General features: G+C 47.4%; 1 protein-coding gene and 1 pseudogene across 1 annotated transcript; both read left to right on the top strand.

Moving 5' to 3' along the window:
• The first annotated feature begins 51,165 nt into the window (after positions 1-51,165).
• Positions 51,166-107,869, top strand: LMCD1 (LIM and cysteine rich domains 1). Its single transcript, XM_004018302.4, has 6 exons — positions 51,166-51,322; positions 80,308-80,396; positions 86,529-86,784; positions 91,433-91,762; positions 104,912-105,127; positions 107,223-107,869. The coding sequence occupies exons 1-6, from the start codon at positions 51,281-51,283 to the stop codon at positions 107,379-107,381; spliced, it is 1,092 nt and encodes a 363-aa protein (XP_004018351.2). The 5' UTR covers positions 51,166-51,280; the 3' UTR covers positions 107,382-107,869.
• A 31,921-nt stretch (positions 107,870-139,790) lies between these two features.
• On the top strand, positions 139,791-140,784 carry LOC114109384 (histone-lysine N-methyltransferase SETMAR-like; annotated as a pseudogene).
• The last annotated feature ends 3,395 nt before the right edge of the window (positions 140,785-144,179 follow it).

Genomic DNA, 144,179 nt, shown 5'->3' with positions numbered 1-144,179 from the left:
AATCTTTTTTTCATTTTAGTAATTTTAAAGCATACAAATCAGTGAGTATTTAATACATTCCCAATGTTGTGGACCAATCACCACTATTTAGTTCCAGAACTTTATCACCAAAAAAGGAAACTTAACACCCTTGGTTCAATCACTTCCAACTCCTGGCTTCTCTGAATCCCTGGCAACCAGTAATCTCCTTTCTCTATATATAGATTTACATATTCTGGACATTTCATAGAAATGGAATCATATAAGGAACTTCCCTGATGATTCAGTGAGTAAAACTCCATGCTCCCAACACAAGGGGCTAGAGTTTGATCCCTGGGATCAGGGAACTAGAACCCACATGTCACAACTGAAAAAATCCTACATGCTACAACTAAGACCCAGCACAGCCAAATAAATAAATAAACATTATTAAATACATAAGTAAGTGGAATCATATAAGATTTGGCCTTTTGAGTCTGGTTTCCTTCATTGAGCAACATGTTTTTGAGGTCCATCCATGTGGCCACATCATCAGTCTCTCATTTGTTTTTATGGCTGAATAATATTCCACTGTGTGGCTAGACTACACTGTTGATCAAATTCGTCAGCTGGCAGATATTTAGGTTGCCTCTACCTTTTAACTAGTGACTAGTGCTTGGATACACGCACACATACAAGCTTTTGTTTACACCTCTGTTGTCAGTTCTTTGGGGTATATATGTAGGAGTGGGTCATATGATAATTCTGTCTTACTGAGGAGCTGCCTTATTGTCTTCCATAGGATGTGCTGTTTTCCATTCCAATCAGCAATGTGGAAGAGTTGCAGTTTCTCTACCTGCTCACCAGCACTTGTCTTGGGTTTTGTTGTTGTTGTCATTATTGCTGTGGCCAACCCAGTGGGTGTGAGCTGTATCTCATTCTGGGTTTGATTTGGTGTTTCCCTATTGGCTAATGACATGAGTATCATTTGTGCTCATGTACTTTCTGACCATTTATATATCTTCTTTGGAGAAATAGTCAAGTCCTTTACCCATATTTTAACTGACTTGTCTTTTTGTTGAGCCCTGGTGGTTCAGAGGGTAAAGAATCTGCCTGCAATGCAGGAGACCAGGGTTTGATCCCTGGATCGGGGAGATCTCCTGGAGGAGGAAATGGAAACCCCCTCCAGTATTCTTGCCTGGAAAATTCCATGGACAGAGGAGCCTGGCAGGCTACAGTCCATGGGGTTGCAGAGTCAGACATGACTGAGCGACTTTCACTTCACTTTAAGAGATATTAATGTAGTCTTGATAGAAGATCAGTATCAAATACAAGATGAAACATTTTGTCCTACTTTTTGGGTTGTCTCTCTACTCTCTCCATAGGCCACACCACTTTGAAGCTTCATTCAATTCCAAGGCGATGACAGGACTACACAAGCTGATAACAGACATGAATGCAGCCAGTCGAAAGTTCTCAGAGAAACTGAGGCCCAGAGGATTACAGCAGCCGTTCTCAGGTCGTGTGTGAACTCACCAGTATTGGAAGGGACTGAGGGAACACTGAGTTCACTCCCCCAAACCCAACACGCACGTGCAAATATACACAAAGAGATGATGCCATTTCATATCTGGAATATTAAGGACACTGAAATACACCCATACAAGGCTACCTCTTTTCAAAGATAAAACACATCTACAGAATTTAATGCATTCAAAGTTAGATTTTCAGCACTGGACAAATTTTTCCATTAAAATTCCAGGGTCAGAGCTTGCAAAAAGAACATAAAATAGGCGTTCATTCAACAGGAATCTGGAATGACTTCAATATTGGGCATTTCTTATAATTTAGGACCTGATTCTGTTTTTACACATTTGTTAACAACTGGTAAAATGGGTTCATAATCATAGAGCAGGCATCTCAAATGTAAGCGACCCTGAGAGCCAAACAGGTATCATCAAATGCTGAACCCAAATGAGGGCAAGGTGACAGAGTGGAGCTGCCTACTGTTCAACCGATTGAAACTCCTGCCTCGTTATGTCGGCTCTTAAAACATTAAGCAGACCAAACAAAATGTCCCTTCCTACATCCTTCCCCTCACTTTGAAATAAAATAAGCATCCTGGTACATGATCCTTTCCAATCCAAAGAACCAAAGATGAACAAAACAATGAAAAATCAAACAACCAACCAAGTACTGAATGTGTCTGGGGCTGCTCCATTCACTGAAGTCAAAAACGGAGAAATAGCAAGAGGGCAACATCAGAGTATACAACACGGAGATACTTAGCACAGTCTCATCCGTCTCCCCGGAGCAACAGTTGGCTGTAAACTATTTTTTATTCATATCCTACTTCTTAAAAGTTTTAGGAAAGCCTACAGCAAAGCAGAGAAGGCAATGGCACCCCACTCCAGTACTCTTGCCTGGAAAATCCCATGGACCGAGGAGCCTGGTGGGCTGCAGTCCATGGGGTCGCTAAGAGTCGGACACCACTGAGCGACTTCACTTTCACTTTTCAGTTTCATGCATTGGCGAAGGAAATGGCAACCCACTCCAGTGTTCTTGCCTGGAGAATCCCAGGGATGGGGGAGCCTGGTGGGCTGCCGTCTATGGGGTCACACAGAGTCGGACACGACTGAAGCGACTTAGCAGCAGCAGCAGCACAGCAAAGAGTATAACAAGTCTAACGAAATAAATACAGACAAAGGAAATGGGGAGAAAGGAAATGAAACACGGTGGCATAGATAACACAGAATCTATGAGCAGCATCAAATTTCACTGTGAGCTTTCTGGCAGGCAGAAGAAAAGGGGAAACACTACACTAATTCTTAGGATCTGGACAAGTGATTCTTCACAAAAACATAAAGAAAACGTTTTTCCCTAGTGGCAAGTTCCCAAAGAACATTTCCAAATGATCAAAATCTCTCAATGATTTAAACACAAGAATTTGATAAGTTCTTCTAAAAATTGCCAGTCTATCATTAATGCTATTCCCTAATATTTTGCAGTAGTCCAGCCTCATGCAAAGACAGAAAGGTACATGCCAGCATTTAAGAGAAGATGGCAAACTGGGAGCCTTCAGTCACAGACCCAATCCCCAAAGAGCTACACTCAAACGTCAAGAACAATCTATACTATACACCTCTGTGAGTGGAAATATTCCAGCACCTTAGGAAACTTTCCAGTAATACAGAAAGAATAGTCTCCAAATCAAAAACAAAAAGCAAAGAACAGCTCCTCTTTTTGCAGGGAAAGAACTATATGTGAGATCTGGAAAAGATAAATCCTGGAAAAAAATCCAGATCTATGTCTCCTAGGAAGATGATGTCTCCTGAAGCAATAGATTGTTCTGTAGCCAACGAATGGTGAAGTAACAATAAAGAGGCTTTCTTCAGGGTGATTGTTGGCTCTTTTATTTAACAAACCTGGAATGACAGGAAAATTGTCAACAGTGTGTGTGAGGGTAGGAAAGAGGGAGAAAGTGGAGATTTAGAAAAAAGGTGATGTGAACTCAGTCTAGCTGAGTTTTCCACTCCATTCTGGGTCTTCAGATACTTTCGAGTTCTTGGTTTAAGTTACCACGCCATAAAATTTAATAGATTAATCATTCAGAGTCTTTCATCAGAGGCAACAGAAGTTGATTCAGGTTAACTTAAGCAGAGAAGAAATATACTGAAGCATGTGGGATAACTCATAGAATAGGAGAAAAACTGGGAGGAAAAAAAAAAAAAAGAGTCCTCAAAAAGCCAAAAGTCAGGGCATCTTGAGCATCTAGGGAGCAAGAAAGGGGCCTGGAACAGTCTCTTCATGACACCGCATTCTTGATTAATCAATGCCAAACATGTATGCTTTGCTTCACTCAGCAAGACTGAAACTCCTGAAAGGGATGGATCCAATGTCCATCCCTCAGCCAGGGAAAGCAAGTCATCTTGACCAACGGTTCTCAACGTGGGACAGTTTTCTCCCCTTCCTCCCAGAGACATCTGGCACTATCTGGACACATCCCAGGGATCCATGGGCTCTCACAACTAGGGAACTGATTAATGTCCTATAAGGAGGACAGCCCCTACAGCAAAGACCCTTCCTTCCCAAATATCGGTAGTGCCAAGCTGAGACACTACTACTCCAGTCTTGATTCACTGGTGCAACAGGAATGCAGAAGGAACATTTCCCTAATGGAGAGTTGAGGGTGTAGAGGACATGTCCATTGTCTGCTCTGCCTAGATTTCTTGAGTCCCTTTGGCCATTTCTCTTTCCCCCTCACCCAGCTTACTATTTCTACCTCCCACTTTCTTCAAAGGATGGTCCTCGAGCTGTGGGAGCCACTTACAGGCTCAGAGAGTGACAGGGCCTGAGAATGTCCGCCCCCCAGGACAGCCCTGAGCTGGGGTGGGAAATCCAGCTCTCTTGCCTCACATGAGAAAGAGACTTGAAATTCACAGTTTGGAGCGCCCACAGGATCTGGCTGAGGATGAGACCTAGCTTCCTTGGCACTTTCTAGTTCCCCACTTTCTCTCAGGGTCTCCGGGGAACGGTTTCTGAACAACTCGTGTGTACATGCTCAGTTGCTTCAGTCATGTCTGATGCTTTGCAGCCCTATGGACTACGTAGCCTCCAGGCTCCTCTCTCCACGGGATTCTCCAGGCAAGAATACTGGAGTGGGTTGCCCTGCCCTCTTCTAGGGGATCTTCCCAATCCAGGGATCAAACCTGTCTTCTGCATTGAAGGCAGATTCTTTACTGCTGAACCACCAGGGGAGCCCTCTCAATTTGTACCCAAATCCCCTCTCAGGGTTTGCTTTCAGAAAGCTTGGCCTAAAGACAAGATATGTTACCAAAAGAAAGGCTGAGAAAGACTGCTGGACAGTCAAAAACAACACCAATCCACCAAACACACCTCCTCCACCACGGAAGCCCTCCTGCCCAGGTTACCTTCACTACGTGTCACTACGTGTCACTACATGACAGGTAACTGGGTGGCCAGGGGTCAAGTGCGTGAGCTCAGCAGTCAAACCTGGGTTCAAACTCTGATTCTCCCACTGTGTGGCTTGAGACGAGTCATTTCCTCAACCTCTCCCTTTCCATCTGTAAAATGGGCACAATGTTAGTACCTATTCACAGGGTGGACTTGAGGATTAAAAGGAAAAAAATAAGAAGTGTTCGTTCTGATGTGGAATCTTTTATGAGTACTCATTAAAGGCAGCAGCTATGGTTACAAATAACCAGGTCAAGAATCTTGAATTTACAAAGCAATGAAAGCTATTCCTTTAAATTAATTACAACTAAAGAACTTCACCTTTCAGTGGGAATCTAGAAAGTTGAGACTTGTAGGAAGGTAAGTGAGACCCTCACAACTGATCAAGTAATGAGGGCCTTCATCTTACTGGTCTTTATTTATAAGGTACATGATAAGCTTTCCACAGTCAATAATAGTTTAAAGAAAGGAGGGGGCAGGGGAAAGGAGGGTGGAAAGAAGAAAGGGTAAGAAGGAAGAGAGAAAGGGAAAATAAAGGAAGGCAAGAAGAAAAGTTCTCAGAATCTAAATCAGCTAAGAAGCAGTGCCCAGAAACCGACCCAGCCCCAGTGGGATTCTGATGGGTGGGCTGCAGGCCATCTGTTACCTAGAACCACATCCTCATCTTCACAAGCAGAACCAGGGCCTTAAGGCTCCAAGACGCTTTCTAATAATGAACAGCAGGTCACTGCCGCTTTCTGATCATTACTGGAACACACAGCAAAGTCATCGCAGCCGCGAGGCACCACACAGCATCCCTGTGGACGCTGGGAGAGGCAGCTAAGCGCATCCAGGCCTGAAGAGAAGGCCGCACAGAGGGCGAATGACGGTGCTTAATCACAGAGGTGAGACGGAGGGCGGCCCGGGAGAAACCCAAGGGTGGACCCCTGGGGAGCTGAATTTAGAGTTCCTGGTGTAAATCAGGGCACCTGAGGGGCAAGGTGATGCCTTGCAAATGGAATGTAAGAGATTGCCAGTCTGCAGGTAAGCAAATTACGTATTTGTAATAAACAGCAGAGATGAGGGAAGGAGAGTAAGCAATCTTCACAGTCTTTGCAAACAAAGTCGTTTGAGTAGACTGAAATCAAAGGATACCAAGAAAGACTGAGAAGAGGGGCAGAACACTGGTCTCGGTGTGGGAGGGGACAAGGGGTCACAGAACTTTCCTGTCTCTGCGTTCTCTGCAGCCTGTCCAGCGATGACATGACGGGCTCTCGGGGAGATTAACAGGATGCCTTCTGCTAAGGCTACCGCACTGTCTGAATACAGCAGCCACTTGCCACGTGAATATATTAAATTTGTATCATTTGAAATTAAAATTTTAAATGCAGGTCTCCGGTTCCACTGGCTTCTAATCCCAGCTCAGGGGTTTGGTTTAGGCAAGTCCCATCCCCTCACTGGAGAGTCCTCATCAGAAAATAAAGGAGGGGAGGGCCTGACCAGAGGCTGCAGGGCCTCTTCCAGCGGCAGCATTCTCTGCTCTGCAGTCTTTCTTGGAGGAACTCAAGAGAAGCCCTGTGTGGAGTGATCAACAGACCACAGCAACCTGTAAATACAGCCAGCACGTGGCCCCACAGACCCAGAGCTGTGCTCCCCAGATCCACCTCCAGAGAAGGGTGCTGTCTCTAGCTCCTGGCTCATGGGGAGCAGTCTGCCTCAGTTGCAGAGGGCTGTTCCCAGGAGCTCCAGCCTCCAGGAGCAGCCCACGACTGAGTTAAGATGCGTATAAAGGCCTGGCCCTTTCTGCATCACAGGGAACACCTCCTGAACCCCTGGGGGGATGAGGGGCTGAAGGGCCTGGAGAGCCATTCAGCTTTCCCTCTGCTCCCTGCCCATCCTCTCACTGGTGCTGGCCCCAAAGGAAGGTCACATACACCTGTAAGCACCTCCACATCTGCTACCAGAAAACCCCATCCTGTGTGCGATGGAATAGCGGGGCTGGCGAGGCAAAGTCAGACAAGAAGAATGAACAGATTCTGTGAGATCCGGTGAGATAATGATACCAATAAATAACAACTGTAGGAGCTAGCAGTTACAGGGCACTAACCAGGCGCCAGGCACCGCTCATGTGCTCCACACATGCTCACACACTTAGCGCTCATCACGGTCCAGTGAATTAGGGGCATAGTCACGGATGAGGAAATGGAGGTATGGAGAAAGCCCACGGCCAGGACGCAAGCCCAGGCAGGCTGGCTCCAGAGTCAGTGCTCTCATTACTAGTCTTAAGTATTCACCTCCCTGGGCTTCAGTTTCTTCTTTTGTGACCCGAGGCTTGGCCACAACAACCGCCAAGTGCTACTTCTCCTCCTTGTGTCCACCGTCACACAGGGCCAGACTCGGAGTCCCAAATGCCACTCGCCCTGACACCCTGACACTCTTGGCACCTCCTTGGTCTGGCTCCAGAGCAAGGGAGGCAGCAGAGGAACAAGAAAGGGCTCTGACACTGCTCCACTCCCAACATCTCTCATTAGGTATCTACCTGTGCTTATGCCCATTTTACAGATGGGAAAACTGAGACTTGGAGATGTCAGCCTGTGCAAGGAGGTGGCAGAGTTTGGACCATGCAGTCCATGTGTCTCTCACCACTGAAGTGCCCCTGCCAGGCCAGGCTGCCTCCACACGGTACTCCAGAGGGAGTGGCTAGGTCCTTTCGGCTGTTACGGAGGCTCATTCCAGAAGTCTCACTCCATCTCACGATCTGACCCTTTGTCCTCTGACTTAGAACTAACTTCCCTCGGAGAAGGCCCTCTAGAACTATTTTCCATGGAATGCCCTCTTCGAGCTGTTGGAAGGATCTGCGTGAGACTGGTTGTCACCCAACACTCTGTTGACATTTCCTTTTTAAAGAACATAACATACATTCTTGGGCTGAACTCAAACATTCTTACACTGTGTTTTGTGTTTTTTTTTAAACATTTATGGACAAACGCAATCATTGGAAATGCTAGGTGGAAGTCCTTAGTTCTGTCTTCCTCTGTTATGAAGGGCAGAGATTGTCAGTGGTCAATAATCGTAGGAGAAACACTCCCTTTCCAGCCCGAGTTCAAAGGAGGGCTACCAAGCTTCATAATAATGACTGAGAATGTAAATTGAGCATCTAGTGTATTTTAGATGCTGTGGAAAGCATTTCATAGGCATTTTTTCCATTTAATTTTCATAAGACAGAGTATTGCCATCAGCCCCATTTTACAGATGTGAAACTATAGTTCTTGAGCATTAAGAACATCTCCCAAGATCACAAGTAAATGACAGAGGAGAGCTCTTAAAACACAGGTTTGAATCCAAAGCAGGACTCCCAGAGTGACTGAAATCAACCAGCTAAGGGAATTTAAGTAACTACAGAAGGACTAATCCATCAAAAAACAGTCATGAGAGGCCACTGCCAGTACCCACCAAGTAAGAAGGGGATGGGACTGGCTCTGCAAATATCCTCACAATTATTCACTCATTCACTGTTTATTCAACAGACATGTACTGACCACCTGGAGTGCCAAGCAAAGCCAAAGGAAATGGGGATACAATGGGAACCAAGACTAACACGGTCCCTGCCTTCTCAGGAGCTCACACTTGAGCAGCAGACAGCAAATCAATAGACAATTACAACTGAACAGGAGAAAGGAAACATTTAGGTTAACACAAAGGAACTATAGCAATCTGGGAAGAGACTGATATGGACTAGAAGGAGGGAGAATATAGTCAAGGAAGGCTTCTTGGAGGAGGTGACAGCAGGACTAGAAGGAGGGAGAATATAGTCAAGGAAGGCTTTTTGGAGGAGGTGACAGCAAGCTGCTATCTGAAGGACAAACAGAAGCCTGCCAGGTGAGTGAAGCTGGCTATGCAAACTGTCCTATACAGAAACAGTGGCATGTCTGGAGGAAACAGAGGGGGAAGCAAGAATGGGGAGCTGCAAGACCAGGTTGGACAGACGGTGGCAACAGAGGCCTCAGTCTTGGCGGTTGGGTGACAAGGATCATCACAGTCATGCAATGGAGAACTAAGCCTCCTGGTTGTGGCTCCACCCCCAAGCTCAGTCAGCTCCTCTCCAGTTATCACTGGCTTCTAATGAAGATTTGTCTATAGGGAGAGAATGTTCAGACGGGAGTTAAGTTTCAAATGTACATTAATAAACTGACTCTCCAATTCTTTTTAATACCTAATGGATCTTAAGTGAATCTGGTCATCATCAGGAAGTCAGTCCCCTGGGTCTCCCAGGTGTCCAAGCTCACATAATGAAAAAACAGACACGGAACATGGTGCCCTCCAGAAGATCTAAACAGACATTTCTCCAAAGACACAGGTGGCCAACAGGCACATAAAAAGATAATCAACCTCACTGATAACTAGAGAAATGAAGTCAAAACTACAATGAGGTGTCACTTCACAGCAGTCAGAATGTGCTCAGTCACTCGGTCATGGCCGACTCTGCAATTCCATGGACTGTAGCCCAGCAGGCTCCTCTGCCCATGGAATTCCAGGCAAGAATACTGGAGAGGGTGGCAATTTCCTTCTCCATCACTACACAGCAGTCAGAATAGCCATCATCAGAAAGTCTACAAATAATAAATGCTGAAGACACCTAAATAGTTGGTAGGGATGTAAATTGGTACAGCCACTGTGGAGAACAGTAGGGAAGCTCCTTAAAAAACTAAAAACAAGAGTACCATATGATCTAGCAATCCTACTCCAGATCAAACATCTGGAGAAAACTATAAATCAAAAAGGCAGATGCACCCCTATGTTCATAGCAGCACTATATGCAACAGCCAAGACTTAGAAGCAACCTAAGTGTCTGTCGACAGATGAACAAATAAAGAAGATGTGGGGTGTCTGCATGTACACACACACACACACACACACACTGAAATATTACTCAGCCATTAAAAAGAATGAAATAATGCCATTTGCAGCAATGTGGATGGACCTAGAGATTATCATTCTATGTGAAGTAAGCTAGATAAAGACAAATATCATGATATCACTTATATGTGGAGTCAACAAAAAGAATGATACAAGTGAAATTATTTACAAAACAGGAATATACTCACAGACATAGAGAACAAACTTATGTTTACCAAAGGAGAAAGTGGGGCAGGGATAAATTGGGAGTTTGGGATTAAAATATACACACAACTATGTATCTAGAATAGATAACCAATAAGGACCTAATGTATAAAACTGGGAACTATACTCAATGCCCTGCAATAACCCATGATAGAAAGGAATTGAAAAAAGAATAGATACACATATATATGTGTGTGTGTGTGTGTATAAAACTGAATCAGTTTGCTGTGCACCTGAAACTAACAACATTGTAAATCAATTATATTTCAACAAAGAAAAATTTTAAAAAGAAAGAACACAGTGCCCTCACTCTCCATGGGACCATCTGCTTGGATCAGATTACCTCTCTAGGAGGAACACTGCTGTCAATTCATGCATCGCTGTGTATGAGCATCTGTATCTATTAGAAATCCTTTTGATTGTGAGCAACAGAAGACACAAGCCAACATCTTCAACAATAAGGCCACTCATTATTCCCCCATCAGGAAGTGCAGAGGACCCAGAGTCAGTCCAGTAGCTCAGTGACGGCACCCTGGGCCACATTTTCACAACCGACCTTTTGCTCTGCCATGGTCTCACTTTACCTCTCACTGTCTCACATGGAAATACGATTCATCGCAAGAAAGGGACTCTTCCTGCCCTACTGTTACTGTTCAAAGCAGCCCCCTCCATGATGATTTCCCTTCATATTTCATTGGCCAGAAATTGGTCCCAAGACCCTTACAATTAGGCAAAAATAAAAATTTTTTTCTTTTTAAAAAGAGAATTGCTTGGGCCAGATCCATTATGGGGAATGAAGAAAGTATCACTGTGCCGGGTGGACAGCTCTATGGAAAAGGGCAGGGGTGAGTTATTAGGGACTCTGCCAGCCAGGAAAGGCGGGGGCAGGAAAGGAGCAGATATCGGTCAATGGTCTGCTGCAGTGGTCATTCCCCGGGCATACAGCAAGAGCTCCATAAGTGTTTCCTGAGTGAGGAAAAAGAACAAGCAAATCAAGACGGATACCAAAGGTGAAGCAGCAGAGCCGCTGTGGCCATGTCTTCAACATAGCCCTTTGAGTCTGAAGCAATAGGCACCCATTTAAAATAGTCTCGGAGAAGATTAAGTATATTTTACTGGTTCCCATTTTTGAGAAGTCTGACATTGTACTGGCTTTGAGACATGGCTGTATTGTATCCAGGTATTCAAATAATATTTTCAGGAACCTGTCTCAGTTCATCTCTGGACTCTGCTTTTCATGGGATGGTCAAAGGCTGCAGGCCCAAGTGCTCCCAGTTCAACAACCCCAGGAGTAAGGACACCGTCTTCCCCAATTTTCCAGCCCAAGTGCCTGATCATCTGATGCTCAGTGGCCTGCCTCAGACCAGGTACCATCCCGATCCAACTTCTTTGTCCAGAGGGAGGCTGACGGGTCAGTTCCAGTCACATATCCACCAGGTCTGGGTCACGTGACTGCCTCCCTTCGGCATTTTCCAACGTTCCTCACAGCTTCCACCTAATTTTTTCCCTGGCAGGTAGGAACCAAGCAACCAGTCTGTGCATTTCAATAGTTTCTCCTCTCCAGGCTGAACAACAAAAACGACTTTCAAGAATCATTCCAAACCAAGAGCAGGGTAGCTGGTTGGGAAAAGAAGTTCATGTTTAATTAACGGAAACTGGCAGTCTTCAAATGATCTCAGTGGTAGAAACCTCATTTAGCCTAGGTTTAGAACAGGAACACTTGGGAGATTATTAATGCAAGTTTGCTTTTCATGGCCACAGTGAAAACAGTGGGGGGGGGGGGGGTGCGTAATTGATGCCATGTAGTTAAAATGTGGCAATTTAATCACTGGAAGATTTGTTCGGAGGGGAAGAGTAGGGACAGGGCTGGGGCAGAACCAACCCAGCAGGCACGTTTAGACAGCACACGGCCTAAGGAATCATCTGAGCTGGCTGTCTGCTTAGAGATGGAGTTGGATGAAACACATGACTGAACACATCACACACATGAGTAGGTTTTATGCAACTCAGAACCGACAATCAATGCACTAATTTCAGAAGAATTTCCAAATTGGAGCCATCCTGCATGAGCCTCTACTGGGCATCAAACAGCATCATGTGGCCCATGACAAAGCAAGCACACACTGCGACGTAGCTTTGGCGGGGACGGATTCTTTGACCCAATTTTCCCACCGAGGGACCTTTGCCCTTACTGACTGCTCCCCCGCTCCAGGTGCCCCTCCCCATGATCTCTGTGCAGCTGGCTTGTAACTGGTCTTCAGTTGTTGTTTATTCGGTAAGTCGTGTCCAGTTCTTTGTGACCCCATGGACTGTAACGAGCCAGGCTCCTCTGTCCACGGGATTTCCCAGGCAAGAATACTGGAGTGGGTTGTCATTTCCACCTCCAGGGGATCTTCCTGACCCAGGGATCGAACCCATATCTCCTGCATTGGCAGGAAGTTTCTTTACCCCTGAGCCACCAGGGAAGCCCCTGGTCTTCAGACCTCCACCTAAATGTTCATCACAGAGGCCTGACCACAGAGCCAATTTCCCGATGTGATGTGAATTCTCAGCATCTCGGTAGCTGATGTGTCTGTGGTCTACTGGCACATTCATAGACTTCTTTATGTCCTGGCTTGAGGATGCCCCATACGACAGAGTACTCTCCAGTTCTGGTCGTCATTATGTAGCCAGTGCCTCCACCAGCAACTGGCACTGGTGAAAGATGAATCGATTACCACTGGCATCCCTTAGACATTTTGCCCAGACAGGGACCATGGCTGACTCCTTGCTCCTCTGCCTCCACATCCCTAGACAATCTCATGAATCTTGGCTCCCCACCTTACAGCTATGGGTGCTCTGGAAAACGGTTCACTTCTCTGGGCCGCAGTTTCTTCATCTGAACAGCAATGGTCAGAATAGCATCAACTAACAGAATTCCTGGGACGGTTACATGGGGTCAAGCACATAGAAAATGAAAGGTCCAGCCCCAGCATCTCACTCAGCTCCTTTGGGATTCCAGCATTAATCACACAGATCTGTGGATGTGTGTGAATTCCTCAAGGGGAGAAAAATATGCAGTTTCTCTTTGTTTTCTAAAGGCTTGCATTTTGCCTCAAACACAGTAGGTGCTCAGTAAATGTTCTGCATTCTGCAAATTAAATTGGTTGCCATTCCAACCTGACCTGGGCATTCGAGGGGCTTCTGTACTCCTTGATATTCAGCTCTCCAGAGAAGGCAAACCCATATGATTCGTGCCTTGAGCAAAACACTAAGAAGAAAGGCTGCCAGCCATAAAAAAGTAATCTTGCCCCACATTCTCACACCAGAAAGAACTGTTTTCAGTGAAAAGTCTAGTGTGTGCACTCTGACCTCCTAACCCCTGCTTATCAGGGTGATCACACAGAAGGAACAGGAAACGACATTGGGTTGGTTGTTATCTGGGCCTCATCTCTCTCTGAAATGGATGCATCTTCACACTCACTTCTCAAGCAGAGGTCTGTTACCCCTCCCCCCTGCTAAAAGTGTCCAGAAAACACAAGACCTAATGTCCTAGTCTTATGCTGCCTCAAATTACAAATCCTTCCCTTGTCTAGCCTCAAGGGCTCTGTCAACTTTAAGATCCTGACCACAGGGTCACAGAGAAGCCAGACATGCTAACAAAATATGATTTGCTTCCCTGGTTTCTGGTGTGTTTGACAGGAGCCTTCAATTCCCAGAGTCCCCCAGACTCCGAAAATTCCTGTCCTGGTCCCTAACTGCACCACTCAATGGGGCACCGATCATTTTTTCAGACCCCTAAAGTGGCTCCAGAATCTCATTCCAAGTTCTGACTCCGCTTTCCTTTCATCCAACATTATGAATATGCTTCTTTTTTAAAACATATTTTTCTTGGAAAGATCTGTATGTCCTCACTATGGCCTTCCAGATTTCACTGGAGCATAATATGCCCCTTAAAAAGTCAACTGCCACTGCCTGGACAGCTTCGATGCAGACGTTTAACAGGGAAGCAACAAGATTCGCTACATTGTTCCAAGATGGTACTGGTGTTGGGAGGGGGAGGTGGTGATGGACATGTGATCCCCCAGACATGCCATCTGGAAACCATTCTTCATTCAGCAAGTCGTCATTTATTTGGAATATCTGTTCCATGAATTTTAGGCATGTTTTCTCATTCAGTGGGAAAATGGAAGGAATAGGTCATTGAGACCTTTCATTTTTCTCATTCCTGTCATATAAACATGAAGAAACTGCCCTCTCTAAAAATGCTACTAAGTTAGGGCAGCCCAGGGATATTTCAAGCCTGCATTCTAGCCATTTCTCTATGTTTTATGCGGCTTCCTGCTCTCACATTCGATGAAAATAGCTCTTTCCATGGCAACACTACATAGAGATATGGTAGGTTTGGCTTTAAAAAAAAATACTGTTTATCTTGAAACTGAACTGAATTCTCCGCTTTTTTCTCTCACTCCACAATCACACCAGTCTTGGCAGACTCTCTTGAGGGCATACGAGGACATATCTTCACCAAGCGATTGTAGTCTTTCTCTAGTCCCCCAGACAACATGAATCCTGTGCACCTGTAACTAGGCTTCACTTCTGAGTGCTAGAGTCCAAGGTATTAGCTTGATACTCAAGACCATTTACAACTGACCCTGCCTGCTTCTGCATTTTCATAGCCTATCAGTGCCTCTATTTTACTTTACATGCTAACAATACCAAGCTGTTTATCTGGGACCCAAATGTAACCTGGACTTTCACAGACAGCTTACGATGGCAATACAGTCAAGGTCAACATATCCTCACCTTCTCTCAAACACACATGTGCTTATGCACACATATGCACATATACATAGACACACAAATCCACCACCTGTACCAGTCAGACCAGAAAGCAGAATTGTACTGAAGGTCTGTGGAGAGAAGGCCAAAAAGGGGGATTAAGACCATGCATCATTTCACCAAATGTCCCTTAAAAAATATTTTCTCAAAATTCCTTTCCCTATGACAACCACCAACTGTCTCTTTCCCGTCTTGATGCCAAAACTATTCTCCAAGGACTTCCCTGGTGGTCCAGTGCCTAAGATTCCATGTTCCCAATGCAGGGGGCCTGGGTTCAATCCCCAGTCAGGGAGCTAGATCTCACATGCCGCCGCTAAGACCTGGTGCAGCCAAATAAATACTGAAAAAAAAAAAAAAATAACCTTTTCTCCAACCGAAGTTAACTCCCTCTCCTCACCCCACCCTCAGCTCAAATAGTCACTGAACAAAGAGCCAGGCGGCTAACTGAAAGGTTGAAGTCAGATCATCAGATACACCCTGACACCCGGGCACTTGTGGTGAAGCCCAGGCCAGGGAGTGACAGGTATGGACGCTCCTCACTCACCGTGCAGAGTTTACAAACACACGAGGCAGCTCCGGCTCGTGAGTGCATGTACCATCCCCTCTTTCCACCACGCCCTTTCCACACTGCCCATTTGACGAACTATTCAAGGCTTCAAGACCTAGGTCAAGAACCACCATCTCTGAGACACCCTGGGAATTTCAGACGTGTTTCCTCAACCAAAGAAGAAATGGAAGTCCCGGAGCTGACCGCTCTGACTTAGCACTGCTGCACGATCCCTGGGTTTTACATTTGTCGGCACATGCTTTTGCCCTATTATCCCACAGATTCCTTCCAGAAGGAATCCAAATCTCAGCTCTGCACGTAGTGTGTGCTCAGTATGTGTTTCTCAGGTGGAAGTGAACTTTTCCCACATAGCTGGGAGATAGGTGGGGTGGGTCTATATAAAAACAGGACTCCACAGATTCTTTCTCCTGTCTGAGACATGGGGTATGCTGCGTGCCCTCTCTAAGCACTCTACCTGCATTCATTCAGTCATCACAAGAATCCTATGAAGTAAATACCGTCATCATGCAGGTTTTACAGATGATGAAGTTGAAATGTTAATTTTCCTTCTGAAGATTTTTATACTGTTCAAACATGTGTCATCTACCCCTGCCTGTAGGAGGATTATATGCTCAAGCATGGCTCTGTGACCTGCTTTGCCGTCTGAAAACTAAGACATGGCGTGTGTCATCTCCAAAGCTTTAAGAACACTGGTTTTGCCTTCTTTTCCCTCGGTCCTGTGAACAGCCTCTGTCCTACCACCCTGGGTCCCAAAGAGGACATGCAACGGAAATGCAGCTGACCACTGTGGCCAAAGAGAATAAGCGAGAAACACACCTCCATTTTTGCAAGCCACTGCGATGCTGGGGTCGTTTGTTACCTTCACACACCTCAGCCTAAACTGACTAATGAACTCCACGTACCTGGAAAAAAGTTTACATGTTCCCACACTGGTAAAGGAGATTAACATCCATCTATCCGCATAAACTATAAATCTGGAATTTATCTCTGGTACCTCTTCCCCTTGCCCTCCTTCCTAAAAAAAAAAATTCGAGTTCTGTCCACCTGCTCCCTGAATTTCCTGGGAATGGAATGTCTTCATTTCCCCCTTCATCTAACACCACCGTCTCAGGTCAGGCCACCATCATTCTCTCCCCGTGTTCTCTCTCTCATCCCCTGAAAAGATGTATCTGAACTCTCCATCCCTACACTGCACCCACCTATTCCTCCCTCCAACTACTGTCCACAGGTGCTCCGCTGAAAGGACAGTGTCCATCACATCACCATGGGGCTTGGAAACCTCCAATGCCTCCCCTGGTTCTCGGGAGATGAGTGATATCCTTAACCTAGAGACAAGTCCCTCCCCACCTGGCTCCCCAGTCTCAACTTATCCCTCTTTCCCACTTAATCTCAATGGTCCAGCCACTCTGCCCTTCTTTCTACTTTTGGACAAGCATGCTGTCTTCAACCTTTAGAATTTGCATATGCTATTCCCTTACCTGGAGTTTTCCCTCCATTTCAGCCATCATTTTCCATCTTCCATGTTCAAAGATCAGTTCCTTGGGGAAGCCTCCCAGGGTCGCCATAGTTTGAGTGAAGAGCCTTTATTAAGTGCTTTCAATTTTTTTTTTCACAGTGGCAATTTTAGATGTATTTATAGAACTGTTTTCTGAAGCTTCCTCCCCATCTAGACCAGAAGCTTCATATTAATGAGCATCATGTCACATTCACCTTTTAATCTGGACACCCAACAGTTTCTGAAACACAGAAGATGCTCAAATAACATCTGATGAGTGATGGAATGATTGAATATGGGAAATGGAGACCCTTTCCATTTGGACATTCTAGGGTTCCCTGTCATGCTTGGAAAGTACATGGGCTTGCAACCCTTCTTAAGCAGGAAAAAGATAACCCTTCCCATTCAATTTGTTGGGTCAGAAAATCCCAGATACTACAGCAGTAGTATTTTCGTCCATGTTTCCGATGGTACTTCTTATGTAATCTCATCCACTCAGCCCTCTGGCCGTGAAGATAAGAACTTAAATTCAGGACTGCTCTGGACACTGGCTCTGGACCTAAAGCAAACAGACGAATGTGAGTCATGACAAGTAGGGCTATGGATCTGCAGTCTCGAAGCTGACTTGGTCATGAGCTAAAATGGAGCGCTCGTTTTTGGAATGGGTACAGATGGTAACCAGAAATGGAACACTCGCTGATATTTTCCCTCAACAAGCGGCCAAAGCTCGGGGCACCACAGGGGCATGGATGGAATGGTTTCATGTAAACACTATCAGAGGCCCACAGCGGGGCCCCTGTGTTTTTCTAGCCACCGGCGGTGACATTAGCTGAGCCACTGCTCTTACTAACGGTGGTCAGAGGGAGAAGGGCTGAGCCAGCTGCCAAAAGATGCTCTGAAACTGGCAAGGCTCTATTTATTTCACAGGGTTCCAACTTGACTTCTATTAAACAGTCTCGTTGAAGTTCACACAACAGGGGAGCCCAAGCATGAGCGGCATGGTACAGCAAAGAGAACCAAGTTTTGCTCATGTTCCTGAGTTCAAATCCCAGGACAGACACTTATCATGATGTAAAACTGGGCAGGTCACTGCATTTCTCTGAGCCTTAGTATCGTCATCTGTTGGATGGGAAGCAGGGCAAGGATAATTCTCTCTAGGACAATTTAATGCATGAGAAGCACCAAGCACTTAGTAGGTACTCAATAAACATCCACATCTTCTCTCCATCCCTAATCCTTCTACCAAGTATACAGCAAAGTCAAGTCTTCAGCTTTTGTCTATTAAGAAATAATTAAGAGGGTAGTTCTTTGTACCTCATACGCTCATTGCCAATGGAAAGAATGAGCTTACAGTTCCTTTAGAAGTATGACAATCGGGGGTCATTTTATGAAAACCAATGGGACATTATAGGAATGACTAGTAAGTATTTCTCCCTCAGTCGCAGAAGCAATTAATATCAATGTGTATATCTTCTTGAGTGTTTCCCAGGGGCCAGGCACTAAACTGAGCAATTTGCATCCTTACCAGGGGTATAACCTTGAGCAAGTTACCCATCTATGCCTTGATGGAATCTATTGTAAAACAAAGATCACAGTGATGCCTTCATCATGAAGCTGCTTTGAAGATTAAGTGAAGTATTCTCTTTCACTTCATATCAGCTTTGATCTGCACGCATGTCAGTCACTCGGTCACGTCCAAGTCTTTGCGACTCCATGGACTGCAGCCTGCCAGGCTCCTTTGTCCACACGGATTCTCGAGGCAAGAATACTGGAGTAGATTGCCACTTCCTTCTCCAGGGGTTGTTCCTGACCCAAGGCTCAAACCCAGTTCTCCCACACGACAGGCAGATTCTTTACCATCTGAGCCACCAGGGAGGCCCGTGCATGTTAAGCGGTCAGTAAATGGCAGGCAGTGCCTTCATTCAGAAGCAGGAGCAGGCATGCCGGCCCAAGAGCAGACCGTGTACATTTCCTACCACCTCTGCTCTTCGTGCCATCACACAGACAGCTTCAGGCCCACTGCACGGGGTGCATTTACTCCAAAGTAATCAGCCAACTACAAATAGAAGCTCTTGATTAGCCAAGAGCTTGTCATCAGCCATTTATCGGAACACCTCTCTAACAATCCTTTCTCTTTTTCCAGTGAAGGAAATAATGCCCTGACGAAGTAAAGTTACTTACCCAAGGTCACATACTCTGTAAATGGCAGGGTTTGGGGATTCAATCAATCTCATTTGATACCAAATCTCACATTTTTTTCCATAATAAATATGGTGACACTTACATTAAGGAAGAAAAATCACCTTGCATTTTTAATAGGCTCCTTCTATATCCTGAGGGTCTTAAAGATAATGGCAGTATCTGACTTGTTTTTAATTTAGCTAACACCTTTATAGAGCAAGCATTTCCTTTTACTCTGAAACAGTGCTTCACAAGTGTGAATGTGTTAAATCCAATGAAGCTGATTTTATTATACTCCCACTTTACCGATGAGATAACCAAGGCAGAGGGAAGCTAAGCAAGTGGTTCAGAGTGGCGCAGCAGAACAGGGACTTTACCCGGACATTCTCACTCTAGACTCAGTCCTGGGCCAGGAAGGGACACTGTGTTTCTGTGTGAACAGGAAGCACTGGTTCAAGCTGCAGCAAAGAGTCTGCTTCCCTCCTTTGCCCTGGGAACTTTGTGGCCCTTTCTCTTCTCTTCCTTGAAGCAGAGGGGAAATATTTATGGATGCCCCACAGCCACACCACGGGGGCAGAAGTCAGTTTGCACAAGGGCCTAGCATGTGGAATTCTTCAGTCAGTGAAGTTCTAATTACTCTGTGAGTCTCCATGTTGGAGCAAGCCCTCCTGTGGCTGAAAATGGATGCTGGAGCCTTTGACGGGGCAGCTGGAGTGGGGCATGGGAAAGACCTCCATCACCTCCTCAACTCATCAGGGAAATGTGCAAACATTCACGAACTGAAGAAATTGATCATCTTCAATTTGAGGACTGATATCTTTACCAACTAAATGACCAGAGTGTGTTCAACCCAAATGTTTCAGAGGTAAATGAAGCAAGTTCAAAGACATTCCAACTCCCATCCCTTCTCCCAAGTCCACTGCTGCGACCTCAGCCCAAGCTAATGGTCTCACACTGCCTGGAAGACTGCAGTAAATTCCAGACGGGCTGGTCCTACAGTCTCCTTTGTCTGCCGCCCTAAACTCTGTTCTCTCTAAAGCAACCACACCGAACGTCATCAAGCATCAACTACAGAACATGACATCCCTACTGAAGCCCTCCAGTGGCTGCCCATCACACAAGAATCAAATTCAAACTTTTCTCGTACCCCTGTAGACCCCACAAGATCAGCCCACAGCCAATATCCTCAATTTCATGTCCCTCCAGCTCCAGCCAATGGGCTTTCCCTTTCAGCTCCTCAAACAGGTCAAGTTCCTCTGAACCACAGGGCCTTTTGCACTTGCTCTTTCCCTACCTTAATTTTTTTTTCTTCTCCAAATGATGATATGGGTGGCTCCTTGTCATCATTCAAGGCTCAACTCAAGCACCACTTGCTGGATAACACCTTGCTTCATTGCCCCCATTTAAAGTATTCCTCTGGTGTGTTCCAGCCACATTTTATTTCCTTCACAGCACTTGTCACTTACTTATACATTTTTGTTTATTGTTTCTCTCCACTACGGAAATGAAAACTGCATGAGAACAGAGACCCTGTCAAGTTCATAACTGTTTCCCCAGTGCCTGAAACAGTGCCCAGGATCTGATAGGTGTTCCATCAGTATTTGTTGAGTGGGGGTGGATGGGATGCACTGGAAGACTGAATTGATATGCAGACATTATTGATACTATGTATAAAATTTAGATAACTAGTGAGAACCTACTGTACAGCGTGGGGAACTCGACTCAGTGCTCTGTGGTGACCTAAATGGACAGGAAATCCAAACAAGGGGGGATATGTGTATACATATAACTGATTCACTTTGCTGTACAGCAGAAACACAATATTGTAAAGCAACTGTACTCCAATAAAAATTAATTTTTAAAAAACAGGAAAAAATGATATCAGTTCAATTGTTGAATGAACTAAAAATACATGATGAAAACAAAACCGGCAAGGATGATGGGCTGTCAGTCCTACACAGCATCGTGTGAGACTCTACCTTGGCAGACTGGAGTGAGAGAAGTCGTCTCTCTGCTGCTGGCCATCCTGTTGTGAGACAGACGACAGTCAGGGGCATGTGGCAAAGGGTCCTGAGAGTGCTGAGGAGCTGAGAGTGGTCCTCCAATGACAGCCAGAGGGAAAACAGGGATCTCATCACTACAACCACAGCAGATGGGCTCTGCCAACTACCCAAGGGAGCTCAGAGGCGATTCTTCCCCGTTGAGCTGATGAGCCTACAGCCCTGGCTGACTCCTGGATGGCTGGCAGGTAAGACTGAGTGCGGGACCAGTGAAGCGGTGCCGGGACATCAAACCCACAGTAACTCTGAGGTAATTAACAACTGTCTTGTCCTAAATAACTGAGTTTGTGGTAAATGGTTTCATAGCAGTAGAAAACTAATACTGAGAAGACTCAAGTCAGTCAATCATTTACAGAACCAAAGTCACCTCCACTAAAGGTGCCTTCTGCACTCATGCCAAACTGAAAGCAATCAGAATTTTTAGGGCCTGCAACCAAGAAAGTAAAGAACATGATGCTTTTATTTACTATTACAGAGACAAAATCTGTAAACCACTGGCCGACATGACTGTGATGTCCTCTGGTAATCAGCATTAAACTGACTTTAATGTCCCTGTGGGAATGTGTCCTGGAGAAGCAGGAGAAAGAAAGAGAATTGCTCCACCCCCAGCCAGGCCTGGGAGCCACAAAGTCCCAAAGGATGATGTGTGTTATGGCCAAGGACATAGCAGACTGAGACCCTGAGGTCTACAGGAAAAAGAAGAACGAGAATTTTCTGTTGTGCATCACCCAGGCCCCAGTTACAAAGGGGTGCATAGCCATTAAGGAGCCACTGGTAGGCTCCTGTGTAGTAGCCACCTCCTCTTCTATCTTTCTGTTTCTCTGAGAACCAGCTATTAACATCTCCAGATCACTGACTTGCTCAGACAGGAGCTGAAGGACATGCTGGAGCAACCGTCATCTCGGCCACTATGCACTTCAGCCCAGGAGGTTGAGCTGGGCTCGCCGAGAGTTAATGGTGGCGCTGGTGAGTTGGGTTGTGAGCATGAATCGGGTTGAGGTCCAACCACTTCCCCAAATCCCAGGTAAGTTTCACGACACATTTGTTATGGTCCCATGGGGACCATCTTCATCCCTCAGAAGTCATTATAGTCAGTGCCTGATGTCAGTGGCACCAAACACATGTTTTTGAAGAGAAAGCACAAATACATGCGGTAGCACAGATGGGAAAAAAAGAAAAAAAAAAAAACCGTCATAACTAGAACCAAGGGGCCTATATACGCCTTGGGATATTTAATATCTCTGTATTGACTAGTTATCTCTATCCAAAACATGCAGTGTTTTCCTCCAGGAGGTTGTGACTCAGCTGCCAAGCTGTGTCTGGTGTGTGTGGTGGGCACACTCCAGCCACACACACTCTGGGTTCTAGTGTCTTCTAGGGGAAATGAAAAGGGGAACACATGTCAAGGAGTTAGAGAGAAGGAGAAGGATTGAACAGCACTCGGGTAAGAAAAGGGGGCACAGAATCAAGAGGGAGATGAGTGGGAATGAAGGAAACAGAACTGGCACGGAATCCAAGGGGAGAGGAATCGCCATCAGGCATACCCATATCCCTTGGGCAGTGGTTCTCACAATGTAGCTCCTGAATGAAGAGCATGAGCATTACCTAGAAATGTGTTTAAAGTACAAACTCTGTGCTCCCAGAAATTCTGGAAGGACAGTGTAGAGGTTTGTGCTAACAAGCTCTCCAGGTTAATTCTGATACATGCTGAAGTTTGAGAACCACTGCTCCTAGTGATCCAATGGCCTCACATTGTCTTCAGGCCCCAATCTCTGCCATATCTAGAGGACAGACAGGCTTTATTTATGTTCTGCTCACCTCCTGTCATGGAACTGTATGAGACCTACCTGCCAGGTTCTCCCATTGCTGCTCTTCTTGGCCTAAGCTACCTAATTCACACTCAGGTGTTATTGGCCATTATAGACTGAATTAACAGCCCCAATTCTTCACTCCTCCCTGCAGTTTATGCCCCTTGCCATGCAGCCATGAAGCTCCTCCACAATTAGACAAATTGTATGACCCTTTCCCTTCTCTTTGGGTTTGGTCATGTGACTTCATTTGGCCAACGGGATGTTACCAGATGCAATACAAGTAGCTTGAAATGTGCTTGTGCAGTTGTGCTTATCCGCTGACATTTGCCATCCCCATGAAGTGGGTTCCCCCAGGGACACATAGACCCCTCCACCTAGTTCCAGAATGAAGCCCTGTGGAACAAAGCCAACCCAGCACAACCCAAGTCAATGCACAGAGCTATAAGCTTGTTCTAAGATTCTGGGATTATTTGTTATCCAGAAGAGGTGGCAAGAATACACAGAAGAACTGTACAAAAAAGATCTTCAAGACCAAGATAATCACCATGATGTGATCACTCACCTAGAGCCAGACATCCTGGAATGCGAAGCCAACTGGAACTTAGAAAGCATCACTACGAACAAAGCTAGAGGAGGTGATGGAATTCCAGTTGAGCTATTTCAAATCCTGAAAGATGATGCTGTGAAAGTGCTGCACTCAATATGCCAGCAAACTTGGAAAACTCAGCAGTGGCCACAGGACTAGAAAAGATCAGTTTTCATTCCAATCCCAAAGAAAGGCAATGCCAAAGAATGCTCAAACTACCGCACAACTGCACTCATCCCACATGCTAGTAAAGTAATGCTCAAAATTCTCCAAGCCAGGCTTCAGCAATCCGTGAACTGTGAACTTCCAGATGTTCCAGCTGGTTTTAGAAAAGGCAGAGGAACCAGAGATCAAATTGTCAACATCTACTGGATCATGGGTAAAGCAAGAGAGTTCCAGAAAAACATCTATTTCTGCTTTATTGACTATGCCAAAGCCTTTGACTGTGTGGATCACAATAAATTGTGGAAAATTCTGAAAGAGATGGGAATACCAGACCACCTGACCTGCCTCTTGAGAAACCTGTACACAGGTCAGGAAGCAACAGTTAGAACTGGACATGGAACAACAGACTGGTTCCAAATAGAAAAAGGAGTACGTCAAGGCTGTATATTGTCACCCTGCTTATCTAACTTATATGCAGAGTAAATCATGAGAAACGCTGGGCTGGAGGAAGCACAAGCTGGAATCAAGATTGCCGGGAGAAATATCAAGAACCTCAGATATGCAGATGACACCACCCTTATGGCAGAAAGTGAAGAGGAACTAAAACACCTCTTGATAAAAGTGAAAGAGGAGAGTGAAAAAGTTGGCTTAAAGCTCAACATTCAGAAAAGGAATATCATGGCATCTGGTCCCATCACTTCATGGGAAATAGATGGGGAAACAGTGTCAGACTTTTTTTGGGGGGCTCCAAAATCACTGCAGATGGTAACTGCAGCCATGAAATTAAAAGACGCTTACTCCTTGGAAGAAAGGTTATAACCAACCTAGATAGCATATTGAAAAGCAGAGACATTACTTTGCCAACAAAGGTCCGTCTAGTCAAGGCTATGGTTTTTCCAATGGTCATGTATGGATGTGAGAGTTAGACTGTGAAGAAGGCTGAGTGCCAAAGAATTGATGCTTTTGAACTGTGGTGTTGGAGAAGACTCTTGAGAGTCCCTTGGACTGCAAAGAGAGCCAACCAGTCCATTCTGAAGGCGATCAGCCCTGGGATTTCTTTGGAAGGAATGATGCTAAAGCTGAAACTCCATTACTTTGGCCACCTCATGCGAAGAGTTGACTCATTGGAAAAGACTCCGATGCTAGGAGGGATTAGGGGCAGGAGGAGAAGGGGGCGACAGAGGATGAGATGGCTGGATGGCATCAAGGACTTGATGGACATGAGTCTGAGTGAACTCCGGGAGTTGGTGATGGACAAGGAGGCCTGGCGTGCTGCAATTCATGGGGTCACAAAAAGTTGGACACAACTGAGCAACTGAACTGAACTGAATAGCTGAACAGCACATTGGGCATCAGTGGATTTTGGTGCCAATCTCCTGGTTAATAGATTTTCCCTACAACAGGTACCTTCTGAAATTCCAGTGTTACATGGCCAAGTAAGACTTTCAGGCCCTTGCAAGGAGACATGGGGTAATACATTTTAAGGGGATCACTTGGGCAGATGGAGCGCTCTCCACTTCTCTCAAGCTGTCTGTGAGCAGGGCTGCCCTGCAAGACACTGTTGGGTCAGATGATGAGAAAGACACAGAAGGCAGAGTTGGAAACATATTGGAAGGGAAGCCAGGAATGAGTTTAAACAGAAAAGAGACAGCAGGTTAGGAGAGAAAAAAGTGACGAGCAACAAGCATCAATGTATATCCTCACTATGTCCCACTGTCGAGGACCCCCAAAGGGAATCTGTAAGTCTCCCAGCTCCAGGCAAATCCATCCTTGTGTATTCCTGCTTCTGATCGGACCTGCCTGTCATCCGGCTCCTGCTCAGCGAGCCCGGCTACAACAGTGCCAGGATGAGAAACAGTGTTCTCTTGGCAGGAGGTAGCCTGGGACGGTTTGTCTTCAGAGAATTATTCACTCTGGAAGCCAAGCACTCCCACCCAGATTCTTACACCACAATTAATTGCTCCCAAAGCGTTCTCCAGTTGGGGTCATGGCAGTAAAATCCCACACGGTTCTTTGCACTCAGGCCGCGTGTGTAACAGGCTAGCTACCAGGGGACAGCCCTGCCCACACACAAACAGCTGAGGTTCCTCCTCGTCATTGGACCATGCTTCCCCACATCTCGAATGATGGTTGCCATGCACACAGCAATGGCAGTTGTTGTATAAGTCAAACCCTGTAAAAGGGGAAGTAACATAATGAGCACTCCCTGGGTACCCAGAGGTGGGGATTTGGCAGTTCTCCACACTGGACTGCCAGTGTCTGAGATAGGCTGTGAACACTCTCTTCTCAACCCCGCTGAATTCAGCTGGTTTGTGCTCTAACAACATTAGCCACCCCGCTCTCACTGCAGGGACAGGGGCTGGCTCCAGCTTCTCAGAAAGAAAAGGGGAAGGGTAACACTGCCGGCTGCGCACGTGCTTTGTGCCGGGCAGCACACCAAGGGGTTTACTGAAACTGCTTTAACTCACATCCTCATCCCATGAGGTGGTATCCTCACCCTCATTTTACAAACAAGAATGGTAAATAAAACTCAGGGACGTAAGGTTGCATAGCTGTTAAGTGGCTAGCCAGGGCTGGATCCAGACTGAGCTAGAAGCCAGCACCAGCATTCCTGCGAGCCCGGGACACTATAGGGACTTGTCTACTGTATTAATAATCATTTTACTATTAACTTCTTAAGAAAAAAGACTGGATCTGTTCTCTCCCTGACCTAAGTTTTACATACACTGTCTCATCTAGTCTTCTCAACACCAGTGTTATCCTTATTTGACAGATGAAAAGGTAAAGCTCAGAGAGGTTAAGCAACTTGTCTGAGATCACACAGCTAAAAAGGGGTAGAGCCAGGATCTGGACACAAGTCTTACTGCAAGTCTGAATCCCTAATCAGGCGCTGGTTCCTTGGGTTGTGGATGTCGGTTTGTTATGGTCCAACCCTGCCCATTGAGAAATGATTTCAGACGGGAAAAGAATTCTCTAAAGAATGTAGATTTCTCAAAGCCACAAGAGACACCCCAGACCTCTTAGAGACATGTAACCTTGCTAACATCTGCAACTATGGCAACCCTGAAGCTTCAAAAATATTTTGGGAATGAACTTTACCCTCTCATGCAATTGTCCTGACCCAGTCTTTGGAACTCACCTTTGGCAACTGCAAGAATGAAAACAATGACAGCGGTAGGTTTGCATGAGCAGCTATAAAAGCAAGGGCCTTCTTGGATCAGAAACAATATTAAAAATGTATTCCAAAGGGTCACATTTCCCCAGCCTGAAAATATCCAAAAATGGAGATAAAAGAGATAAACTGGAAGAAACACAAAGAGCCAGGTTCTAAAACTGTTTTCCCCTCGTTAATCTCAGGTCTTCGTGAGCTCGGAGAGACATACAGGAGTTTTCCACATGGACATGTTAGGGGCTCCCTGCCTGAGCTCATATGATAATAAATGGAACCATTTTTGTTCCTAAAAACTTGCCTTTTAGGTTTGGTTTGGTTTTGCCTGCCTAGCATCGCTCCTCCCTTCTGGGAGCACCACTCTCATTTTCTTGGAGGGGAATGATCATCTCCCACTTGGGTTCCCAAAGTCTGGGAGCGGAGAACTCCACTCTCAGTTCCAAGGGCACCTGATGGAGCCAGGTCTCATCTACTGGCATATTCTGTGGTGCCGACTACAAGAACTGGGTCAGGACCTGAAGCTCAGTCTGGCCACTCAGAGGGAGTCCGAGGCTTGTAGGGAAGCTGCCAGAGGAGCGTCCTCCTCGGCTGCCAGTGCAGCTGTGGGGGGTGGGGGGCGGGGATGTGAAGGGGCGGGTGGGGGTGTTGGGGGGTAGGGGGAGATGGTGCACGGGAAGTCTAAGTCCTGACTCTGTGACCCCTTCTGCCAAATGAGAGGCAGCCTCAAGTTCTCCCGTGTAAACAGAAGCAGAGACACAGGTGAAGAACACAGGTATGCATACTAGAGGGGTAGGGGGTGGTGGGGTGAGTTCGGAGACTGGGACTCACACACTTACGTACGCTGCTGATACTGTGTAGAGCCCCCCGTAAAGCTCAGGGGACTCTCCTCAGTGCTCTGTCAGGACCTAAAGATGGACTATGTGTAACATACAGTTGCTTTGCTTCACTGTACAGCAGAAACTAACACGATGCTGTAAAGCAACTATGCTGCTCTCCAGCCGCTCAGCCGTGACTCTCTGCGACCCCAGGGACTGCAGCACGCCAGGTCTCCTTGTCCCTCAGTAACTCCCGGAGTTTGCCCAAGTTCATGTAAAGCAACTCCACTCCAATAAAAAAAAAAAAAAAATGTTTAGAATGTTCTTACAGCACGTTTGTATGTGAAAAACACACAGCTTGGTTTCTTGTCAGTAGCTACCAGAAACCCCAGCTCACAGAATAATAATGAGATTCTCCTACGTTGCTGATAAGTGTGTAAACGGACAAAACCACTTTGGAAAACCGAGACACAGTAGAATGTTCAAAGGCCACACTGTTAACAAGGACAAAAGTCTGGTGATCACCCAAAACCTAGGAGCATATGAGTGAAAGAATCAGCCGTGGATATTCCCCCAGTGGGAGCTGCTAGGGCCATCACTATGGATACACCAGGAGAAGGGCGCAATACAGATGACCTCAGCCAGGTATGTGGAAACAGCAAGCTCCTCACGTTATACAGCATGTGAGAGCCTGTGATACAAAGGAAAAGAAACTGAAATGAAATACTCATGTGTACATATATATATGTATATATGAATGTATATAGAGGCCACACAATCGTATAAACAGACAAAGCTCAGGGTGGTGGGAATGGGGCTCAAAACAATGGTTGTCTCCAAGGGGCGGCCCAGGGGCCAGGAGGGGGGACTCCCACGCTGAGGGGCAAGTTAGTGTCTGCGCTTCTTTAAGTTCAGGCCACGAGTGCTCCCTGCATTGTTAAAATATGTAAGCTTTAGCAGGTTTCGTGAACTCGGAGTCACTGTTAGTCCAATCCTGAAACGCCGAGGACCGACGGCAAAGATGACAGTGGTCCCTTCTAGCGGGGACGCGGTGAGGACCCAGCATACAGGCACCCTCTGTGGGGTGGCGGTTGGCGCACACTTATGGTGTGCATGTGGCTGGAAAACAGCTTCAAGCAAGCTAAAGAAAATAAAATTCCTTCCACTCCAACTCCCTCTGCCTCACGGCTCCACCGACTGTGAATCAACGCAGCTTTCCACTCCACTGAGCCTGGTGCTTTTAAACACCACCCAGCTCTTGTCCAGTAGATGACGAGACTCAATTACTTCCTAAATCTTCAGCTGATTTTTTGGGGTAAAAACACTTTTAAAGGGCTGTGACCTGCCTGTACCACTTTCCCTTCTGAAAGAACTCTCCTAGTTGAGTTTCTGGCTCTCTCCTTTTGAAGGATTTCACCCAGCCTGGACATTGGGTTAAAAAGAAAACTGGCTTTCAGCAGGAAAGAGCTGGAGGGGGACTGGGGGAGCTTGTTGACACCGCTCTCCCAGCCCGCTGTAGGTAAGAGTTTTTCCTCCCACACAACACAAGGAACAGAGAAGTCATTTAAGCTCTTATAAATACCGGCAGGCTTAAAAAGCAAGTCGCCAGCCTTAAAAACATGTCTCTGTTTCCTTTGGCTAATCTGCAAATCCAGTCATATTTTCAGATAAGAAGGTAAACAGAGGGTGGAGGAGATTAAGGAAGCCTATCCCAGGCCAGTATCTTTATGGAGAGACTAGGAGAAGAAATGTTACTGGAGTCTTTCCCTTTCAGGGAAAATGATGGTAGTCAAGCCCATAAAAGCCCCCAAACCCAGAAGGGTTAGTAGAAGTAAAAATCAGGACACTGGTGAATAAGGTGGCAGATCTCAGTCTCAGGGCTTGGAGGCAGAGAACATGGTGAAAGAAGAAACTGGTCCATAGTCTACATAGTCCTAAAATGAAATGAGCTGCCTGGGAAGGCAGCAAGTTCCCATTTCTTAAAACACACACACACACAGACACACACAGACACACACAGACACACACACACACACACACACACACACACTGTGCTAAGGTCTCTTAGCAAAGATGCTGAGGAATGTTCTGGTGGAACAGGATCAGAAGCTGGAAGTTGGGGAGGAAGAGAGGATGAAATAAAAACTCTCTGAAACTGAAGACAGTTTTCAGGACTGGAATGCAGGCTCACAGCTTCTTAATATTCTCATAGAAGTATGCAGCTCAAGATGGCCATTCTCTTGCTCTCTGAACATCGCCTGCTGGACCAGTGCCTGCCTCACTTATACCCGACTCACAGTCCTACATACTTGCCCCAGGCTAGTGACTGGTCTAAGATTAGCCACCATGATGGCTTAACAAAGGGATGCTGAGGGGTATGCGCCTCTGCTCATTTCCTTGGTAACCTATGAGCCAACCTGACATCAATTTCCCTTATGACTGGTAACCTTCTCCTCCCTGACGCCAGAGCAAAGACTGGCACCACATCCTGCCTGCTCTCCGCCGCACAGTAGTGTCGCTATGGGATCTTGCTTCAGACATGTAAGCTCCCCCATCCATTAAACCATGGATGCCTCTGTTGCTGACTCTGGGCTCTTTCTTTGCTCCTGAAGGTGGTCAACTACAGGGTTTGTAGGCCTGTGGGGTGCAGCTCAAGAGACCCTAAAAAAGTTAAGGCACCAATAGACGAGATAATCTTTGCTCTCCCAACCAAACCCAGGTCCTGGAATCCTTGATGTCTCTGAATTCAGACTGAAGCAAACAGATATTTCCTAAGACTTAAACATGCACCGAAGGCAAGCTCCGTGAAGCCCAGGATTTCTGCGTTTCCTTCACAGCTGTACCACCACCTCTCCATCAGCCACTGACGTGTACCAGGTACTTGAGGAACATCTGGTGATGCGTGTAGGTGAATGAACCCCAGCCAAAGCCTCTATTGCTTCTCCATCAGTGGCCCATGGACAACAATGTCTACTCTGGCTGGCTGTGGAGGAGGCAGGGCTCCAGCCAACACTCATCTTGGGGCCTCAACTGCACTGATTCAAAGAGTCTCCTCCAAATATCTAGGGAGGACCATACATCAAACCTAATGTCACTTCCTCGTTATTTAATATGATGGGGCAACCCTGAAATGTCTCCACCTCCCCATCTAGGAAGGAAGGCATTAACTCTGGTCCCAGACACTTGATTTTTAAAAGGCTTCTACTGCCCTTGACCTCAAACCTTTCCTTGTTGCTGATATTGAAACCTAATTGTGTTGCCGTTGGTCTCTAAGATAAACAAAGCTGTACAGGGGAAATGTTTGGACCTAGAGGTTCCTGTTTATTTCAAGTCTGGACTAATGGCCGGAATTGTCAGTACTTCCCTTCATTTCCTTTTAAAGGGCTGTGGCCAGCCCAGAGGAGTGGGTAGCCCCAAACCATGCCCAACGGGCAATTTTCAAAAAGAAATGGTCTCTGGAATACCTTCAGTTCTTCCTACCTCTGGAATTTCACCTGGAGGACATGCTGAGGATTGTACCTCAACTAAAGGCTCAAGATCCTAAGAGCTGGGAGAGACGGGGCAATGATGGCCAGGTTAGGAGAGGAGAGGGAAGGACAAACAGCAGTGGCTAATCTGAACTGCGCTTATAACATGCCCCTTGCAGAATAAAACCTTTTAATTTTAAAAGTGCAATGGCTCATTGACCCTTTACAACAACAACCCTGAGAATCAAGTTTTATTTCCCCCATTTTATTGATTGGAAAACTCAGGCCCCAACAATGACCAAAGTCACCCAGATTAGGTACAACCAAGCTGGGATTTATACTGAGATAAATCTACCCTCTTAACCACCAGTTTGCACTGTCTCTCTTCAGGCCCAGATTCTGCTCCTCTCTCTCATCACCACAGATATCCTTCCCCATCATATAAGGATGGCTTCTGAGTTAAACTGTGACCCCTCAGGCCTAGAGAGAAGAAGAAGTGAACATAGGAAGCGAGGGATTAATATCCGGTGGGGTTGTAGAGGCTGGAGCTAGGAGTGGAACTTGACGGGGAAACCAGTGAGCAGGGCAGGGTCTGAAGTAAGGAAGAAGCATGGCCAGGACTGTGCATGACAAACAGTAAGCTAAGGGCTGTGAGCCAGCCCTCACGAGGCCCCAAGCAAGACGGACACCACCCGGCTGAGGCAGTCGTCTGGCCCTGGCTCTTCTGGAAGGGGTGAGCCTGGCAGACCTCAGCCTCGCAATCCAGTCTAGGGAGCTGATTCCTGTTGGGTTTGGCAGGGAGCCTCTGTGAGCTCAGCAGGAGAGAACACCAAGCGCCCCTGGTTTTCAGAAGAGAAGGGTCTGCGGCACCCCCATCACAGCTGGGCCCTTGCACAGGAGGCTCATCATGCGTCCAGCTACCTTTGTTTCTGGTACATGCAGCTTCACATCCAAACTGGAGTCAGGCTCATCCTTAACATGTGGGGCTTACAGATCTGAGAGTGACCCCTACATCATGCTATTTCAAGTGCGGTCCAGAGGCCAGCAGCATCAGCAGCATCACTGGGGAACTCTGATGCAGAATCTTGGGCTGCCCCCAGACTGGCCGAATCAGAATCTTTAAAGTCTGAGAACCACTGCCCTACATGGTACCCCAGCCTGGGGTCAGAATCCCTGCAGCCTCACCTCTCTAATCTGTTTCATGGAGAAATTTCCCAGGTGAATCGGACACAGAATGTGAACCAGGATGGAGGACCTCTGAAATGTCATAAGGACATCATCATTGTGGCATTCAGACCAGATCTTTCAGATGCCTCCCCTACCCAGAAGCATCACAAAATTTTCCTCTGAGACGACAAGGAAGGTGTCACTGGTTGATGCGCAGCCCATCTATTTCTGGAAAAAGACTGGTGACAGCTTATGAACAGAGCAGGTCAGCTACACCAAGTGACACAATGGACTGCAGGGCAAGTTCCCAAGCCCACCACCCTCCAAGCGCTTTCTCCACAACTGTACTGTTACACAGAGCTTAAAATCCCACCACTGGGTCATCCTTCTGCTGCTTCTTAAAATCAGAAGCTTTCCTCAGAAGAAAGAGCACATCGACATTCAGATTCAGCTGCTGGTGAGCCTGTTCGCAGCCTGCTTCACCCCACGGCAAGCTGTCAGCAAGTCTCGTCACTCAACCTCCAGAGCATAAAATCTTGAAAGTTCCACCTCTCTCCACCTCCAGTGCTGCATCGCAGCTCTGCCAACAACTTCCCAGCTGGTCTCTCTGCTTCCACTTCTGCCTGCCTCTGTTCTCTGCTCCACAAAGCACTCAAAGTGGTCACCGAAGGATGCAAGACCCATCAAATCGCACTCCAGCCTGAAGTTAAGCAGTGCCTGTATCCACTTCCTTTGGCAGTTGTAACAGATCACCATAAACATGGTGGTTTACGGAAAAACTTGCCTGCCCCACAGTTCTGAAGGCCGCAAGTCCAACCGTGTTCCCGGGCTCAGTCAGCGTGGCTCCCTCTGGACGCTCCAGAGGAGAATCTGCTCATGGCTTCTTCCAGCCTCCGCAGGCTGTTGGCGTGCCCTGGCTCGTGACTCCATCACTCCACCCACTCCCTGATCGACCACACTGCTTCTCTTCTCCTGTGACAACGCTCCTCTGCCTCCACCTTCTCAGGGAGATGTGGAGTAGCACTCAGGGCCCACCCAGACAATCCAGCGTCATCTTCCCACCTGAAGATCCTTAACTTCACCACATCTGCAAACTCCGTTTCTGTCTGTGACAGATCCCAGGGCCAGGATGTGGCTCTCTTTGGGGGACTCACAATTCAGCCTACCACACTGTGCTTCCATCATCCTTGTTACAATCTGACACATTTACTGTGGCTCTTGGCTCCTAGGTGACCCGGCCCCTCCCCGCCCCTAAGATCCCATCTTTCCCCATATTTCCCCTCTGCCAACCCACCCCTCTCGTCTTTTAGATTTTCAAGTAAGTATGTTCCTGCCGCAGAGCCTTGGCTCTTGCAGTTCCTCTTGCTTGGAAAGCTACCCCTGTTGGCCTCATTCAATAAATGAAAGGATGTCTTGTTCCGAGGAACTCAGGAAAAGTAGAAGCAGCAATTTGAGTAGAGACGAGCTTTGTCTACCTCTCAATACTGCCTAGAGAGTTGTCTGGTTGAGGATGCTCCCATCTAGCCTTCTTTCAGGTGCCAAGTACCCCAAAATGTCCACAGTCCTTGATTACCTGTAGGCTCTCTCTGGCATAGAGTCATTTTAGACAACACAGCCAGAAATGGGATAGGAATAATGCTGGTGGAACCAGTCCAGTCTCCTTGTCCGTGGAGAAAATGAGACCATCCCGGATATAAAAAACCTATTTTGATTTCCTTCTTACGGCGTTTCTTCTTTCAGTGGTCACTGAACACTTGCTGTAGGTAGATTCGGGTGGCACCTTCACAAAGGCCACGGCTCATGGCAGCATCCTGCCTGGAGACAGGAGGCCTGCCTGTGGTAAAATGACCTTTAATTTTCTCCTGACTCTGTGAACAGGTCTATCATTAAATGGAATTTCTAGTGTGCTATTATGATGAAAATGTAAATAGAAGCTCTTTCTTGCCCCCAAAAGAAGGCGTCTTGAGTTTTGTTTAGTTAAACAAACCAAGAACAGTCAGTATATTACAGATAGTGAGTTTCTCAAGAGATCAACTCACTTTTTGCCTAGGTCTTTCTCCATTAGCAGTTTCAATCTGGCATTCTGGGAAACCCCTTTATCCCAGATAAAATAGAACAAATGGTCACCCTAGTGGTAGCTAAAGGCCTATTCCTAATATTTGAGGAACCCAGGGGAAAGACTACCAGCAGAGGCTTAGATATTATATGTCTGAATATACAGAAGTTATAAACCCAGATAACACACTGTTCAATAAAAATATGGCTTATCTTCCTACCATGATAAATGTCTTTAAAACTACCTGGAAGGCTAGGTTTGAATTCCAAACTCTTTGATTCCCCTCTGGTTTCTAGTATGCTTCCATCTTCCTTTTCCTCCCCACACTCTAAGCTGTCTTTACTCACACACATGCAGATTCTCAAACTCGATCCACACCCCATAAACAGCCACCTCCTGGTTCCCTCCACCATTCTCCGTGGAGGAGAACGGCCCTTGCTCTGCTCTGAAAATGGGATTAAGCTCCTTCGAGCAGTGAATTCTGGGGCCCAAGGAACCTAAACCCGGCCTGGAAGGACTGGGTGACCAGGAAGCCAGGGTGGAGTCCCCAGGACAGGAGCCACTCTTGCCTGTGGGAGTAACCCCTCCACCTTGAAATCAGAAGCCATGGAATGCTTTCCAGTGTCCAAACACACCATCAGGTCCTCCTGAGTGGAGATCAGAGTCAACCAGTCCAGGGAAACACAGTTTGCACAAAACCTTTTAGATGCCCTTAGACTATTCCTACAAAGAACAAGCTAAAATCCTCAGGAGAGGAAACAAAATTGTAATAATAGTGTGATAAGGGGAAAAAAGTCTATGAGGCAAAAAGAAAGTACTTTGAGAATGGCTCTCTTGCCTGGATATTGATAAGAAAAGTATCACAGAGAGGCTCAACAAGCTCTTCCTGCAGAATCTGTGCTAATCCAGGCTTCTGCTTTCCTTCTGGGGATCTTCTTTGATGGATGAGGCAGACTTAGTTGAACTATCAGTAGGTTAAAAGTTGTGACCTCTGGAAATGACTCTGCTGCTCTTGCCGCCTTCTTCCTCCGAGTATGGCGAATGCCAAGCCACCAGTATCACATAAACAACAGCACAGAGGTGCCTGGATATGAGGTGGTGAAAAAGCTCAGGAAGATAGAAAGCACCGATGAGGTGGTTACGGGACAGTGTCAAGTTAATTGGGTTTACAAAATACCTCTGCCATTTACCCATGGCTAAGGCTCAGGTGAATTCCTTTGCTTATCTGACCCTTCATTTTGCTTTTTCAGCAGAAGAGGGATCCAGATAGCACCCTCCGAATGCGAATGGTACAAGGATGAATAGAGACACAGCATATAAAGAATTCAACCAGTGGCTGTAACACGGTAAGTGTTACGCTGTATCACCTGCTGGTACTAACAGGAGCGCAGATGGTGACAGTCACAATACTGCACTAGCAGAGACAGCACCATTGCATGGCGTTTAGGCGGACTAGCTGGATTCTGATGCTCACTGTTTGTGACTCTGGAAAGGAAGGAATTGTCTTTTTTTTAATTAAAGTTTAGCTGATTTATAATGTGTTAGTTTCAGTGGTATAGCAAAGTGATTCAGTTATATGTGTGTATATATATACATATAAATGTGTGTGTGTGAATGTGTGTGTGTGTGTGTGTGTGTGTGTGTATATATTTGTTGTCTAGTTTCTAAATTGTGTCTGACTGTTGTGACCCCATGGACTACAGGCTCCTCTGTCCATGGGATTTCCCAGGCAAGAATACTGGAATAGGTGGCCATTTACATATATATATTCTTTTTCAGATTCTTCTCCATTATAGGCTATTACGAGGTATTACATATAGTTCACTGTGCTATACTGAAGGTCTTTATCTCTTTTATATACAATAGTGTGTATCTGTTAATCCCCAACTCCTAATTTATTTCTCTTTAATGGTGAAGCAGTCTCTAATGATGTGGCTTCCCCAGTAGCTCGGTGGTAAAGAATCTGTCTGCCAATGCAGGAGATACAGGTTTGATCCCTGGGCTGAGAAGATCCCCTGCAGAATGATACGGCAATCCACTCCAGTATTCTTGCCTGGAAAATCCCACGGTCAGAGGAGCCTGGCAAGCTACAGTTCATGGGGTCGCAAAGAGTTGGACATGACTGAGCACACACAGTCTTTAAGGATAGTAAGACATCAGGTAGAAGAATCCCTTTGGGGAAGGGATGATGGATGAACGAAGCCTGTGGTAACTGCAGATACCAAGCCAAAGGGACAGAGGGATATGAGGAAACATGAGCCACTCACATCTCCATCGAGAACATGTGCCCATTAGCAGAGGATCAACTCACACCACGTGGCGGACACTAAAAGCTGCTGAGCATGCTCATCACTATGTTCACAGATGTAGAGTCTCAAGCTGAGTCACCATAGTGATTCAGTCACATCTCAAGTGATAGAAGGCTGACTCTCGCTGGCAAGCCTGAATCACATCACTACAACTATCTCCATCTCTGGCCAAACTTACATACTACTCAGTGCGTATGTGAATCACTTCTAAATTAAGCACGAAGACTTCCAAATTAGTTCAAAGTCATCTAACATCTGGACAGGAGATACATATTATTGAATGGGAGGAGGGGACATAGCGGGGAAAAAATAGAAAGAAGGCGGTGTTCTCTAAGAAAACTATTTTCTTTTGAAACACAGGACTTATTTCTGCAGAAATGACTGACTCACTTTCTTTTTCTGATCATCGAAAAAGCAAGCAAGTGTGTGTAATAGAGTGCTTTACAACCAAATAAAGATGTCATGTGGGCAGTAGGTTCTTACTTCAGTTTGTATTACTCTAGCTACATTTAAAATGCATGCGTGAGCATAAGATTGATTTATTTCTGGGCTGGATTGCCTAAGGTCTTTCTGCTGTTACAAACAGCTTCCCGTAAAGACTTCTCAGGTTCTCTGGGATGCAGGAACACAGCTCACCCCAAGATGTTCTCTGACTTGGTCACCGCAAGTCCTTGCTCTTATTCTCATGGGCTGCCAGCCTCACTGCAGAACACTTGGCTCTTTGGGAGTAAGCCAGGAAGGGTCCTCTTTGCCTTGGGTTCTCTCCCTTTATTACAGGATTCCCATTACTGGGCACAAGTAGGAAAAAAGCATCTGTGGTTAGCACCATGTGCTCTGGAAGCAGAGAGAACAGGGCTCAATCTTGGCTCTGCCACTCCACTCTCTGAAACTACAGACAAGTTGCTAACGCTCTTTGAGCCTCAGCTTCTTCATCTGTGAAATGGGGATACTTAAGAGTCCCTAACCCATAGTTATTGCAAGGATTAACTATGACCATCTTTGTTCATCTTAGTTCAGGGCCTGACCACATATCAGAAGCTTCACAAATGTGAGCTCTAATTCTTTCTAGTGGAGGGCTGTCTGGAGTTATTTATTTATATACCCTGGAAGTTAAGTCACGGGAATCTGATGTTTTAGATGACAGAGAACTGTAATATCCAGCCAAACTGATCATCCTTTCCCCAGGGCCCTTGCTTTTCCTATTGTAGTGCTCCTCATTCATCACCTTTGGCTGTAATTTCTTGTTTAACGTCTGCCTTTCCCAGCAGAAGATCCTGTGAATTTTTTTTTTTAATCACTGTGGGCTGCCCCACACCCACAGAGCTCTTGATACAGAGTTCTGCAATGGCTGTTTGTTGAATGACTGAAAGACTGAAAAATCAATGGACCAATGGAATGAGACCAAATGACCAACTGAACCACAGACCAAATGATTGAATGATCCATCGATTGAATGAATTCATAGACAAATGACTGAAATTCATCATCTACATTCAACTGGATGATCTGAAAATACTTCCCAGCATGACAAAAGACAAGACTGCTAAATACAGCATTTTAACTTGGAAAATCAGGGTCTTTGGGGATGGTACAGAAAAGCTGGTTTTGAGTATTTTAAGGAGTTCAATTCTATCCCCTCCATCAGTGATGGGACGGGTGATAATACCCTACTGGAAAACATTACTCACGTAGCCCTCAAACTGCACATCCCTCCCACCCTCCATCATAACCCAGGACCTGCTTGACAGCTTCTGGCTGTGGCATGTCTATCCGTGTCAGATGACATCATGGCCAAACCATGTGTCTTGGGCTGTGAGAACAACTGGGAAAATCAACAGAAAACCCTAGATCTTTCACTGTCTAATTTCTGACAAGGAAGACTCTTCCTTGAAAACACCCCCATCCCTTTTTTTCTGAGTGAACTCATCCCATCTTTCCAAAACGGCCAGTCAGGGGCAAGGCCTTGCTAGACTCCCTCAGGGGGATTTAGTGTCTTCATACCTTGTTCATCAGCCACAGTACAGGCTCATCTTTCAGAAGCTCTGGAATTCTGCCCACAGACGTCTGGACATCGTGTTGCATTCTCATGGAGCCTCTTAGGACATATTCAGCCAAAGAAGATGCAAACTGTTCTTAAATGATAACCTGCCTCAAACTAAGGTACTTCACATGACCATCAGACGGTATTTTGATGATCCTATCCTCCTAAGAATCTGTGAGTATAAAGAAAATAACAGAAACACTTACTTAAGGTCACTTTCCTGTTGTAAGGGAGGAAAGGACACCCACATCCAGACTGGGCAAAATCTTAAGGGTCCCTGGGAAGACTTTCTAAGAGAACCAAACATGATAATTACCTACCTGAAACTGAACAAATAATAACTGCCTAATAATTAAATAATAATTACACAGCCACCAGGTATCAAACACCTTCTCCATTCCATGCTCTAGACTGCACGCTTTCTAGACAGCACACTTTCTAGACAGCAGAGCATTTAACCTGCATGGTAGTACTATGACATTGGTATTACTGTTTCCACTTTACAGACAGGTAACCACTGAGGCTTCCACTAGGGGACAAGCACGTATGTGAACCAGACCTAGTTTCAAAGCTGGTGCTCCTACTCCTGCAGAGGCTGAACCACAGCCCACTGAGATAGGAGGGAAAGGTGACTGCCGACAAAGCAGAACGGAAGAGTGGAGTGTAACTTAAGAAGGATAAAGTGGTGCCTAAAAGCTAAAGGGGAGAAGGTGGAGAAGACCTCGTGAACACATGACCAGTTTGCTAGCTGATCTATTGCCAACACGTGGGTAAAGGAGAGCCTTCCAAAGAGATTCCAAAGGCTGGAAAGAATAGATGAGTGACAGCCCAGAAGGCAGATGTCAGCCCAAGGTAGCAAGATACCTTGTAACAATGAGAGTTGTCCAAAACTGCTGGGTCTGGTCAGAGAATGGGCTCTCAGACACAGAAAGAGTCCTCGCAGATGGCAGCAAACATCCTGTTAGGTGCCAAAGAGGAGGGGATGGGAGATAGCTCAGAGGTCCTGTCCAACTCTCTCTGTTAGCTTTGGGGAGATGCTTAGTAACCATCTGACAAAGTTACCCTTGCAGTTATCTGCCACAGGCATGCAAGTAAAACAGCCTATGCAGAATTGGCCCATTGTGACACTTTCATCGTCCTCAGGACAGAGGGAGCAATGATGGGGAATTGTTATTCTGAATCTACTTGTGATAAACAAAGAACAGGGTGGACATTAGAAGGGACGGAATTCTTGGGAGAGAAAGGAAACTGGGGGTATTACTGTATTGCTTGCAATGGATTGGCTACATTCCTTTATTAAAGGCAGGTATCAGCCTCTCAAACTAGGGTCATCATCATTATCTCACAGCTAGACCAATCTAAGAATTAATTTGCCCATGGCTGCACAGCTCATAATTGGTTCATACTCAGGCCTTATTTCAAAATCATCTCTCTTTTCTCCAAAGTTTTTTCTTTTTCATACTGTGCATGGGAATAACTAAAACCTTTATTAATATGGTTTCCAATAACAATGTGAAAATTGGAATTATCAATTCAATATGTACTCAAACTACATACTGAACTCAGGGAAGGGGAGATTGGGCACAGCTCTGAAAGCACAGTTCTCAGGACAGGTAGGGTGTGACTAACAGAAAAGGAAAGATAAGGCTGCTGTGTAGAGGAAGACATGGGGAGTAGGTCAGAATGGGCTGCTCAGACAGGTCAATGTAACCACTGAAGAAAGACAAGAAACAGGAAATGGATCAAACCAGACATCACCTCCTTCACAATTCAGTCTCATTTTGGCCTTGAGACCAAGCTATACAACTGGTTCCAAACTGCCCCTAACACGGGTTCACAGACGGGACCTCAGACATTTCAATCTGAATGAAGCCTGCATATGTCAACCTTGCTCCTAAAGGTAACATATAAAGAACAATTATTTTTTTTAAGAGTATGATTTCAACATGCCAAGAGAAGATATTAACAGGAAATAGGTTCACAAGGCTTTGGAAAATTTAAATGCCAATATGGCAAACTGAATGGAAAACATGATGATGGGAAAAGATGTTAATGGCAGCTTCAACTACACTGATTTTTATCTCCTCTCTGCTCCTTAAGTCCTCCTGGGAAACTTGGGTGCTACAAGGCACCCACCCAACCTCTTGTTCATTACTGACTTCCTGATGCGCTGAACAGGGCTGAATTTCCCCATTATCCTTAGTGTGTAAAAATTATTCTAAAACAGATTTTAGGGACTTCCCTGGTGGTCTGGTGGCTAAAACTCTGCACTCCAAACGCAGGGGGCCTAGGTTCGATCCCTGGCCAGGGAACTAGACGCTGCATGGCACAACAAAGAGCAAAGATTCCATGTGGAATTGCAACGAGGACCCAACGCAGTCAAATAAATATTTTTTTTAATGGCTAAGTCACTCTGCTGTACACCTGAAACTATCACAGCATTGTTAATCAGCTGTCAGTTCAGTTCAGTCGCTCAGTCATGTCTGACTCTTTGCGACCCCATGAACCGCAGCACACCAGGCCTCCCTATCCATCACCAACTGCCAAAGTCCACCCAAATCCATGTCCATTGAGTCGGTGATGCCATCCAACCATCTCATCTTTTGTCATCCCCTTCTCCTCCTGCCCTCAATCCTTCCCAGCATCAGGGTCTTCTCAAATGAGTCAGCTCTTCGTATCAGGTGGCCAAAAAAAGTACTGGAGTTTCAGCTTCAACATCAGTCCTTCCAAAGAACACCCAGGACTGATGTCCTTTAGGATGGACTGGTTGGATCTCCTTGCAGTCCACGGGACTCTCAAGAGTCTTCTCCAACACCACAGTTCAAAAGCATCAATTTTTCAGGGCTCAGCTTTCTTCACAGTCCAACTCTCACATCCATACATGACTACTTGAAAAACCATAGCCTTGACTAGATGGACCTTTGCTGACAAAGCAATGTCTCTGCTTTTGACTGTGCTATCTAGGTTGGTCATAACTTTCCTTCCAAGGAGTAAGCATCTTTTAATTTCATGGCTGCAATCACCATCTGCAGTGATTTTGGAGCCTCAATAAATAAAGTCTGACACTGTTTCCACTGTTTCCCCATCTATTTCCAATGAAGTGATGGGACCGGATTCCATGATCTTCGCTTTCTGAATGTTGAGCTTTAAGCCAGCTTTTTCACTCTCCTCTTCCACTTTCATCAAGCAGCTCTTTAGTTCTTCTTCACTTTCTGCCTTAAGGGTGGTGTCATCTGCATATGTGAGGTTATTGATATTTCTCCCAGCAATCTTGATTCCAGCTTGTGCTTCCTCCAACCCAGCATTTCTCATGATGTACTCTGCATATAAGTTAAATATGCAGGGTGACAATATACAGCCTTGATGTACTCCTTTCCCTATTTGGAATGAATCTGTTGTTCCATGTCCAGTTCTAACTGTTGCTTCCTGACCTGCATATAAGTTTCTCAAGAGGCAGGTCAGGTGGTCTGGTATTCCCATCTACTTCAGAATTTTCCACAGTTTATTGTGATCCGCATAGTCAGCTGTACTCCAGTATAAAATGAAAAGTTTTCAAAAATTTTAAAAATAGATTTTGTTCTAAACAGTTGTCATAATTAGATCATGAGGGTTACTTACAATTAGACAACCACCAGTGTTAAGTGTGTGTTGGGGGTCAGGGGGCTGAAATGCTTTTTACATCTATGCTAGGGATCGAGGTGCTACACTGCAGAGTAATTAAACGTGATGAAATTTAGCTTGACATATGGGGAACAGTCCAAGAAATGGTTGCTGGTTGTTGTTTTGTAGTTTCCATTCCTACCATCTTTGGAGTTTGACATACGTGCATCCAATTTAAAACTCTGCAACCAGCTACGTGACCTTGGAGAAATTATATAACATCTCTGGGACTCAGTTTGCTCTTTGGTCAAAGGGTGATAAGACCACCACCTCAGGAAAGTGTTGTGAGGATGCTGCGGAACGGCTCAGGGACAGAGTCTGGCAGAGTTTTGTTGATGGGAGCTCAAAAAGGGCACTTGGGTTCCATCATCCTGAGCACCTCCCTTGAAGCTGAGCAGCTCCTCCTTGGGTAGGCCATGGCAAACCCTCCACTGCACCCCCTCCAAGTCCACCCATCACCCAAAGATCAAAATCATTCTCAGGCTAGGAACCCGGAACTGCAGGTTTGCCTCTTCATCACATTCAACAGCCTTTCTCTGGAGTGAGTCATAGCAACACCTCCCTCTCAGTGGGCCAGGCGAAATACAAGTATTTTGCTACCACGCGGTTGCAAATTCCATCGAGGTCAGCGAATTACAAGGATTTCATCTTAGGAAGAGGGCCCAGATCCGCAAACTGCCCTGGGTTCCCCAGCGTCTCCCGAAAGAACCTCATCTCCAAAAACTCAAGGCTAGAGTCACGTGAGCTGGGCGGGCATGGGAACAAGGCGCCTTTGGAAAGGCGGTGCAGGCCGCAGCCCCCCATCCACGGCCCACGGCCGCCGTCTTCACACACCAGGTACCGGAGGCACAGGGGAGCGAGGGACCGCGCGCGTCACTGTCACCCGCCGCAGGAGCCCTGCACGCTCAGTCTTCTCCTCAAGACTCCAGAGCGGCCGGCAGACTTCCCGGGAGAGGGCCGCCAGCTCCCCGGCCTGCTTTTCCAGCTCTCTGGGTTTCCCATCCTAATGAAGTGCCAAGCCTCATTTAACTCACTCCCAAGCGAAGAGCCAAAAGCACGACGTGAGAAACCGCAGGGCGACGCGCATCTCCTCCAGGGGAGGAGTCCTCTCTAAAGCCCACTTTCGCTCCCGGACGTGTCAGGGTCCTGACTGGAAACACTCGAAGGAGTAACTGAAGAGAGTTTAACGAAAGGGCAGCCAACGAATGAGGAAACAGCAGCGGCCCTGAACCCACTCGGGAGGGGCGGAGGACTCGCCCCCGGCCAGCGACCGCGGGATTCCGGGACCCCGCCCGGCCTGAAGGGGCCGAGGGGGACAGCGGCCCCCAGGCCGACAGGAGCTGTGGCGACAGGTGGAGGAAAACGGCCATCCAACGCCCAGGCCAACCGCCAGGAAGCCGGGAGATGAAAGACACCCACCTCAGGCCTCAGCCCCTGCCTCCCAGGCCCAGAGCTGGAGGGGGTCACCGGGAACATCCAGAACCATCTCTGACGGCCGGGAGTCCTGTCCCTCCGCCGTCGTCCGGGCTGAGCCCTCTTTCCAAAGCCAGCCATCTCCTGAGGGACCCCACTTGGGTGTGGATCCCAAGTAGCTCTGAAGCTTGAGCAGCTCACGTTACACAGCAGAGCTTCACTTTCTCATCTGCAGATAGGATTAACAACACCTGCTACCTGGGGGTGGTCTTAAGGCTTATCCACGTGAAATGCAGACGGCACGGAGCAAATCCCGCGCACCTGTTCTCGTCTTTCCCCGCTATTCAGACTTATGCGCGCACGCACGTGCGCAGAAGCGCATGTGCCTGCAGAGAAACGCACGCACGCGTCCAGAAATGCACGTGGGCGCAAACACACACACACACACACACACACACGCACACACCGAGGATAGCAGTAAATAGTACACCTACAGAAATTAAATGTGGATATGGTTCAGTCCTCCAGGACAGTAACTAGACACCTGTCCACGGTAAAGGCTGCTTCCTAAAGGACTCACCCAACTCCTGTAACTTAATGCTTCAAGAAGCGCTAAGAACTGAGGGGAGCAGAAGTATTTCTTTTTGAAAAGGGATACCAAACATCTTCACCCCAAGAAATAGCAGATAAGTAAATCTTTTAAACAGATCCAAGAATGAGGATGACAGAATGTAGTTTGTCAATACACTGCATGATAAATTACCACAAGCTTAACAACTTAGAACAACACTCATTTATCATCCTGCCACGTGGTTGTTGGCAGAATTCACTTCCTTACAGATATCGAACTGGTGGCAGCTCACTTCCTGAAGGCTAGCGGGTCAGAGGTAGAAATTTCCTGACTGCTGGCTCCGCCTGTGAAGGGCTCACCTGATTAGGTCAGGCCCACCCAGGAGACTCTCCCTATTAGAGACCTTAATTACACCTGTAAAATCGCTTCACTTTGGTCACAATACTCAGCAAAATCACAGGAGCAGAATCCCACAATCTTTGCCACATTCTGTTGGTTAGAAGGAAGTCATGAGTACCACCCACATTCACAGGGAGGGGACTATGCATGGGGCTGGGTAACCTGGCAGTAACTTAGAATTCTGCCCAGTACAGACATATATAAATGAATGTAAGGATATGCTTTGTAAGGTAAGAGGAATAAAGATGGTTAACCTCATTTTTTCAGGGACTTAGAGACTCTTACATATATTACCCAAATCATAAGCTCGCCTCTGTGACGAAGCTGAAACACACAGGGAGATCTTCTGCACCTAAAATAATGTTCTCTCTCCTCCACTTTTCAAACTGGCAAAGAAGGGAAGCTCTGTTGCACCATCAAGTGGGACACATAGCTGATGTTCAGAGCTTATTGATCACTTGATCCCAGTAAATGATAAATGAGTTGCAAGTGGCCTTGTGCACGATGGCAGCCACATGGCTTTTAGCAGAGCTAGAATCAAATGCAGGGCTCTGGACTCCTGATTCAGTGCTCCTTCACAATGGACAGATCTCATTGTGTCTTTCACTGTCCCTGTCAAAGACAAGCTCGAAGGCAAGAGAATAGCTGGGTCCAGAAATCATGTTTTGTTCTCATCCAGATGATTTGGCCTCTCAGGCAAAGCCTTTCTTGATCTAGGAGTCCATCCAAAAATCTGGAGAAAATTAGATAGTTTTTCTAAAATTAAAGTTACTGTAAGAATGGCAGGAAAGAAATAAAAAAATTCAAGTTGTGAACAATTCACATATATATTGTACAAATGATGGGCCAAGCTGATACAAAGTAAAAGGTATTATGTGGTTCATGGTATGTTTATATCAGTTAATACATATTGAAATATACTATGTGGTTCAGGGATTATTGATATCTACCTACTCTTAAGTGTTGGTTGTTTTAAATGAAAACAGTATGCTGAGAACAATCATAACCAAATAGAAGCCATCACTCATGTTTGTGTATTAAAACAACTAAGCCACGCTTGCAACACAGTAAAAACATCATCTTCCTGAGCCATGATGATTGCAGATTTTCTAAATTGGCCTGCAACTAAGAGATCTGGGTTCAGGGTTTTGCTTGGCCGCATATCTAGCTCTGTGATTTTGACGGAAGCACTCTCCCCTCCCAGCTCACTGCGTGAAACACATGTAGGACACCAGACACTCAGTTGTGGGCCCCCTGCCCCTCAGCCTTACTCTCTCATAAGGAGAGATTGTTAGTTACCAACTGGGTTTCTCTTAGAACCTCCTGGGTGTCCTTCTTGTGAGTTAACTAGTAAATCAGGTGTCCGCACGCCTGATCACATATGGTAGCCACAGTCCACACAGAGCTATTTTTTTTTCTTTTTAACACTTTTATTTTTTTTAATTTATTTATTTTAATTGGAGGCTAATTACTTTACAATATTGTAGTGGTTTTTGCCATACATTGACATGAATCAGCCGTGGGTGTATGTGTGTTCCCCATCTTGAACCCCCCTACCCACACAGAGCTATTAAGCATCTGCAGTGTGACTGACCTCAGCTGAGATGTCCTGTAAGTATAAAACACACACCAGGTTTCAAAGATGTAGCATGAAAAAAAGAATGGAAAACATCTCAATAATATTTTATAGGGGCTTCCCTGATAGCTCAGTTGGTAAAGAATCCACCTGCAATGCAGGAGATTTGATTCCTGGGTCAGGAAGATCCTCTGTAGAAGGGATAGGCTACCCACTCCAGTATTCTTGGGCTTCCCTTGTAGCTCAGCTGGTAAAGAATCCACCTGCAATGTGGGTAGACCTGGGTTAGATCCCTGGGTTGGGAAGATCCCCTGGAGAAGGGAATGTTTTATAGCATGCACAGATGGATATGATACCATTTCAGATATACTGGGTTAAATAAAATATAAACAGGTTACCTTTCTGTAACTGTTTTTAATGTGACTATTAGAAACTTAAATAGTGTATGTGGCTCACATTATATCTCAGAGGGAAAGCACTAATCTACAGTTTCTCATTGTCCTCAGAAAAGAATTTAACCTGCTTAGCAGTATCCAAGGTGATTTGGTCCCCCAGGTTTCATCACAGACTCTCCTCGTCGCTCATTATTCTCCAACCGCAGTGGCTCTATGATCCCTCAGACACATCAAGCCCATGCCCACCTTAGGGTCTTTTCATGCATGACATCGTCCTTCTGGAATGCTCTTTTCATGGTGCTCGACTCATTGCCATGCTGACTCAAACTCCCTCTTTCTATTTCATCTCACACATCACCTCAGCCAGGCCTTTCTGGACCACCTGATCTCAAGGGGTCACACAGTCAGTGACTCACTCCTGCAAGGCCCTCGCCACCGCTCTTAGCTACCTCATACGATGATCTGTTCCCCTGCTCCATGTCAGCCTCCCCCCCGGGGAACAGCAGCTGTGTGAGGGCAGGACGCTTTCTGGCCTTACTCAGTCAGTGTTGGATCTTCAGCTCAGGGCTACACCAGTTATAGTTCTCAGCTCAGTGCTTGTTGAATGCATGAATGAACAGGGAAAAGAGCATGAAACTCAGAGTCAAAAATTCCACTTCGGACAAACCCAGTGACGTGGAGGATGACACCACCATCTTGCTGCGATTGCTGACTCTTAACCTGCAATCAATCCTCTACAGTCACTATAGGAGGCGGTGTAATAATTAAAAGGACACAGTCTGGAGCTAAAAGCCCTGAGTTTGAATTTCAACTCTGCCACTTGCTGGAGTGTGACACTGCATGAAGCCCTTGACTGTCCCAAATCTCTATTTTCTCCCAGAGGTACAATTAAAATTATTAGGAAATAATTAGAATTATATCATGGTTGTCTTGAAGATCAAGTAAGATAACAGCAAGACATTCTTGAAGGGGAAGGATTCTTTTATGTACGTGGGTACCCTCAGCACCTAGAACAAGGATTGGTTTAAGGCAGATGCCCCAAAACTACTTGATGGGTGAATAAAATTTCTAAAAATCCCCAGCATCACAAAGCAATGAACCTTGGGGAAATCAGATCTTTCTATTGTTCCAACCTGGAAAAGATACCCTATTTTCTGATACCCCATTTTCCTCCAAACAGAAGCAAAAGGATCCTAGCCATGGAGTGAGGCTTAAGATGTAATAGGTCCTATTTACTCCATCTTCCAGAAGAATCCCAATTACAATGGCACCCCACTCCAGTACTCTTGCCTGGAAAATCCCATGGACAGAGGAGCCTGGCAGGCTGCAGTCCATGGGATCGTTAAGAGTCAGACACAACTGAGCAAGTTCACTTTCACTTTTCACTTTCCTGCATTGGAGAAGGAAATGGCAACCCACTCCAGTATTCTTGCCTGGAGAACCCCAGGGACGGGGGAGCCTGGTGGGCTGCCGTCTATGGGGTCACACAGAGTCGGACATGACTGAAGCGACTTAGCAGCAGCAGCAGTCCAGGTGTCCAGACAAAACTGACTACAGATCCCCTGAAACCTTTGTCTTGAGAGTAGCATTTAAAAAGTCAGAGTCAGCATCATCTTCAGCGGGGGACAGAACAAGTTCCAGAGGAGCAAGGAGCAGCGTTCTGCCCATGACAGGTTCTTTACTAGGAAAAAGGAAAAAAAGACAAGGCCAGAGGGCTTCACAGATAAAAAATCCACCTGTCAATGCAGGAGACATAAGAGATACAAGTTTGATTCCTGAGTCAGGAAGATCCCCTGATGGAAAGCATGGCAATCCTCTCCAGTATTCTTGCCTGGAGAATCCCATGGACAAAGAAACGTAGTGGGCTTTGGTCTATAGGGTTGCAAAGAATTGGACACGACTGAAGCGACTTAGCAGGCATGAAAGGCAAGGCCATCCAAGCAGTAGCTTTCGATTCTTACATTCTCAGAAACAGCCACAATATCTGCCTTCTTGATTGAAACAGGCCAACGATAAAAATAAGGAGAGGGGAAGAGGGTCTTATTTGGAGCTAATCATTGTTAAAGCTCATAAAAGTCAAATTATTCCATGAAATGATAATTTTTCAAGATGGGGCAAGGAGTGTGGCTGGGAAGAGAGCGGGAAATGACTTCACTGGGCAGGCTTCTGCCTAGTTTGCAAAGGATAAAGCTTGCCTTTGTTGTTCTCCTGGCTTCTGTTCCCCATAGCTCTGAAGTATAAAGGCTTCTGGCAGAACATCCCAGTTTCAACACCATTGTTCCTAGGATTTGCTACTGAAAGGGCTATTCAACATGGAAACTTCACCCAGGCCAGGCTTCTGTTGGCTACCATTTACTTACACCCTGGCTTAATCATGCAGCCCACCTAGGAAGTTTGGACAAACCAGACCAGGGATGGCACTTGGCCATCTCTCCAAGTCCCACCTTGCCAACTCACTGCTGATTAAAAGCCAGAAGCCAACCTCCATTCATTCCACTGACATGCTCTGAGCATTGCTCGTGTGCTAGGTATCAGAGCTACAGGTAGGGGCAAGTGAGACAAACATTGACGATAGCAGAAATCTATGAAAGAAGAAAAATATCATTCTTCATGTTGCAAAAGAGGAGTCATACATAGAAAGCCCTTTCTAGAAGGTGAAAAAGGAGCCACAAGCAGGGATCATGGGATCCCAAACTCAGATTTGGGATCACTAAAGATGATGATGTGTTAAGATCCAATTAGAGGGCTTCCGTGTTGGCTCAGTGGTAAAGAATTCGCCTGCCAATGCAGAAGATACAGGTTCCATCCCTGATTCGGGAAGATCCCACATGCCAATGAGCAACTAAGCCCATGAGCCACAACTATTGATAAAAGCATGTGGTCTGGAATCTGGGAGCCGGAGCTGCATAACTCCAAGTGCCCTAGAGTCTGTACTCCCCAACAAGAGAAGCCACCACAGAGAACAGCCCCTGCTCACCACAACTAGCGAAAAACCCACGCAGCAATGAAGACCCAGCACAGCCAAAAGAGAAAGAAAGAAAAAGAAAAGAACCAACGGAAGGTGTCTTTAAGGAAAGCACCTCCAAGAAGAGAAAAAGCCCTACGTAGTGACCTGCAGCCCCCCATTCCCTTCACATCAGGCCACGCCATGCATCTGAAGCCACTCTGCAGCCTCCTTACAACCCAAGGTTTAGTCCACTTGAGCCCTGGTTTCCAGCAGAGGGTGACAGGAAGAAAACTTCATGACAGAGTATTCTGTCTGTGAAAAAAGGTGAAAAGGGACTGTGTTTAATCCTCTGTCTAGGCTAGGATAATGGCTCTAGGAACCCAAGTCTGTGGAACTGGCTTAATAGATGTGGGTTTATAGGAACAGTGAGTCCTAGTAGATTTTGACTTATAGGACTTGTGAGATGTTGCAAGAGACTTCATCCCAAGGATATGAGAAAACTTGCTTGTTCAGACCTGCATGACTCAATTAATCTGCAAAAAAAAATTTAATTTCTTAGTTTATGGCTCTTTATCCTGAGTACCTTCTACCCAGGTGAAATCTCACCCTCTCTCCCCCTGGTTAAAGCCTCACTGAAAAGCCCAGCTTTGGACCAATGACCCTCTCTGATCCTATTCCCTCATCTCTTAAATGGGAGTGATCATCATCAACATTATCATGTTATAACAACACTTGTGATAATTATGAGATTGTCATGAGAAAATAGGACTCCAGGAGTGAAGATGTACATGTTGGTATTTATAAAATCAGGACAGTGTTCTCTCCCTCCCTGAATCGGGACGATTTATGCGAAAGCAAGTTATAAAAGGCCGATGAATATTTTAGAAACATTAATTTTAAAGAAATCACCACTCACTCGAATCTCACCTCCTCTCTGGTGATTGGAAAAGTTGCTCAGGTTTGGGAAAGGCTAACCAGCTGAGTCAAGCTGCCGCCTACACCACCTACCCACCTCCGCTCCCCTCGCATCCCCCAGGCGACAAGGCAGAAAGGGTGGGCAGGGGAACACAGCTCAGCATTTATTTTTGGACCCAGCTCACTAAAAATACCCCAAGCCTCCCTGTTTGATCACTCTCCCTTTTGACCTGAATGGATCGCGGGGCCCCGGCGGCCCGCCCCACCCTCGACCCGTTGTCCTTTAAAGGAGAAGGGCGTGGGGACGGATTCCTGCCGCTCAGGGACAGATGTGCGCCACCCGGACAGGCGGGGCCGCGGCCTCACTGACGTCAGGAAAGCGCTCAATCGGCCGCAGCCTCCCGGCCGGGCCCGAACACCCGAAGGGTGGGGGGGACCCGCGAGCTGGGATTGGCTGGCCAAGTGCGAGCGCCCGCGCCGATTGGCTGGCGAGGTTTTAGAGGGAGTCCCGCTCTCCAATTAAAGGGCCCCGCCGCAACAGGCTGCGCACAGAGCTCCCCCTGGGCCAGCGATCTTAGCCATTCAAGCACAGCTGTCCCCACTGCACGCCCTCGCGCCTAAGCCTGAGCAGCCAGGCGCTGTCTGTCCACCCCAGAAGAGGATGGCAAAGGTGGCCAAGGACCTCAACCCGAGAGTTCAGAAGGTGAGCTGAGATCTGTCTGTACTTAGGCAGACTCCTTTTCCCATTTCCCTCTCCTGTTTGAAGAGGCTTTCCTAGATATATGGAGAAGAAAATTCACTAAATTCCAAGACTTTATAGAAAATAGAATCGTTGGGAATACAGGTTTGAGCCAACAGGCACATACCCCAAATGCTACTCTTAAAAGCCTTTGTGTAAAGTATTTGCAAAGGATCTTGGTTCTTTGATGATGCTAATTAAAATTTAAATAAGGTAAAAAACTTGTTTCTTAAATGTTAACTCTGTGCTTTTGGAGGAGTGGGGAAGGAACCCTACCCTCCTCCTCCAGTGATTGAGGTGAAGGTGGGAAGGGGTAATATTTACTCACAAGGAATCTACCCCCTTTGCTCTCATCCCAGCCTTTTCTGTTTTTCACACACACATACAAAGAAAACAGTTTCTTTAGCTGGTGGTGTTGGCAGTGGCGACAGTTCCAGCACACGGGAACTAATTTCTGTCCCCAGGGTCTTCGCTTTTCCCTTTCAAGAAGGGCTGGCTGGGAGCCCAGAAGGTCATGGGTGAATGACTGCCTGAGGGGCCTGCAGCTGTGCCTTTAGCTCCAATCCCTGATGGTTACTTACCTGTAGACGGTGGGGGGTGGGGGCAGGGTAGGGGAAGGTTGTCACAGGCTAGGGGCTAAGAGGACCTGTGAACTGGAAGGAAGCCCAGAGACAGCCTAGACCAGTGAAGAAACTGAGTCTCAGGGTCACAGAGAGTTGGTTCTGGGAGGCTGTGGAGCCTATGGGAAAGCCTTAGGCATGGAAACCCCAGCTGTGCCACTTTCTAGCTGCTCCACAATGACCAACCACGTCCATCACCTTTCTGAGCCTCAGTTCCCTTGTCTCCCATAGAGGGATGTTAGGCCCCGACTCCCTCACAGCAGCAATAATAGCTATGGTACCCCTTAGTGTTCTCTCCCAAAGTAGTTCTGTTTAAACTTAAACTCTGATTTCAGGGAAAATCAGACTTTTGGTCTTTCAAGGCAAAGTCCCCTGTAAACATTTGCTATTACCTGGGCAAGGCGGGATAGAATGAGAGGGGGAAGGAAAAAGAAAAACTAGTCAGAATCGAAATGCAAGTGAGCCACTTAGAGGTGCAGGATTTATGCATCTGATTTACGACTGTACCACTGCAAGGCTGACCTGCCCCAGACTCCCACACAGAGTCCATCGGACCTCTGAATGTGTACACCAGGGCAGACTTCATCCAGAGAGCATCCCTCTGGAATGTTCCTGCCCCCCCACCCCCACCCCCGCTTCACAGTTGCCAGACTGTTCGCAGAATCCAGTCATCTCTCCTTCTCTGGAATTCTCACATGTTAGACCTTAGTAAGCTACCTGTCCTGTTAATTTCTACCTACTAGTGAGTCAGGCAGGCACTGCTCTTACTTTTCTACCCATCTTTCTAAATTCCCTGAGGGACAAACCTTTCTTGCTCATCTCTGTTCCGACGCAGGCTGCCATGCACAGCATGACTCAATAAACTATGAGTGAACCAGCTAAGACCATAGTGTTCGCAGACAGTACAGTTTGTGTGTTACTGTTTTCTAACTTGTGGCAGCTCCAACATATTTGTGTGTCTGAACTGCCTCCCCAGATTCAGCCAAAGGAAGAGAGTCCAGAGCGAAAGGGGCAGTGTCTCATTGTCCAGTGGCACATCAGATGATTCAGGATTGTTTTATTACAAGCTGATGGACAGTTAATGTGTGAAGGGAGACAGGAGACACGGAACCTCTCTTCTCAGCACAGCCCAGGTCCCAGCTAGGAGGAAGCCTTGTTTTTATTTTCCTTTGCATGGGAGAGTGTGATTATACGGATTAGAGGTGGAACACAGTCTCCTACTTGTCACCCTCTAGTGCCAACTTCCTTGCCCTGCAAAGGGTTTATTTTCCATTTAGATCCAATTACAGGCTTAGTGAAAGAATGTGGTGGGTATAGATGAAAGGGAGGATATTTTTTACCCCTTGGGACTGTGACAATCAGGAGGAGGGTCACCGTATGGGTGATGAACCCAGGTCCTCCACTCAGAAAGCCGAGGGAAGGGAAGGGAATGGGGGGAAATCTCTCTTTGCTGAGGTGTGTATCGGCAGTTAAATGCTGGGTTGTATCAACAGCATGCTGCAGAGCTTTTATGGCATATTTACTTTTTAAATCTGCAACAGTGGTGGGTTTGCTAACATTTGGCTTCAGGAGGCATAATCACACTTAGGCATTTTGAGGCAATTTCAGAGATTCTTAGAGCTGCAAGAGACCGATTTACAAAATGAGAAATGGTTTCAAATGGCCTCCACAAGGACTCCGCTGCCCTGCACCCAAAGGGAGGGGGGCCACAGGGAATCCCAAGAGCTGGAAAGTCAGAAAACAGTCTTTGAGAGAGAGAACATTAAAATCTCCAAGTTGGGGCAGCCTTTGAGATCATCTCCCCAATTCCAGGCAGACAGGGGTACTGGCCATGGGTCCCATCCTTAGTTCATGGCAGGGTATAGAAACAGTCCCTTCCCTCCTCCCATATGCACTGAGCCAAATGCTCCCATTGGCTACTCTTGAGCCCTGGTTTGTTTTTCAACTGGGAAAAAAGTTTCCTAGCATGGAGTTCTTGTTCCCTGAGAATCAGGAACTAGCCAACATTCCCTGGTAACAAAAAGCCTGGAAGATCAAATGCCATTTCTCTTGGTAGAATCAACCACCACAGTGGGTGTGTTCTTCTCTGGTTTATTAAGTCATGAATAGTCTTGTAACCAGACTGGGGTTTAAATCCCAACTCCACCACCTACTAGCTGTGTGCTCCTGTGTAAGCTGATTAATTAACTTCTGAGTCTGTGCCCTCATCTGAAAACTGAGGAGACACTAAAAGGATCTCCCTCCCAGTTCAGTTCAGTTCAGTTCAGTTGCTCAATTGTGTCCGACCCCATGAATCACAGCACGCCAGGCCTCCCTGTCCATCACCAACTCCTGGAGTTCACTCAGACTCATGTCCATCGAGTCGGTGATTCCATCCAGCCATCTCATCCTCTGTCGTCCCCTTCTCCTCCTGCCCCCAATCCCTCCCAGCATCAGAGTCTTTTCCAATGAGTCAACTCTTCACATGAGGTGGCCACAGTACTTAGCTTTCCTTCCAAGGGGCCCGTAGTCATTAAACGAGTTGCTGTATACAAAGGGCTCAGCACCTGAGGGCAAGTAGACTTGGCCATTGTTATGGTCCGTAGTGGTGGGTGTATATTTCAGTGAGCACATGATTGCTGAAAGGAGTCTTTTGGTGAATGAGGACACACTTCTTCAGATGACTGGCCCATCTGAAGAGCAACTAATTTTCATTCAGCTGAACAAAAGCCAGCAGCCTTGATAACCTAGAACAATGACCGATGACCTTGTCTTCGTTCTAGCCTAACATACAAAATCTGCTTAGACAACAGAGATCATCAGTCAGTGAGCATTTCACTGTGGAGTCCTGGAATAGTTAGGCCTGGAAGGAGACATGGAGCTCTTCTCACTTGATAGATACAGAAACTGAGACCCAGAGCAGTCAAGTCCTTTCTCTGAGACTGCTAAGAAGGTGGGCCGGGGCCCGGTAGGCTCTGCAAGAATACAGGCTCTTGGCTGCCAAAGAACCATTTGCAGGAATTTAGAAAGGACTAGAACAAAGAGATCTGAGAGCATGTTCACTGCTGCCTGTGTGCCTGCCAGTGGACCGGCTCCAGAGGGTTCTATTTCTCACCCCTCAGCACAATGTCCAAGGAGCATGAAAGGATGGCTCGTCCAAATGCATCGCCAGGGTCAGCTGGGCGTCTCCCTCCACCCTTCTCCACATCACGTCCCTCTTGGCTTTCCTGTCCTCCAGCCTCGCCCTCCCCCCTGTACTCAGCCCTTCCTGCTTTCACCTCCAGTTCCTGCCGTGTGCAAAGCTGCTGGCATGCTGCCTGGGTGAGCCGATCCAATGTCAACACGGCTCCTCGAGAATTGTCCTTGGCTCCCTCCATCTTAGAAATATATTAAGCTGTCATTTAAAGACTTTAATAGCCAAATCATTGGAGACATGCCCATAGGTGTATAAGCAACTTGGCCCAAAGAGAGCCATATTAAAAAAGAAAGAAAGAAAGAAATTATCCAAGTCCTGAAAGCTCTCCCCAGACAGATGGCTGAAGCCGTTACTTGTACACTGAAGATGCTTGTCATGCAGTACAGACGTATTCGAATATGTGGGGTTAGGGTTGACAATTGATTTGCACCGATACATCTGCCCCCTGAGGTGGTGGGGGGCAGGGAAAGCTATCTCGCAGATCAGCTCTAGACTTTACTCTAGCCATCTCTGCTCCAAGACCTTCTCCTGGCCCAGAGCTGACCAACAGTTCTACAAGCAGGACATGGAGTGACTTTGGCATTCCCCTCTGAAGATCCCACAGTTTGATCTCTCCATGTTAACTGGCCAGAGGTGACAAGGGAGAAAAAGAATGAGCTGGATTCAGCCAAGGCTGGGGACCAGGAGGAGGGGCAGATGTGCAGACTCACATGGGCATCTTCCTTTCCCTCCCCTACCCTGGCTATTTCTGGGGAGGGTTAGATCAGGAGCAGAGAAGTCAGGGAATAGTACCTCTTGTAACCCACCCTCTAGGGTCAGCTGGGCTCCAACAGAGAGATGCCATTTGACTTTGCAAGGGAGAATCTTTCTTTTCTACTTGCACATTCAAAATAGTGTGTTTATAATAAAGTGGAAATCAGTCCTGAAAGCACAGACCTTGGCAGTTCTTATCTCCCCCATGTTCATCCAACACCACTGAAATATGTATGATAAGCAGAGTTTTCTGGCAAGGGGTCAAGCTGTCACAGTAACTGCAAGCAATTTACTGGTGACTTTGGACAGGTCGCTTTTCCTCAGAAGGGGCTGACTTTGAATGACGGCTGGAAGCTTCATTCCTCCTGCCATCCACTGACCTTTTCTGGACCCCAGACTGTCTCCTAAATAACAAATGATTATGGGAAAACAGGACACAAACACCATTCCATTGAGAGTGGAACTGGGGAAGAGCTTTTTGAGACCTCCACAAGGAAGAGACAGCTGCTGCTCTCTAAGTGCCTTCATTTGGAAATAGCCCCCTCTTCCCTTTCATTTGCTGATTAGGAAGATTTGGCTGGCAGCTGCTGCTGTGATCTCACCAGGTGCAGGGCCACCAACCACTTCTACAGGAGACCCTCAAAGCTGTACCATTTCCTTCAATTCCCATGCAACTTTCAGTCCTGAACCCATTCTTGGAGCTCTGTTGTTCAGTCCCTAAGTCATGTCCAATTCCTTGTGACCCCATGAACTGCAGCACACCAGGCTTCCCTGTCCTTCACTATCTCCCTGAGTTTGCTCAAACTCATGTCCACTGAGTCAGTGATGCCATCCAACCATCTCATCCTCTGTTGTCCCCTTCTCCTCTTGCCCTCAGTTTTTCCCAGCATTAGTGTCTTCCAGTGAGTCAGCTCTTTGCATCAGGTGGCCAAAGAATTGGAGCTTCAGCATCAGTCCTTCCAATGAATATTCATGGTTGATTTCTTTTAGAATTGACTAGCTTGACCTCGTTGTTGTCCAAGGGACTCTCAAGCATCTTCTCCAGCACCACAGTTCGAAAGTGTCAATTCTTTGGCGCTCAGCCTTTTTTATAATCCAACTCTCACATCCATACATGACTACTGAAAAAAACCGTAGCTTTGACTATACGGACCTTTGTTGGCAAAGTGATGTCTCTGCTTTTTAATACACTGTCTAGGTTTGTCATAGCTATTCTTCCACAAGAAGCAGGCATCTTTAAATCTCAGAGCTTAGAGTGTATCAATGGCCCAGATCTTCAGAAGCTCCAGAAATGCCTTCTGTAAAGCTTTTCAAGAAACAGTGAAATAAGAAGTTTGGTCTCCTATGTGGACCTAGACTATTTTAGTGGCCTAAACTTGTGTTTGGTATTTAGGCCTAAATATTTGATGTGGAATTTCAGTTGGGCTTTCACAAAAACAGAAATAACAGTACAATCACAAAGCTTCATAAAACCCCTAAATCAACCCTTTGTTCACTGTCTGCTCTCCTATATGAGAAGTGTTGTTACATGTCTTCCCAGGTTGTGTTGGTCTTACTTTCATCATCCATTAGGACTTTTGTCCCCCAAGGATCTGCACAAAGATTCATCCGTTCTCTGCTAGAATGGACCAGTTTGGGGAAAGGCAAGGGAAAGGAAAAAAGAGAGACATCTTTTGAGTACACTCAGGATGCCTGATGTTTTCTCTCGCTTGTCTCATTTAGTCTTTAGGACTACATTGCAAACATAATGATGTCCTTTTTACACATGAGTAAATGAAGACTGAGGGTTTCAATGACTCGCCCAAGATCATATAATGACAGATTAAGAACTCACACCCATTCTTCTCTGACTCTAAAACTGAAGCTCTTTCCACTGCAGGAAGACACCGAAGGCTTTCGTCAGAAGCACAAGTCTGGTGGAGAAGGACTAGGGTTGCTACTACAGGCTTCACACACAGATGCAGGTCAGCCCACTGCTGATGGTGATTCAGGGATGGCCCAGCATTTGCCAAAGGTTACCAGGCCTCTGTACCTCTCTGATACTTCTTGGCCACAACCAGGTGTATGCTGACATCCACACCAAGTCAAAGCCATTTCCCAGGCAGAAAAGAAAGACTTCCTAGATCTGTTCCTTCCTCGTTTTCTAGAAGTCTGCTAGAACTGTCTAGAGAGGAAGCTGGTAGAGAGACAATCTAAGGGATCATATAATAGTATCCAGAAATTACTGAAGAAGCAAGGACACTTGACAAAAAAAAAATCCTAGAGATCCAAGCTCCGGAGCTTCCAGGAAATTCTATCCTGGGGATAAGCTTGGCCTCTGGAATGCATATTCTCTACATGCCTGGTCAGCCTGACTCACGGTCTACCCAATAACCCAGGAATCAGGACCAAGCAAAACACAGCCCGAGCCCCCACTAGGACATGCTTTAAAAGGAAATAAGATTGCTGAGGGAGAAGAAACCAAAGGCTCTATTTGGCAAGTCACTCTTTTTGTAGGACAAAGTTGGCGCTAGGGTCCAGCCCGTGGCAGTTGTTCTAAATTCATATGATACGTGTATGTATTGATTTTTTTCCCCTCCTCTTATTTTAAAATATGGGTTCCTTTGTAAAATAAGTCTTTGGAGAAAATGTGAAGGAACCATTAGATAAAAGAGCTGAGAAGAAGCTACTGATCTGCTTGGTCAGTCCCTTCAGGTGGCAGAGGGGACATGGGGGCAATGTTATATCCAAAACTTGCCTGTGACATAGCAGAGAGGCACTGACTCACAGGATCTTGAAAGAATGAAGAAAAGGATATCTTCTCTGTTTCATCACTTCCATGCCCAGGGTCCCCTGACTTCATGTCACCCTCATACCCTCAAAGCTCAGAAGGTCAGGTGAACGTTTTGGCTGTGAATGTAGCTTTGGCCACACGGTTTAAAGGCCATTTTGAGCTTTTCATAGGTCTGCAACCAAATTGCTTACTCCTCTCTGGACCTCCAGTTCCTCATCTGAGAAAGAAAGTTAATAATAATTCTATTTAAGCAATAGTCTAATGAGAAAGTATGTAAAGCACCTGGATGCATAGTATGTTCTCAAAATAACATTTCCTCCTGCTGCTATTGGTATCCTCTTCTCATCAGCCCCAGCACAGAAATCCTATAGGAAGTTAAGTGCTAGAACATGGAAGACCAAGTTCATCTTACTGACGTCACAGGTGGCTTCTAAGATATCAGATTGCAGGACCTCTTTGTAGCTAAACTTAGACCTGGCCATAAATAGACCCGGGTCACAGCATCTGCAAAAATCAGGACAATGGCAACAATGTGCCCCGGGTGTCCGGTGGCTGTGCTTCTAAAAAGTAGTCCTCCTTTTCACGGAGACCATTCGTTGATCCCAGCTAGGTGATTTTACCCAGGCACTTAGCCGCGCCAAGCCTCGGATGTCTTGCTTTTTAAAACAGCATAATAGTCACCATTTCTTGATTTAGCAGATATTTATTTAATACCTATTACATGCCAGGCACTCTGCTGAGCGCTCAGTACAAGACAATGAATAAGAAAGTTCTGGTCCCTGCCTTGTAGACTTGAGTCCGGGGGAATGTGTTTCACATGAAAGTATGAGAAGAGGGAAGATCCTCTGGAAAAGGACATGGTAACCCACTCCAGTATTCTTGCCTGGAGAATCCCCATGGACTGAGGAGCCTGGTGGGCTGCAGTCCATGGGCTCACAAAGAATCAGACATGACTGAAGCAACTTAGCATACATGGGAGAGAAGAGCCAAATAATGTCAGTGTTCTATTACTCTGTGTTTTCCTTGACCTCCTCCATCTCACAGACACACAGAGACACACAGACACACCACTGTTTTTCTCCTCCTTTACTGTCTGCCCTCAGATTTGAGCATTGCACACATCTGAGCCACTCCCAACCCCAGTCATCTCTACAGTATCACAGTGATGTACATATGACAATTCTGCTTCCAGTTGTTGCATTTTAACAGGGCATTGAGTGAAGAGAAGTCTGGGAAAGGCAATAGCCAGTAAACAGTGGCCCCTTCAGCCCTGTTGCATACACACGGTGGTAGACCAGTTGTCTGTGCTCAGCCCATGTCCTCAGAGGCAGCTCAGCACCCCATGATGTCCTTCACGATGCTGGTGTCAGGGGCACCAAAGGGCAGGAACACAGGGTGAGAGCTCTTGGCTGACTAATGCCCCCTAAGAAACCTGCCTTAGGAAGGTAGCAGCTATTTGGGCTGTGTGACTAAGAGGCATTTCCACGTACTGATTCACGGCTGACCACCAAGGTGACTGACCCAGCTAGTCCTCTGGCCAGAAGAGTTGGAGGGGAAATGGAGCCCAGCCCTGCCCTCATCCTGGAGGAGAGCCACCCACCTGCCGAGGGACACCTGTGCGCCCACCCCACTTTGGCCCTGTGGTCACCAGTGTCCTTGCTAAGGGGTCTGGCTCTGATGGAGGTAGGGGTCAGCATTTGAGGCTTATTTTAGAGAAAGTATGGGAGGGAGATTTTGTTTTTACTCTTATTAGTATCAACAGAGGAGAAGGTTTTTTTTAAACAGGGATCTGTGGATAGAACTGGTGATATCAAGGAACAGAAATGAAGAAAGTTAGTGCATCCTTATATACCTAACCTCTAACCAAAATGAAGCATTTCTTTTTTTCCATTATAAATGAAAACAAAAGCCCTGGCAGTTTAGCATCCTCTGTGCCTTTTTTTTGTTGTTGTTAAGAAAATAAAGCTATTGAATGTGACATTTAAGTTAGAAAAAGATAACTGGCTATAGGCCCTGTGTCCTTCATACTGACGGAAATCTGATATTTTCATATCCTATTACAGCCAAGAGGGATGACAGGCATACTGCTCATACTCATCCTTGTTCTGAAATAACAGTAATTAAATCCATGACTGGTGGTGTTAATTAATTTAACAAAGGCATGTATGTTACTAAATTACAGATTAGCTTTTACATATTGATATTATTTCAGTAATATTCATTTTCTTTGTAATACTATATATTTTCATTTGTGCTTTTAGAACATGGTTCTGAAAAGGGACACTTTCATATCAGACAAAAGGACGCAAACAGATTAAGACTTCTGTCAAAAAAAAGCTCTGACAATATTCTACATACACACACACAAATATCTGCATACATGCACATGTACTCAACCCACATAGTGAGCCTCTTGTGTGGAGCAGACAAACAGTTCAAATCCCAGCTCTATCACCTGCCTCCTATTTGGGTAAATCCCATTACCTCTGAGCCTCAGTTTTTTCATCTATAAAATGGGCCTAAAAGTTGTCCTCATGACAATAACCTATAAAGTTCTTAATACAGCATTTGACAGCTCCTGAGTGTGTGTTACACATGAGTTATCATCACTATTGAAAGACCCAATGAAAGTAAAATGTGCAAACATTATTCTGGTGAAACTCATCACCTCCCTCTGATTTGGCCAACTTTAAGAATTCATTCTGTGAAAACACATATTCCATGTAATTACTATAAGTCAGGGGCTGAGCTGGGAAGCAGAGAAGTAAAAAGGAAAGAAGTTCCAGAAGCTGATAGTTTGAGAGATGGAAAGCCAGCCTGGCCACCAGAGAATCAAAGCCTTGATCAGAGGTTCAAATGAGGGAGTGAGGGAGATCAGAGAGGAAGTACTTAACCCGACCTGGGGAGGTCAGGGAACGCTCACCAAGGAGGTGACATCTGAGCTGAATGTTGAAAGACAAGGATGAATGAATATTATGCTTGGGTCACAGGCCAGTGTTATGAGTTCCAAGTCTTGACACGCCTGTTCTCAGTTTTACTTGACTTCTAACTTGAGAAGTATCATCCATCTTCAACTACAGAGAGATACACTCCTACATATCCATCCATCCATCAGACACATCTTGTAACTTTCTCATCCGAGAACTTGTCCCTCTCGCCTCTCAACCAACACCCTTGGGATGATAGGATAGCACAGCCTGCCAAGCTGGCATGCTTGAGACTCCCAAGCTCAGCAGAGAAGTTACAGCAAGCTCACCCCGACTCAGTTTGAATTTTTACAGGAAGATGTAGATTTGTGTTGTGATTGAAGGGAAAAAAATAATAACTGAGGATATGCAACATATATGGAAAGAAAGGAACAAAGAGAGAGAGACACACACACACCCTCTGTGAAATCCAGCATGCTTTGCCTGTGAGCAGAATGTGAAAACACAATTGTGAGGACCACAGGATGGTATGTGCACCCCAAGTTTTATCCACCTTCCAATTCTGAAGTCATTCAGCTAGTAATTAGAGGAAAAGAAATTCCACAGAGAATTCCTTGATAAACTGTGAGAAGGGAAATCAGGAAACTTGAGTAAGAACGATCCCTTGCATCAGAACAATTCCTTCAGGTTTCTGACTTGGTCTGAGACTGTGGGGCCCCTTCCTGCCATGATTCTGCGCAGGTAACGCAGCACAATGAAAACCACATGGTTTGTATATCGAAATGCCACTGAAATAATTGTTGGCAGTTGCTTTGGGTCAGTTGCAGATGGTATGTTAAACAGGTTGGGGGCGGGGGGGGGGGGGGGGGGAAATGACAGATGATTCCCTGCCAGTTATCTGGAAAATGAAATTATGGGGACAGTCCCTGGGTTTGCAAGGATCTGACAAAGAGGTGAAGTTTGACGGAAAAGCTGGATTTCCTCGTCTGCCCTCTTTCACAGCCTACAGGCGCAAACAGCCCACTGGGAGAACTTACTCTGTAGCAAGATTCACACTAATTAGAAGAGCTGTTGCCGCTTGCCTGGTACCTCCTTTGAACCCTACTAGGTCTCCCGGCAGGTAGGAAGTCACCAAAGAAACACATGCTCTGACCGCAATCTTGACCAATATGTAGGACTTGTACGGTGAACCAGATATGAGAAAAAAGTGGCCACTGCATCCCCAAACTAACGAACTAAGGAAACAGAACCAATGGGTGAGAGGGAGGTTAGGTTGAGAGAGAGATTTTAGCTCGAAATAAGAAAAAGCTGTCTAATAATTAAAGGAATTTTAAAAAAACTTGATCTTTTGACAAGGTCTCAGTGCTTATAAGTGGCTCTCACAGCATCTGGCCACGTGTTCCATCTCCCATTTAAAGTTGTGGATGGGGTACTTGGACAAAATCATTTTTAAGTCTTTCTGAATCTGAAATGCTAAGACACCCTGAGTTCTAATCCTAGCTCTTCTACAAACGAGCCCTTTCCTGGCCATTTAACTCCTATCCCATGACATCTTTCTTATGCCTACATCCTCCATTCATGAGCTCCTTGAGAGCAGAGGCCAGGCCTTACTTCTCTTTTGTGTCACCCTGGAAAGCCAGGCATACAGGAAGGGCTCAAAAATATGAATGGACTGAGAAGGAAATGAGATGGAATCAGGATACAGGAGAGAGAAGAGAGGCATCAAAAGAAGTAAGAGCAAGTGGGTTTTCCTTCCTGGCAGAGACAAGGAATCCTGAGTAGACAGGGAGACGGAGAGGAGCAGGGCAGAGGACACAGAGAGACATGGAATAGAGTAGGCTGGACCGTCAGCCTCTTCCAGAGCCCCATACACGCTGCTTAATCTAAAACCTTCTGATTCATGGACCGCAGTCAGAACTGGCAAGATGGGAAAGTAGCCCAAAGAGTGGGAGGAAGACTCCTAGAGAGTATTTAGGAAGGATCCTAAGATGAAAAGGAACTGAAAGTGAGGGGGAATCAGAAAGGCTCCCTTCCAGAGCAGCCTGAATTTTCCATGTCTGGTGCCGAATTCAAACTCATCCTCCTTCAAACTCATCTACACAAGGGTACACTTCAAGGTGGCGGATGAGCCAAGCCTTGATTTGCTTCCTGCCTTCAGACAACTAACACAGACCCCCCATCTGAACCTTGAAGCGGGCCCCCTGTTTCTGGCGGGAAGCCTCCTGAGAACAAACTCCCATGATTTCCCCGGTCCGGGGAGACAGGTTGGCTGGGATCTCTAAACAACAGCAGCCACATCTCAGAAGGGTTGGCCCTCCAGAGAGATAAGATACAGCAGGACGACTGAAAACTGGCTGAAATTTAGTCCAAACCACTCATAGCTCACATCGATATCTACTTAAAGTTTCTAGTCCTTGATGAATATTTATACCAAAATAGGGCCAGTGGAAATGTTCCATCTGTGTGGATTTTTAAGAGTTTTGCCTTCCCTCAGCCACGTTGACCAAACTCAGGAAAGTGGTGGAATCAATGCCAAGTACATGCTCTTTGAAGTGCAAGAATAATTCTGAAAAGGCCCTGGACCCATCATATTTCTTCTTATCCTGCAGACTCAGAGTTGGCACTCCCTTCTTTAAAAATGCATAATATCAACACCTCTCAGTGCTTTATAATTTCAGCCAGTCTTTGACACCCTGCTGACTATGATCACTTTTTTGAAAGAGTGGATAAGACTATTCAAAGTTCTGCTGGGTGAGATTGTTTTGTTGGTTGACATTTTCCCCATCTTTTGAAAATCTGAATGGCCCAGTTCATCACTTTAATTCTCCTTTTTACTTTGCTAGTAGAGAAATGGCCCCAGATTTTCTCCTCAGGTTTTTTAGTCATCCCATGCTCCGCAGAACCAAAACACCAGAAACTTGAACCAGTTATGCTCTTGGTATGACGAGCAAAAATAGAAGCCTTGCTCTTATACTTGGCGTATGACCTGTACTTACCACACATGGGCTATGTGTCAGGCATTGTGCTACATAGGTTTTTTTCCCCTCATCTTTACATAAATCCCATTTTACAGATGAGTAAACTAAGGTTCAGAGGGATGAAGTAAATTGCCACTGTGACAGAGCTGATGCGATGAATGGGAATTAAATGTAGACAGTTCAGTCCTCAGCAACCGCCTTCCCTCTAAACCATTTCTCATCTATACCAAACATGTTTATAGGGCTCCACAATGTTGGGCCATGAACTTGTTGGTCACAAGATGAATGAAGTTGGTACCCAGACATGCATTAACAGTGCTGAACCATGTTAGTCGGAATTTGTCTCCATTTTCAGTTCTCTTACCTTTTGGATTATAACCAGGAGAAAGTCTCCGCCTGGTGCTCATAGGGCTTTAACACCTATATCACTTGCCCAGTGTCACTTTGAACAGAGAGAGAGCAGTCCTCAGGTTCAGAGCTTTAAAGCAAGAGTATTAGCTAGAATTTAATGGTGTTGGTTCATATGTATTGCATTTTTATTATTACCTCTTATTTTTTCAAAACAAGCAACTTTTTAATGAAATATAGTTGATTTATACTGTATTAGTTTTGTGGGTACAGTGGTTCAGTTATACACACATACACACACATACACACATATATATATATACATACTTTTCAGATTCTTCTCCATTATAGGGTATTACCAGATATTTAATATAGTTCCTTGTGATATACAGTAGGTACTTGTTGTTTATCCCTTTTTATATAACAGTGTACATGTGTTATTTTCAGACTCCTAATTTATTCCTCCCTGCCTTTGTTAACCAGAAGTTTATTTTCTATGTCTGTGGCTTACCTCCTATTTTTTCGAAATTGTAAGGAAAAAAGGTTTTTCAAGAAATATGTTTTAAAAAACTGATTTTTTTTGAAGAAAAATTAAGAGTAAATAACCACAGAGATGGTATACTGAGGATAGGACTCAGGAAAGAGGAACGTAGGGCTTCATAAACATCTAATACTTGATAATCCCTGATCTCTACAGCACTTTACAATTTTCAACATCTCTTGTATAAATGACCTGCACTGGATTCTTACCACAACCCCATGAAGCTGGTAGGGATTGTGATCCATTTCAAAGATGAGCCATTTAAAACATCAAGGTTCAGAGAGCAGAAACATCTCACCAGGGTCACACAGACAGTGAAAAAGCACCCAGGGCTCAGGGTCAGGTCCAAGATCCACGGTGCCTCCCGCAGTGTCCCCAGCACATCGTGTCAGGGCAGGAGGGAATAAAGGGGTACTCCAAGGCAAGTAACCAAGGCCCAAAATGCCAGAGGACGTCTGTAGAACTTGATGGCTCCCTTGACTGCCTGAGTCTCATAAGTTCCCAGTGATTGTGTATATTCTGTTTCATGGACAAGCCTACAGTTGCTCCATTCTAGTGTTTTTGTTTTTTACTTTATTTTGCTTTACAATACTGTATTGGTTTTGCCATACATTGACATGGGTGTACATGAGTTCCCAATCCTGAACCCCCCTCCCACCTCCCACCCCAGATCATCTCTCTGGATCTTCCCGTGCACCAGCCCCAAGCATCCTGTATCCTGCATCGAACATAGACTGGCGATTCGTTTCCTACATGATAGTATACATGTTTCAGTGCCATTCTAGCTTTGCTAAAGAAGCCTGACTTTCTCTTGCTAGTCACTCACTTTTTAGACGGTTCCAAAACTGGTTCTCCTGTCAGGAGCACATGTCCAACTTTCTGGGGTACACTAAGGAAGGGATGATACAAACTATAAAAGAGGGAAAGCCAGCTTCTGCCCAGGAAGAACATTTCTCCCAGCAGTTGGCCAGGGTTCAGACTGCAGGGCCAGGTGACTAGATGTGCGGGGAGTCCATAAATGTGGGACAACCAGTGGGGTTGGATGACCAAGGAGGTGAGTTGGCATTTCCGTCAGTCTATCCAGGAAGAGCTTGCAGGAGCTGAACATACTCCTAGGGATGATGCTGTGAGCCAGAGGGAAGAGTTTGAGCAGATTGATGCCTAAGACAGAAGCATCCTGAGAACCAAAGGGAGACCAGAGCCCAGCACTAGAACCCAGGAAAGGGGAGGGCAGCAAGTGAGGGAAGCACACAAGGGCTGGCCAGGCAGGTGGGGTGATCAGGCGAGGCTAGAATTCTGGAAACAACAGGAAACCAAAGTCGATCTTTCTTCTTCCAACTCAAACTACAGACATCAGCTTCAGGTAGAAGATCACTATTATGTGTTAGCTTTTAATGCACCAAAAAGCAGTGTGCTGTTCTTAGTCGCTCAGTCATGTCCAACTCTTTATGACCCCACGGACTGTAGCCCGCCAGGCTCCTCTGTCCGTGGGGATTCTCCAGGCAAGAATACTGGAGTGGGTTGCCATGCCATCCTCCAGGGGATCTTCCCAACCTAGGGATTGGACCCAGGTCTCCCACATTGCAGGCAGAGTCTTTACTGTCTGAACCACCAGGGAAGCCCAAGAATACTGGAGTGGGTAGCCTATCCCTTCACCAGGGGGTCTTCCCGACCTAGGAATTGAACCAGGGTGTCCTGCATTGCCGGCAGGTTTTTCACTAGCTGAGCCACCTGGAAAGCACCAAAAAGCAGTGCTCAAAGGAAAAACTGAAATTGTTGCAGAGGAAGCTATTGATCCCCATGTTTACAGGGGCAACACGAGTGCAAGGCACTGCCTTAGCCACTGGTGATGGAGCTGTGACCTAGACACACAGGGACCTTGCCCCCAGAGAACTGACAGCCCACCAGGAAAAAATGACATCAAAGTGTATATACTCACGGGTATACCATCATTAAATAATGATAATCACAATAGATACAACAAAGAAGTGCAAGATGCAGGCTTTTCTAAGACCCTAAATACCTGCGGGACCAGTAGAAATTTGTTAGGTGAAGGGAGGAGAGAAGGAAGATAGTCCAAGCAGAGGGAAGTGCCTATGGGCTAGCTTAAAGGGATAGAGGAATTTGACATCTTTTCTAGGGCACACAGTTACATGAGTAATTCTAAATTTACCCCAGAGATAATTTGCTGGCAGGGCACTTGGCTTCTGTATCTCTAATTCTGCATTTTCATTCTGTTCCATGAGCTGCAAAGGTGGGACCTGGAAAGTGAGTGACTTGCAAAATGAATGACATCTGCTAATTTCTGTTTCATAAACATGAAAACCTTGGCCTACCTCCTCTTTAAGGTGTTTTCCTTTCTCAGAATCTGTGATTTTCTTGTCTCAGGTTTTCTTAAAGGCTGCATTCAACTCTACAGAGTGTGGACAACTGGTACATTATGCAGGGTTGGAAAATCAAGGAAAGGATGAAATATTTGAAAGTGTATTGAATGTTAGTTTTAGAAACATATGATAGCAATAAAGACAGAAGAGGGAAGTCGTTTATAAGAAGGATCTTGTTTTAAACCAAGAAAATGTCCTGTGAAAGACACCACCCTAAAACACAAGTGCTTTTTTCCATCAAGGCCCCAGTGCTGGCTGAAGGAAACGTTTGTGTCTCAACGCTTCCCTTGTCCTATACATTAACCATGAGATTCCCAGCAGAATCACTTATATAAGTAAAGCCTTCAGACTTTTAATAACAGGGCTATACCTTTACACCACACATTTCCTTTTAAGATATTAAGATTCAGATTGGCAAGATAAGAAAAAATTCTCCAATATGAGTTGCTAAGTCCCCCACCACCACCACCACACACACACATTTCCAAAATGAACTCCAATAAAAGTGTATTATCCTTGAAAAGCTCAGTGATGCTGCCATTTCAGGATTCAGATGCACACAGTCACACACACCAAGTGACATCCTTACAGAAGGCTGTTCTTATTTATTTATATTTGGCTGCCCAAGCAGCATGAGCGAAGTTAGTTCCCCCACCGGGAATCAAATCCATGCCCCCAGCACTGGAAGCATGGAGTCTTAACCACTGGACTGCCTGGGAAGTCCCAGAAGCTGTTCTTAAGACACCAGGCCTCTAAAATGAGAGAGAATAAGTAAACATTGCCAGCCTCAAGCTTACAGTTTTATACTTGAGAAGGAGTCTTTTAAGGGTCCAAACCTAAGAACCATGTAACCAATGAGATCTTCACTTCCAGTGTAACCTCGGGACACCAGGCTTGTTCTCCTTTAGAAGGGGGAGTTGCTAATAAATACTCTATTCAGGGACTTCATTTTCTTTGATCTTGACTCCCCAGGCTACTTGGTAAACCTCTAGATAGGATTCCCAGCAGGACAGGATAACTCCTGGTGGCTTTACTGCCATCTCCCCCAAAGCAGGCAGGGCCTTTCCAAGAGGGAAAAGAGACAACTACAAAGGGGGGGGGGGGGATTGTTGGAGCTTCTGGAAACACTTAGTTGGAAAAGAAATGCCAGGTCAGCTCCTCCTGCTGTGTGGAAATCCCTTTCACAGTGGATGAAACGGTGCCCATGTTCTGGGAACCTGAGTGTCTCAGAAGATCCATAAAAGTCTGGGGGTGGCAGAGCAGGAAGGCAGGAGGAACCTCTCCCCGCCATACACACTGATTAAGCAGGTGAGCGAGCTGCTCGGATGGGCAGGCTTTTCTAAAAGTGGGTGATTCTCAAAAACAGGAGAGAAGGGCTGTGCCCCCTGGGCTGTTTTGACCTCTTTGCGCTTTGCGGTGAGCTCTTCACAGTGTCCTGGGCAGGTTCTGCAGCTGGTGCAAAGTGAGCCGGTGTCAAAGGGAAATAAGAATTCAGTCCAAAACAAACAGCTATCACTTGAGTCCAGCTGGGTTCCTCATACTGGATTGGCCGAAAAGTTCGTTCAGCTTTTTCCATAAGATGCTACAGATGGAAAAACCCAAACGAACTTTTGGGCCAACCTAATACAAAGACTTGTGGACCTGCTTTGGATACAACGTCAGCTATCAACAAGAAGCTGGCCGCCCAAGAGGCTGGTTTGCTTTCCTCCCAGGTCGTCATCATTGTCTCTCTGCCAACAGAATGTTAAACAAAGGAGTCAGAATCCTGGGTGGGGGCTGACAATGCCCTAGGTTTTCCGTAGCCATCAAGTAGATCCAGCTACCCAGCCATTGGTGGTTCAATTTAGGAGATGGGACTTTTTGCCCCAGTCAGTACTCCTCTTTCTCAAAATGACCCCAAGCCCCATCTCCTTTGAAAGGTAAAAGATACTCTGCAAGTATTTCGAGGCTGCCCCCTTACCAGGGCTCTGGCAGTGCCAGCTGGAGAGGAGCCCGGCCACACCAATTGTTTCATAGCGTTGCTACAGCCGTTCCTTCTAAACGGCCCTCCTGTCAGGCCCTCCCATAAGCTGCCAACCCTTGGGGAAAACGTCCTGATTTCCGTCTGGTGCTCTCAGCTGCTTTTTTGATGTAAGTGCTAAAAATACAAGAGAGTCAATGTATGGAAAAGGCAGACAGAAAGAAGGAAAAGAAAAAAGGGGTAGATAATCCGCCACCGTGGCTGTCTGAGCACTCGGTGTCCACTCTGCGCTGCCAAGTGATGATGTGGGACAGGCAGACATTACACACAGACTCGGCCGAGCAGGCCGATAACCAGCACCCGCGATGGCAACGTGTGTGTGCGTGCTCCGTCACTCAGTTGTGTCCGACTCTGTGACCCCTGGACTGCAGCCAGTCAGACTCCTCTGTCGGTGGAATTTTCCAGGCAAGGATACTGGAGTGGGTTGCCATTTCCTTCTCCACCATGATGGCAATAAGACATTTTTAATCAGGGGAAAGCTCCAGGATGCAGCCGGTTGAGCATAGGGTCAGCTAGGGTGCAGGGGTGGCGAGGCAGCTGCAGTATCATCAATAGAGCCAGCCGCCCCAAAGGCAGGCGGTCTGGGCATTCCTGCTTTTCTGGAACCAACCTCAAATCAATGAGGCTTGTCCGACAAGGGTGGGGGCAGGGGAGGCAAAGGCCGGGTCTTAAACAGAGAAGGCTTTCATTTTATATTTCCCTGGCCACATATGGATTTGCTTTCCGACTTGGTTTTCCTAGCCCGATTAACCCTTGTTCACACGTGATGTGACCCTTGGGAATCTCTAATCATGTCTTCCCCTGGAGGGGAACAGAACCATATAAATTATTACAACTATTAAAAATGTGCCATAAAGGGTTGTGTCTGGTGGTTAGGAACTTAAGGGGGGCAGGAGGGAGGACCCAGCCTAGGAAAAGAAGAACCTCCCTGAGGAAGCGATAGGAGGAAATGGACAGTGGTTTCTAGAACTTTCCTGGCACATGCTTGTCGAGGAGCCTGAACAGATGACTAGGACACGCTTCAGGGACAGCTGGTGTGGGAGACACAGAAGCAACAGGCCCCTTCACCCCACAAAGGGTCTGGACCCACCATGGTTTTTGCCTACCTTTCACGTACTTTAGAGCAGGGGTCCCCAACCTCTAGGCCTCAGATCAGTACCTCCTGTCAGATCAGCAGCAGCATTAGTTTAGGAACAAAGTGCACAATAAATGGCGTGTGCTTAAATCATCCCCAAACCATGCCCCCCCCACCCCTGGTCTGTGGAAAAACTGTCTTCCACAGAACTGGTCGCTGGTGCCAGGAAGGTTGGGGACTGCAGCTCTGGAGCATCTGTGAATTCAATTCTCCTTCCTGGCCACCCTGAGTTAAACTTAATTTTACCTGTTAAACATGATGTATTGAGAGAGAAAGGACAGTTCCTGAGCATATATCCAGAGAAAACTCTAATGCAGAAAGATACGTGGACCCCAGTGTTTACAGAAGCACTGATTGCAAGAGCCAGGACATGGAAGCAACCTAAGTGTCCGCTGACAGGTGAACAGATAAAGAAGATATGGTACCTGTATGTGATGGAATATTACTCAGCCAGGAAAAGGAAGGAAGTAATGCCATTTGCAGCCATGTGAATGGACCTAGAGATGATCACACCAAGCGAAGCGAATCAGAAAGACATGATATCACTCACATAGGGAATCTAAAAAGTGATGCCGATGAGCTTATTTACAGACTCACACATATAGAAAGCAAGCTGACAGTTACCAAAGGGGGAAGGGGAGGGGGATCAATTAGGGGTTTCGTTCTAGCAGAGAAAAACTGCTGTTTATAAAACAGATAACAACAAGGTACTCCTATGCAGCACAGGGAACTGTGTTCAGCTCTTTTAAAAAGACAACAATAAAGGACAACATGGTATGTTTTGCCCCAAACCCAAATTCATCTAGAGCTGAACCCATACAAACTATCTTAGTGGACAAAACCCAAATGAAACACCATTTCTCACAGGGAGTGAAAAGTACTCTTTAGGGGCATCTGTAAAACTATCTTTGGGACGCCAGACACTCCTAACATCCTAAACTAAAGCCATCAGACTAACTGTCCCAACCACAGCCAGTCCAAGGAATCAATTTCAACACACATATGTAATAGGAAAAATAATTGAGTCTTAACCTAGAATGCAAACTTCTCAGCCACTTCTGCAATTGGCTTGTCACCCACCCAATGCTTTCCTTTACTGTCTCTTTAAATAGGATTGCTCTTTATAATCAGAAAGAAAAAAGAAATTTTTCCATGCACAGAATTCTAAGCACTAGATCAGTAGGGCTCATCTCAATTTGTTTAGTCTGTACATTTTTAGCCTTGTTACACAATTTAGGAAAAGAGGGTCTAAACTCAAGAGATTTCTTCACATTTGTGCTTGTCCAGACAGAGGAAGAGAAATTCTCAAGGAGCAGACTTGGGGGAGAAACAGTAGATTTCGATACAGCCCCCTGGAGAACATCTCTGCCCCCAGATATGACCTCTAACGTAGACAAGGATGTTGCTTTAGCCTAGGGGGACTCTGTGGTTTTAGAAAGCACTTTATCCAAAGTTGTCTCCATGGTTGATACACACGTCATCATAGAGAGCATGGGTGGGACGGCACAGGATGGAAATTTGGAAAAGGGAGCAGCTGCCAGCATTTGGTTCTGCACTCTCTGCTGCTACCATGTTCTGAGCCAGTCCTCCTAAGGCGGAGGAGGGGATAAACGACCCTGCCAGGGTCTGGGCTCCACATCCCTGCCTTTCCTCTCCTATTTGGGGAAACAGGGTTCTCACGGCCAAGATCTGAAGCCACAGCCAGGCTGGGCTCCTCCGTCTGGCACCGTCACCCGCTCCCCGCTTTGGCCCCAGGGTGGGGTAAGGAGAGGACCACCCCTGACCTCAGGCCTGGCAGAGGGTCTCAGGATCCCTGAGAGCCCCTGAGGGGCGTTGGGCCGCCAGTGAAATTTAAAGGAAGAGGAAGGGTGTGGTTTCCCTTCCGTCTGGCTGTTAAGAATGTTACTGCTTTTGGCACAGAAGCCTGTGAGGCAGGCCTGTGCCGGGGCAGATGGGACCAAAATGAAGGGCAACAAAAGTCAGGCAGCCCATAAAACCTCACCCTGGAGGAGTGGTGGTCTGCAAGAGGAGTACAGGATGAGAATACATTAAGCCAAGGAGCTGAGAGCCTTCAAGTCCAAGTTGGAATAGCCGAGGGCCCAGTACTGAGGCCCAGTTGTTCCCAAACTTGTCTTCATGTTAAAATCCCCGGGGGAAACTTCCAAAATGTCTACAGCCTATGGCCCATCCCCCAAGACTGGAGCTAAGTTGCTCTGGGATTCAGCCTAGGCTTCGGAAGTTTGAAAAGATCTCTAGCTGATTCTAGGAGCTTCCCTGGTGGCTCAGATGGAAAGAATCCATGGTGCAGGAGACACAGGTTTGATCCCTGGGACGGGAAGATCCCTTGGAAGAGGAAATGGCAACCCACTCCAATGTTCCTGCCTGGAAAATCCCATGGACAGAGGAGCCTGGTGGGCTACAGTCCATGGGGTCACAAAGAATCAGACATGACTGAGCAACTAACACTTTCATTTCATTACCGCTGCTGCTGCTGCTAAGTCGCTTCAGTCGTGTCCGACTCTGTGCGACCCCACAGACGGCAGCCCACCAGGTGATTGTAATATGCACTCAAGTTTGGGAACCACTGATGTGGCCCCTGGCTACTCAAAGTGTGGCCCCCAGACCAGCAGCACTGGCCCCCTCTGGGAGGTTGGGAGCACCATGGAATATCAGGCTCACTCCAGATCTGCTAGACAAGAATTTGCACACTGGCCAGATCTCAGGGGATCTTTCTGCTAATCAGAGAGTCGGGTAACTTGAGAAGCGCTGGTCCACGAGACACAGCCAAATCGTCTTACTCAAGTACAATCCTGTGGCACACGCCTTCCCTCCTTCCTGGCATCGACTGCACTTGTAATTGTATCAGTATATTCAGATGAGTTATTACAGAAGCCAGTGTTGTCGTTCAGTCACTAAGTCGTGTCCAACTTTTTGGGACCCCCATGGGCTGCAGCACACCAGGTTTCCCTGTCCTTCACTTTCACCCAGAGTTTGCTCAAACTCATGTCCATTAAGTCAGTGATGCATCCAACCATCTCACCCTCTTTTGCCCCCTTGTCCTCCTGCCCTCAATCTCTCCCAGCATCAGGGTCTTTTCCAGTGAGTCGGCTCTTCACATCAGGTAGCCAAAGTATTGGAGCTTCAGCTCATGTATGTGAGTTATTACGGAAGTCAGTGTAAGGGCCCCACAATATCTAGAGATAGTTTCTTGACACTGCCTATAGTGTATGGGTTAAATTGAAATGTAAACTTGCGTCACGGCGTAAGCACCAGCTCCCTGGCCTGGTCCTAGCCACTTGTGACCTGTAGTCATTTCAGGCTCCCAGGACAGGGCAGATCAACTGGGGGAAGCCAGTGCCCAGTGCTTCACGCACACAGGCACTGCCCATGGTTCTGGTCCACTTCCTCCACTGGCTGCCACCTCTCCCACTGAAGCCCGTCTGATGCCCTGAGCATCTACACTTTATTTTGCAGAACAAGGTTGGCTGGTCGAAATCCTGGGACCAGGGTGATCATGACCTTGTCTTACTGCTCCCCACTCCTAACCCTTCCAGGACATCCCACCCCTACAGCAGTGCTGTCCACCTCTTTGGACCCACGTAGTCCAAGGCCCCGAGTCCCGAGTCAAGGCGAGGCTCGCGGGAGGCGGTCTGGGGTCTGGAGACACCTGGTGTGGTTGGAAGCTGCAGGATCGGAATCCAAAGACATGAGTGTGGGTCATGCTCTGAGTGGTGTACCCTAACAGTTCTGGGAGCTTGTTTTGCTCGTGAGCCAAATGCTAAATTTTGACATCTTAGGCTGGTTGTGAAAACCACGTGAGAGAAGGGATGTGAATACACTTTGCAACCTGTAAAGTGCTGTGCCTGGGCCGTAGAACATGAGATGAGAGCGTAGTCAAGAAGTGAGGCCTGCCTGGTTTCATGTCCAAGCTCCACCACTCATTGACTGTTGGATTTTGAAGGGGAGGTGAAACCTCTCTTAGCTTGTTTCCTCACCTGGAAACAAGGTTACGAAAAGTGCCTCCTGTAGGTTCATCAAGAAGCTTAAATTAAATATTATGCAAATGCTTGGCATATGCCCCCACATAAGGTGGTAAATGCTAGCTATAATCATAATCATTAGGAAATATAAAACAGTTTTCTTTAAGGTATGTATCTTTTTTCTTTTTTTTTTGGCCATGCCACATGGCATGTGAGATCTTAGTTCCCCGACCAGGGATCAAACCCACATCCCCTGCATTGGAAGCACAGAGTCTTAGCCACTGGACCACCGGGGGAGTCTCGGAAAAATAAAACAGTTTTGCTTGAAGTTGTAATTCAAATAAGGATCGACTCAGGACACCAGCCTTCCCCAGAGGGGCATTCTGAATGGGCAAGGTGCTTCTCCTCTCAGACGGCCCTCGCATCACCTGATGACTGGGAATAATGACTATCCCCCACAGGGCTGGCATCACTGTTAAGGAAGACAGTGGTTTCATAAGGGAAATCGCTTTGTGGGCCGTCGAGCTGTTTTTATTTGGAGGTTGTTGAGGGTAGTCGAGTACCTTTCTGATCATGTTCCTGTTTATGATCTCAGTTCTTCTGGACCTTCTCATAACTTCACCTTTTCCCCACTCATCTCCATCCTCTCTCCACCTCCTCTCCTGGGACCCTGGGGGAAAGGGATGTTTTTAAGTAACAAAGCACGTTGACCAGTAATGTTTTATAACAACACAGCTATGATTATAGAGTTTACCTGTAAAAGACAAGTCAGAGGAGTTGCTTTGGAATAGAATTTAGTATCAGTTCAGAACATCCCTGCTCAAAGAGCAAGCCCACAGATAGTCAGGAGGGCATGTGATGGTGTTAAGACACAGTTTTCAAAAAGGTAAGGTCAGCATTCTTGTGCAACTATAAAACGAAACTTAGCAAAGATTCTATTCAACTCATGACATAGTGAAGGAACCAGTAAGATATTTAGAGCAGTCCAAAAAGCATTTGAGGAGCTAGGGGTTCATAAGCAGTTTAATGTTAGGACAAGATTGATAGGTACAGAACTAGTTGATATCCTACATGACGATGAACCATAGCCTTTGGGGCTGTCTTTTTCAAAATGACAAAAACTCTCTGCATGGGTGTCACTACTGGATAAAAATCTACAAGCTAACATGGAACTCGGCCAAGTGTAAGAAGAGCACAGAGGGAACCTCCCTAGATCCTCGCGGAGGCGGGATGGAGAGGGAACACTCAGGCCTCACCATGTGACATTAAAGGGTGTGCCACCCCCGTTTCTGCCTTACATCCAAGTTCTGGATTTTTTTTTTTCAACAATTTTGGTAAATACTTTTTTCACTTCACTTACATGATGCTTATAATGGCCCTGTTGGGGCAAAAAGGTCAGGGAAAACCTGTTTCCAGAGGAGAAAACCGAGTTAGTTACACAGGAGAGAGAGAAGCTGGGCCAGGAGGAGAATCCTGCTTCCTAATTCCGAGTCTGGCGCCCATCCTGAAACTCCATCTCACACTTGGCCTTCTCAGTTCCCCCTGGTCTCAGCCCCGCATTACTCTCAGTGGCATTTGTCTCTTTTCAGACTTCCCTTGGGCTTCACTAAAGGTGAAGGAGGGAGGGAGGGAGGCACCTGTGGCCCCCCACCTTTTACACCCCAGAGGGCTCCTGGTCTCATCCCAGTCCTTTTAAGTCCCCGACACAATTCAGTGGCACAGCATCAGGTGAACCACATCCTGCTATCCTGAGCCAAAGAAAATTGTCCAGACACTTTATCCCCTGCTCAGGAAAAAGGACAGAAAGGAGGCCGCATTCCAGGAACTCATTTTTTTAAGTGGTGGCTCCTTTCAAGCTCTGCTCTTCTCAGCTACCGTGAGCTACTTTGCTATCTTTCATCTGCAGCTGCATCCACATCAGAGAAACCTACTGTTTACAAAGAATGTCTCATTCAAAACACTTGCTCTTCCCCCACATCAACAAACAGGAGACTCATTTTCTGTGTTGGGGGTAAGCTGGATCTGTCTGGCCCCTGGCTGGATGGCATGCCTGCCCTGGACAAATGACTGCTCGCTGTGTTAAACAGGCAGCCAGGAAACTGGCAGTGAGTGTGGTCCAATGGCCCAAATTGGTTTCTTCCTTGCAAGGCCATTTATTTTTCTCACCCACGGCCTTCTGTTGCCATAGAAACCATCTCACTAGCAGGATGGAGACGCAGGCCAACCCTGCTTTCTGCACCGTCAGAGAGGCAACGTTTATAATCATGAAACAAAGGAGGGAGTAAGAAAGTGTATGGGGTGGGGGCTTCCCTGGCAGTCCAGGGGTTAAGACTCCACACTTCCAATACCAGGGGTGTGGGTTCGATCCCTGGTTGGGGAACTGAGATGCCACATGCTACACAGCAAGGCCAAAAACACAAAAAAAGGCAACTATACTCCAATAAAAATTAATTTTAGAAAAAGAAACTATATGAGGTGTGCAGTTTAAAAAGTAGTTCCTCTAAAGTTTCCAAGAACTCTGAAGCAGGTAAAACAATTTTTTGAGAATGTCTGATTCAGAGCACGTTTATACAGGGGTACTGACAACAGCAAACATTCAGAGTATAATAAGTGCATGCTAAGCCCTTGAGTGCATGGCCCATTTAACCCTCTCAGTGACTCCACGCACCTGAGGGGTGCTTAGTGTCCCCGTGACACAGACAATGAAGCAGACTCTGCAATGCAGTCACTGACCCAAGTCCAGCAGAAGAAAGGGACAAGACTGGGATCAAAACCAGCCCTCTGACCCCAAAGCCTGGACCTCCTGACTTGAAACAGCTCCCTTCTCTTCATCTCTCTTCACGTCTCTGTTGTAGCCTCACTCTTCAAAGGCGCTGGACCCCACTGTCATCCAGCGTCCACCATTTTTGTTTGATCATTTCATGCTTTTTGCCTCCAGCCATAAGCCCCTCTGTAACATCCCACACAATGAGGGTTCCACAGAACAGGATACAGGCCACTCCAATCCAGGCCAGTTTTCTCATCTCACAGAGGACTAATGTAGGCTGGGCAGGGAAGAAGTCGCCTCTAGCTGCACAGCTAATAAATGTCAGAGTTGGCACCAGAGGGCCAGCCCCTCGCCCTGCAGGCCAGAACCCGGCTGCACTGAGCTGCCTTACACCACTGTTTCTAAACTAGACCCCGAGCCAGCAGTTAGCTCTCCTGGCCAAGCACTAGGACTAATCCCCTTGTAGGATGGCTGTTAAATCAGCCAGAATAACAACAGTGCTCAAGCGGGCAGGGTAATTCACCAGAGAGGAAACACTCCCACAGAGCTCTCCTGTTTCAGGCTTTGTTGCCTCGGGAGTTGATCTGAAACCATCCAATGATGAAGCCTGATTCATAAATTGTTTACCTCTGCCGAAAACTTCGAATGACTTAAATATTAAGTGTAAGGGGACCATTGTATTTCAACTAGTAGAATCCAACAGGTCAGAAATGAGAGGCAAGGTTTTCTATGCCAACAGCTTTAGGGAGCAAAGTTACACCCATGAATCAAAGTTCCCTGGCTCAGACAATGAGATGGCAGTGAGCATCGTCTTGGTTTTCCATTTTAACATGAATCTAACACCAAATAGGCACAGACATGAGCATGCAACCCTCCAAATACATGCCACATGACTCTTACTCCCTAAGTTGTGAAGGTGTATTAGAACAGCATAGCGTGTGAAGACATGGTGTGTCAAATCACCAAGCAGGTGGCATGGAGCTGGGTGTTATTATGAGACGAACTGATGGGGGAGCAGAGAAATAATGTGAAGAGTAACTGTTTCTTTCCATGTCCATCTTTGAATTCCAACACTAGCAATGATGGTAGCCTCACAACTTGTCTTTTTTCCCACTTAGAAGCAGAGAAGGTAGAGGCATCATGCCCTAAAGAGCATGCTCAGACTGTGACATCCTGCCATCCAGCCCTTTTGTACCTTTCTGCCCTTTCACACCGCCTCCTTCTGCTAGGAATTCTCTTCTCCTTTCTCCTGCCTGCATACATTGCACAGCCCCAATTCTGAGCCACCTCCTCCAAGAAGCCTCCCTGATTTCCCACTCAGGTTAACCTTCCTCTGTGCTCCTAAAGTCTATGTGCAAAATAATAGCAGCTACCATCTGTGGTGCCTAAGGTGTTCGGGCACATCACATGTATTATCTCTGTACCCATTTGACAGGTAAGGAAACTGAGGCTTAGTTTGTCCAAGGTTACGCAGCTGCTAAATCATGAAGCTGAGTTTGAAATCCAGGTCTCAGGCCCCAAAGTCCATGGGTTTCTACCACACAATAGACAGCTGCCCTTGCCTCAAACTTATCCCTTCCAGGAAGTGTGTGTTTCTTCACCTCCCACTAGACTGTGTGTTCCTCCAGGGCACCACAAGTCTCACAGTGTATCCCTGTGCCTGGCACATAGCAGATGCTAAATAAATGCTTCAGTGAGTCAACAGTTTGTGGAATGAGAAGCTTATCCCTTTATCTTACTGGTTGATGGAGCAATGCTTCTATAAAATCCTGGTACACATGGCCAGTCCCCCCAAGTCAGTCCCCATCCCCAGCATAGAATCAAGTCAGTTTCTCAGCAGCCAGATCCATTTACTAACCCACTGCTTCACGTCCTATGAACCTCCTGGAAATTTCCTTCAAAAGGGCTGAGACCCTCAGAGGTAGGGCATTTCCTGCAAGCTTCTGGTGATGCAGCCAGTTTGAAGATCACATTTTGGAGTCTAAATGCATTAGCCAACAGCAGTCAATGCACTTTGGTTACCTTTGGCTGGTAATGAACAATAAAACCTGTCTCCCGCTTTGTTCTCTTTCCAAAGGATGACCAGATTTCAAATGCTTCTGACTGTCCATGATTTAGCAAAATATTTAAGTTATGCTTTGAGCTATAAACATTTGGCAGCTTGAACATTTGTTTGTGCCTGTAGCTTTGGTTTAATCACACCCTATCAATAAATCACAAATAAATGAGAGAAAAGAAACTCACTGGAAGATTCCATTCCAGTGACAAGTGGATCAAGGGAGTGGGTGAGGGTGGGAGAGAGAAGCCCATGAACCCCCAGTGCATTTTTATGGGAAGGACTCCACCCTTCCACACCTGCCTACCCTGTGGCCACTTTCCCGGCTGGTCTCCTCTGTCCCTGGTAAACAGTAAAGCCATGGCTTATTCATCTTGAGCCCTTTGAACCCCACACAATTGCTTTACCGGCATGCCAAGTCTTTAGAGGTCAAGCATCTCCGGTCCAAGACGTTTGGAAGGAACACACCCTCTTCTCTGTCTCCTTTTCCAGATGTCGCTGGGCCAGCAGCAGTCAGCAAGAGGTGTGCCTTGTCTGAGATGCAAGGGGACGTGTTCGGGCTTCGAGCCACATTCATGGAGGTAACGGAGTTTGTCAGGAAAGGCTCTGCCTGCCTTCATTTCTTGGCTGTCCTTTCTGGGAACCCTGGGACTGCTTAGGGTGCATGGGTTGTTGGCTGACTGGCTTGGGAGTGAACGCATTCTTGCTTGGCTTAATTCAGAAATGACAGAAAAGCTCTTGGGGAGCCAAGATGAAGAAGGAGTTCAGGCTTTATAAACCATTTCCAGGTGGAGGCGAGGATGCTCGGGGAAGCGGTGGGCAGTTGTTAGCTGCTGCCTGGTCCACGCTGGGTAGACCCCTCTCTCCTGGGGTTCGGTGTGTGGGCTTCATCCTCCCCTCCTGCACCATCAGCCTCCCGGGATTCTGATCTCAAAGTGCCCTGGGGACCGAAATAAAAGTCCCTGTGTCTGCAGCACTTGAAAGCCAGGGCCTGGTTTCACGTCCATGCAGGAGGGCGGTGAGATCTAGTTTAGACTTGGATTCACGGCATTGTTCGTTTTGTTTCATTTTTTTTTCACTGAGGACTCACAACAAGAGGTGTTTCTGCCATTCTGCACAAGCCTCAGGCACTGCTCACATCAGCCTCTGTGTAGCTGGCACCCCCTGGAGGTGTGCAGGGCACAGTCTGAGGGGGCCATCCCCCTAGCCCTGGGAGAGAGTGGCTAAGCTCTGTAGGGTATGACAGCTTAAAAGGAGCTTTGGTCTCCACTGCCAGAGGGTGGCCTTGGGCACTCAGAGAGGGAGCCCATCTCAGGAGGCGTTTGTCTCAGAGAAGTTGATTTCCACCGTGAGATGGCAGTAACAAAAATACACACTGAGCTGAGGTATATCTCTTCTACTTGAATGTTGAAGTAACCCTGAGCAGGAGGTGTTAGAATGTCCATTTTACAGATCAGGAAACTGAGGGTGGGTAATGAGCTCCTGGCGACTATGGAGCAGACTTCAAACTCAGGTCTGTGAGTAAAGCCCCATGCCATGCTGCCAGCCATTCTGCACAGAGTCCTGACGTCCAAGATTGTTCCTGACTCTACTCCCAGACACTCCCCCACTTCAGAGGCGCTCATATGGGCTTCCAGATGCCAGGGACCATCTAGGTCCTCCAGTTCTGACTCCCGTCCCCTGCACCAATTCCCCCCACAGCTAGGACGTCCTCTCCCCACACATCTGTTTTGGCCACGTGAGTTCTTTCTGGCCGTGAAGAGGGTCTGCCTGCCCATCGTCTCACCCCGCCGGTCCTGACCCTGCCATCAGGGTGTCGGAGGACGAGGTTGGCGCTGTATCAGTTCTCCCTGAAGACAAGAGATGGTGCCTCCCTTTCAGAGTTCTTGGGGCCAGGGGATAGTGTTCCCTAACTGTACACATGGGGTCAGGTCCTTCCCTTCTTTCAAGGTGCACAGGCCCACACTCCCTGTTGTCAGGCCTCTGAGAATGGGTGTCTGGTATCTTCTCTCTGGTTTCCTAGTTGTTTATAGCAGGAGGGCAGTTCTGGACCCCGTTCCTCTTGGCTGGGAGTGGAAGCCTCTCAGCATCGTTTCCATCCTGACATTTTCTCATCATCCTACCGGTTCCCAGAACATCAAGTGAACTTTAATTGAGAAATACAGACTTCAGCCTGTAGGTCCTGCCTGTCCAGGACACAAGCCACATGGCCTCCCATGACAACTATTTGACTTGGCCCTGGAGACAGTCTGTCGTGAATGAGTGTCATTGTGTTCCAGTCAATCTTCAGTGAGGGCCACTGAAACTCAACTTCCTCACCGTGCTCATGTGTCCCCAAGTCATCATCTGCTTCCAAATCTTGTATAAAAACTGTTCATAGGCCATAGGGAAGCAGCTGATGGACTGGATTTGCCCAGTGGGCTATACATTGCCAACCCCTGGTGTAGACAAAGCCTGATTTTACAGATAAGAAACTTGGCAGGCGCCTGTGGTAGGCTTGTGTTCAGGCTGAGATTATATCCCAATGTCATGCCTCTTCCGCAACTTCACGTTACCTGCGACAGGCTGAAGAATTGCCCATTGTGGCACTACTGAGGATCTCTCTAGATGCGTGTATTCCTCTGCAACCTGGGTGCCTGGAAAGAGCAGGAATGGGACCAAGGAGGTGTCCTTCTCATCTGTAAAGTCCCAGAAATGAGTCTGGCAACAAAAACAGCACAAATAAAGGAGAAATAATGTTGACACAATCAAAGAACATCTCATATTTCTCAGCATTTTCCGTTTCAAGGTATTCTGCATCCCAACACCTCTCATAGCATCTACGTGAACCAAAACTGCCAAAGGGCAGCTTCCTCCCCCAGGTCCAAGTACGGAAGGTGTGCGGATGTCAGAGGAGCCCATGGGACTCCGGGCTTCCCTTCCCTTCCTTCCTCTTCCTCCTCTCTCCACTTCTGGCTCTGCTGCTGCCTCACCCCCACAGACCAAAAGCGCCCTCACCAGTCTCCTTAAAGAAGGCGTCTCCGCCATGCCTGGCGCTTAGAGAATACTGTTGGTCATGCATGTGCACGCGTGCTCATTCGCTCGTCATGTTCGAGTCTGCATGGCCCCGTGGACTGTTGCCCGCCAGGCTCCTCTGCCCATGGGATTTCCCAGGCAGGAACGCTGCAGTGGGCTGCCGTTTCCTTCTCCAGGGGGTTTTCCGACTCAGGTCTCACGTCTCACTCAGGTCTTTCCACGTCTCCCGCGTCACTTGCGTTGGCAGGTGGATTCTTTACCACTGAGCCACCTGAGAAGCCCGTTGGTCATGAGAAAATGCTCCAGTTGCATAAAACAAGCAACCCGTTCTCATGAGAATGAAAAGAAAAGCCTTCTTGCATTTGCTACCTACCATCTGTAGGGTGCTAATTTATCTTTAGAGATAATTTCCCTGAAGTCATCATTGAGCGTGTTGATTTTACGATGTCCCAAATGACATGCAAAATGCCGGGCTGGATGAAGCACAAGCTGGAATCAAGATTGCCGGGAGAAATATCAATAACCTCAGATATGCAGATGACACCACCCTTATGGTAGAAAGTGAAGAGGAACTAAAGAGCCTCTTGATAAAAGTGAAAGAGGACAGTGAAAAAGCTGGCTTAAAACTCAACATTTAAAAAACTAAGATCATGGCATCTGGTCCCATCACTTCATGGCAAATAGATGAGGAAACAATGGAGACAGTGACAGACTTTTTCTTGGGCTCCAAAACCACTGCACCACCATCACGCTGATGGTGACTGCAGCCATGAAATTAAAAGACACTGGCTCCTTGGAAGAAAAGCTATGACAAACCTAGATAGCATATTAAAAATCAGAGACATTACTTTGCTAACAAAGATCTGTATAGTCAAAGCTATGGTTTTTTTCAGTGGTCATGTATGGATGTGAGAGTTGAACCATAAAGAAAGCTGAGCGCCAAAGAATTTATGCTTTTGAACTGTGATGTTGGAAAAGACTCTTGAGAGTCCCTTGGACTGCAAGGAGATCAAACCAGTCCATCCTAAAGGAAATCAGTCCTAAATATTCATTGGAAGGACTGATGCTGAAGGTGAAGCTCCAGTACTTTGGCCCTCTGATGTGAAGAGTTGACTCACTGGAAAAGACCCTGATGCTAGGAAAGATTGAAGGTGGGAGGAGAAGGGGACAAAAGAGGATAAGAATGCTGGATAGCATCACCGACTCGATGGACACGAGTTTGAGCAAGCTCCAGGAGTTGGTGATGGACAGGGAGGCCTGGCGTGCCACAGTCCACGGGGTCACAAAGAGTTGGGCACGACTGAGTGATTGAACTGAACTGACTGAAATGGCAGCCCACTGAATGCAAGCTGGAAGCTTCTCCTCAAATAATGCTTAAAAGGCTGTCTTTTCTTCTCCTGAACACCACACTGCACACCATGTGTTAAAAACAAGAAGCAAGCCTTGCACTGAAGAAACGTGTTTAACCTTCTATAGCCTGCTGTCCTCCAGACTCATCACCGATGAGCGCTTTCCACGTGCCACATCCTGACTCCCGGGGGAACCGGTCCAGGCAGCAGAACCACCCCAGAGTGGATGCAACTCGTGTGGCCCACCCTGATTCTACCTTGCGTTACAGTTTCCACCCGCGCGTCTCTCTCTCTCCCATCCCCACTGCAGTCGCCTTGAAGGCTGCGACGGGGCCTCCTTCTCTTCATCTCAGGCTCCACCTCAGCACTGCCAACAATGGGGGCTGGATGGTTGTCTGCCGTGCAGGGAGCTGCCCTGTGTATTGTAAGATGTTTAGCAGTGACCCTGGCCTCTACCCAGACGCCAGAGCACCCCACTGGGACGATCAAAAATGTCTCCGTGGTTTAGTCGCTGAGTCATGTGCGACTCTTCCGACCCCATGGACTGTAGCCTGCCAGGCTCCTCTGTCCACAGGATTCTCCAGGCAAGAACACTGGAGTGGGTTGCCATTTCCTTCTCCAGAATGTCTCCATGCTCAGCCATAAAAAAGAACAAAATAATGCCATCTGCAGCAACAAGGATGGACCTAGAGATTGTTGTACTGAATGAAGTAAATCAGACAGAGAAAGACAAATATCGTATAATGTTACTTAAATGTGGAACCTAAATAAAAAGGTACAAATGAACTTATTTATAAAACAGAAATAGAGTCACGGGTGTAGAAAACCAACTATGGTTACCTGGGGATAAGGCTGGGGGAGGGATAAACTGGAATACTAGGACTGAGATGTACACACTATGATATATAAAGTAAATAACTAATAAGAACCTGTATAGCACAGAGAACTCTACTCAGTACTCTATAATGGCCTATGTGAGAAAAGACCCTAAAACAATCTTTAAAAAAAAAAAGAGTGGATATATGCCCATCCATATGTTAAAACTGATTCACTTTGCTATACAGCAGAAACACAACAGTGTAAATTCACTATACTCCAATGATTTTTTTAAAAAGTGTCTCCAGATATTGCCAAATGCCCCCTGGGGACAGTTCTGACCGTAGTTGTGAACGACTGATGGAGAGCATCAGGGTAAGCTTCCCAGAGCCCCACAATCAAAATTTGTGCTAACTGATTAAATGCATCAATCTCCTGAGTTTTGAAGAGAAAAGGAGGCTTCCTCTGAGCAGGCCTGGCTGTGAAGCGCTCAGGCCACTGCCCTGACATCTTCCCGCCGAGCCCTGCCCCATCCCACCATAGGTCGTGGTTCAGCTTACTTGACCTAACCAGCTCTACATCGCGTGTGTTCCAGCATCTGAGATGCAGCCTGCCTAAGGGGACCCGGCCAGCAAGGGAGGGGAGCGCTTTTCCTCTCACTCTGGGAATTCTGGATAGCTAAACCTTAACAGCATGACACAAAGCTGCCAACTGCTTTTGTTTTTAATTGTCAGAGGGGAAGCATCAGGCTTTCAAGTCAGCCTGTGAAGCCTCCCCAGGACACTTTTTCTTCTTCCAGCCCCAAGACGAAGGCTTGCCAATGGATGTCAATCTCTCTAGCCCGAGGGGTTTAAGCTCATCCTCTTTCCCCCCAGGTCCTGTCCACCAGTTTCTTGAAGAAAATTTCCAGCTGTATTTTAACTTCAGGATGAGTGCTAAAGTGTTTACAAATTGCTGAAGCTCTGAGACTCATGAATCTTGGGAGACAATTTCAATAATTCTTTACAGCAAGAATCAGCAGACTTTTTAAAATAAAGAGCCAGATAGCAGATATTTTAGGCTCTGCAGGCCTCTGACCTCTTTTGTAATTACTCACTTGCTGTTGCCACCCAAACGCAGCTACAGACCACTAAATGAATGGGCATGGCTGTGTTCCAATAAAACTTTATTTACAGAAGCAAGTTGTGGGCCAGGTTCAGCCCAAAGGCTGCGAAGATTCCTGACCTAGAACATCTCCAATGATGAACCAGCCTTTGCCACCCCAATGCGGTGGAAAATTTCTCAAGAGAAAAATTGTGCTGTTCTTTTTACCAACAAAAGTCATACAAAATTCCCCAGAGATTGATAGGAAGACATTGAGGTGCTGATTCCAAAGGCCTTTTGGTCTCCGGTTACCATTTGTCTGCTGCTAACCTTTTCAAGTTACTAAAGTTAAACTTTGCGCTTGCTTTCCAAAGCGTAGATGCTGCCAGCGGGAGACTCTGCCTCTCTTTTCTGGAGGTTGATCTCACTTGTCCCCATCCCACCCCTCAGGAAAATATGCAAGTCATGCAGATGCAGCCAAGAGGACCACTGCTTGAGCTCTGACCTGGAAGACGATCGGAAAATTGGCCGCTTGCTGATGGACTCCAAGTATTCCACGCTCACAGCCCGGGTGAAAGGCGGGGACGGCATCCGGATTTACAAGAGGAACCGGATGATCATGACCAACCCCATTGCCACAGGGAAAGATCCCACCTTTGACACCATCACCTATGAGTGGGCTCCCCCTGGAGTCACCCAGAAACTGGTAAGACAGCTTCCTGCAACCAAGTGGTTATTTCCTTTCTCTTGTAAATAGGAGTCATACCATGGGTTCCTGAATGTCAAAGACAAGGGAACACAGGTGCAAGATTATAAGAATGGTAGGAATAGCTATGGTTTCATAGCTGCTCCTACCTCTGGGATCTTGAAGTGAAAACTATCTGGGCCTCGTTTTTCCTCATCCATGAAATGGGTAGAGGTGTTCATGGGAATTCCAGCTGCAGTACACAGTTGCTTATGGTTCCCTTTGGGCTCTCTGCTTCTGAATAGAGGATGCTTTATCCTTCAGAATTCTCAGAGCGCTTGTCTTCATCCACAAGTTGTTCATTTTCCCTCAAAGTGGGCTGTGATGTGCCTTTTGCAAGCCTAGGGGAGAACACAGGAACACTCCTCTCTTCTCCCTAACCCCTGGGCTTGGAAGGGAGTTATGCCAGTTTACTTTACATAACTCTGGGGAAATGGCACCCAGAGAAGGACAAGGCCTAGAGAGAGCAGGTGACTTGCACAAGTCAGCCCCCTTCAGCTTCCAACTAAAAGGACCCAAGGGAAGTCCCCATGAACAGGCCTTACCCCAGACAATTAAGTTGGGAAGCTCCAGACAGCAGGGTCAGAATCATCAGACACGAGAATTTAAATGAACATCCCACGCAGGTCCCTTCAAGACCCAGAGCAGTGGACTAGCGCCCCTCAAATTTCCACAAGTGCAGAAACTATCTGGAGAGCTTGCAGAAACACACCCAGCAGGCTCGGGGCTGGCGTGCCAAGCTCTCAGGTCATGCTGAGGCTGCCAGCTCCTAGACCACACCTGAAGTAGCAAGGACCTGGGTGATTTCTGCAGGTTAATGAGATTTTTAAAAGCCCTACAAGGTTAGCAATGCAGACCTGCCACTGAATCCCATCCCTCCTGGGAGAAAAGAAGTGCCTTTCCAGTCCTGTGTGGCCTGGCCCTGCAGGCTCCTCCCGCAGCTCCTGCCATGCCCCCTCACTCAGTACTGGGCAGTGCGCTGACCTGCCTTCCTACCCTGGACCACTCTAGGCTCCTGCCCTCCTCCGGGTTTGCACATGCTGTTTCCTCTACTCGAAACATCCTTTCCTGGCTCTCTGTAGAGCTGGGTCCTTCTGTCAATCAAGTCTCAGACGGGCCTCACCACACTACCCCATCTACAGTTGATGTCACTCATCCCACTAGATATTTTTTCTCCCTCTCTCCATTCTCCATGGTCTCCTTAGAAGATCTTTTTTTAAATTAATTTATTTTTTATTGAGGGATAATTGCTTTACAGAATTTTGCTGTTTTCTGTCAAACCTCAACATGAACAGCCATAGGTATATCCTTAGAAGCTCTTATTTCAAGCTGTCCTTGTCTCATGCAAGCCTGTGCGTCATTATCACCCAGAGCATGCGTACACGTGTCCTATGCATGGTGCATCCTTTGCCTCACACTGCGCAGAGCGTGCAGCGGGCTTGATGAGTATTTGTGTCCAGGTGACCTCCCAGCCAGTTACACACTATGTGTGGTCAGTGAGTGGGCTGGACCTGCTCCGTAAAAATCCTTGTGACTGGCTCACAAACAGAAGCACAGGAATTGAGAATGAATATCGGGAAACCTCTGTGGCAACTGACATCCAAGTGTGTGACGGCCAAATAAAGCTCTCGTGTGCACAGCCTCCCATGGCCTGAGAACCATCTCACCAGGCACACTGAGCCCACAGATCGTCCTGCAATTCAAACCACCCAACAGAACCCCCAAGGAAACCTTGATTCTTTACCACAGAAGGTTCAAGTCTGGAGTTTAAGGGAGGAGGGGTGCAGAAATCCCTTCTAGATAAAGCAAGGAGAGACAAAGTTCTGTTTTTTTTTTTTAAGCTTTGCTTTTTGAGAAGCATACTTTCAAAGAACACTTCAGAGATGCCTGAGCTTAGCCACCTGGTGAGGCAGGGGTCAGTTTACCTGTGAGGGGACACAGAATGGTTCACTGCCCTTTGCCAGCATGAGGGGATAGGCAGGGGCAGGTCAGGGGCCACAGAGGGAGGCGTTGAACAACAGCAGTGCCGGGTTCCGGTGGTTCCGAACACAGGTCTGCCTCCAGCGCCCAGGCCCGGGTGAGCCATCACTGGGTCTCCAAGATGTTAGTGGAAACTAAAGCAAGAATCTCATAAAAGAGCCGGCTGTGGGCGACAGGAACTGGCTGGTGAAAACCTCAAATGCTTCGGCCCCAGCCTAATCAGAGGAAGGCATCGTCGGGCCGTGATTAATGCCGGCTCATAAAACCGCACAGGATAAAGGCCCTTCTGTCTGCCCTGTGTCTGGCCTGCCTGAGCAAGTCGCATTTCTGAGATTGGATGACTCTCCTCCCACTCACCCTTCCAACTTTTCCTTAAATTACCAAGTGATCGGGACTGACTACATTTTGGAAATGGCCTGAATCTTGCTCTTTATCACCCTTCCCAACCAGAATAAAAACCAGAGAAATTCTTGAGCTTTTAAAGACTAAAGTCATGATAAACCTAATTGCTAGTATTTATTGAGTAGATACTGTGTGCCAGGCGCTATGCTAAGAGCCATACATGCACGGAAAGTGTTAGTTGCTCAGTTGTGTCTGACTCTTTACAACTCCACGGACTATGGCCCACCAGGGTCCTCTGTCCACGAGATTTCCCAGGCAAGGATACTGAAGTGGATTGCCATTTCCTACTCTAGGGGATCTTCCCAACCCAGGGATAGAAGAACCCAGGTCTCCAGCATTGGCTGGTGGATTCTTTACCATCTGAGCCACTTGTGTGGGGGGGGGGGGGGGGGGGGGCGTGCATTACTGCTCCCATTTTACAGAGGAGCAAACAGAGGCTGGGGAGGAGTCCATGCAGGACTGGCACTCTCATGTGCCATCGTCTACCCCTGAACCCAGGGCAGACACCACTGCTCAGCCTCCTGCTGATCAGTTTCCCACTGAGCCCTACTGGGCCTCAGCATCCTTCTCAGCACCGCACTCTAGGCTGCCAGGACTGACCAGGACCACGTGGAGTGTGAAGCCCGTTTACCGTCCTTGCCTGACAGCTGGAGAAGGTTGAAAAAGGAAAACCGGGACTAGGTCTTCTGACCTCGGAGTCCGTGTGTGTCCTACTGCCCAATTCTGACCTTGGAGTCCGTGTGTGTCCTACTGCCCAACCCTGGGAAAGAGCACCTTTCTCCTGCACTTTTCTTTCTGATCTTTTGATTTCTCTCCTGGAAAAGCCTGATTCTGGGAACCTCTTCCCCAAGAATTCACTACCAGAGAGCAAAGCACCAAATGATTCAGAAAGGCCATCCAGTCTTAAACCAAAGATTGGTTTAGGACCTAAAGCAGTCTTCCCAACTGACCTGAGAAAAGGCCTCTTGCTAAAGGTTTTGGGAACGTGACCTTGGTTGGCTTCCTGGAGAGATCGCTGATTCTGACCCAAGCTCTCTTTCCATCGCCCCCTTCCCATGTCCATGCCAATTGACGGCAACTGTCTGAGAGCTATGTTGAGGTGGGTTCTGATACCCTCATTGGGGTTGATTATTAATGTCTGCCGTGTGTGAGTGAGTAGGGAGTGGTAGCATAGGCCTCAAGCCAGCCAGGATCACGAAACACAACCAGATGCTGGGGCCTTGTCAATGCAGAGGCAGAGAGCTGGTACCCAGCTGGGGCTTTAAGCTGCAACAGGAAAAGTAGGTCTCTATCTCCAGGAAGCCAGCCAGGTATCCCTTAGCTCTTCAGGTCACACAGACAGTCTCAACCACAGGGTCGATTTATAAAGTCAAGCAGGGAGGGGTGCAGGCCCTAGAAGGTGGGAGCCATACAGAGATCGAGGGCCTGGGCCTCCTGGCACCAGGCAATGCTTGCACAGAAGGCAGCAGCCACAGCCATGGGCATCAGGCCATCCGGCAGGAGGGTTAGGGTCAGGGTTGGGCACAGAGGTGGAAAACAGAGGATAGACAATTTGCGTTTCACACTTTCTCAAGCTGTGTGGCCTTGACCTTTATCTCCCCATACCTAGGACCCACCCAAGTGTAAGATTTCTACTCATTTTAAAGAAAAGCAAGCCAGCAAACTAATGAAAGGCCAATCAGACAGTTATCCATGGCCCTATGTATAGTTAGATGGCCTACCATCTATCCCAGCCATATCAGTGTGGAAATGTTATTGACCTGAGACCTTGTCGATTCTACTATTAGAAGGGGCCTTTGCATATTTTAAAATTAATAAACCATGAAATGCCTTCTGCCTATAAGGATTTAATTATACTTTGCTAAGAAAAGTGATTTTAAATGTTTTTTTTTTTTTTTAATGAGAAGCATTGCCATGAGGTAAATGAGGTAAAAATCTTCAGTTTTTAAGGAAACAAAATCCCTGTTGCAGAGCCAACAGATCTGAAATGAAAGTCTACTGAAATTATCCCATTCTCATCAAGCATGTGAAGCTGCAGTTACCACTTGGGGGAGAGTGGAAGCTTGTTCAGGCCTCTCGTGGGTGTTCCCCAAAGATTCACCCCTTTTCTTCCTTGAGACTAATCCTTGGGTTCTCCAAAACCTGGAGGAGCCCAGGTCTTGCCAGGGCTCAGATTTCCCATGCCCGGGTGCATGGGAATCACGGTGCTGGGCCTCCCCCTCCCCAGGGCCTGCAGTACATGGAGCTCATCCCCAAGGAGAAGCAGCCGGTGACCGGCACCGAGGGCGCCCTCTACCGCCGGCGCCAGCTCATGCACCAGCTCCCCATCTACGACCAGGACCCCTCTCGCTGCCGCGGACTTTTGGAGAACGAGCTGAAAGTGATGGAAGAGTTTGTGAAGCAGTATAAGAGCGAGGCCCTGGGTGTGGGCGAGGTGGCCCTCCCCGGGCAGGGCGGTTTGCCCAAGGAGGAGGGGAAGCAGCAGGAGAAGCCTGAGGGAGCCGAGACCGCCGCCCCGACCGCCAACGGCAGCATCGGTGACCCGTCCAAGGAATACGTAAGTCTGTCCCACCCCTCCATCCATCCACCTATGCATGCCTCGGGTCTGGATGAAAATGCCCAGGTCGGGGCTGCAGGGTCAGGGCCCCAGCTCCAGGTCCTGTTCCTTCATTCCTGCGTTCATGTATGGTCGTGGTCCAGAAGCGGTCACAGACAAGCAGAGCCTACCAGCTCAGAGAGAGGGCATCTCTCCTTGCTTGATGGTGAGGGTGGGCTTGGGGGAGGAGGGGAGGCCCCCTCTGGCCTTGCAAGAGTCACTAGGAGTCCCCTGGGCCTTTGGGCTCTTCATGGGAGGCCTGTGTTGCCTTCAAGAGGTAAGCATGCCCTATAAGAGGTGAGAGTCTCAGAGCATGGCAGTCAAAGGACTGAATGAAGTGCCAGGTGGTGATGGTGTGGTACTGGGGGGCTGGCAAGGTCAGCGGAGGCACATTTCCTGAAGAGTCATGCACTCCATCCATCCATCACTCAAGGATCCATTAGCCTGTACTGTCTGCTGAGATCCAGGAAATTAAACAAGCAGAGGACCCTGTCCCCATACTGGGATGTCATAGACTTAAGACTTTACTCCAAGGGCCATAGAGAACAGTGGTGGGCTTGAGACTGGGGGCCACGTGGGGCTATCTGCTAAGTTTCATGGGACCCCCAACCCCAGCCCCCATCAGTCAAGCGGCCCTGTGACTCTACGTGACATTTGGAAATACAAGTCCCAATCCATCAAGCAAATCACCTGCCTTGCTGGCAACAGGCAAGAGTCACCCACATGAGCCAGGAACCCCAGGGAAATGCCCACCCAAATGATGCTGTCACTACGTCAAGAAGGGGGTCTCTCTTCTCTGTAGTAACTCACATTTGCTATCCAAAACCTGCGTTCTGTCTTTCCAACGCCCACCCCATGGGCACATTCATTTGGGATTGCTATCCAATGAACTGGAAGACAAAAGAATGAAACTGATTTTCGCTAGCACAAAGTAGTGCCGGTGTTGAAAAGACCTGTTTCTCAGGAAGAATTCACACCCCAGGAGTTGATTTTTAAAAATTACATGCAGTGACCATGTTTTCAGAAACCAGCCCCCTCTCCAGCCCTGCTCTCTATCCGCCCTCCAGTAGCCATCGCCTCTTAACAGCTAAGTACTGCGGAATTCCAGATTGAAAGGCAGCTTCTCGAAGTCTGTGACATCTCCCAGTTGCCATTCCCAGGAGAGAAATGCTGATCTGAGAACGTATTTCATCCTGGATTCCACATGTTTGGACAGCGTAGAAGTAGGGCAGAGGCAGCCTAAGATCCCAGGTCCTTGGCAACAGTCAGCTCTAGAAAATAGCTCTGACACTTTAGAAGCTTTTAAACAAGACCAGACAGTAAATAGGGAATGTACAGGGAGGTGATATTGGTGGGTTGGGCTGGTTAGGGAAGACAGACTTTTCCTTCCTCAGTAGTTGTTGTTGAGTCGCTAAGTCATGTCCAACTCTTTGTGGCCCCGTGGACTGCGGCACGCCAGGCTTCCCTGTCCTTCACTATCTCCCAGAGTTTGTTCAAACTCGTGTCCATTGAGTCGATGAGGCCATCCAACCATCTCATCCTCTGTCTCCCCATCTTCCTCCTGCCCTCTATCTTTCCCAGCATCAGGGTCTTTTCCAATGAGTCAGTTCTTCACATCAGGTGGCCAAAGTATTGGAGCTGCAGCATCAGTCCTTCCAATGAATATTCAGGATTTATTTCCTTTAGGATTAACTGGTTTGATCTCCTTGCAGTCCAAGGGACTCTCCAGAGTCTTCTCCAGCACCATAGCCCCTTCCTTTTCCTAAACCTGATCTTAATTAGATAACTAATTGTGTCACTGGCAGACTCACTTCCGTCACCCCCTCTAGACACTGAGGTCCTGTCTTGTCCGTCTCTGTAACCTAGGGCTACAAATCAAACCACCCCATCTCTGCAGCAGGCACCACTGATATACAGAGAAGGTGCTTGATAATTATGTGATGCGTGAATGAACGAGTGCTGAAACTAAATTGATCCTCTAAAGATGGGGACCACTTGGGTGGCTGTTTTGCTTGACAGGACAGTGAGATTTCGCGTTTACATGCCTTAATCATCTTCTGTGTGCTGCATGCTACGTTCACTACTTTCAGGTCTTGGATTAATTCAGACCGTTACCTGGTGGGTGGACCTCACAAGTCCCCTATTATAGGTGGGACTTCCCAGGTGTCACAAGTGGTAAAGACTCCACCCGCCAGTGTAGGAGATGCGAGAGAGGCAGGTCCAATCCCAGGGTCAGGAAGATCCCCTGGAGGAGGGCATGGCAACCCACTCCAGTATTCTTGCCTGGAGAATCCCATGGACAGAGGAGCCTGGCAGGCTATAGACCACGGGATTGCAAAGAGTCAGACATGACGCTTTGCACACATGTGCTGCAGGGGAGGACTCAGGGATTCAGAGAAGATAGGTAGCTTGTCTGAGGCCCCATTGTTTCTGGCGGGGAGAGGGTGGGCAGACTCCGGATCTGATACTCTTGCTACTGTGTGATGCTGAATATAAAACCCTGCCTGTTATCTGTATTTAACTCAGTGTTTATCTCCTCAAAGCCAAGGAGCAAATTCTATTAAGGTAACTAATATCCTGCCAGGCTGTAGACAGTGGGTCCCTGGCAGCCCCAACCCAGGGGGCAGCATATCAAGGGGACGTGGGTGCTGGCCGGCCTGTGTGCCGGGCTCCTCTTGTTCTCATAAAAGGGCAGCAGGACAGCCTCCAAAGCCAAATGTCAGGCACAAACCTGACTTTCGCTCCCTTGAGGAGGGACGTGAACTTGGCTAGAAGCTATCGGGGCATTCAACCTAAGAACCCGGGTACAGGGAGGACGCATAGAACTGACATTCGAAATCAGTGATGCGTGAAAGAGGAGGCAAAAAGAAGGACATGTGGCATGCAGTACACTGGAGCTACGGTTGTAACATACCACGCTTTGTCAGCCTGACGGTGAGCGTCAGGACTGTTGCTGGCAGCTGCCATTCAGTGGCCTTTGCTGAACCAAGGACAGTGCTAAGCAGGGGAGCATCTGACGTAGAGCTCCCAGCCACCCAGCCACAGGAGGTGAGGCTGTGGGGTTCAAACCAACCTCTGTCAGCCCCCAAGCCCATCTTCCTGTTTCCCAAAGCGTATTGCCCAGAAAACTCATGGATATGAAGCTATTAAAGGGCCATGTGGCCGTGTAAAGGGGACGTCAGAGTGGACAAAATGAACCGGGTTTCTTTCAGGCTGGACTTCTCAGAGCCTTCAGAAGACTATGGCAATGTCTAAAAGCACCTGGCACCCTGGCTAAAGTCCAGCAGCCTGGGTCCCACCCCAGACTAGCGGGTGCAGGTGGGGCCTGAGAATCTGCATTTCCAACAAGTCTCCAGGCTGATGCCAATGCTGGGCTGGGGGCCACCCTTTGAGAACACTGCTATAGAGGGTTGAAAATGACCTGATGTATAAACTCAGCCAAAAAGATATCGCCAATCTGTTAACACAGTGAGGGTCCTCCAGACGCTAACCTAGGCGTGTTCTAGACGTGTGCGGCCTCCCCGCCACGCCCGACTTTGGGTGTCCAGCTTTGAGAACACTGTCAGCACTCTCAAGTTCCTTGAACTGGCCACGGGGAGTTCAGGGAACAGTTGCAGATAATAAAGGCCCCCACTCTCTCTCGGCCCTGACTGCCCCAGCTGGGACCTCACAACACTCTGCTCTCAGCAGCCAGAGGCCAAGAGCCCTGCTGTCTGAGCTCCCGCAGCCTGCGCCCCACGGCTGTCCTCCCCGGTGCTCGCTCGGCTCCGTCCTGAGGCTAGGCAGCCTGTTACAGTGACGGCCTTCCTCGGAAACCTTGGGAGGATCCCGGACCGTGGCAACCCCAGGGTCGGACTGCCGACTCCTCCCTCCACCAGACTGACCAGACCAGAGGAGCATTCCCGCCAAAGCCTGTTCCAAGTCATCCTCATCCGTATGGAATCCCCGCCCACGGACTGAGTGTTGGGTGAAGCCGGAGAGCAGCGGCATGGCGGGAGCAGCAGGTCCCTGGAAGCGCCACTGTGACACTGTGCTTAGGAGAGGTGGCAGCATGGGAAATGCCCATGAGTCAGCCCTCTTCGTGAGGAAAAGTCACACAGGAAAATCCCAGGTTCCAGCTTGCCCACTGTCGCTCTCAAAGCAGACCCTTTAAACCACTGAGGCCAAGTAACCCCCACCCCAATATTCAGCCTCCCTCTCTCTCCCTGAGTTGCCCCACTACGTGTGCATGGAGGGCGCAGGAGGGCTGTCATTGCACAGCAGTCTCATTCATCTCTTTGAATCACCCGAACAACCGGTGAGAGAGGGTGGGGTTGTTATACCCATTTTACAGATGTGGAGTCTGAGGCCTGGAGAGGTTAACTGGCTTGTTAGTGAGATCCCAGCCCAGGTCCTTCTGCGTCACCACCCTGTGGGGTCTCGGCAGGGTTGGGACAAAGCAAAGGCGCGTGCACTTCTGTTTGTTGGTGGGAGTGGTGATGTGTGGACTCACTGACAGCCCAGCCAGCAAAGAATTTGGGGGCAAGTCAGGAACAAGGGAAGGGCTTGTCTGGCCCACTCCAATCCCACCTGCAGTGGGTTCCCACGGGTCTTGGGGGCTTTGAAGCATCATATGGTCAGGAAGCTGCCCACCCCAGCAGCCTGGACTACTCCACAACCACAAGGCATGGCCCCACATCCAGCTCCCAACCCCTCCCACCTGGATGGATCCCACAGACACCGGACCTTGATGTGCTGACCGTGAACGGCTCTACCAGACCACTGCCCTGCGTTTACAGAGCCTACTGGATATGTTCTCAGAAATTAAATATACAGATTTCCTGGGCATGGTCATCCTGCCCAGGAATTTCCTCTCTTCTCTACACCCCAAACTTGTAACCAAAGAAAGAAGCAAGCAAGCCAGGACATAGCATTTAATGTCATCTCCACCCTTCCGTATTTTTCATTCTTGCCAGGAGCCCCCCAGCTCCTGCCTCACAGGCCAGGCCATGGCCCCAGAGAAGATTAAAAGGAGAACAGACTGAAAGAAGCGAAGACATTTCTGGAAGTCGTAAAGATGTGTTCCTCAGGTCCCAAATGACAGTGGACCTCCCCCGACCCCGTTTCCCCACAAGAATGCACAGAGGAGGGACCGGAGGCCTGGTCCCCTCCCTCCCGTGGGCCAGCCTTGCAGATGGAAACTTACAGCAGCTGGCAGCTCAGCCCAACTCCAGCCCCGATGGGGACATATTTGTGGGCAAGGGACTTCCAAAGCTTGGTCAGAGCAGATGTTTGGCTTGTGGGCTGGCAGGAGAGCCAGTCTCTCTCTGCACACTTGAAACCACCACCCCATGCCTGAGAGCCCCATCTGAGCTGAGGACTGAGGGTCAAAGGCCCAAGAGGCAGCCCTCCCAGTTGCCATGGTTACCAGGCTCCTCCACATCCGCCTGCCTCCTCCTTTACGGCGGAGATATTTTAATGACATTAAAGGAGATTTTTCTTTTCCACAGAAAATTCCTTTCATCCCACTTTTGATACTATAAATACTTCTCCGTGTTGCCACATAAGGCTTCACAAGTATCTTGCCCCGCCCTGCCCCCCTTGAAGTGGGCTGCGTAATAGTCCATTGACTAAAACAGGGCTTTTATTTTCCTGTTGGAGGTTACTTGGTGACAATGATGACACAGAGGGTGGTGGTGTCTGCCACTCACTGACAACCTGTGTCGTGCCAAGCACCACACCAGGGGCTTCTCATGGCTGTTTTATTCAATTCTAAGAATTACTCGACAAGATACACTGCCCCCCGCAGCCAGTTATCTAACTGGTGAGCAATGAAGCCGGAACTGGAGCGCGGGCCAGCCTCACTCCAAACCCTGCACAGACTCCAAACAACAGAAGCTCCCGCACTTCCAGAGCTCCCAGGGGGCCTGGGCACCATGTGAGGCTGCTGCAATGGAGATGGCCCCATGTGAGCCTCGTCCTCACTCTCCCCCTGTAAGGACACGCTTGTCAAAGGGGGATCCAAGAAGACGCCAGGCTGACAGCCTCTCTTCCAAGTGTGGCATTTAAGAAGGCTCTGTGGCTCCCACCTCCCCCTTCAGCAGACCACCAGTGAGGGAGACTTGGTTACACGCCTGCCATTCTACCTTGCTTGGCAAAGCGCCCCCTCCCCAAGGACCTGGCTGAGAAGATGTAGGAGGCAAAGCATGGGGTGGCTAAGCACTTCCCAGCATCAGGGCCCGCCTTGTGTCACAGAGGAGGACACTGAGGCTCAGACAGGTGGCTGAGTCATCCAAGGTGCCCCCAAGATGAAGCGATGCTGGGACTTCGTACAAAAGCCCGGGACCCTGACCACCGCGCCTGCACCACCCCAAGCAGTCTGCACCTGAAGGAACCTGGGAAGATGCTGGTGTGGGGGCCCGGAGCACAAGGGGCTGAAGATGCCCGCCACAACACCAGGGCCAGGAAAGAGAGCAGAGATGGGGCGTGGAACCAAACTACTCTGGGATGCACGAGGTTGCAAAGCCAAGATGGTGAATAATCGCCATAAGAGGAAATGGGGAGATGCTGTTTATGAATAAATTGTTGAGTATTTGTGTTGGAGGGAACCCAGCGCCTGGACTCAAGGCCCTTGTGTTAATATTTACTGTGTTATAGTGGCGAGCTTTTCACGAGGTAATCTGAGTTTAGACTGGGGAGGCCTTTGGATAAGAGCCTTCCAGAAGGGAAGGGCATGATTGGGACAGAACTGCTGGCCACCCTGAGAGAGGCTGTGGCTGGTTTGGAAGGTTCTCGGTGTCTGCAGACTCACCTCTGAAGGCTAGTGTGTCTCGTCCCTGGAGGTAGTTCTCTGGCCGTGGGACCTGGGGCCACTGGCCTGGACCTGCTGTTTCCTGAATTGCTTTGTGTGTTGGTTACTTCCACTTCAGAAGCCTGAATGACTCTGCGTGCCCATGTGTGCTGGTTCTATTACCTGGGGCCCCACAGCAAACCCCCCCAGGAGGCAGCAGCTCAGAGCACTGATGTCTGTTTTGCTCACAAATCAGCAGTTCGGGCAGGGCTCAGTGGCCTAGCCTGTCTCTGGCCATGATGCTGGGAAGACGGAGAGGGCTGGGGCTGGACCATAGCAGGGGCCTTGGCCTCTCCCTCTATCTCTGTGTTTTCTCTGCGTAGTTGCCCTAGAAAGGGGGCCTCAGGATTTTTTCCCAGTCCCCCGTCTCTGCCCCCACCAGAACTCACAAAGAAGAGTTGGCGGAAGCTGAGCTGCCTTTTATGTCCTGCCTCGGGAATTGACAACATCCCATCTGCCACATTCGGTTCTACAGAAATGAGTCACTAAGGCAGGACCCGTGTGAACAAAGGAAACAGACACCCACAGGTGGGAGGAAGGTCCACAGAACTGCCAGCATCATTTCCACACATCACAGTGGATGGAACCCAGCCCTACAGGGTCTGAGCTTTGGAGGCAACTGAATTTAGCATGCTCCTGTGCTTTCTCAAAGCAGGCGTTTACAAAGACCCAGAGTACGGAATAGATAAAAGCCTTTCATTGAGACCCTTGTGATAAATACTTTCACCTTTTGAACAGGGACAGGGCAAAACTTCAGCGTGAAGAGACATTCATGGGAAAAACGTCATGTATGTTCTACATATGACAGGTCTGGGGACTTCCCTGGTGGTCCAGGGGCTAAGAATCCATGCTCCCAATGCAGAGGGCCTGGGTTTGATCCCTGGTCAGGGAACTAGACCCCCCGTGCTGCAACTAAGGGTTTGCATGCTGCAACTAAAGATTTCAAGGGCTGTAACGAAGACCCAGAGGAGCCAAATAAATGAATACATATTCTAAAAAAGAAAAGAAAAGAAAGGTCCGTGCTGAAGCTCCTTTCCCCAAGGGATGACAGTCTGAAAACTAGGTCACATGGCAACCAGTACATGGACAGATTCCCATGAGGAAGCTCTGATTTTAGCCAGTTGGGAGTCTGAATGAGAACCCACTGACATGCGAATGATCAATGTTCTTCTCTGCTCCTTTTAACCCAGTCCCAAAGGACTTCTACTGGACCACGCTGTCTCCTCCAGAGGGGACATCGCCTGGGAATGACTATTATTGAGCTTTCTTCAGAACAGTGTAGAACTGAAGCATCCCAGGAATTCAAACTGGCTTTTGCGCCAACTGAACCTTACTGGTGATGTCATTTTTGCTGAGTTTATATATAAGGTCATGTTTAAATTCTCTATGACAGTGGTTCGTGAACTGTGGTCCCCTGATTACCCCAGCATCCCCTAGGAGTCTGCAAATTCCTTGCCCACTCCCAGATCTACTCATCAGACCCTGCAGTGTCGGGGAGGTGCCGCACCTCCCTGTCTGGAACCGGAGAGCACGGTCTTAGAGGGGGTACGATGGGAGAGGGAGACGAGCAGGCCTGCCAAGCCAGGGACTGGTTGTAGCCACATCTGGGGTAGTGACAGGATGGAAGTCGCCTGACTCAATTCTCTGGCCTTGTACAGAGAAAGAGAACAGACATGGAAAAACACAGAGCCCACAGGTGGGAGGAATGACCTCCTCACACTCCATGTGCTCATGGTCCTACTGAAAGGAACCCAAGCCTTCAAACCAGAAGCAGATCCTGCCTGAGACATCATTGTCATCTTAGGAAATGGATTTAGCTCCTCCAAGCCTTAACTTTTTATAAATAGGGCTGGGTAGGGATGACAGCCGGAGAAGGCAATGGCAGCCCACTCCAGTACTCTTGCCTGGAAAACCCCATGGATGGAGGAGCCTGGTGGGCTGCAGTCTATGGGGTCACAAAAAGTCGGACACAACTGAGCGACTTCCCTTTCACTTTTCACTTTCATGCATTGGAGAAGGAAATGGCAACCCACTCTAGTGTTCTAGCCTGGAGAATCCCAGGGACAGAGGAGCCTGGTGGGCTGCTGTCTATGGGGTCACACAGAATCAGACACGACTAAAGAGATTTAGCAGCAGCAGCAGCAGGGATGACAGTAGATTTTTAGCTAATTAGTACTAAACCCTTATAAAGTTCATTATTCTAGAATCTCACTTAATCCATGTAACAGGCCTATGATGTTCTGAGTATCATTAGTAATATTTTCCATTTGACAGATGGAAAAAACTAAGGCACAGAGAGGTTGGTTAACTGGCCCAAGGTTACACAGCTAGCGCCGCCCCCCCCACCCAAGCATCCGCTGCAGTTTAGAAACTGTAATCCTCAGTGCCGAGGATGATAGAATAAGTTTATGCAAAGAAAGGCAGACCCCGGATCACAGGGCCCAGGCAGGCTGGGCCTCTGGACTCTTGGTTGCCAGGATGACCCTGGTGGCTGAGGGGCCGCCAGATTGATAGCGCCAGGACACTATCAGATCTCTCATCCTTTGAGACCACAGGGAAGGGGGCATGGGAAACAGTTCAGAGGCAAGAAGAAATTGGTTCCTGACTCATGTTGACAGGACTTACTAATCAAACATCATGTTTTCATAAAACGGCAGTGACACTGTTTGCTTTAAAAAGGATCAGCTTAAAAGAAAAAGGACTGGCTACTGGTAATAATGGGGTGCGGAGCAGGAATGCTGGGGGACAGCGAGAGAAAAGACACTCCCCAAAGAGGCCCTGACAGAGCCCTTTCAGGCAGTGCTCCCGAATTCTCTCCCACGGCATGAACCAGAACTCGGCACTCTTGGCTTCCAGAAGCAGCACGGGCTCCCCATTACCTCCAGAGTGAGGTCCCAACCCACAGTTTATAGTCACCCGTGATCACCCCAGGCTGCCTCTCTGACTCACATCCCTCTGCTTCCTTCGGTGGGTCGCAGGCACCTGCCAGTACCACCACTTCCCCCCGCCCAGACACACCCAGGTGCATTTACATCCCTTCCTCTTCCCACCTCTGTGTTAGCAAAATAGCTGGAAATTAATTTGAAGTTGGGAGCCCCACTGATGTTGCCTGGTGATACCTGACCAGGCATGATGGATGGGCAGAAAGCCCTTCTGTGTGGGAGAAAAGGGGCTGGAAACTTCATTCTGTGAAATATGGAAAGACAGATGGATAGGAAACTCACTTGGTTCTCAAACAGCCCTCACCAGACAGCTGACACTTCCCAGCCATGCTTAAGAGATGTGACAGTCAGTGAATGTGGGTCCATTATCTGGGTTTCCTGTGAGGCCGCACAGGTGGCTCAGTGGTCAAGAATCCACCTGCCAGTGCAGGAAATGTGGGTGCAGTTCCTGGGTGGGGAAGACCCCCTGGAGGAGGAAATGGCACCCCACTCCAGTGCTCTTGCCTGGAGAATCCCATGGACAGAGGAGCCTGGCGGGCTACCGTCTGTGGGGTCACACAGTCGGACACGACTGAGCGGGCATGCACAGGCAGGCTCTGATGAGTTCCAGGTGAGCTGGGGCTCAGTCACGTGCGAAGGGACAGGGTTTCACTCTGGGGAGGAACTCACACACATCATTCTTGTGAGCGTAAATGAAACCACAAAGCCAGTATGGTCCAAGGCACGTTGTCAGGCAGCCAGGACTAATTAATCAAACACATTCCTATCTGGGCACGCGCTCAGCCACGGCTGTGCTTAGCGACCACTCTCAGTACATGAGCTTATTTTTGTCACTTGGTTTTCTTTCCCTGATTATCACCATTTTAATTTTGTTTCTTCTTCATTTAAAAGAATATATTAAGCATACAATTAAAGCGTATAAATAAGACAAAGTGTTTAGGCTTTGAATATATGCCTACTCATCTTTACATAGCAAAAAAATAAATAATCTCTATTTGGGCTGACATATAATTAGTGCTTAGTAAGACAGTATGTTCATTTCAAGCCATGGGTCAACAAGCATTTCTATAGAGGGCCAGGTAATCAATTAATTAGGTGTTATGGGCCAAGAGTTAAAATCAGTGATATCACATGAGAACTTTCTGTGGCAAGAGAGAAAATAAATGTCCACAACTTTTTGAAATTCAAAATACAGTAGGATAATTAAGACAGGCTTTTACAAGACATGTTGCATTAGTCAGCTCGGGCTGCTATAAAGAATATCATAGACCAGGGGGCTTAAACAACAGAAATGTGTGTTTTTACAGTTCTGGAGGATAAAAGTTCAAGCTCAAGGTGCTGGCACAATTGGGTTCTGGGGAGAGCCCTCTTTCTGGCTTGTAGAGGGCTACAAGCCCGCCTCACATGGCTTTCCCTGTGAGTACTCCCAGAGAGAGAACAGCAGAAAGAGAGCCAGCCATCTCTGGTCTCTCTTCTTCTAAGGACACAAGTCCTGTCTGATTAGAGCCCCACCCTAATGAGCTCGGTTAACCTTAATGAACTCCTTAAAGGCCCTATCTCCAAATACAGTCACACTTTGGGGTTCAACATACTAATTGGGGGAGGTGAATCATTCAGTCTGTAACACAGGTCTGCTCATGAAAAATGGAATTCTTTGGGGGCAGAAAAACATGCCACTAAATTGGAGTTCAAACGTAACATGCATTTGAAGCTGATGGTTCCTACAAGAGCAGGCAGAAGCCGTGTTTGCCGTAGTTGGGCCAGCACTGATGGAAAGGCCACGTAGTGGAGTAGAAGGAACCTCAGGTTTGGGGTCAGGCTGGGCCTGTGCTGAAATCCCAGCTTTGCCTCCCATCAGCTGTTGCTGCTCGACAGTGACTGAATCTCTGTGAACCTGGGTTTTGCCATGTTTGGGGGGTGGGGGGAGGGGAAGGGAGGGAGCAGGACATACAGGTCTCCCTAAAAGGACAATAACTCGAGAAGGGAAAGTAACTCTCTTGGGTTTCCATAAGGGTGTCCATCAGGAGAGAAAACACCCAAGCATAATACTGGATATACACCTGCCCCAGGGAGATGACAACCAGTATCACCCTCATCACTGGAGTTCTGGGTAGTGGGTGAGAACTCCAAAACAACTGGAAAGATGTTACAGATTGAGGATGCCGTCTGGATAGGATGTGATGAGGACAGCCGTTTACCACTGTGGTAAATACCAAATATTTGACCAGAACCTCTCCACGGTTATTAAAAACAAGGCGAGTCTGAGAAACTGTCGTAGCCCAGAGGAGCCTAAGGAGACAGGGTCGCTATCCGTGATGCAGGATCCTGGATGGGATCCCAGAAGAGGAAAGGGGCCTTAGGTAAAATCGAAGCACATTTGGAGAAGGTTTGGACTTTAGTTAATAATAACATATCAGTACTGGTTACCTGATTGTGACGAGTACACCATATTCATGTAAGAAGCCAAGCAAGCAGGACAGTGGGTGTGGGGTCTGCAAGAATTCTCTGCTCTAGCTGCAAATCGAAAACTTCTAAAATTCTAAGTTTAGTAAAAGGCAACCCTGCACAGGTAAAAGATTCATTCAAAGTGCAAGGTGGACCAGTGGGTTTTACTGTGTTGAAAACAGGGATGAAAGGCTGGTTGATATGGTTTCAGACTCTGCATTAACTTGCTTCTGAGGAACTACCACTTGTCAAATTTTGATTAATAGCAAAGAAAAATAGTCCAGTTATCTGGAAGGGCTATTTAAAAATGCCTTCTTTTCTTTTTCAGTTCCTCAGAAAACCACATAATGCAAAAGATGAAAAGTTAAAGCCATCACAGGAAGTGAGAAATTCTCTACTGAGCCAGTCATTAGAGGGCTGCAAAAGTGCCACACTCTGGCTCCATGTTCCTGTTTTGGAAAATACAGTTATTTCTAATTACAAATATTTATATTGACATGTTGTTGCTTTTCTATTTTTAATGAATTAATAAGTAGTTATTTGACTTTTTCCTAAGTTATAATTTCTCATATGGTAAATACCATGAGCTGTTAACCCATATGAACAGAAACTCTTGGAGGTTCTCAGTAATAATTTTAAGAGTCTAAAGACCCTGAGAACAAAATATGTGAGAATCGCTGTACTAAACAAATATTCCAGTCCTCACAACTCCCTGCTAGGCAGGTAGTATTATTATTCCACTTTGCACATGAGGAGACTGAATAGCAGAGAGGCACCATAACCTTCTCAAGGTCACCCAGGAAGCAGGGGACTGGGGTTGACACTGGCGCCCGCTTCATGATGCACTCCTGACGACCTTGTGTCCTGGGGCTCCGCCCCCGCCCTTCCTTCCAGGTCTGTGAGCTCTGCAAGGGGGTGGCCCCCGCCGACAGCCCTGTGGTCTACTCAGACAGGGCAGGCTATAGCAAGCAGTGGCATCCCGCCTGTTTCGTGTGCACCAAGTGCTCCGAGCCGCTGGTGGACCTCATCTACTTCTGGAAGGACGGGGCTCCCTGGTGTGGCCGTCATTACTGTGAGAGCCTGCGGCCCCGGTGCTCCGGCTGTGATGAGGTGAGGACCTGTGGGGGTGGACGGTGGGGTAGGCGTGCCTCTGACTGCAGGAAAGGACCCCGAGGCCCAGGAGGGTGTGGTTTCGCCAATGATGTGATCCACAGGTAGGAAAACGGGCTCAGAGCCCCCTTCACACTCTTGGCCTCTGTTTTCCCATCTGCAAAATGGGCAGAAATTAGTTCCTGCCCCCAGGTCTGTTGGGATGGGTGGGACACAGAGCACCTGTCAAATCTTATCCTTGGCAAGGGCCCCGGCACTTAGTGAGTGCTCAGAACATCATGGGGTGCGCCCTGAGGTAGACAGAACACGTTCACACCTGGCTCTGCATATGGGCCCCTAACTCCTATGTCGCAGTTTTATCACCTACAAAATGGGAGGGTAACAGTGCCCACCCCGTGCAGTTGCTGTGAGGGCAAACGAGATCATGCCCGAAAATGCTTGGCATGGGCCCGACCTAGTGACTAAAAGAATAGAAGCTGCCGTGAGTCTTAGAATCAGGTAATACACGACGAGACGACAGCACTATTGTAGCACGTAGTGTCAACATAACACAAGCCAACAGTCAGAGATGCTAGGAAAGGGGTGCAGCTCTCCAGTATGGGTTTAGACTAGAGGCACTCACAGGTGTGTGAACAGTGACAGCAGCAGTCATGACGGTAGCAGCTACTGTCTGCATGCCCTCGGTGACGGCAAACTCGCTACCTTCGCCTTTGGCACACATGAGGGTCAGAAATGCCTTCTTCACTTTGAGCTAGGATCTCCGCCTCCCACCTTCCACTTGTTGCTCTCTGTGAGAAGTTCAGTTCAGTTGCTCAGTTGTGTCCGACTTTTTGCGACCCCATGAATTGCAGCACGCCAGGCCTCCCTGTCCATCACCAACTCCCAGAGTTCACTCAGACTCGCGTCCATCGAGTCGGTGATGCCATCCAGCCATCTCATCCTCTGTCGTCTCCTTCTCCTCCTGCCCTCAATCCCTCCCAGCATCAGAGTCTTTTCCAATGAGTCAGCTCTTCACATGAGGTGGCCAAAGTACTGGAGTTTCAGCTTTAGCATCATTCCTTCCAAAGAACACCCAGGACTGATCTCCTTCAGAATGGACTGGTTGGCTCTCCTTGCAGTCCAAGGGACTCTCAAGAGTCTTCTCCAACACCGTGAAAAGTTAAGACCCTGTAATCCTCCTACATCGTTAACTGTGTGAGCAAGAGCATTAAGAAGGGAAAAGGGCTGTGAGCAGGCCTGGGCCCCAGCTTACATTTTAAGGACCACAGTTTGCTCGCGGTAACCCCTCCTCATCCTAATGTGCTGTAGACTTTTACATGATGTGCTATTAACATCTTACAACACCCCTTTAGGGGGAGGGAATCACTATCTGCATTTGACATCTGAGGAAAGTGTAGCTCAGAGGGTCAGTGCTAATCACACAGCCTTGACCTTGACTCTGTTATCTTTCTGAGTACTCCATCTGCAGCAACACTTGGAACACTCATAAAACCCCCTGGGCCAGGTGGTATTTATATCCCCATCCTTCAGATGTGGAAACTGAGGCACAGGGAGGTTGAGAAATTTGCCCCTAGTCATGCAGCTGTTATGTATTTAAATGAACATTCACACCTTGTCCCTGTGTGACCACAAGATGAGAAGGCACATTGAACCAGTTTGCTGTTCCCCTCTCTGGTTCATCACCAGATCACACAGATGTTCCAAAGTTTACTTTGTCCCAAGCCCAAGTAACGCTGGGTGTGCCTACTCTTGCAGACTTGCCATTGGCCACTTGGCTGTAGTGAGGTGGTCTTCACCAGCTCAGAGCACAACTGGGCTTTGGATTTGACCCACAGAGCATCACAGATGCCAGATTCATAAAACCTGCCAATAGTGGAGGATTGTTGTGTTTGTTTTTTTTTTCCCGTCCGAGATGCTAAGATGCAACCATGATCTTCATCAAATACTATACTTACTGCCTGAGACTTATGCCAGGTTTCTCCACTGAAGCATTTAAAAGACAAAACAAGAATGGGGGTGGAGGGACCACCATCTCACATGCCCTGTCTTCTCGAGATAGAACCTGAGTTGTACGTCTTCTGCTTCCCCCTGCCAGATAATCTTCTCAGAGGACTACCAGCGTGTGGAAGACCTGGCCTGGCACCGAAAGCACTTCGTGTGCGAGGGCTGCGAGCAGCTGCTGGGTGGCCGGGCATACATTGTCACCAAGGGTCAGCTCCTGTGCCCGACATGCAGCAAGTCCAAACACTCCTGAAGGGCTGACTGCCCATGGCCGGAACCCACAGGATCGTGCTGAGGAGGGGAACCCAGTGCACCAGGGCCATCCTAAGGGTCTGGCGAGACAGCCAGCAACAAAAATGTCATCTTTTTTTCAGTGGGAATATATATATACACATATGTTCTAGGTTGGGTGGTGATGGATCCTTCAGGGTCAATAGTTTCAAAGCCAAAGATGTTCTGCGAAGTCTTAGGATACAGTTGTTTTGTCGTTGTTGTTTCCTTGCCACCAACAAAAGGCATCCTGCCAGGGCTCTAGGAGTTTCCCAGAATGCAACTCTGAGTGATCAAATCCTGTGGCTGTAGGGTGTGCGTGCTTCCTCGTGAATGGGGAGGCTCCTCCAGGAGCAGCCTGGGACCCCAATGATCTTGTGCTGCCTCCTTTTCAAATGGAATTTGAATTTTAAATAAAAAATAATGTTGGCATGATAAATACACCAATAAAAGTTTTATGAAGTTCGCATACACCTTGATCTCATTATTTCCACGTGGGCGGCATTTCAGGGTATCTGTTTTGCCCCAAGACCCTGAATGCTGGCGCTGGTGGCAAAAGCCTCGGAAACGCTGGCGCGCCTCTTCTTCAGCTGTGTCTCATCAGACTTCTTTGGGGACTGTAGGTCCTCAGGGCAGGACCCCCGTGACCCAGTTCCAGGTAGCCCCAGGGCACTGATGGAAATGAGAGTGCTGTTTCACGGGAACCTAAAAGCAGCCTCCTGGAAACTTAGGAGCAGCAGTTCAGTGCTCTCAGAGCTGAGGCAGGTGATGAGTGAGCCCCTCTGGGAGTGAGACCAGGTAGAGTGTTCAGAAAGGGCCACCTAAGCTCAACCGATGGGTGCCACGTGGGATGTGGTGGCCAGTGCTGGCCGACCTGAGGAAGTGAGGACTTCATGAGAAATCACCCCTGTTGTACATGTTGCCAACCAAACAGACTAGCTCATTGGCTAGTCTCTCTTTTATGACCTCGGTGCACTTACAGCCTCCAAATTCATTTCCTTCCCCCAGTTCAGTTCAGTTCAGTTCAGTCGCTCAGTCCTGTCCGACTCTTTGCGACCCTATGAATCACAGCACGCCAGGCTTCCCTGTCCATCACCAACTCCCGGAGTTTACTCAGACTCACGTCCGAGTCAGTGATGCCATCCAGCCATCTCATCCTGGGTCGTCCCCTTCTCCTCCTGCCCCCAATCCCTCCCAGCATCAGGGTCTTTTCCCATGAGTCAACTCTTCACATGAGATGGCCGAAGTACTGGAGTTTCAGCTTTAGCATCATTCCTTCCAAAGAAATCCCAGGGCTGATCTCCATCAGAATGGACTGGTTAGATCTCCTTGCAGTCCAAGGGACTCTCAAGAGTCTTCTCCAACACCACAATTCAAAAGCATCAATTCTTTGGCGCTCAGCCTTCTTCACAGTCCAACTCTCACATCCATACATGACCACTGGAAAAACCATAGCCTTGACTAGACGGACCTTAGTCGTTTCAGGAAAAAAAACACATTTCCCTCTCTCCTGGGGATTAAGTGTAAAAAGACCTGAGTCTTAGTAGCTCACAGTCCAGTCAACCCTGGCCTCTCTTTCTTAAACTGCCCATCTGTTGCCCAGTGTCTGTGCCTTCACCACCCAACTTCCACTCACACCCTCTTGGCTGCAATAGCCCCATTCATGGGCTCTGCAAGCGCGATGAAGCTATGGTCACGCCCTTCCCAGGCGGTCCTCTGTGTCCAGCTCCTCTCTCCAGCCACCCTGCTTCTCTTCCATGTCCACCTTTTCAAGGAGAAGCTTCCAGATGCATTCTTCCTGCCTCCCAGTTGCCTCTGAAGAACAAAGTCCTCACCCTGACATGTAAGTCCCTCCAACACTTGGCTTAACTGTCTTTCTGGTCGTTAAACCTTTCTTCCTCTAGATTTCAATTTCCTTATTTCTCTTAAACATTCAGGAACTCCTCTGGTTCAAGACCTCCCCATCTCCCGCCATCCCTTTTCTGTGCTGATTCCTTGAAGGCCAACTCCTCCCCACTGAAATTCTGTCCTAAGGTGCTTCTGAAACATAACCTTCTTCTCAGCCCTTCCTGTAACACCAGTGGAATAGTCACTCATACATTCCCACATTCATTCATTCACAAATATTCACTGAGCACTATAGAGTTCCAGTTCCTCTGCTGAGTACAGGTGGGGATGGTGCTTACAGAAAGAACAGTCTGTGCAGGAAATGGGCCTTGGGCAAATATTCCCACAAGTAGATTTTAAAGTACTGCTGCTATAGATGCTATAGCTTCCCAAGTGGCTCAGTGGTAAAGAATCTGCCTGCCAATGCAGGAGTCACAGGAGGCACAGATTCCATCCCTGGGTCAGGAAGATTCCCTGGAAGAGGAAATGGCAACCCACTCCAGTATTCTTGCCTGGAGAATTCCATGGACAGAGCAGCCTAGCAGGCTACAGTTCATGAGATGGCTGAAGAGTCAGACACGACTTAGCAACTGAGCACCCGTGCACGTACACATGGATACCGTAAAGGCGGTGGCGGGGAAACGTGTCTCCATAAAGCAAACGAAAGAGAGTGGGCCTAATCAGGGATGTCTGGAAAGGTGTCCCTGGGAAAGTGACATGTGAATTGAGATCTGAAGAGGGAAAGGAAGATGCTAAAGCTGGATGCCTGGGTGGCGTGTGCAAAGGCCCTGCGTCTGAAGCAGCACCAGTTTATTCAGCACCTATTTATTGCTGTTGGAGACAGTGGTGACCACAGTCCCTGGAAGGTGTGGCAGGTCCAGAGAGGGAGCACGGATGCTGAGGCACAAGGGGGTCGTCAGCTTTGTGGGCAGCAGACAAGACCCGTCTCTGTCCTAAGAGCAACAGGAAGCCTGCAAAGAGTTTTCAGCAGGGGTTGGTGATGGCTGGGCAGAGAGACCACGGGATACATGAAGCCCCAGAGTGATGCCAGCCTGAGTTTGTCCTGGCGCCTCTGTCCACACTATTGTGGACAGGAGTGATGCCCCCCACAGACCCTGGTGGACACCACCCAGAGCAAGCTCCTGCCTTCCCAGTGTCCACTAACGACATTGACCTTGTACTTGAAATACCCGAATCCCCTCTGACACCCCTTTCTGATGGGCACTCAGTGCAGCCCTCTCTCCCATCGCCTCTTCCTTCCATCCCCAAGGCTGTACCTCACCTTGTATGTTTTCTGCCCAGATTGACAATGGTCTCCTAGTGAGTCTTCCTGCCACAAACTCACCCTGTCCACACACTGCTCAGCTAGACCTTTCAGAAACAGCCTCGCCGTGCAGTCTTCTCTACAAAACAGGGGCACACACAGGAGAAGGTGGAAAGCTTTGTGGGCTTCCCTGGTGGCTCAGCTGGTAAAGAATCCACCTGCAATGCAGGAGACCTGGGTTCAATCCCTGCGTTGGGAAGATCCCCTGGAGAAGGGAACAGCTACCCACTCCAGTGTTCTGGCCTGGAGAATTCCATGGACTGTATGGTCCATGGGGTCACAGAGTCGGACATGACTGAACGAGTTTCACTCCTAGCTTTGTAGTCAAACGTCTTAATGTTCCCGGCCCCAACCCACCCTATTTCCCACTCTCCTTTCGGAAGCCAGATACACTCACCCCAGCTTCCCCCACCTCTGCTGGCTGCTCCGGCTGCTCGCTTTGCCCAGAGTTCCCCACATGGTGCCCTATTACTGCCCTGTCCATGGGGCTGCCAGAGCTGAATGGGATTCTGCGCCAGAATTGGAAGGACGTGCGCCCTAAAGTGTTATAACTCATGCATGGTTTATCCCTATGTCAGCAGGAAGAGCAGCTGCCACGCTCACCACTGCCATTCCGCGGCCTCACCCTCCCTACAAGACTGCTGTAGGTGCCCTTCCCCTTCACCTGTGTTCCCCAAAACCCCTAGGCTTACAGCGATCACCGCACTGACTCTATTGTGCTCTAAATGATGGTTAGAGAAAGGCTCCCCTATGTGCTTCTTGAGACAATATGTACTGTCATCATCTCTGGTCTTCAATCCTTAGGATAACGCTTAGCAACTAAATCAAAGAACAAATCGCAGAGGGCCCTGGGATGATTCATTGTTGCTAATGGCTGCTGCTGCTGCTGCTAAGTCTCTTCAGTCCAGTCTGACTCTGAGTGACCCCATAGACGGCAGACCACCAGGCTCCCCCGTCCCTGGGATTCTCCAGCGAGAACACTGGAGTTGGTTGCTGTTGCTAATGGCAGTGGGTTCCAAAAGCGCCTAAATCAAATATGGGAACTTCAGTCTGAGGCAGACATTGCTGGCTCCATTTCCTTCTTCTTGGTGGGGACAGCCCATTCCCATGACATACACTCATTCTCCCAGCCTCTTTGGCAGCTGGAGGACAGGCATGTGACTTGCGCCAGGCCAGTGGGGCTTCGCCATAGGGAAGCTACTTAAGAATGCTTTCTTCCTTGAGGAAAAGAGATGCTCTGGAGGAACCAGTCCTACTTTCCTTTTCTTTTGATATAATTTCAAACTTCGAGTCTCAAAAAGAGAACAAAGAATCTGACTTCTTGAACTATGTCAGAGTGTGGCTGACACCATGCCCCGTTGCTCCTGAATCTTATAGTGTGTGATTCCTACAAACAAGGACATTCTCCAACCTAAGCGTGAAATAGCATCAAAAATAGGTATTACCATTCTACCTTCTCATTCTCAGATCTCGGTCACATTTCACCAGTTGTCCCAATAATGTCTTTTATAACAAAAAGATCCAGTCCAAGATGACATACTGCAGTTACTTAATTTTTCCCTTTTAGCCTTCTTCAGTTGGAAAATAATCCCATTTCTTGCCGTGACAGTTACCATCTTAACATCTTAAATGATTAAAGGTCACTTAATGTGTAGAATGTCCATCAAATTGGGTTTGAGAATTGATATTCTCTTATAATTAGATTCAGGTTATGCTTTTTTTGGTAGGAAGCCCACAGGAGTGATGCTGTTTTCCTTTCGTTGCATCCTATAAGATAATACAAGATTTTCACTTGTTCCCTTAGTATTGATATTAATTTTCAGCACTTGATTATACTAGATCCTTCCATGATAAACTTACTCCTTTTCTCTTTGTACTTAATGACTATTTTGTGGGAAGATACTTTGAGACTATGTTAATATCCTTGTTCCTCATCAAAATTCCACCCACTGCTTGTCAGTATCCATTGAGGTTTCTTGAATGATTTAATTATCACTAAAACAGTTGCCAAATGCTGGTTTTTTTCTAATTCAATCATTCCTCCCATATTTATCAGTCAGCATTCTACTATAAGGAAAAGCTTTATTTTCTCCCTATTTATGTATTCATTCATCGTTCTGTCAGTTTGGAGTTGTAGATGTCTATTTTATTAAATTGCTTATTATCTATTTTTCTCATTATTACTTTTGATGCTCAAACGGTCCCAAATATGGCCAACAAAAACTTTTACAAGTGGGCTGTTATACTGTTTCGACAGGTTGCCATCATGCCTCGAACATAGTTTTACATTCTGGCACCACAAGGAGCTCTCAGCTCATTTTATGCTTTTCCCGCCCCAGCTTAGGATAGCTTTGGATTCAGCCGTTTCTCAGGAAGCCGTTTCTCATCTTCTTAAGTTGGGTGCTGTCAGGTGGGAGCTCCCGGCACCATCTTAGAACCGTGAGGAGACAAGTGAACGAAGTTAATAAACTGAGGGAGATGGAGCTGAGGCTTAAACAGTACCTAGATCCTTGGTTACGTCATCAAGCCAGTGAACTCACATGAGACAATTTCTTTCTACTCTGTGCTGGGCTACACATTCCTTGTCTGATACCTTTCCTCACCATACAGTTTCTCATTAGTGACGTCTTGTTCACTGTAGCCAGAAACCATGTGGCTAGTACCCAAGAAGTCTCATGCTCTAGCTTGACTGACACATTTCTGAAGCTGTTACAGCCCCTGGTTCATCTGGACGTTTAGTCAAGTCTGTCCAGGGGGACACAGACGATAGTGGCATGAGTGCTTGACTCTCTAGGTTATAGACTTTGGCTCCAAAAGCTTAGCTTCAAATCTGAGACAGTTCCATGGAAGCTGAGAGGGGGCCATGGCATGCATGCAGACCGTTCACACTTCCCTGCCTTTAACCTGAGACCGGAGATGATGCTGCTGAAGGCAGACGTGTGCTTGCTCCTTCTTCTCAAGCACGATGTGTGTTCAGCCAGATTCTACTAGTTTCAAGGAAAATGATGTCGTGGACTGATTCCCTCGGTACTATGATGATAGAATCTGAGGGTATCAGCATAATGAGTTTCTTTGCTCTGAGTCTGGAACAGCTTTGGTTCTTGAACAACAGGAAGGATTTGGACTTGCAGACAGAAGAAATATTATCCAGGCCTCTCTCGCAAGTGAGGGAAGTCCAGCGCAAACCAGTTGAAACAACAACAATGAAAAGAAAAAAACTGGAGGGAATCCACATTCTAGAATCTACTTTCTAGCTGAGAATCTGCTTCCTTTTTCCATCTCTCACCTCTGTTTTCCTCAGTGTTGACTTCATGCTCAAGCAGGTTCAGCCAGAAGCAACAAAGCTCATATTCGTCCTTGGAGCCAGTTAAGCCTAATGAAAGGGCTCCCTTTTCTGGGCTTACTGGGAATGGCCCAACATGGATCATATGACTAATCCCTTGACCAATGACTATGCCCAGACAGGCAGGGTACCTTGATGGGCAGTGCCCTGATTAACCAGCCAATCCCTGAGGGGAAAAGAAGGGATCAGCCACCCCTAAATCACATAAGTCAGGCCCTTGTAGAAAAGACAGGTCCCATTAGAACTGGAGGTGACAAAGGAAATCCTTCTGGGCAAAGAGACGGAGGGTGGATAAAACTACAGGAGCAAAGCACAGAGAAGGAGCACTTCAGGAAGTTAGAAGAGAACCAAGCCAAGGAATCTAAGGACGAGGCCATCCCAGGATTGGGGAATGCAGACTCCTGGGAGGCATACAGCAAAGGGCCAGGGAGGAAGCCAAGTCACAGAGCTCATCTTGAAGCAATTATCGTGCTACTAAAACTCTCATTTGTCCTGGTATTTTTTTTAATTACTGGCAAGAAACGACAAATGTTTTTAAAGGGCCAAATAAAATGGTATTCCCTAAAGGAAATGTCTGCAGGGTTTTATTGGGACCTTTTTATTTTTCTTTTCTTCCATGAAAGATGATGGAGACTTACTAAGCTGTTTTTATGGGAAAAGTTTAATAAATGTGAAGGATGTACATCCACAAGCTCAAATATGGAAAGTTTTAAAATAGAAGAGTGACACAAGCAGCTAATGATCCCAATATGCTAGACCATGCAGACTGCTGGCACAGGTTCCGGTTTTTAATCAAATATATAAATTATGAAATATTGTTGCAAAGAACCACAAGTCTTTGCCCTACAAGGGAATAGTTTGTGCATCGTTTGACAGGAGAGCTCCACGAAGTTCATCTTCAGCTGATAAGGGGAGAGGGAACAGGAGGCGACGGGTGGGCGGACATCCTTGGCCAATGCAAGGGGACCACGTGTGCCAAAGTGGGACAGAGAAATATGCTCCTGCCAGAGTCCCAGGCCAAGGAAGACGGTGTTTATTCAATGCAGTGCCTGTGTGGTCCCCTCTGCAGGAGAGGTGTCCGTGACATCTGGACCAGGACCTGCAAACACTAAGCTTTCAGCATTTTTTCCCTCCCCAAATGCCACCCGTCTGCCACCTCCACATCAAGGCTCAGCGGAAATGCTCCCTCCTCCAGGAAGCCCTGCTGGCTCCTCCAGATGTCCAGAGCCTCAGATAACTGTGTGACTGACGTGGCCCTTGACCGGACTCCACGTGTCAGACTCCAGGTTTGTCTTCAGAAAAGGCGACTCACTCACTCATTAGTTCATTCTTTGATCCATCTCACCACGCCTACTAAGAAACGGGCGCTGTGCTAGGCCTTAGAAATACAATAGTGGATGAAAGAGACATGGCTTCTGCACTAACAGAGTCAAAATCTATCAGAGGAGAGCCAGCAGTAACACCATTATCCACTCAGACCTGCATCCCAGCAGAATTCCAGCTTGAGCTCCTTGCCAAAGTCTCCCCAGCCTCCTAGAAAACAGGCCAGCAGTAGGCCTGACCCTCCTCACTCAGTCACCAAATAGATCCTACATGTCGGGCAGCTCAGCCTGGCTACCGACAGCACAGGGGTGGCAGCTAGATGCCTCAATGTTAAAACCACCTCCACTGTGTCGCTTAGATAAGTCACTCCACTTTGTTCCCAGGTTTCTCCTTTATAAAATGGGGGTAGTAATAGCACTTCCTTTATAGGGCTGTTCTGAAAATTAAATGGGAGTGTGCACATTAGAAGATGTAGAACAGCTCCTGGTCCACAGTAAGTGCTCAGTAATTACCGAACTAAGTAAGTGTTGCTTGTATTACCCAACAGTGGATCCTGGAAGAAGACGGCTTAACTGAAATCTCCTCTACTCTTAGAAAGAGTGTTTTTTTCTTAATTTTGTATTTTCTTAAAAAAAGTTCATCAGCAAACTTCCTTTTCTTATTTCTAATCTCTGAGACCATCTGGTAAATGCCCAAATAAGACCCGCATCCCCCCTGAGAGAGCTATTTCAGCAACCTGCTACACCTGCACACACAGAGTTGTGGATGTCGACACCCCTCCTTGCTAGTGAAGTCTGTCGACCTCTTCAAAGCCAGGTGATGCCGGCCCTGTGCTTGTGTCGTGCGTGTTTTAAGAATGGTGAGTGGCAACCATAAAAAAAATGAATGAAACAACGCCATCTGCAACAACACGGATGGACCTAGAGGTGATCATACTAAGTGAAGTAAGCCAGACAGAGAAAAGCAAATATCACATGACATCACCTACATGTGGAATCTAAACTATGACACAATGAACTCATCTGTGAACAGAAACAGACTCACGGACACAGAGAACAGACCTGTGGGTGCCAAGGGGCAGAGGCAGGGGAGAGGGGTGGGTTGCGAGTTTGAGATTAGATGATGCAAACTCTTACATACAGAACAGATAAACAAGGCCCTACTGTAGAGCATAGTGAACTATACTCAATATCCTGGGATAAGCCATGATGGAACAGAATATTTTAAAAAATGCAGATGTGGGTATAACTGAGTCATGTCACTACACAGCAGAAATTAACACAACTTTGTAAATCAACTATTTAAACATTAAAGACAAAAACATTTAAACATTAAAATTCAGTTAAACATTAAAAACAAAAACAGGAATAGTGAGTGGCTCTGCTGACCCGCAGACTCACAACGAGTTCCACAAAATCTTAAGGGAATACCTGGGAAAAGGTAGGGGAAACATTCCTCTGAAAATGCCATACATTTTATGTCTCACCTAACTCAGTCGAGGAGTGAAAACAGCTCAGGAATTGAAATCCCCAAAGGCCTCTGACTTAAAACATGGAGCCCGGTATTCACTGCTCGGAGAAGGAAATGGCAACCCACTCCAGTATTCTTGCCTGGAGAATCCATGGACAGAGGACCCTGGCGGACTGTGGTCCGTGGGGTCGCAGAGAGTCGGACACAACTAAAGCGACTAAGCACGCATTCACTGCTAACACCAGGAAGGTGACATTCTTGAGGAAGGCCTCTCGGATGCAGTGTTTAGAAAAATTGCCTGGGGAGATTGTTAAATGTGGGTTCTGATTCAGTTCTGATCGGATGGCATCACTGACTCAATGGACATGAGTTTGAGCAGTTTCAGAGGCAGTGAAAGACAGGGAAGTCTGGCGTGCTCCAGTCCATGGGGTCACGAAGAATCAGACACGACTTAGCGACCGAACAACCGATTCAGTAGTTCTGGGATGTGGCCTGAGACTCTGCCCCTCTAACAAGCTCCAGGTGGTGATGCAGTTGGTCTAAGGACCACCCCTGGTGTAGCCAGGCTGGAGCATGTTAGAAAGGCTGATCTGTGGCCAGGCAACCTGACCCCATGCCTGAGAAGGGAGGAAACGGAAACCATGGAGTAGAAGCGCTGTATCAGGGTCACGCTGCAAGCTCAAGGTAGGGCCAGGACCACCGCCCAGGCCTCCTGGCTTCAAAGCCAACAGCCTTCCAGGAGCTGCTCACCAGGGATGGGATTCCAGTGCCTGCGGGGACCAGGTAATGAGGCACATCCGTGGAGCAGGCCACGTGCCAACAGCAGGGGCCAAGCTGCTTGTGTGGCCGCCTGTCACTTCGCTTTCTAACACGCCAACAAAACATACCTGTTGCTACAACTGCTCTGAAGGCAGCCAGTTTGCATCGCCCCAACCTAAGGCCAGGACTCAGCAACATGTTTCTGTAAAGGGCCAGACGGCAAGTATTCTAGGCTTTTCGGGCCACATGTCCTCTGTTGCAACTGCTCAACTGCGCCATGGTGTCGGGTGAGTAGCCACAGACAACACGGAAACAAGCAAGCACGCCGGGTGCCAATGAAACTTGACTGGAGGTAGCTGGATTTGGCCAGGGAGCCAGCGTTCACTCAGCTAATTACACAAACAGAGTCAGGGGGCGGGGGGAATGCTCTCTATTTCTACCAACTATCCCTTCTAAAAGAGGATTTTTAAAAATGCAACATGCATCTTTCTAGTGGGTAAAGTGCTGTCCTCTGTGAGTGTTCAGGGACAGAGAGTGGAGGCTAACTATCTCATTTTCTTGGTTCTAAAGTACACATGAAATGAAAAGATGACATTCCTAGGATGGGGACTTATCTCGGGGTGACAAGTGGTCGAGTTCTGCCCTGCAGCCCCGTACAAAGTTGTGAGCTGAGTGAATGGTACGAGCGGTGAACAAAAGCCCCTGGAGGACACGGCAGATCATCGTGGAGGACGCCCTCTGCTGAGGGTCTACTCTAGGCCACGGGGTTCTTCGGCTCTCGTCACAGCACAGCAGGGTGTGACGAGCCCGAGTTCTAGGTCAGGGCAACCAGCGCTTTTCCATCTAGGAGAAATTGTATGGCCAAACTTTGGTAAATGGATGGGATTCATGTGGAACCCGAGACTGAGAATTTTATATGCAGTGGAATACAACTCAGCCACGAGAAAGAATGAGATGATACCAATTGTAGCGAGATGGATGCAACTAGAGATGGTCACGCTAAGTGAAGGAAGTCACAGGAAGACAAACATCATATGACGTCACTCACGTGGAATCTCAAACATGGCGCAAATGAACCTATCCACAACATAGAAACAGGCTCACAGACACAGAGGACAGACTTGCAGTTGCCCAGCGGGAGGATGGCTGGGCAGGGAAGGACTGGGGTTTGGGGCTGGCAGATATGAACTATTATATATAGGATGGGTAAACAACACGGTCCTACTGTATGCCGCAGGGAACTACATTCAATATTCTATGATGAGCCATAATGCAAAAGAATATCTGTATGTGTATAACTAAGTCACTTTGCTGCCCAGCAGAGATCGGCACAACATTGTAAATCAACTACACTCCAATTAAAAACAGAAAATTGTAATTTACTTTCAGAAGTTACCTGTCTCCCTGCCACCAACTACCCAAAAGCCCCCTGCTATCCCCAAAGTGGTTTCTCTACCATACATGACTGTAACTTTCCTAACTGGAGGAGGAAATGACAGCCCACTCTAGTATTCTTGCCTGGAGAATCCCATGGACAGAGGAGCCTGACAGGCTATAGTCCATGGGGTCACAAACAGCTGGACATGACTGAGCAAGCATGTAACTTCCCTAAAGGGAATCAATTCTGTAAGAGCTGAATAATCACAAATTCCAAATGAGCATATGGGTCTGAGGGAATGAGGCATGATTATACCTATGTATTCATCGTTTTTTAAAGAAAACATTTTTTAAAAATCAAAAGATTATTAAAATAGAGGCCTGGGAGAAAATACCAAGCATTCTAGATGAGACGCCCACAGCCTGAAATGAAAACGCCTCATGCTGGAAGGACGAACAACAGTTTACGTGGCTCCAGAGACACGTCCTCTGAGCTGCTGCGAAGTCAGAACATAGCTGGCAGCCTGCCATGGCCTCAGAGGCCAGTTTTTCCTCTAACTCTGATTTCTTCTTCCATATTCAGAGTCTCAAGTGCCTTCTGATGGGTACACGCGTCTATTTCAGTTTGGTTGTTGTCAGGCTGTCCATCTGTCAGTCAGAGTGAGATCTTCCAGATTCTGCCCAAATCGAGACTGCCTTCTGTTGCCTGGCGAGGGAATCCCACAGGAGAACGCACACGTGGCCCTGAAATCCCACCATCGGCTTCATACAGAGAGCGACGTGGGGATCCATCTCACGCTGGGGCCGGGGCACTGTTCACTGCAAGAAACTTCCTTCTGTTCCAAAGGCAAACCCAGTTCCAACCATTAGGACACCATGTGGTATCCTCCATGCCAGGAAACTTGCCAAGAGAAAAGGAATAAATAGTATTTAGAATCGGTGAATCTTGTCTGTTCCATTTATAATGGAGAACCAGAGAAATTTTCTATCATTCTTTAAAATTAGATGACTCTTATTTAAAAGGCTAAGTCATCTGCAGGCCCCTGGGCAGCGGTCTGAATGACTACATTAGAGGTGCAGGCCCCAGTGGTCTTCCTGTCAGTGGGGAAGAGGAGGAAGGTTTGTCACCCTGTCCCCACCCACCCCAGGTAACTGTGTAATGTGCGAGGGCATGCTCAGTTGCTTAGTCATGTCCGACTGTTTGCAACCCCATGGCTGTAGCTCCTCTGTCCACGGGATTCTCTAGGCAAGAATACTGGAGTAGTTGGCCATTTCCTACTCCAGGGGCTCTTTCCAACCCAGGGACCAAGCCCACATGTCCTCCATCTCCTGCACTGGCAGACATATTCTTTACGACTGTGCTACCTGGGAAGCAACTTTGTAATAGGGAAGAACAAATCTGACTCCATGTTGAATCTGTTTCTTTTAAAGTTTGTATTCTAATACTTTTGCCTCAGTTAAGAATGCTACCTATAGCCTGAAATATACAGGATAACACTTTTTCATTCATAAAGAGGTAAAAAGCTGCAGAACAGAGAAAACATTTGTCTTGTTGGAGATTTACAAGAACATCATGACGTGACCTAGGTAAATAGCTGCAAGAACAAAGGATTCCAACATCAAGAAACTTGTAGCAACCAACCGTAGCCCTCCCTCGTTCTCCCTTAAAAAGAACTTTGCCAGACTTCCCTGGTGGTACAGTGAATAAGAATCCATCTGTCACTGCAGGGGACACAGGTTGAATCCCTGGTCCAGGAAGATTCCACAGGCCTCAGAGCAACTAAGCCTAGGAGCCACAGCTACTGAGCCCGAGTGCTGCAACCACAGAAGCTCCCATGCATGCAGCCTGCGCCGTGCAACGAGAGAAGCCACCACGATGAGAAGCCCGCGCACTGCAACTCAAGGGTAGTCACCCCTTGTCGCAACTGTAGAGAGAGCCCACATGCAGCAACGAAGATCCAGCGCAACCAGAAATAGACAGCTGGAGAGGTGAAAAGAGCTTTGCTGAAACCCTGCGCAGATTTTGAGGCTTGGAGGGCACAAGCCTCTCATCTCCTTGCGTGGGCCTGCAAAAACCTTTCTCTACCTCAAACTCTTGATGTTTTGGTTTATATGAGCTCACTGTGCGTCGGGCACATGAACTTGCATTCAGTAATAACCTGAGGCCAGGCAATGTTGCAAGAAAAAGTTTAGGAAGAGGAAGCACAGGACACTCCAGCACCAAAAGACCCATCAGAGGAGTCAGTCCCAGTTGTTACATAGCAAGAGGAAGTTTCTGAGGTTCCTGATGACGAGCACACCACTCTGCACCCATCTCTCTGTGACCTGGGATCTGGGCCCCTGCCAGCAGGCTAGTGCAGGGAGGGGGAAATTCTTTTTCATTGGCTGGGGCCCACCAATCAAACTACTGAAAGAAAGATTAACAAAAGGAAAAAATCTTTTAATTGCATACCTGTGCCCAGGAGTTCACAAAGAGACAGCTCAAAGAGACAGCTAGATGAACGAGATTTCTAGCACACATTTCAGGCTCAACAAAGGAAAGGGGGTTTGGGCTTCGAGATGCGGGAGCTGGTCAAGTTACAGGAAGGTAACCAGCAAAAGTACAGTAAACTAGGGTTGTTTAGGAGGGTTTGTTAGACAGGTTTAAGTCTAAGCTTTCTCTGTGAATGAGTGATAGAGTCCCCCGCTGATAATATAGAGACAGGGAATCATCTTTACAAACAGAAATTTCTTGTGAATCTAAATTTCCTCCTATGCCCTGTTTTCACAGGTTTTCCTACATTTGCTGCTTCTTCGGGGGTGGTGTATTCCCACAAGTGTCATTAACCGAGGCTTTTTCTAGTCAGGGCCTTCTTTTTTTGTGGGGTGGGGGGGGGGGGTTGGTTCTAGATAGGGGATAACAGGAAACTGGCCCAGAAGGCAGAAAGCTGGAGCTCAGTCCTGGGCTTTCCTGCTCCCTGAAGGCTTTTCTCACCTCAGTATCACCTCCAATACAGGCAGGTGATGGCCAAGAGCATCCCTCCCACCCACCCTCGGCACTGCTGCGGACCGAATGAGAGATGGGATGCGAATGGTCTGTGTATATTGTAGAGTACTAGTAACGCACTGCCTGCTTCTCTGATATTCTCAGAAGAAAACATTGGCTTTCTGCTAATCCGGTTTGAGAAGAACATTCTCTCGGCAGCCCCTGATGGCCTAACTCAGGCATGTGCAAACACTGTCCAAACGCTTTATGTCAATAAAATTTATACAGCTTCCTCATACATGAAATAAAGGAAAGCAGGGCCATAAGCATGAGCAGGGGGAAGGCAGCCAGAGACCCACCCAATCCACATATGCACTCAACTGACGGCAACTGACGAGCCCTCCTCACAGACCCCAGGGCTCCCAGGAAACACGGGGGTGGGGCGGGGAGGGGCTCTCGACACTAAGGCTCACCCTTGAGGCATGAGCAGAAGCCAGACCCCCCTCCTTCTGGAAGTTCCTTAAGGAAGGGCATTAGGAGAGAAGAGAAAGCAAAAGAGACCATTTATTTGACTACACCGTTCAGGTCTGAGGGCAGGAAAGGGAGGGTCACTGGGGCAGGGGACTCTGACAAGGCCACTGGTCTGAGACAAGGCTGGCAATCTGGGCCCAGGTTGGAAAGGTCACGTTCATGACTCTCCTTCAATTTCTGTCAAGCTTAGCCTCTCACTACATGCTGTAAGCGGAAACCACCACCCCAACTCTTGTCCAAACAGCCCACATGGTGATGGATGGGAGGCAAACTGAGGGAAGTTTCCACACATTCGATTTGCTTAACCAACCAAGCGGTTGGAGCTGCACCGTGGCCCCAGAGCAGCTGGTTTCCAGGCCAGCTTTAGGGCCCTGCAGGTAAAGGTCGGGGGCCCAGCCCACCCGAGATGCTGACGTCAGGAAGGCACCCAGCCTTGAGGAGGACCTGGAGCTTCTCTGGGGGTCCCCCCTTCTGTCTGACCTACCACAGCCTCTGTCAGGAGACAACAGATCCTAGACGCAAAACACGGTGTGGCTCTCAGTCTTAATCACTACAAGGACTAGCTCTTTCCTGCTTTTCCCCTAAACCGACTGACTCTGTGGCTCTTAGGAAAGCAAGCTCAAAACCACTGTGTTTATTTCCTTGACTGTCATTGAAGATTGCCAGATATCCAGTGTGGAGCCGAGGAAGATTATTCTGGGCGAAATGTCAAGACTGTTCAAGTAAGCGGACCTTACTATATTGTATCAATAATACAGCTGGGAAACAGTGTTTCTGGGGACCCTCGCACAGCCGGAGTTCTGCCTGCGCTGCAGGTTACTCGTCTCCTTTTTGCAGATTATGACACTGGCTCAGGAAGGTTATGGAACAAGCCTCGGGCCACTTGGCAGACAGCCGGCAAACCAGGGGTGATGATAACCTGGGTGGAAGGGATTTTACTTGCGAGGAAATTGAGGCCTCGGGACCACACAGCTGGGAAGTAACAGACCTGGGACTGGCCACCCTTTTCCTGGTTCCTTGTCCTGAGGCCTTTGACCTCCTCCGTAAAAGCAGTGCTAGTAACCAGGGAAGCAAGCAGCAATTGCTAAGGCTGTTTTTGCCACTATTTTTGTTGTTTTCCTTGTCATTTTTTGCCTAAGGTCAGAGAAGTTAATTGAGTTTGGCCAGCAAAGGAGGAATTGATCTGGAACAAACACTCCTATTTTTGTTTTATTGTAACTCTGCCCATATATTTTGTCTGCAGGGCAGGCAGTTTAAAGGCAAACAGAATCCCGCCACCCCAATTAGTTTCAACCACAATGGCCTAATTCCCGCAGGCTCAGAGAAACCCTGTGTGAACCAGGGTTTAACTGCAATTCAATGAACTGAGAGGCAAAGATGACCTCCATTCTCACAGAATCCACGTTAAAATATTGGCTGGCCTGGGAAACACTCGAGAAGTATAACTGGAGGTCGGACAGACAGCTCACAGCCCTAGAATCGCTCCCCGGCTCAAGGCAGGGGCCAGGGTCCTGGCTCTCTGTTCACAGACAGGGAAACTCAGGGTCAAGAACAATCCATCATGGGCTCTTCCCCAGCACTGAGGGTGAAGCCTGACTCTGCCGCGTCTCAACAAGGCTCCACAAGGGGCCACTTTAGAAGAAGCTTTGCTGGTTTCAGAGCAGAAGAGAAATGTTGAAGGGAAAGTAGAGCAGGTCAGAAACCCCACGAAGAGGCCGGTGTGTTGGGGGTGGGGGGCTCTGTCCCAGGTTTGTGAGGTCTGGTGTCTAGTGCTGTCTGCTCTCTACACAGGGAATCCCTGAGGATCCACCCCAGGGTGCCCTTACTGTCCAGGCTAGCACCTGGCACTTGCCTCCCAACTGGTTTGCACCCCTGTCCCCACATGAGCCATTCTTCACAGCTGGTGCTGACATGCTCAAGTCCCACCCTGCTCACAGCCTGGTGGGGTCTCCCATAGCATCCAGTCCAGTCTCTTTTCTGTGGTTGGGATAATTCAGTGCCTGCCAACCTCCCGAATCTCACCCTCCCTCACCCCGACCTTCACTCATTAGGTTCCAGCCACACAGGCCTCTCCGCGTTGCTGAGCTATAACAGTCCCAAGACCTTTGCACTTGCTGGGTACAGGGATGCTGCCTCTTCCCCGGGTCATCACACACCAGCTCCACGTTGCCATCCAGCATTGACTCAGATGCTAGCTCTACAGAGACGCTGCCCCAACCACCTGATCCATAAGGCCCATCCCCAGTCACTCTACATCACATCCCTGCCTGTGACACAAGAACTTCTCTGCACCGACTAAGGGAAGACCCTCCTCTGTCCAACTCAGTATGCTCGCTGTTCATAGCTCACTTCTGTGACCAGACTCACCCATTCTCTGACACCAGCTGAGTGTCCAACCATTCACTTCTGACACTGATCCCACAGGCTAAAGCCTCAGCCCCACAACACTGCACCCACCCCAGGCACCAACCGTGTGTCCCCAGTCGCCACCTGTACTTCTGACCAATCAGACATAAATCAGGGTTCTCACGACCGCCTCCATGGGTTTGATAATTGGCTAGAGCAGCTCAGAGAACTCAGTAATGCTTATAGGTTTACTATAGGACATGATAAAGGATACAGATGAATAGTCAGAGGGACACAGGGTGAAGTCTGGAAGGGTCCCAAGTACAGAGTTGGAGAACATCACTCCCACCCCGCCCGACACATGGATGTGTTTACCACTCTGCAAGCTCTCCAAACCCCATGATTTAAGGATTTTTATGGAGGCTTCATCACTTGGACCTCATCCCTTATTAACTCAATTTCCAGCCCCTCTCCCTTCTTTCTAGATTGGGGGAGGGAGCTGAAAGCCCCAAGCTACTAATTTGGTCAGGATTTGGGCTTTCTGGTGACCAGCCCTATTCAAGAGCCCAACCAGGGAGGCCTCATTAGAACCAAAGATTTCCTCTCACCTAGGAAATTCCAACGGTGTTAGGAATTTTGTGTCAGGAAGCAGGAGCAGAGACTAAGACACATGTATTTTGTATATGACTTAAAAATCTATTTTCTTGTGTACAACATATAGGAGTGGGTCGTGTTTATTTTCTTCGTTTCTTCTTATTTTTCCACCAGAATATAAGCTTCATGAAACAGGGGCCTTGTTCATGCTTGATCCCTCAGACTGTCAACAGTGTCCAGCACATAGTAGGCACTCAATAAATCTGGCTGAATGAGGAAATGCTTGACAGAGGAATGAACAGCCTACATTTGAGTTTGCTCCTGTTCTGTGCTCCCATCCTGGCCTGAAAGCTTCTCCACAGCAGAACCATGTCTGTTTCATGCAGAGACGGTGTCTTTCTATTAACTACATTTCCTTACTGTCTGTGTTCTTGACTGTCTCTCCCAGGGCTGGTCACTCCTTAGAGATCTTAAACAACAGGCCTTTGATATGGAAACCAATCTGATCCTGCCCCTCATTCATCACCTTTGATCAGACTCCTGCAATTTGAGACACTACTCCCCTGCCCTAAGTCACCACCAGGCTGCGTACTGGACAAGCAAGAAGGGACCCTCCTGTAAGTCCAGAGCTCACATAAAATTCTCCAAACTACCCAGCCCTAGACAGCTCAGCTTATTCACCCTGCCTCTCCCATGCCTTCCTGTGAAAACCACAATAAAGGCCCCTGCCCACTCTTCCTGCCTCCTGAGGACCCCGGCGTTTCCCTGCATAGCCCCCCATGGCATTATGAGTCCCTCCTCTTGGGAATGAGCAACAGACTCTCTTTTCAAGGGCTGTCCTCTCCTGACCTGTTGGCCTCACGACACATAAGTAGTAATAAGACCTACATCTGAATACAGTCTCCTATCTGCAAACACAGAGCCTGTGCTTAGTCGCTCAGTCATGTCTGACTCTTTGCAACCCCATGGACTATAGCCCAACAGGCACCTCTGTCCATGGGATTCTCCAGACAGGAATACTGGAGTGGGTTGCCATGCCCTCCTTCAGGGGATCTTCCCAATCCAGGGATTGGAACCAGGTCTCCCGCATTGCAGGCGGATTCTTTATCACGGAGCCTACAAACCCCATGCAAAGATCACACGGGGGCAGGAGTCCTGCCTACCCAGCCCACTGCTCTACCTCCAGAGCCTAGCACACTGCCCAGCACACAGCAGGAGCATAATAAACATCAACTGAATAAATGAATAACTTGGCTGAGGGCCTACGAAGTGTCGGGATCGTCCACATCTCAGAGGATAGCACAGTGGGGGCAAGAACCGAAGCCTGGGGAAACCCTGTTCTGCCACGTCCCAGCTGTGCAGACTTGGACAAGTTACTTAACTTCTCTGCACCTCAGTTTACCCACATAAAAAGTAGTACAAAATAATGCCCTCAGAGAATTGCTGTGAGTGTTAAATGCATTCATTTAGGCAGAGAACAGAGAGCTGCATGTGGCAGACGGTCATCACCACAGACGTAAGTACCTGCCCTTGTTTTCTCTGCCAACCAGCTCTAAGAAGTATGAATACTGTTTCTATGTTGGAAGGAAGAGACTGAAGTGAAGACGTGGTGGGACTGTACTTTGACCACTCACCGTGTGTTAGAATCCAGGCTTCCTCCAGTCAGGATGGAGAGCTGGGCCTCCTCCCACTGTGGGGCCCACAGCCCACTCCAGCTCTTGCCCAGCCCCCTTGGGCTGCACACACAATTCATTCAGCGCAATAACCTGGGTTCCAGGAGTTCAAATTAAGCTACAATTATGCCTTTGAAATCAGGACTGTATTATGCTTGGCATAGAGCTGTCCAGTGGGACTTCAGGCCATAGCACCCCCTCCACACCAGCAAGAGTTGAAGTATTTTTATTAGTTGCCAATGATGAAAAATTGTGAGATTCCACAGAGAATATCTAAACGTCCATATTCTGCAGAAAAAAAAAAAAGAAGGGCTGCACTTATCAGAGTTCAGAGACCCACCTCCCCAACTCCACTGACCCTTTGTTCATGTTCACTCAGACGGTGACACCCTCAAAGGCTCCTGCTTCCACCCTCTCTCATTCTCCCTTCAGACACCTCCCAAAGAAGAATTTTACCCCACTGCCTGTGGCACAAGACTCTTTAGAAGATATCAGGGTTAGCATGTCATGCCCTTGCTCTAACTTTCTGATTCTTTGTTTCTCTACAACTTCATGTCTACACTCCTCATTGGGACATTCCAGGCCTCTATGGCCCAGCCTCTGGGTACTCTTCCAACCTCATTTCTTTCTATCTCCTTCAGAGCCATCTTAAACTATAATCCTATCCTAACAGGGCAGACAGACAATGAACAAAGAAACAGATGAATGAGACTGTGGAGATATGAAAGAGCTGAACAGAGCAGTGTGATAAGCTATAACTGTGGGTCACCTAGAGGTAGAACAATCTAGGAAGGCTTCTCAGAAGAGGTGGCCTTTGAACCGAAACTCCCATGAATAGAGTTGGTACCAATGAATCTTAAAGACGGATCTTCATCCAGTCTTCATTATGAAGGATTTCAGTCCTTCATGTATCCCTGTCTGCATAGTCCTAGCAAGGCAACTTGGCTTCCCTCCAACCAAGGAACAAAGTCTATTTCCCTATTCCTTGAATCTGGACTATCCTTGGGACCTACCTACTTTGGCCAACAGAATGCAAAGACCATTCTTTCCTGGTCCAAATGCTTGGGCATCTTTGTTGAAAATCAGTTATCATACATATGTCTATTTCGGACTCTCTTCTGTTCCACTGGCCTATGTGTCTACCTTTCACCAACACGACACTGTCTTGATTGTTCTAATTTTACAGTAAGTCTTGAGACCATGAAGACCTAAGTTTCCCACCTTTGTTCTTTTCCAAAATAGTTTTGGTTGATTCTAGGTCATCCTCATTTTCACAAAAACTTTAGAATCAGTTGGTCAATTCCTACAAAAGTGCCTACTGTGATTTTGATTGGGACTATGTTGATCACTTTGGGAAAAACTGTCATCTCAACAAAAATGAGTATCTCAAACCATGACTATGGTATACCACCCTATTGAGGTCTTCTTTCATTCTCTTCTTGCAGATGACTTCCATTGTAAAAGTCTTGGCTATTTTGATGAAATGTATTCCTAAATTGTTAGTGGCAATATAATTTCTAAAAACTTCATTTTCTAATTGTTTACTGCCAATACATAAAAACACAATTGACTTTGATTAGCCTTAACCGGAAGCCACATACATCTACCCTGAACATGCATTTTCACTGTTCAGCCAGAGACATGTGGAGAAAATGGAGAACGTAGGGGTTCCGCCTCCAGCTCTCTCTCCTGCCCAGGACTTCACTGTCAGTCTTCAGTAGCCCCCCAGAACCAAGCTCTGACTCCCTGGCTAACGATGTGGCAGGATTTCTACTGGAGTTTTAGGTACGGTTTATTGCACCATGACTGCACACTACCTTCAAGCTAAAGCCAAAAACGCTGCAAACTACTCAATGCTGGGTCACTTCTCCCAAGTTTTGACCCTCTCCAAAATCTACTCACTCTGTGCACTTTACAGAGTCTTCAGGTCCCGATTTTCTGTCTTATTCAGAGCTTATAGTTATTCTCTGAAGGAGGATCAGTCTGTTAGGAGCCTAGCCTCCCATCCCATAAGTGCAACTCCTTATTGATTTTAACACCTCTGATAGAACAAAAAAATGCAAAAAGAAATGTACAAAAAAAAAGAAAAAGAAAATAACAAGTGTTGGCAAGGATGTGGAGAAATTGGAACCCCTGTGCTTTGCTGGTAGGAATGTGAAACGGCACAGCCACTGCTGAAAAGTTTGGCAGTTCCTCAAAAAGTTAAGCATAGAACTATCATACCAGCTAGCAATTCTCCTCCTGGGCATATAGCCAAGAGAATCAAAAGCTGAGACTCAAGGAGACACTCGTATACCAATATTGAAAGTGACGTTATTCACAACAGCCAATAGATGGAAATAACCCAGTGTCCATCAACAGATAAATGAGTAAACAAAATGTGGTCTAGATACAATGGAGTAATTTTCAGCCATAAAAAGGAAGGAATTTCTGGTACATGCCGTTTGCTAGAGCTGTCATAACAAAGTACCACAGACTGGGTGACTTAAACAACAAAAATTCATTTTCTTCAGTTCTGGAGGCTTGAAGCCCAAGATCAACGTGTCAGTAGAGCTTATTCTTTCTGAGAGCTGTGAGGAAAGGCTCTCCCTGGCTTTTCGATGGTCTTCCCTCTATATAAATCTGCGTCCAAATTTCCTTTTTCTGTTAGGGACACTGGTGACACTGGATCGGGTCCCCTCCAGATGACCTGATTCTGGCTGAATTACCTCCGTGCAAGCCCACTCCACAAACACGGTTACTTTCTGAGGCACTGACCGCCAGGACTTCAACATATAAATTTTCACAGATGGAGGGAGGAGGGACACAAAACTCAGCTCTAACATACAACAACATGGACCAAACTTGAACATAGTAAATGAGCCAGGCACAAAAAGACAAGTATTATGTGATTCCACTCACATGCGGTGAGATTCAGTCAGATTCACAGAGACAGAAGTAGCAGAGAGGCTAACAGGGGCTGAGGGGAGGGTGAACGGGGAGTTAGTGTGGAATGGTTACACAGATTGTCTTCGGGATGATGAAAAGTTCTGTAAATGGATAGTTATGATAGTTGTACAATATTTTGAGTGTACTTAATGTCACTGGGTTATATGGCTAAAATGGTAACTTTGTTATGCATGTTTTACCATAATAAAAAAGAATACTTCTATAAAAAATCTATAAGAAGAAATTACTACCCTATGTTTCTTTCACATCTGAAAATGGATGGAGTAGTAGACAGCATTTCTATTTTGCTTGTTTTCTGAGAAGAAATTTTAATTTTCTATTTTTTCCCCTTTGTACCTCACTACACTGACACCAAGTGACACCATTATTTTAAGACAAGAGTGAAAAGTGAAAGTCACTCAGTTGTATCCAACTCTTTGCAACCCTGCAGACTATACAGTCCATGGCATTCTCCAGGCCAGAATACTAGAGTGGGTAGCTTTTCCCTTCTCCAGGGGACCTGCTAAACCCAGGGATTGAGCCCAGGTCTCCTGAATTGCAGGAGGATTCTTTACCAGCTGAGCCACGAAGAAAGCCCAAGAATACTGGAGAGGGTAGCCTATCCCTTCTCCAGCAGATCCTCCCAACCCAGGAATCGAACTAGGGTCTCCTGTATTGCAGGTGGATTCTTTACCAACTGACCTTTCTGGGAAGCCCTTAAGACAAGAGAGAGGTTGTTAAAAGCAAAATTAGAAAGAGCAAACAGTTTCTGAACAAGTCTTTTGAAAATGAAGTTAAAAGTTAGATCTTCCATTGAAACAGTGGGTCAATAGCCCAGGGGGAAATAATTCACTTAATTTCAATAGTTACTTGAACTCTCCCAGGGTGATCAGCTGGGTGTCCTTTCACCCCAGTAAGAGTCCATCTTTTGGACTGCAGACTCGGAAGAATGATTCCTCTGTGTGTCAAACATAATTGTTACCCATTTAGAACACAAAATGTCGTGGTCCCGGGAATTTGGCACATGAAGACAATCTGTGTTTTGGACAGGATATCTGGTGCGAGGCATTTTCACTTAATATTCAAAACCGCCTGAGAGAATTATAGCAATCCTTACTGAACAGATAGGAAAACAGGCCTTGGTCTTCCTTCAGGAGCCTACACACAGCACTGGAAAATCAATGTATATTATAAACTATTTGCAGAAAAGTTGTAGCCTTTCCCCTGATGGCTCCAAAATAATTGCCTTTTCTTTCCACTGGAGAAATAAGAGGCAAAGGAGATACATATAATATATCTGTATGTATTGTAAATCTTAAATATTTGCTTCATCACCTTATAAACGATGTCACTTTAGGCAAGTTACCTCACTTTCTTACACTTAGTTTTTCTCTACTGTAAAATTAGAGAAAATATCAGAATTTGACTGGAACTTAGGAAGCATTCGATAACTATTAGCTAGTATTATTATTATAAAGGTGGTTATTCTTATGTTCTCAACCGTGTATCAAGGGCCATAAGCATATTATGATGTTTCCTCTCTTTCTACAGAGAGATATCTATCTATCAGCACCCATCTATCTCATCTAACTCAATCATCTCAGCAACTCTGCAGAACTGATTCTCTCAACCCTGTCGTATCACAGGGGAAACTGAGGTTTTGAAACATTAAGTACCTTTCCCAAAGTTTGCACAGCTTATTGGTTTAGACATTCAGGGTCAGGGTTAAGGAAAAACTGTGGCTTTGAAGACCCAGTTTCAACACTGGTTTGTGACTGTCACTGGACCTTCTCCAACCTGTTTCCTCACCTGGAAAATGGGAAAGACTGATCCCTCCCTCCTCTACGTCCTTGCTGTGGGCACCATCCGAGACTGGCGGCTGCGACACCGGGGGTCACGATGAAAGAGTACTCAGGCCTCCTGGGAGGCCCACGTCTGTTCCATGCCAGGCAACACTCCCAGTTCCTAGTACCTTGAGTGGGACACAGTAGGCACCCAATTCAAAGAAGCCGGAAGAATGGGCAAATTAACTGTTTTGCTCCAAGCAGAAGATTCCTGAATAAATCTCCAAATCCCAGTGATCCTGCGGTCCTCAGAACAAGAGCCTGGGAGGATGATCAATCACCATGTCTGTCCCAGGCCGAGCTGTGATTCCAAAGAGGAAAAACGGATCCCAACTTCTGGAGGTGGGGCGTCGGGGCAGAGACCCCTTTATGTGAGCTCTAGTTGTGGCAGAGGGAGGAAGGGTTGCTATCTTTGCAAAGGCCCTGGGTGCTAGTGCCCTGCATGCTCACAAGGCCCCCTCCACAGAGAGGGGAAGAGTCTCTGGATGCCTCACAAACTGAAGTTCACATTGAAAGTAAGTGCCAGTTTCATTCACGACCTTATTTTGGCAGTTCAGAGCTCAGCCACCCTTTCAAAGTCCACGCTCAGGTCATGTAGAAAAGCATCCTGAGTCACTCACTGGCTGCCCTGTGGCCATCCCTGCGTTCAACTTGGGTTTTTCAACTCCTCTCAGCAGAGATTAAAGTCTCATTTAGTTTCTACTATATCCTGGAGGATGCATGTATCTGACAATGAGTCATGCCTAGAAAAATGAAGAAAACCCTCCAGAGGCAGCCATTTATTTGTTTGCAGATAAAGCTACAAAAGAACCTAATTAAGGCTTTTATTTTTCATTTAGTTTCAATTTTTAAACACTCCATTACCAAGAGCCCAAAGGAATCTGCTTTCAGAGTCCTAAGGACTTGAGTAGCTAGCCTGGAAACAAAAGGAGCTGGGAGTCAAAGAAGATGCAGGCTGCCTTGCAGAGATAGGGGCACAGGTCCTGGAGTTGAAGAAGAGCCCCCTGTCACCAGAAAAATGACTCCTGGTCACAGAGACAGTCACTCACAATATTATGACACCCACACAGCCCACGGTGCAAACTTAACTGCAAGTTATTTTTGAAAACTGTTTCAGCTGCAAGGTGCTTGGTCCATCAGGCCTCGGTCTTCTCATCCATAAATGGGGATCATAATGCTCGCCTACATCAGAGTTGTTCTCAACAGTCCAGTGATATGATGAGCAACAAGCAACTTTCACAGCCACTGCTGTGACAGAGGTGCTGCTATTAACCCCACTTTACCCATGAAGTAAAGGGGCTTCCCTGGTGCCTCAGATGGTAAGGAGTCTACCTGCAGCGCGGGAGACCCAGGTTCAATCCCTGGGTCAGGAAGCTCCCCTGGAGAAAGCAATGGCAACCCCCTCCAGAATTCTTGCCTGGAAAACCCCATGGGCGGAGGAGCCTGGTGGGCTACAGTCCGTGGGGTTGCAAAGAGTCAGACACGACTGAGCCACTTCACTTTTCACTTTACCTGTGAAGTAAGAAGCCTTAAAGAAGGCCTCCAAGCACATGAAAGATTAAATAATTCAAGTCTCAGAAGCATGAACAGAATTCCCAATTATGTAATTTGAAACACACACACACACACATATATGTAAATTCACACACTGAGATGAGTTTAAGTCAACCATAAAGTTAGGCGGTACTGTCCCCAAGAGCACCTTCACTTCTGACACTTCTGACACCAACTGCAAACTCAGGGTGGTTCCCAAAACCCTCATGCTTGCTAGAAGAGCCCACAGAACTCATGAAAACTCAGATTCACAGTTACAGCTTATCACAGGGAAAAGATACAGACTGAATTCATCCAAGAGAAGGCGTGCATAAGGCAGAGTCCATGAGAAAGGTCAAAGGTAGAGTTTCCACTGCCCACTTTGCACGGGGTCACTGACAGTTTACTCTCCTGACAGTCACATGGGACGCCACGCACAGAGTGTCTCCAACAAGAGACACTCACTCAAGCCACAGAGTTCGGCATGCTCACTGCGGTACCATTACACGGGCACAGCTGCTGGCTGATCTATTGGTTCACTGATTGACTGCCCCACGGTTGGCTAATCTGCAGGTCAGCTAGTAACTGCACGATGCGAAGCCTGCACTCTGCATCACCCAGTTGGTCTTTCTGGCGTGGCCAGCCCCACCCTCAATCACCCTGTTATATCCGGCTGACCCAGGCAAACAAAGATCACCTTCCAGGAGCCAAGGGCAAAGGCCAGACCTCCTTTGGGGCAAGGCTAAACTCTGTACTACATATACACACATATATTTGCTTGCACTTACACAGATAAGTATATAAATGCCTAGAAGAAAGACTAGAAGGAAACTTACCCACAGGGAATAGTCAGAATAGAATGAAGTGTAACCCAAATGTTTCACTGTTGTGTTTTTTTTTTTCTATATTTCTCTAATTTTTTTAACTCTTTTCTGGTGAGAATATAGTCACATATTACTTGTGAGAATAATTACCTTTAAAACTTCACAGAATAAATAAAATGAGAAAAGAAAACAAAGTCTATTGTGCCCGCCGAGCTGGCAGTCTAAGGCATCAGGTCTGAACTGCCTCCTCATCCTATAAATAGGATGAAATCTGCTGACTTGACCTGGTGTGGAATGGCCTGGGCTGACTGTGTCACAGAGTTTGGAGTTGGGAAATCCTAATGAAATGGTGCACAGCCGGGACCCGGGAGGAAGGTGAATCCACAAGAGAAATGACCTTCGGACAAAAGCCCATTTAACATACAGCAAGGCTGCATGCTAACTGGCAGCCGGGCTGGGCTGAGTCCTGGGAGGAGATAAGGGGAGTACAGTGTTTGGGATGGTGGACATGGAATTTAGATCTTGGCCTTGGAAATGGGTGAGAGAAGTAAAGGTCAGAGCGGCAGGAGCAATCATCCCCACCTTGATGTCCTCCACCCCAAATCTGACCCAGGAACCCAGGAGGAGTCAGTGGGAAAGCCCCGAGCCCCTCCTGTGTGGCACCCCGTGGCACCGATCTGTCCTCCTCTCTCAGCCACACCAAAGCTCTTCCTGCTCAACACCCCAGAAGCTCCCTGATTTCACCCAACCTCACAGCACAGGTCAGGACAGGCCCTGGCCCACGTGACCTGGTCATCTTCAGGATAAGCTCCCAGACCCCTGCTCTGTGGGGCCCAGCTGTCCCAAGCAAAGGCAAGGCCTGCGGTTTTCTTTTGAAAGGCTGTTGCATTTTCCCCTCTGAAAAGACTTCCTAACAAAACCTAGCAACAAAGAAAGGCCAATCTGCACAGAATTACATGCATGAGAAACATACATGAAAATCATTTTGAAAACATAATTCAAGCACCCTATGGAATCTATGTGGGTCATGTTCTCCAACTTTTTTTCCCCTTTTTAGAAGAGTAGGATTCTTTGAAAGAGTTCATAGTGCTATTAGAGTCATAACAATGAAGTTATAAATACAATGTCTGTTTTATACCGGGTACCACACTAACTCAATTAATCCTCACAATTAAAAATTGCAAAGTGCTACCCCCATTTTACAGATGTGGAAAACTGAAGTTCAGAGAAGTTAAGAGGCTCAACATCACACAGACAGTGAAAGGGAAAGTCATGATACAAACTCAAGGCTGATGTGAGAATCTGTACTCTTCCCAGAAGGTCCTAAGGGTTCCTGGCTCTCTCAGCTCAGAGGCAGTTCTGGTTCCAGTTTATCACAATGAGCTGTAATTTATCAGGCTTTGTTGCCAAATTCAGCAACATCTTGAATCCCAAAATGACCTGGACTGACTTTAAGCTCACCTATTACAGGGACACATTTTCCAAACCAAAATACAAGCCCAGAGTCTATCAGATGAATTATTTTCTCCTTCAAGTGTGAAGTCAATGTGGGAAGGTGTCATTGGACACCAAAGTATGATGATTCCAAGGACAGGTCAATGGTTTATGAAGAACACAGGGGAGAAATTCAGGCACTGGGATTACCCAGAAACTCCATGTTCCCATAACATGTTCCCATAGCATCCTGTGTGCACCTTGGGCCCACCTCTCACCAGATGCTGGTGATTGACATGTGTCTCGCCCAATGGCTTGCAACCTGGAGGACAGAGGCACCTGGGGCAACGTTGAGTTCAGTGAGGGTACTGAAAGACAGGGGGAAAAGGAAAGGAAGTCAGAGAAAGTGGGAAAGGAAGGAAAGATAAGAAAAGTAAACCAGAGAAATGTAAGACCTACAGTCACTCTAGTTATAAAACCACTGAGTCCAGTCCCTGGAAAGGGTTCCATGGGTAAACAGACCTGTAGGTAGGAGGCTCCCCCTTCCCTGCAGCTGTCACTCCTGAGGCAGCCCTTCCTGGTGACCTCAGCCAGCAGCCTAGAGACTCCAGAACCTGTTGACCAGCCCCGAGGACCACACAGGCAGTGCTGCCTGAGGATCGCCTCCCTCAGGTTCCCAGGGCCACCTGGAGACCCGGTCCTCCACAAAGGTGATGAGGACCACCAGGAGCAGGACGGGTGATCAGGCACAGAACAATCCCCATCCCTGCTTTAACACTGTGACAAGTCACTTGCAGAGGGGTCCTGTGAAGACACAGACTATCTGGATCACAATCGAGCTCCCCCAAGCACCCTGTGAGTGGATCAAGAAATAGGAGCCAGATGATGGAGCCTGTAAGGTGTTGAATGGCCACCCCCTAAAAGGGCACTGACTGATGGCTTCACTGAAGCCTGACAGGGACGCACGTGTCCAATCCCACAGGTCATGCTTCTCAGCGACAGGTGAGCACAGTATGGGGAGCACAGACCTGAGACGGGCTGCCAACTTCTAAGAGAATTAGGACCCAAAAATATCCAGACAGCCTAGAGCAACAGCATGGATCCAACAAGGCGAAACTGTAATGGGACAGATGCTTGAGAGCCCTGCACTTGGGCCCCGAGATGCAGCTGCCCAAATCCCAGAAGGGGCTCAGCACTTGACAGCCGCGGGTGTGAGGAAGTCGTGGGGTTGGCCATGTGTCAGGAGCAGGGGTGTCTGCCAAGCAGGGCTGTGACGGTGGCTGTGTGAGAGTTGGAATAAACACAGTGCCTGGCTCCTCTGCTCTAAGCAGCGCCTCCGAGGTCCCTCTACTCTCAGAAGGACGGCAAAGAGCTAGTACTCATCCAGTGGAAAATGGTGAAGACAGTGGGGCAGACGGAAGCCATGTCATATAAGCAACAGTGGAAAGAGCAACGTTGAGCCTAGAGAAGCAGCTCGGGGGGACAGGAAAGCGGCTTTCCAATATCTGAGAGGCTTTCCAATACCTAAGGGCTGCCACAAGGGAGAGGGATTTCAGCAGGTTCCATGTGGCTCCACAGGGTGAAACTGGGCGATGAAAGTGGCATCAAGGCAGACTGGGCTGTGCAGAAGTCAGCTGCAGTCCAGCAGTTTGAGGTGTCTCCAAAGAGAATGAGCTCCCCATCATTGGAAGTCATCAAGTACCAGCAGAATGACCACCTCTTGGGGTATTGGGAAGGGTATCAGCCAGCTAAGATGAACCCTGTGGTCCCTTTCACCTCCAAGTTAAGCCTTTCCTGGGAGACCTTAGGAGGAAAGACCTATCTCTCTAGCAGGGTGTCTCTAGGGGCCTTTTCCTTAAATTCTCTGCTAAAGGCAGGAGCCAAGCACTTTCAACAGCTGCCATCCCACTGATTCCTTTTGCTAAATTAGGCTCCCTGGGGCCTCATACCGGCTGGAGCCCAGAGACAAGGACCCTACGTGCTCCAGAAAGTAACTAAGTCCATGATATCATCAGTGACTTGTCCCAAGAACACCGAAGCCCCAGGGGCAGAGGGCCAAGGTTCCTCAAATTACCATTCTTGTGGCAGATTTTGGCCTTTTGTCCCCATGGGCTCAGGTCTCTGCAAGGCGACGCATGCCAAACGGCGCCCGAAATAGAGCTGAGAGCCGGGACACAGGCTGGCACCCAGGAAGGGGACATCCATCCAAGGACACGAGGGAGGTGGCCTCTAACATCCCTGCCCACTTCTCCCTCCACTGTTGTCTGCAGTTTTCTTCGCAATCAGCCAAGCAAAGTCAGGGATGGGAGACACTCCTCCCCACCAATAGGAGGGGGACAGGAGACACCCTGAGCGGGGCAGGGCTGGCGAGTCTTAGGCCTCTGATCAGCTCCCCCAGCGGATGAGCAAGTGCTCTCAATGTGGTAGGCATCCTGCTACAGCTGTCCATTCTACCAGTGGAAAAGGAAAGGGCTAATAAGCCAACAGATACTCTCTTGCGTCGTACTGGAGGCAACTAGAGTCCAGAGAGGTTCAATGACTCGGCCAGGGTCACACAAGGCCTTAGTTCAATTCTTAAACAGAAATGTCAGGTCCACAAGGCCCAGAAGCACCAAAGAGGCCCTTCTACTATCTAATCCACTGGCTCTCTCATCTCTGGATTCTCTTTTTTCAAGGAAGCAGAATGTGTTGGGAGTCAAAATTCCTAAATACATAGAAAATGTAAAATCTCTGGGTGCCTAAAGGAGGTGGGTGGGATCTGAAGGGCCGACAATCCCCTGAAGAGATTGGGGCTTCCAAAGACAAATTTAGCTCCTTCTCAAATTTCCATCTCGGGATGACTGTCAATCTCAGGAACATGAGAGAAAAGATGGAGATAGGTAGGGGCAGGAGAAGAACATGAAGTCACTGCCAAACTGGGCACAAAGCCTCAGCCAAACAAACCAACTTTACAGAAACATGTGCATCTAGTAGCAATTGCATATAGTTCCAGCTAATACACTAGGAGGTATCTGTGGATGAAATAACACAATTCTAAGGTTTCCTTCCAAATAACCTAGTGGGATTAACAGAAGCAGAGGAGGTGATAAGAGACGAAATGAGACTGGCCCTGAGTTAGTAATTGCTGAGTCCGGGCACTAGATACCAGGGGCTCGTTATACTTAACATTCTCTCTACTCTTGTACATGATTAAAATTTACCCTAAGATTTAAGAAGGAGACGTTGCCAATATTTTGAGCATCCCTGCCAATGTCATGGCCTAGAAAGAGAATCTGTAAAGGATGCAAATATTTTCCCCAAGGTCAATTCTGGTGTCCGTGATTATGTTAGCGTTTATTAGTCTTTCTGGAAGGCATATGAGCACATTCCTACTGAGCAGGGCAGGGACTGAGAAAAGCATGCTCATTAAAGACACCACCAAAGAGCTATTCATCCTCACTTTTTTTCTTTCCAGGAAGCCAATAAGCTGGTTTCAGCCTCCTTCAGGGGAAGGAATTGTCTCTGCAGAAGCTCCTAGAAGGTGTGGGGGGTTTCTCATCCCTTTAATTGCTTCCTGGTGACCTCAGAGCTGGGCTATTGTGCCCTGCCTCCAGTGATGTCACCAGAGAGCCTGCTTTGGAGATTCCAGCAACCCCTCTGCAGAGCCTGGCCTATCCAAACCCAGTTGCTCAGATGCCTTCTCTAAATAGAAGGCTTGTGTGATGAAGCCTCCCATCTGCCTGCTTGAGGAAGCCACCAGGCCACACCAGTTAATCCTGAGCTAATTTTTACCTGTGTCCACCTGTCAATGTCAATTCCCACAGGTCCTGAATAATGCAGCCACGTGGTGTGCTGACGGGACAGCCTGACTTGGAGACAGGACTGTCCATGGTCTGGGGTGAGTTCCACTGGAAGTTCAGGGATGGCTCTGGTGGTCCACAGACCCAGCATGAAAAGACCCAGGCCCACACAGCAAGAGATTTACCACGTGCTACTCTCAATTCTGTGCCACACGGGTTACCGCAGGAGAAAGTAATCACTGATATTCACTCTGCTGCCATTAAGTCTTGACAGCCTTCCATTAGATTGGTGCAAAAGTAATTGCGGTTTTTGCATTATTGAACTTTGCCATTTGATATCAGAATATATTCCTAAATAAATGTGGTTATGTTACATATCATTTTAATGCATATTTCTCCCTTTATTTTTTTGATAATGACTTATTACTTGCTATTTATGCTTCTTTTAGACTAGTGAAATGATGTTAGACAAAAAGAAAATTCAAATGGTTTTCTTATTTGAGTTCAAAATGGGTCGTAAAGCAGTGGAGAAAACTTGCACCATCAATAGTGCATTTGGCCCAGGACCTGCTAATGAACACACAGTGCAGCAGGCATTCGGGAAGCTCTGCACAGGAGGCGAGGGCCTTGACGATGAGGAGCACGGCGGCTGGCCATCGGAAGTTGACAGTGACTGGCTGAGAGGATCGTCGAAGCTGATCCTCTTACAGCTACACGAGAAACTGCTGAGGAACTCAACGCCAACCATTCTACAGTCGTTCGGCACTTGAAGCAAATTGGAAAGGTGAAAAACTTCAGTAAGTGGATGCCTCATGAAGCTGACCAAAATTCCAAAGAATTGTCTTTTGAAGTGCCACTTTCTCCTATTCTACACAACAACAAACTGGTGTTGACATGCAAGAAAAAGTGGATTTCATACAACCACCATGGACAACCAGCTCAGTGGCTGGACCAAGAAGCAGCTCCAAGGCACTTCCCAAAGCCAAGCTTGCCCCAAACAAAGGTGATGGTCACTGTTTGGTGGCCAGCTACCTGTCTGATCCACTACAGCTTTCTGAATCCCGGCAAAACCATTATTCTCAGCAAATTGATGAGAGGCACTGAAAACTGCGATGCCTGCAGCCAGCATTGGTCAAGACGAAGGGCCCAATTCTCCAGGACAACATTCGACTGCACATCACACAACCAACACTTCAAAAGTTGAAGGAACTGGGCTACGAAGTTCTGCCTCATCTTCCACAGTCAACTGACCTCTTGCCAACTACCACTTCTTCAAGCATCTCAACAACCTTTTACAGGGAATGCACTTCCACAACCAGCAGGAGGCAGAAAATGCTTTCCAAGAGTTTGTCAAATCTTGGAGCACAGATTTTTATGTCACAGGAATAAGCAAACTTATTTCTCATTGGCAGAAATGTGTTGGACTATAATGGTTCCTATTTTGATAAATAAAGATATGTCTGCCTAGTTACAATGATCTAAAACTCCTGGTCCAAAATTGCAATTATTTTTTCACCAAGTGGAAGTGAAAGTCTCTCAGTTGTCTCTGACTCTTTGCGACCCCAAGGACTATACAGCTCACGGAATTCTCCAGGCCAGAATACTGGAGTGGATAGCCTTTCCCTTCTCCAGGGGCTCTTCTCAATCCAGGGATCAAACCCAGGTTTCCCACATTGCAGGCAGATTCTTTACCAGCTGAGCCACAAGGGAAGCCCCAAACCAAGAACAAATCTCAGGTTTAGGGTCCTTGCAGGAAACAAGATCTAGCTAAGACTGAATGACTTTGATTTCCATCACGTCTAATTCTGCAGCCACTGCCCATGTATGGACATGACGCTGGCTTCCCATGGACAAGGAAAAGAAATGTTCAGTTCAGTTCAGTCACTCAGTCATGTCCAACTCTTTGCAACCCCATGAACTGCAGCATGCCAGGCCTCCCTGTCCATCACCAACTCCCGGAGTTCACTCAGACTCACGTTCATCGAGTCAGTGATGCCATCCAGCCATCTCATCCTCTGTCGCCCCCTTCTCCTCCTGTCCCTAATCCCTCCCAGCATCAGGGTCTTTTCCAATGAGTCAACTCTTCGCATGAGATGGCCAAAGTACTGGAGTTTCAGCTTTAGCATCATTCCTTCCAAAGAAATCCCAGGGTTGATCTCCTTCAGAATGGACTGGTTGGATCTCCTTGCAGTCCAAGGGACTTGTAAGAGTCTTCTCCAACACCACAGTTCAAACGCATCAATTCTTCGGTGCTCAGCTTTCTTCACAGTCCAACTCTCACATCCATACATGACTACTGGAAAAACCATAGCCTTGACTAGACGGACCTTTGTTGGCAAAGTAATGTCTCTGCTTTTGAATATGCTATCTAGGTTGCTCATAACTTTCCTTCCAAGGAGTAAGCGCCTTTTGATTTCATGGCTGCAGTTACCACCTGCAGTGATTTTGGAGCCCCCCAAAATAAAGTCTGACACTGTTTCCCCATCTATTTCCCATGAAGTGATGGGACCAGATGCCATGATATTCCTTTTCTGAATGCTAGCTTTAAGCCAACTTTTTCACTCTCCACTTTCACTTTCATCAAGAGGCTTTTTAGTTCCTCTTCACTTTCTGCCATAAGGGTGGTGTCATCTGCATATCTGAGGTTATTGATATTTTTCCCGGCAATCTTGATTCCAGCTTGTGCTTCTTCCAGCCCAGCGTTTCTCATGATGTACTCTGCATAGAAGTTATATAAGCAGGGTGACAATATACAGCCTTGACGTACTCCTTTTCCTATTTGGAACCAGTCTGTTGTTCCATGTCCAGTCGCTTCCTGACCTGCATATAGGTTTCTCAAGAGGCAGGTCAGGTGCTCTGGTAGTCCCATCTATTTCAGAATTTTCCACAGTTTATTGTGATCCACACAGTCAAAGGCTTTGGAATAGTCAATAAAGCAGAAATAGATGTTTTCCTGGAACTCTCTTGATTTTTCCATGATCCAGTGGATGTTGGCAATTTGACCTCTGGTTCCTCTGACTTTTCTAAAACTAGCTTGAACATCTGGAAGTTCACAGTTCACGTATTGCTGAAGTCTGGCTTGGAGAATTTTGAGCATTACTTTACTAGCGTGTGAGATGAGTGCAACTGTGTGGTAGTTTGAGCATTCTTTGGCATTGCCTTTCTTTGGGATTGGAATGAAAACTGACCTTCTACAGCAATAGACAAATGACATTTACAGAATGCTTCCTAAGAGCCAGGTGCTCATCAGTGAATCCTCCCAACACTCAACAAGCAGAGATAATCCCACCCAGCCTATCCTGCACATAATGAAACAGACCGGAAAAGGTTAAATGACTTGCTCATATTTACACACCAACTCAGTGGTGGAGTCAGGATTCAAACCGAGGTTTGCCATCAGAGACCAAGTTCTTAATCACTAAATTTTCCTGCCTTTAATGCAATCAACCACTGATCTAGCTTAGACCTTCAGCATGTCTTTCCTCGTTGTCAATATTATTGATACCTGATCAATCTTCCTGCTTCCTATCAACCACTCGTAGGCCCACAGGAACCAGGTTATCCACTGTTCAGTCACCAGCTTGCTCTATGTAACACTCATTCTGCCCCAGACTTACCTGTCTAAAATCTCCCAAATGGGCTTCACCACTGGATCGTAAAAACTCCCTGCACCTATTAGGGCTCATTGATGGAAAACAAGACAAAGATTCTAGGTACTTCAAGAAAGGAAGAAAGGCAAGGGCAGGGAATATATTGGAAAGACACTAAATAGCTCACTTATGCGAAGCATGGAGCCAAAGATATAGAAAGCACTCATCCCAAGTTTGTTAGGTGGAAAATTGAAAGAGAGAATAGTGACCAAATAGGGCAAGTTGCTTGGTGAACATCATTTGTTTGTAATCCAATTTGGAATTGCTTTAAAAGCCCCTAGCAGATGAGGCCATGGGCTACACATACCCCTTACCCACTACCGCCATCTGTTTCTGAGTTGGAAGGATTCCCAGAAAAGCTTCATAAAATCACAGGTAAAATAAGTAAAGCACCAGCCTAGAACCTAGAGATTTACACATTAGTCCTGGCTCCGCCACTCACTGGGTGGCATTCTTGGGCTCAACATGTCTCCTTTCTGCCTCAGTTTCCATGTTTGTAAGATGGTCATGCCTAGTAACTCCAAGTTCCCTGTGCTCAGAGGGGAAAGCGGTGGAGTGTCATTGTGCAAACCCTGAGTAAGTCCAAACACAAGCTCTGCAAATCAACATTCTCAATCATATTTTGGAACTAATATTAAAATAAACTCTACCCAGCCATGGGAAATAACGGGGCCATGATGGCAGCTATAGGAAGAGGGCTTTGTTCGAGGGAAAGGCAGTCCTGGGTTTCCAAAGCTGCTGCTATTATTATAGCTAAGTACATTTACAGCACCAGGGCAGCAGAAGGAAGTTGACAATTTAAGATGAATGAGCTGGGACCTAGCCACCCTCCAGCAGGTAGACTGTACAGGAGAACATATATTTTGGATGTGTGTGTGCAGAGACATGAACACATGAGTGTGTGCACACTCAGTGGAAAAGGCCCAGCAAACCTTCCAGCAGTGACTCACTCAGAGGAATGTGGAGGAAGCTGAGACTTTGAGGGGTCCTGCTGCTGCTGCTGCTAAGTCGCTTTAGTCGTGTCTGACTCTGTGTGACCCCATAGACAGCAGCCCACCAGGCTCCCCCGCCCCTGGGATTCTCCAGGCAAGAACCCTGGAGTGGGTTGCCATTTCCTTCTCCAATGCATGAAAGTGAAAACTGAAAGTGAAGTCACTCAGTCGTGTCCGACTCTTCGCGACCCCATGGACTGCAGCC

Source organism: Ovis aries, chromosome 19 (assembly GCF_016772045.2).
Source record: "Ovis aries strain OAR_USU_Benz2616 breed Rambouillet chromosome 19, ARS-UI_Ramb_v3.0, whole genome shotgun sequence".
Taxonomy (NCBI): Eukaryota; Metazoa; Chordata; class Mammalia; order Artiodactyla; family Bovidae; genus Ovis; species Ovis aries.
Note: the sequence above shows the minus strand (reverse complement) of the source record. Positions and strands in the feature narration are given on the sequence as shown.

Excerpts from the sequence above, each read along its gene's own strand:
- LMCD1 (XM_004018302.4), top strand. The coding sequence starts at position 51,281 with ATGGCAAAGGTGGCCAAGGACCTCAACCCGAGAGTTCAGAAG. Across the intron at positions 80,397-86,528 it reads TTCGAGCCACATTCATGGAG|GAAAATATGCAAGTCATGCA; the intron begins GTAACGGAGTTT and ends CCCACCCCTCAG. Across the intron at positions 91,763-104,911 it reads GTGACCCGTCCAAGGAATAC|GTCTGTGAGCTCTGCAAGGG; the intron begins GTAAGTCTGTCC and ends CCTTCCTTCCAG.